The 125,361-nt window shown below is 38.5% G+C and overlaps 2 protein-coding genes and 1 pseudogene across 5 annotated transcripts; all 3 read left to right on the plus strand.

The window, feature by feature from the left end:
- Positions 1-15,402: 15,402 nt before the first annotated feature.
- On the plus strand, positions 15,403-31,650 carry LOC121486118 (guanylate-binding protein 1-like). The gene is given in 12 exon segments (XM_041746871.1): positions 15,403-15,572; positions 20,980-21,188; positions 23,411-23,538; positions 24,498-24,607; positions 24,880-25,076; positions 25,672-25,914; positions 26,821-27,101; positions 27,742-27,954; positions 28,737-28,839; positions 29,082-29,275; positions 29,870-29,951; positions 29,954-31,650. Coding segments are annotated over 11 exon segments (1,782 nt in total). The 5' UTR covers positions 15,403-15,572; positions 20,980-20,998; the 3' UTR covers positions 29,995-31,650.
- A 14,675-nt stretch (positions 31,651-46,325) lies between these two features.
- On the plus strand, positions 46,326-112,975 carry KYAT3 (kynurenine aminotransferase 3). 4 transcript variants are annotated; one of them, XM_041749301.1, is made up of 14 exons: positions 46,326-46,374; positions 53,183-53,282; positions 79,885-79,943; positions 80,453-80,597; positions 85,057-85,206; positions 87,876-87,962; positions 88,787-88,912; positions 89,010-89,130; positions 96,744-96,820; positions 98,828-98,917; positions 102,175-102,361; positions 105,747-105,823; positions 106,065-106,151; positions 112,416-112,975. In XM_041749301.1, the coding sequence occupies exons 2-14, from the start codon at positions 53,184-53,186 to the stop codon at positions 112,476-112,478; spliced, it is 1,368 nt and encodes a 455-aa protein (XP_041605235.1). In that variant the 5' UTR covers positions 46,326-46,374; position 53,183; the 3' UTR covers positions 112,479-112,975. The 4 variants fall into 4 exon arrangements, with proteins under 4 accessions (XP_041605235.1, XP_041605237.1, XP_041605236.1 ...); XM_041749302.1 differs by lacking the exons at positions 46,326-46,374; positions 112,416-112,975 and adding exons at positions 48,696-48,955; positions 106,242-106,497; XM_041749300.1 differs by lacking the exon at positions 46,326-46,374 and adding an exon at positions 48,699-48,955.
- LOC121488417 lies at positions 51,039-51,246 on the plus strand (annotated as a pseudogene).
- Positions 112,976-125,361: the final 12,386 nt, after the last annotated feature.

Below are 125,361 nucleotides of genomic sequence, written 5' to 3' on the forward strand. Positions count from 1 at the left end.
TCATCTTGTTTATACCCACCTTTGTGGGTATGAAATGGTACCCTATTGTGATTTTGATTTACATTTCCCTCTTAAGTAATGATTTTGAGCATATTTTCATGTGTACTGGCATTTATATATCTTCTTTGGAAAAATGTCTATTCTTTATATATTCTAGATGAAAGTATTGAAGGAGATTTGGAAGATACAAGTAAAGACAATGCAGTTATTCTCGGGCAGTTGTGGCCTCATACACAGTGGTAGTCAGATGTGATGTTTCAGCAGAATTGTCCAGATCACTTTGACCAGATGGCACAGGAACTCAGACTTCCCCACAACAGCTTTTCTACCCTCACCAATGCTTTAGGTTATAGTGGTTAGTATTTATATCTCCATTCTCTCTTGGCTCTCCTCTTTCCAGACTTTCATACCCCTACACCCTTTTGTCATTAAGTTGTCATTATGTGTCCTGAGTAGTCACATACTTCCTGCATAAAACAGATTCTCTCTATAATGCTTGGTGGTGGCTCTGTTTTCCTGGCTGAATCCAGACTGATCACCCAACATTGTATAAGGATAAAATTCCAATATCAGATAATTTAAACATGTAAAGTGCTCACTTCCCTGTGCCTCTGCACTGTTCACACTGTATAAACATTGGACAAAAATGGGTAAGTCATTTGATTAGGATATAACATCTGTAAAGCCATGGGTCTAACAATATTTAAGGCATTTTTATTTAACATTGAAATAATGCTCCACAGTAAGATCATTGTATATATTCTAATCCTAATTCGATATTTTACAAGAGGGTATGAAAATGAAGAGAGAAATTAAGTAAAGTACTAATAATAACATAAAATATTAAGCATTATTATAAATTTTGTATCCTGAAAACTTAACCCGAAGGGTCATATATCTATCAAGTTGAGAAAAATGTCTTTGTTATTTAATTGTTAAATAAAAGAGGTACTAATTTTTAAATGTTAATACTGACCATAATGACATTATATGACTTTTATACACATCATCTCAATTAATTCTCAGTTGTAAAACTAATGAGTAGCTGAATAGACTTACCTACTTGGTAAGTTGGCACGTTCCTCAAGTTTTTCTTTCTCCACATTTCCTAATTTGACAGAGCTGGAAATGAAGTACATTAGATGACCTTATTACTCCTCATTTTGGCTTCCAGATCATTCCTCCTCTTTCATTAACCCTTCATTCCCTCTCCAACACCAAAAGAACACAAACAACAAACAAGAAAAACAAAACATATTTAGTGTCATTGGACTATACTAATTACTCCTTATTCCAGGCATCCTGATCTCCCAATCCTTTTCTTCACTGAGGATGTTAGCACCAGCTGTTCTCTTTCCACTAATACTCCCATTGCAAGTTTTGGGGCCTTGAAGATCCATTACACAAGCATCTAATGGCCTGATCTATCAGTTCCTGCACCTCCTCTTATTTGAATCTTTTCTGCCATTTTATCTTATCCACATTTTCTTACCAGAAATTACTACTTCTCCATTATCTCAGTTTTGAGTCCCCCATGCAATCAGCTCCTCTCAAGACCTTCTCTATGTTGTTTCATCAAACAATCAATTTTCTGGCTTCTTTTCTATTATATACTATATTTTGCTTTATTTCACAGTCTTACTCAGTTTTCTTTCTAGACTCACTCTACTTTTTTTAAAAGTAGGCTCCACACCCACGGGGAGCCAAATGTGGGGCTTGAACTCACAACCCTGAGATCAAAACCTGAGTTGACATAAAAAAAAAATCAATAGCTTAACTGACTGAGCCACCCATGTGCCCCTAGAATTTGCTCTGCTGTCTTAATCTCCAAATATTGTGGCTCTTCTGTTTGAAATCTTTCTTTTCTTGTGCTCCATTGCCATGGCTGAGGTAAATATATAAAAATGATCCCCAAGGGGATCCTGGTTGGCTCAGCCAGTTAAGACTCCAACTTTTTTTTTTTAAGATTTTATTTATTTATTCATGAGAGAGAGGCAGAGACACAGGCAAAGGGAGAAGCAGGCTTCATGCAAGGAGCCTGATGTGGGACTTGATCCTGGGTCTCCAAGATCACAGCCGGGGCTGAAGATGGCACTAAACCGCTGAGCCACCAAGGCTGCCCAAGACTCTAACTCTTGATGGAGTTGATGTCAGCTCAGGTCTTGATCTCAGGGTTGTGAGTTCATGCCCCACATTGGGCTCCACACTGGGCGTGGAGCCTGCTTTAAAAATAAAATAATAAAATCCCTGAATTTGTATTTCCAGCTCTAACTTTACTTATGTGTTTCAAACTTATAAATTCAGTTCATTGTCTGACATCCCCATACCTCATCCTGTAATTATTACAAGCTTAACATATCCAAACTAAAACTTCTGATTGTCTCCTGTGGTCCTAAATGTAATCCTTCCACAATCTTCTCGATCTTGGTGAATAATGACCACTTTAATCTATCTTTGATTTCTATCTTTTTGGTTTTCTTAAAATATTTTATTTATCCATAAATAAACACAGAAACACAGGCAGAGGGAGAAACAGGCTTCACGCAGGGAGCTCGATGCGGGACTCGATCCCCAGTCTCCAGGATCACACCCTGGGCTGAAGTCGGCACTAAACTGTTGATTCCTATTTTTTTCTCAGGCCTCAAAATTTAGTCCAACAGCAAAACCTGTGAACTCTAAATTTGACAAACGTCTAGAGTCAGACAAAATCACTCTTTCTAATCCATGTCCATATCATCATTCACATAGAATTCTATACTAAGTTCTTAATTTGCCAACTATGTTCAGTCTTACCTTTCTAGATCTAATTTAGTCCCAGGGTTTTTTGTTTTTTAAAAATTAATCAAAATTTCATATACATAAAGGATAATAACCAGATTATAATATTATGGAGATTTTCAAAAAGTAGCATGTCTTTGTTCTATTATGTAAGTCAAGGAATAGGATTTTACAAATAAGCCCAGAAGTTTAGTCATAGCACCCTCTAGATTTCCACTCCGTCCCTTTTCCACAAAGAAACTGTGGAAAGCAGTTTCTGATACTGGCTTTCAACGATCCCTGCCTCCTATTATTCACACTCTTGTCAATTGCCTCTGCCTTGAGTGTGAGCTGAGCCTAGTGAATTGCTTCTAGTAAATAGAATATCGTAAACATGAGATGTAATTTCTATGACTAAGTAACAAAAGATTGCTTTCCACCTTGATAGCTACTTTCTCTCTCTTATTGCCTCTCTCTCTCTCTCCTCCATTCTCTTTTCTCTCTCTCTTTCCTCCCATCCTTCTCATTCCCTTTCTTGGCTTGCTCACATGGATGAAGCTAGTTACCATGGTAGAGAGACCCACATGATAATGAATTAAGGATGGCCTTCAGACAACAACCTTCAAGGAATTGAGATCTTCAGTTTAACAAACCATAATGAAATGAACCCTGACAACAGCCACATCAGTGATTTTGGGAAGTAATTTGAGGAAGTGATTCTTTCCCAATTGTGCCTTGAGTTGACTACTATCCCCAGTTAGCACTGTGAATACAGCCTCTAGGAGACATGAAGCAGAGGACCCAGCTAAACCATAGCCATATTATTGTGAACTACAGAAGCTTTGAGATTATAAATATTGTTATTGTAAGCTGCTAAATTTGGGGAAAATTTGTTATGCAGTAACAGATAACTAACACAGAAACTTTTATACAACTTCTAACACCATAGATTGCTATTGTCTGGTTTTTGTCTTTATATAAATTGAATTATGTAAATGATTCATCACATGTTGGCTTCTTTTGTTCAACATTATATTTTTAAAAATCATCCAAATTATTGGATTCAGTAATAATATTTCTGCATATAACAAGGTGAAATTATTTGCTCATAGGGTATCTGTTTGCTTATTTTGTGATAGGTAATATCAGTTTTTCAATGTGATTGTCCAAATTTATACAGTCATAAATGATGTGTAAAATTCCCAGTTCTCTACATTCTTATCATCAGTTAGTAATGCTAGACTTGTAAATTTTAGTCATTACAGTAAGTGTATGGTTTTAATCATGGGTTTAATTTTTATTAATTAGTGATAATTAGGAAGTTTGAGTGCATTTTCATGTTTGTTAGTTTTTGCATACCTTCCTATTCAGTGTTCTTGCATATGTGCCTAACGGGTTGTCTGTCCCTTTTTTTTTTCTTCTTGATTTGGAGATTACTTTATATAACCTATATTCCATATGTTTTTCTGTTAGTATTAATTTGCTTTTTAATTCTCTTAGTGATGTCTGAATGAACATGAGTTTTTAATAGTAACATAGTTACATTTATCAATTATTTGTTTATAAGTTATTGATTTATTTTTCCTATTGCCTGACCTGGAGGACATGAAAATAATCTCTTTTATTTTCTTACAAACATGTTATTGTTTTGTCTTCCACAATGGGATTTATAATCCACCTAGAATCAATTTTGTAATGTCAGAGAGTAAGAATCAAGTTTTTTTTCCCCATGAGTATGTAATATTGACCTAGCAGCATTTTTTGAGAAGACTGTCTTTTTGCTATAGTTGTCATGAATCAGTTTTCCTTACATATGTGAACTAGAAATTGTATGAAATATATAAATATACAGAGAAATGACACTCAAAAAATAGTTCTTCCAATTTATCAGCATATGTTCCACAGTGTGTTAGCCCTTTTAAGTCTTTCAGTAATATTTTATATATTGCAGCATATTCTTTGTACATTTTCTTAAATTTATTCCTGAACTTCAAAATAATTTTTGCAACATAAACATATATATTAAAATGTATATAATATAAATTATGTATAAAGATAAATTATTAAAATAATAAAATTAAAAGAAGACAACATTGTACAATGAAAGCTATAAAACTGAGCTGAAAAAATTAAAGACACAAATAAATGAAAAGATATCCCATGTTCATGAATTACAAGACTTAATATTGTTAAATGTCTGTTCTATGCTACATGACCTACAGATTCAGTGCAATTCCTATCAAAATCCCAATGACATTTTTTTGCAGAAACATAAGAAGCATCCTAAAATTAATATGGACTTTCAAGGAACTTGAATAGCCCCAACAGTCTTGGAATAAAAAAAAGAATAAAATTGGAGACCACACATTTCCTTATTTCAAAATATATTATAAAGCTACAGTAATTAAAGCAGTCAGGTACTGGCATAAAGATAGACATAAAGACAGCTCAGAAATAAACCCTCACATATGTGGTCAAATGACCTTTATTTATTTTTTTTTCAAATGACCTTTAAACAAGCTTATCAAGAACACCCAATGGGGAAAGGACAGTCTCTTCAGCCAATGATATTGGAAAAACTGAACATCCATATCCAAAAGAATAAATTTGGATCCTTAAAACAGGTATAAAAATTAACTCAAAATACATTAAAGAACTAAATATAAAATATAAAACTTTTTATTTTTTTTAATTTTGTTTATTTGTTTGAGAGAAGGAGAAAAAGGAGGAGCAGAAGGAAAGGGAAAAGCAAACTCCCTACTGAGCAGGCAGCCAGACATGGAGGTAGATCCCAGGACCCTGAGATCAAGACCTGAGCTGAAGGCACCTCTATAAAACTTTTAGAAGAAAGCATAGAAGAAAACTTAATGACATTGGATTTGGCAATGATTTCTTGGATATGATACTAAATCACAGGAACAAAAGCAAAAGCAGAAAAAACAGGACTACATCAAACTTTAAAACTTCCGTGCATTAAAGGAAACAACCAATAGAGTGAAAAGGCAATGCAAAAGAATAAGAGAAAATATTTGAAAATCATATATCTGATAGGGGACAAATGTCTAGAATATACAGGGAGCTTCTACAACTCACAAACACAAGGAAGAAACTCAGTTTAAAAAATGTTCAAAAAAGTTGAACAGACATTTCATTAAAGGGGATCCCTGGGTGGCGCAGCGGTTTGGCGCCTGCCTTTGGCCCAGGGCGCGATCCTGGAGACCCAGGATCGAGTCCCACATCGGGCTTCCGGTGCATGGAGCCTGCTTCTCCCTCTGCCTGTGTCTCTGCCTCTCTCACTCTCTCTCTCTGTGACTATCATAAATAAATAAATAAATAATTTTTTTAAAAAAGACATTTCATTAAAGAAGATGCAAATAGTCAACTAGCATATGATAAAATGCTTAATATACTACTAATTGCTAGAGAAATGCAATCAAAAATATAATGAGAGATTATCTCATGCATATTGGAATTCCCACTATCAAAAAATTAGAAAAGAACAAATATTTATGAGAATATGGAGAAATTGGAACTTTTGTATAATGTGGATAGAAATTGAAAATGAGGGCACCTGGGTGGTTCAGTTGGCTAAGCATCCAACTCTTGATGTTGGCTTACGTTGTGATCTCAAGGTTGTCAGATTGAGTACCAAATCAGGCTCCATGCTGAGCATGGAGTCTGCTTAAGATTCTCTCTCTTTCTCCCCCTCTCTCTGCCCCTCCCCCTGCTACAGGCACTCTCTCTCTCTCTCTCTCTCTCTCTCTCTCTTTTATTCTCCAAAAAAAGAAAAGAAAGAAAGAAAAACAGCGCACTTGCTATGGAAAACTTTAAGATGGATCCTCAAAAAATTAAAAATAGAATTAACCATATGGTTCAGAAATTTTACTAATGAGTATGCATCTAAAAGAACTAAAAGCAAAATCTTGAAGGGATATTTGCATACCCACATTTATTGCAACACTATTCACAATAGTCAAGAGGTAGAAGCAACCCATATGTCCATATGGACAGATGAATGGACAAAGAAAATGTTGTCTATCTATACAATGGAATATTATTCAGTCTTAAAATGGAAATCTGTCACATGCTACAACAAAGACTAACCAGGAAAGCATTAAATGAAATAATCAGGGATCCCTGGGTGACGCAGCGGTTTAGCGCCTGTCTTTGGCCCAGGGCGTGATCCTGGAGACCCGGGATCGAATCCCACATCGGGCTCCCAGTGCATGGAGCCTGCTTCTCCCTCTGCCTGTGTCTCTGCCTCTCTCTCTCTCTCTCTCTCTGTGACTATCATAAATTTTAAAAAAATGAAATAATCAATTACAAAAGACAAATACTTTATGATTTCACTTATATGAGATATCTATGGTAGTCAAACTCATAGACACAAAGTAGAAATGGTGGTTGCCAAGGGCTGGAGTGAGAGTAGAATGGAATTTACATATACTCTCTCTATGTCTACACACACACACACACTGAAAGTTGTTTTTCTAACCTGCTGGTCTTGTCTCCTGTTGTATATGAGACTCAGTGATCCCAACTAAATAAATAAACCCCTGTTATTGAGTACTCTAAAATGTTCTGTGTGGAGCTCTCCATGTGAAAAGAGCTTAATGTAAAAACATTCTAAACCTATAATTCTGGATAACATTTGAAACCATTAAATGAACATATATATTTTATATATATCTACATATATATTTTAATGTAATAATACTAACATACAAATTAATTTGATCTGTGTCTGTCTTTTATTTATTTTGAAATTTTTATTTTATTTATTTTTTTGATTTTTTTTATTGGAGTTCGATTTGCCAACATATAGTATAACACCCAGTGCTCATCCCATCAAGTACCCCCCCTCAGTGCCCATCACCCAGTCACCCCATACCCCCACCCACTACCCCGTGTTCATTTCCCAGAGTTAGGAGTCTCTCATGTTCCATCACCCTCTCTGATATTCACCATTTGCTTCAATGTGGATAGAACTGGAGGGTAGTATGCTGAGTGAAGTAAGTCAGTCGGAGAAGGACAAACATTATATGGTCTCATTCATACGGGGAATATAAAAAAGAGTGAAAGGGATTACCGGGGAAAGGAGAGAAAATGAGTCGGAAATATGAGTGTGTCTGTCCTTTAGAATACGTAGAGGCTGCAGCTCCAAGTACACTGGAAAATGAGGAAATAAAGCTTCTTCACACTCAATGTTTAAAAGAAAAAGTCCCTAGAAAAATTTTCAAGACTGGCATATAAACCACATGCACAAAAACTGCACACAACTACACAGGAAGAAGTTTTTTCTTAACATCTAGCCTATTTCTGAGAAACTAAGATCTTGCTTCTACTTTCAATTTCAACTGAACCTGTGTTCAGTAAAAATAGCTTCAATTGTCCTTAACTGAGATAAGAAATCCCTTAATTGAAAGCCAGAGACTTTTATTTGATTAAAGGAATACTCAGACTGTCATAGAGGGTGAGGATAAAGGGAGAAATATACAGCCCTAGAGTGTTCCAGGCCACTTTTGCAAATGCAGGGCCATGGATGAACTTAACTTTACCTTCCTCTTTTAATATGCTGACTCATCACTTGAGGAAATCTCAATTGTCAGGATCTTGCAGCCTGGTGAACTGCTTTTTAAAAAACATCTTTAAAGGTCAGTTAGTTAACATACAGTGTTTCAGGTGTACAAATACAAACTTTTTAAAAAAATTCCAGACAAATAAAAACAGTTTTTTGCTAGCAGACCCATCTCACAGGAAATAGTAAAAGAAATTCTTCAGACTGAAAGTGAGACCAGATAATAATATGAATGCACCTGAAAAGAGAACACTAGTAAATTATGTAATTATAAGACAGTATAAATAAATATTTTTCTTAACCGATTTTTATAAATAAATAAACTTTAAGCTGTATTTACTGGTCCGTAAAACGCAAATAACAATACCTACATCATAAGCATGTGCTGAAGAATAAATGAAATTTAATTACAACCTATCTGGTGAGGGCACCTGGGTGGCTCAGTGGTTGAGCATCTGCCTTTGGCTCAGGTAGTGATCCCAGCGTCCTGGGATCTAGTACCACATCAGGCTCCCCAGAGGGAGCCTGCTTCTCTCTGCATGTCTCTCATGAATAAATACATAAAATCTTTAAAAAAATACAAAAACAAAAACCTATCTGGGGAAACAGCATAAGTTGCAGGGGAAACAGCAGGTACCAAGGCTCCAGGGAAAGGCCATGTGCAACACTTGTGAGAGGCCAAGAGAGGGAAGTTATTGGGGAGAAAGCCCAATCCTATAACCCCTGTAATCTCTTGTGAGGACATGGTTTTTATACATATGAAAGCAAGATGCTATCAGCCTGAGGTGACTTCAGGCCTTCCCTGAACTGTCCACTACAGCCAAAGCTGGGATCAGAGGTGAAACTGAGAAGATTCGAGACAGTGCACCAGGAGCATCTAAAATGATTCACCCCTTACACCATTCTCACTGTGCCTTACATTAAATGCAATCCATCATCATGTCTTCAAGTTGGTGACCAGTTACAATTCTATAAAGGACTTAATACACATGACTTTGTACACACCACAAACTTTAAGTCCTGCAACTTGTCATAGACCATAATTGACATCATCATGTCTCTCTGCCACCACTCATTCTAGATTTTCCTTGTTATAACCAAAAGGCATCCTGCTTTAGCTATTAAACAAAGTTGAACTATGTGCCTAAAATATTCCTTCTACTAAACAAGACTAACCCAAAGAGAAAGTATACCTGGAAAGATACTTTAGGATTTAATAACATCAGGTACTAGAAGATCAGCTTATCCTCTGATGAAAAAAAGGTAATGATGGGATGCCTGGGTGGTTTAGTGGTTGAGGGTCTGCCTTCAGCCCAGGGTGTGGTCCCAGGATGGAGTCCCACATCGGGCTCCCTGCATGGAGCCTGCTTCTCCCTCTGCCTGTGTCTCTGCCTTTCTCTGTGTGTCTCTCATAAATAAAATATATAAAAAAGGAAAAAAAGGTAATGAGCTCCTGTGGAGATAGCACATTCTACTTACTTATTAATGTTTATAAAGTGTGCATGCAGCCCTTTGTCTTTACTTTTTATATGGCTGCATTGTTATATGACATACTCATACTATCGCCCACAAATACTGTCCAGTGGCAAGTTACAATCACCAAAATATATTTTATTTTATTGAATAGTCATAGATAAGCTATTGCAGTTGGAGGAAAAACGCACAAATTTCTCACGGTTTTCTGCAATAACTTAAACACACAACATCGCCAGTTTAGCTATTAAACAAAGACAAAATCGGTCTTTGTCAAAATCATGGAAAATCTACAATAATGGAGTAGCATTTGGATTCTACTTAACATTTAATTTTATGTTGTTTTCCTTTTATTTTGACTAATTCATCATAATCTATTTGGGATACAGATACTACATTTGTTGTGTTTTTAATTTTTTTTTAGTATTTTTCCAAGTAGTCATGCAAAAGGAGATTAAGTCCAGCAAATAGTTTGAAGATTCCCACGACATTTATAGGAAGTCACTTTTCCTCATGATGTCCAGTAGAGAAAACCTCATTCAAAAATGGAAAAATTGCAACAATTCATTCAAAAATAATAGTGAAGTTTCTTCAAGACATTAGTAGATACTTTCATATTTGATTTACATTGAATTCAAGTAAACCCAAAGCTTTTTATGCTCTGTGGAGTCTTCATCAAATTTGAGGGTTCTTTTTTTACTCAGTTTGGAAACAACATGTCATAAGTAATGTCCTGATGAAAATTATTCACTAACTGAACAACATATACAAACTTTTAGTTCTAGAATAGACTAGTTAGGATCTCATAGTAGTTTGAACAATTTTTAAAATTTGAATATTATCCATAAGCTCAGGGACAAATACAGGCCTAAGTAGTCCCAACAGAATGACTCTAATCCCTCACTTTAAAAGCTTAAAGAATGGCACCAAAGGATGCCACAGTCTTGATTCAAACTTCCATCATTTCACAATAAAAAAGATAGATATGTGGATAAGAGACATCAGCTACTCATTTCTTACAGCTTCACTTCTATTTTACATTTGCAATGATTGGTCTGAAATGTCTGTTCAGACATTCAATGGTCCCTTCCAGGGGGGATGGGAAACAGGATTCCAGCTTCTTACAACAGCAACTACCAAAAAAAGTACATGCCTAAGGAGGTAGTAAGGTTCTGGAGGATCATTTTTTTAGGAAATACACATTGGATTATTTAGAAGTAAAGAGGCATTACATTTATAACTAACTCTCAAAGATTTCAGGGAGAGAAGGAAAATACATATGGTAAAATAACCTTTGGGAAGTTGGGTAACTTTCTTCTTTCTTTTGCCAGGTTTGTGAGGAATTTTATCAGTAATTCAATCTATTGTCTACTTTAGTCTATTCAGATGAGTTATTTCTTCTTGAGATGGTTTAAGTAGTTTGTGTCTTTCTTTTTTTTTAAACTTTTTTTTTTAAATTTTTATTTATTTATGATAGTCACAGAGAGAGAGAGAGAGAGAGGCAGAGACATAGGCAGAGGGAGAAGCAGGCTCCATGCACCGGGAGCCTGATGTGGGATTCGATCCCGGGTCTCCAGGATCGGGCCCTGGGCCAAAGGCAAGCGCCAAACCACTGCGCCACCCAGGGATCCCACCAGGGATCCTTGTGTCTTTCTAAGTACTGGTCCATCTTTCTTTTCATTTCTTTCTAAGATTATTTGTTTATTTATTTGAGAGACAGCATGTGTGAGCAGCGAGAGGAGCAGAGGGAGAGGGACAAGAAGACTCTGCCCTGAGCGGGGAACCTCATGTGGGGCTCAATCTCACAACCCTGAGACCATGACCTGAGCCAAAATCAAGAGTCAGCCACTTAACCCACCGAGCCACCCAGGTGCCACAGCACTGATACATTTTTTAATCTAACTTGTTGGCATACAGTTGTTCATAGTATCGTCTTATCTTTCTTTTTATTTCTGAAAGTAAATAGTAATATTCTGTATTTCATTCCTGATTTTAGTAATTTGAGTCTTCCATCCTTTTTTCTTGGCCAGTTTGACTTTATTACATTCATTTACAAAAAAAATCTTTATTATTTTCTCCATTCTGTTGCTTTGGATTTAGTTTGTTCTTCTTTTACAGTTACTTAAGGTGAAAATATACTGATTTGAGATGTATTATTTTCTTAATGACTGCTCCAGGGCTAACCACATATAAACATAGATATAAATAGGGAGAGATACAGATCTTCCCGAAGCCTAAATTTATGCTAACTTAGCCCAATAGAATTGTTACTCCTATACTCCTACTTCCTCCTCCTACTATTTTATATATATTACATATTACACCTACGTATATTACAACCCCAACAATACATTGCTGTAATTATTAATTTATATAATTTTGTGTCTCTTAAAAAAAGCTGAGGGAGAAAGTATAAATGTATAGGACTTGTCATATTAACTTTCTTACTTACAATCTCTAGTTCTCTTTATTCATTCCTACGGATTCAAGTCAATGTCTGGTGTTTTGTCTTCATTTCAATAAGCTCTGCCCCCATCTAGCTCCTTTGCTCTATTAATATGTTAAATTTATATATGCTATAGACTCTACAATTATACACATATTTTATACAATTGCTTTTTAACTCAGTTAAGAAAAGAGAAATAATATGCATTTATTTTGTCTTTTATAATTACATATTCCCTGACTGATGTTGTTAGTTCTTCCACCTGGGGTCTCTTGCTTCTTGCCTGAAAACCTTCTGTTCGTATTTCTCATAATGTCAATTTGCTAGCAATAAGTTTTCTTCAAGTTTTTAGGCTTGAACTTTTCCTCACACTCTGTTTTAAATAAAGTCAGTCCCTTTGGGGAGAGCCTCAAACTACTCTGTTTATGGACTGCCTCTCTCCTTGGACAAAAGTCTCTGTGCCCTTTACTGGCCAGGGATGGTGGCCCCTGGTGTTCTTCACTTGCCACTCCCAACATGGAAACTCCACCCTATAAGTGAGCCAGAGTGAGGGTGATCAAGCCAAGTGTTCTCAGCCTGCCATGTCTGGGCTAAAGCCTCCACTCTAAAAGCAGTGTTGGGTGGAGATTGGGAGCCCCCCAGCTTTTGTTACACTAACCAGGAATTTAGTCTCTGCAACTCAGTGTTGGAGGGGATGAGAAATATTGGTGACCTGCCCTTACCAGTGAGATACTTTATATCTGCTTGGAAGGTGAGGGAAAAGCAAGTCACATCTTGTTCGCCATACCCACCAGGAGTGGAACTTTTGTCAAACTGAACTGGGAATGGGGAAGTAGTATGTTCTGGGTCAGGTGCCATAGATTCTCAGCTTTTCTCATCAGAGTTGTAGGAGATCTTCCTGAATAAATGTTTCATTGTTTGATGTATGACTTTAGAACAACTTACAGACATTTTATTTAGTTTTAGTTTTTTTAAGAGAGAGATAGCGAGAGCACCCTTACACAAGTCGGAGAAGAGAATCTGAAGCAGGCTCCACGCTCAGCATGGAGCCCAATGCAGGGCTGGATCTCACAACTACAAGGTGATGACTTGAGCCAAAACCAAGAAAGAGTTGGACACTTAACTGACAGAGGCACCCAGGTATCCCACAGATATTTTAAATAGTTCAAATTATTTGACAGAAGAATGATGTGTCTGAAAAAATATGAGTTAAATGATCTTAAAGTAGCTTTAATAATGATGAAGATAAATGTTTTTAAAAAAAGAATGGGAAGAGTTGAAAAATTATTTTATAAAGTGTAAGAAAAAATATCTGTATTGCAAATACATGGGATATTTAATTTTAAACATGTATAATGAAATTAGCAAACAAATGCTTTATATAGGCATTTTACTATTTTTTTCCACACTTCAATAAGTTTGTATATCCAAATTGGCAAAAGTGTAGTGTTTCTTTCATAGTTGGGGCCATTTTATATTTAGTCACATAATAGCTATTGAACTTCTGCTCTCTGCCAAACCTGATTGTAGGTGCTGTGAATATATGAGTTACCTGCTTTTATGAACTTCAATTTCAGGTAATCATAAGGGGAAAAAAAATCAAGGTGACATGATGGGAGACTGGCAAAGGGCTCCCAGAATACTAGTAGAATAGGAGGGGACCAATCTTGCCAAGATCAAGGATAAGAAAGTTTCAGATAAAAAAAAAAGAAAGAAAGAAAGAAAGAAAGAAAGAAAGAAAGAAAGAAAGAAAGAAAGAAAGAAAGAAAGAGGGACACCTGGGTGGCTCAGCGGTTGAGCATCTGCCTTTGGCTTGGGGCATAATCCCAGAGTCCCAGGGTTGGGTCCCACATCTGACTTCCTGTAGGGAGCCTGCTTCTCCTGCTTCTCCCTCTGCCTGTGTCTCAGCCTCCCTCTCTCTCTCTATCTCATGAATAAATAAATAAAATCTTTTAAATTAAAAAAAAAAAAGAAAGTTTCAGATCTGCAAAACTACCACACCCAGACCAGAAAGGCAGGAAGAAACTAAGTGTGTACCAGCAACAGAAAGACTTAGGGAAGTCATACTTTTCAAAACAAATTGAAGCGCTACTTACTCAGAGACATTTGAAAAGATAATGCAAAAAGGGACAAGTAAAGAAAGAGTTCAATTCTATTTGTTAATTTTCTCACTCTGGCTTTCAGAGGTAGAGAAATATCTGGGATCAGCAGAGAACCTGGAAAATCTCTCCCTTTTGCCTCATTTCCCTATTCCTTTCTTTCAGAAACAATGTCTAGGAGGAGGAAGAAGAGGAGGAAAAAGCAGAGTTTAAAGGTAAAAAGACTTTAAATTTGATTCTCACCCCCATGACTTGCTTAGTGAATATGGACAGGCATATTACCATCCCTCAAGTCTCCTTGTTTTCACTGTAAGATGAAGACAGTGTCACTTATTTTGCATGATTGCAAACAGGAATGAGTTAGACATGTAACACAAAAAAACAATAATGAGATAAAGCTGCTACTTCTATTGCTATTCATCAGGAAACCTTGTAAGGCAGTAGAGTGAAGAAGTTTAGTAAGAGGGCTTGTCAAGGATGATTCAGTTCAGATTACTTATAGTCCTGTGATTTGGGTTAAGACATTCAACCCTTCTGCACATCAGTTTCTATAAAACCATGGGGAAATGTTTAGCATGCGATATAAGTTATGAAACCCATGTAAAGCACTCAGCATAGAGTCTGGAGCATGTGTGCAATAGATGGAGCCTCTTCCTAACTGTGCACTGGGGATTAGTGCCGGGTGCTGGGTGTTTGTGTGTGAGGCATGACATTTTCCTCACTTACTGTATGTATAAATGAGAAACCAGGTCCCCTGTAAGTGTGTTCATTACTTAAAGAAATTAGACCTAAAAATTAACACAATTGCTTCCTCATTCTGGGTTCCTCAAACTGAACCCCAACTCTGAGATCCATTTCATTATATTTAAATATCTGACAGATATTTTTTTAAAAATCAGCAAATGTTCTCTAAAATATCTTCCAAAGAAATGTGAAAGCTCTGATTGAGAAATTGTGTTAAGCCCACATACTTTCTCATTGGCTTAACTTCCAGGAATTCCTTTTATGGTCATTGAGTTTACTGCTTTGTCTTCAGTGCTTTCATTTTCATGTAACTATAAAGTCTGCTATAGCCATTGCTTTACTTCTATTTTTGTCTTTAAAGGACATCTGGAAATTCCAATGACACTGAATAGGTGAAATAAAAGATCCACAATCCAGTGAGAGACAGAGAAGTAACAGAAACCACTCCACCTAACTGAGGAGAGAAAAAAAAGAGGTAAGAACTCCACTTTCTCATTAAAGCAGCCTTCTTTTCAGCTTGAAAGGAACTTTTCTCTGGGAAACAGAGCTCATGATAAGGTTGGATGGGGGATGCGAAGGGGAATTTATAAGGGTCAATTTTCTTAAGAAGTGACCAGCATCAGGACAGCCTGCAGGTGAGCCTACTGTAGGACACAGGTCAGATGATAAGATATTGGTGTTATCAGTTGGTAGTATGTTCCTACCTGTTCCCACTGTGCTTGTGCAGAATTGGGCACTGGTAGAGATGGGGCTAAATGAAGTTTGAAATGCATTAGGATTGTCCTTCTCTTTGCTGACATTGTCTGTGTTGACTGGGGACACAAGTAAATTGCCATTGTCTTTGATGTAACTTGCTGACTGCAGCTAAGAAACTGAAAGGCAACTGAAATATGTTATATTCATGAGAAGGGAAGAGTAGTAAATGAGGTGCAGTGTAAACAACCACTGACACTGTTAAAGACAATGAAAGAAAAGATGGAAACCCAGAGTGAAAGATGAAGATTTATAAAAACCCTCTACTTTTTAATCACACACTTGAACTTTGTTTCCAAGTATATTTCTTCCTTTAGAAATAGCCCAGGTTCAGTAGATTCAATTTCGTAGTGCCAGCTTATTCTTTAATCCTTACAAGTGGAATCTGCAGTCCTATTTTACTAAAGAGTTTCCTCTTTAGAGAATCGAGTGTGATGCATCACTACAAGCAACATCTTTGCTTGCCTTGACCTCTCTATGCTCTCAAGCAGTTCTGATCTGCTTTGTGGAAACTTCTGCCCTGAATTCCTTGGTTCAGTATGAGCTTTATTCATCATCTCCTCGTCTGATAACTCTCTCTTTCCCTTTCAGTTTCACCTCCTTCTTTCCCCTCATTTCTCATTCCTCTCCCCTTCCATGCTTCTCCTTTTCTATCAAATAGAAGAGCAAGACAAAACAAAACCTAGAAGTGTATGGCTGAAAATACAAGTGTTTTCTTTCGACAATTTCCCTTTACCTCTCCTGATCTACCTCCTGATTTTTTTTTTAAGCTTCAGATGTACAAATGATTCAACAATTCTATACATTACTCAGGGCTCATCACAATAAGTACACCCTTAATTCCATTTACATATTTCACCCATATTTCACCCCCATTGCCTCTAACAACTTCCAGTTTGTTCTCTATATTCGAGTCTGTTTTTTGTTTTTCTCTTTTTTGCTTTTTGTTTGGTTTGTTTCTTAAATTAATTCTGCATATGAGGGAAATCATATTTGTATTTTGTATTTGTCTTTCTCTGACTGACTTATTTCACTTAGCATAATATTCTCTAGATCCACCCATGTTGTTGGAAATGGCAAGATCTCATTCTTTTTATGGCTAAGTAGTATTCCATTGTATTAATGGTATAGTTAATATATTTTATATACCACTTTCTCTTTATCCCCTGTATCTACTCATCTATAGATGGACACTTGGGTTGCTTCCATATCTTGGCTATTGTAAATAATGCTACAGTAAACAGAGGGGTACATATAACTGTCCAAATTAGTGTTTTTGTTTTCTTTGGGTAAAAACCCAGTAGTAGAATTACTGGATCATATGGTAGTTCTATTTTTAATCTTCAGGGTACCTCTATTCCACAGTGGCTACACACAGTTTGCATTCCCACCAAGAATGCACCAAGAATTCTTTTCTCCACATCCTTGCCAACACTTGTTTCTTGAGTTTTTTATTTTAGCTATTCTAACAGGTGTAAGGTGATATCCCATTGTAGTTTTGATTTGCATTTCCCTAATGATGAATGATGTTGAGCATCTTTGCATGTGTCTGTTGGCCATCTCTGTCTTCTTTGGAGAAATGTCTATTCATGTCTTATGTCCATCCAATTTTTTATTGGATTATTGGTTTTTGGTATTGAATTTATAAGTTCTTTATATATATTTTGGATATTAGCCCCTTATCAGATATGTCATTTACAAATATCTTCTCCAATTCAGTAGGTTATCTTTTTGTTTTGTTGATGGTTTCCTTCACCGTGCAAGTTTGTTATTTCAATGTAATCCAAATAGTTCATTTTTGCTTTTGTTTCACTTGCCTCTGGAGAAAAATGTTTCTACAGTTGATGGCAAAGAAATTACTGCCTATCTTTTTTCCTACAATTCTGTGGTTTCACATCTCATGTTTAGGTGTTTAATCCATTTTTGAGTTTATTTTTGTACATGGTATAAGAAAATGGTCCAGTTTCATTCTTCTGTATATATCTGTCCAGTTTTCCCAACACCATTTGTTGAAGAAACATCCTTTTCCAGTTGCATATTCTTTTTCTTTTAAAGAGTTATTTATTTTAGAGAGAGAGTACATGAGTGGGGGAGGGATAGAGAGAGAGAATCCCAAGCAGGCTTCCTGCCCAGCATGGAATGCAATGCGATGCTCAATCCCATGACCCCATGACCTGAGTTGAAATCAAGAGCCAAATGCTCAGTTGATTAACTGAGCCATGCAGGCACTTTTCCCATTGCGTATTCTTGCCTCCTTTGTTATAGATCAATTGACCTAAAAGCATGAATTTATTTCTGGATTCTCTATTCTGTTCTATTGATCTATGTGTCTCTTTTTATGCCAGTACCATACTGTTTTGATTACTGCAGCTTTATAGTATATCTTGAAATCCAAGATTCTGATACCTCCAGTTTTGTTCTTCTTTCTTAAAATTGCCTTGGCTATTTGTAGAACCATACAAATTTTAGGATTGTTCCAGTTCTGTGAAAAATGCTATTTGTAATTTGATTAAAAAAAATGCATTAAATCTATAGATTTCTTTAGATAGTATGGAAATTTTAACAGTATTTATTTTCCCAATTAATGAACATGGAATATACTCAGTGGAATATCTTTCCATTTGTTTGTCTCACTGAGATCCTCCAGTCTTTTCTTAAGTCCAGTAAGTATCTTTATGATCATTATTTTGAAATCTCCATTGGGCTTATTGCTTATCTCCATTTCATTTAGCTCTTTTACTCTAATTTTATCTTGTCCTTTTATCTAGGACATAGTCCTCTGTCTCCTCATTTTGTCTAGCTCTCTGTTTTTATGTATTAGGAAAGTCAGTTATATCTCCTAATCTTGAAAGTAGTTGCCTAATGAAGAAGAGGTCCCATAAATGGTGCAATGACCCCTGTTCACTAGAACTTGGCAGGGGTGCCTCCTATGTGTTTTGTAGGAATTCTTCTATTGTGGTTGAGCCATGCTTGCCTTCAGTAAGTTGTCTACAATGTCTTTGCCTTGTTATGAGCAAGGTGTGGTCTCTGTCTGTTAAGGGGCCAATTTGGGGCAGCCTCGGGTTACAGTTAGGTCAGACCAGATGGTTGCCTTCAGCCCATTTGCCAGAACTGTGGTCGCACTGAACTGCAGGGTGCTCTTTCTGCATTGTTTTCTGAGAGGCTTTCATTTGTGAACAGGATCTGCAGTCAGATCAGATGTCTGATCCCCAGTCTGTCTGTTGGGTTTGTAGTGACCCCAAATCACAGGGCTCTCTGTGCTACCCCTATGAAGTTTTTCTTGGTGGGCAGAGCTAGCAGTCAGATCAGACCCAGGAGGATGCAGTTAAAGTGGTGTGTGCAGTTATCTTCGGGTACTTTGGAGTGGTACTGGCAAGTGTCAGGGCTGCTCGAAGAATGAGACCTAGCTAGAGAACTATGGAGGAACTCCTCTTGAGTGGGGTGGACTGGAGCCGGGGAATCTACAGGAGAATGGGGTATGTGGTGTTAGCAAATGAGATTGTAAATGGTCACACTAGTTACCGCAGGTGTCCAAGTATCTAGCCTGGGGTTGAAAGAGAGAAAAGGCATCCACCAGTTCTTTTGTTCTTGGAAAAGTCTCCTAAAGATCCTTGCCTCTCCTGTGCACATTCTGGGATTAGTAAATAAATCTCATATACCCCAGGTGCCTCCCAAACTGCTGTTTCTATGATGTATCTTATTGGGGTTGTTTGTTATTTTGGCTCTTTAAGAGTGGGAACTCAGTTTTCTATCACACTCCAGACTCTCTCAGAGCCAAGCCTTTTAAAGTTCCTGATGTTACACCCCACTGATTGTAAAAACTCAAGAAGTTAACCTCCTCTGATTGTCAAAGCTGATGTAATGGGGACTTGTATTCCCAGTGCAGGTCCCTCATGTCTGGGATGCCTGACGGGGGGTCTTTTCCCCTCCCATCTCTGTACTTGTGGTATCCCTCCTACCTGTGGTTAGTCTTGCATCTTACTTTGGTTTCCAACCAGACTTCACCCTTTTGTACTGTTTTCAATGTGGTCTCCTCTCTTCGATTAACTGTGGACAGTCTGTTCTGCTGGTCTTTGGTTCATTTGGGGTTAATTACACTGATGTGGCTGTTATCTAGGTGTGTCCATCTTTCCAGGCTCCTCTGCCTCCTGATCTTTTAATCCTTATTTCATAGTCTTTTGTTCCCTACTCATATATGTGTGTATATGTTTGTGTACATATATACATACATAATTTTTAGCCATATTAAGTGTTTCCAATTGTGTACTTGTAGCCCCCCATGTAGTTAAGGCTAATTTACTGTGAGGCTAATGAAGCTTAAATTTAAAGGCCCCTTGCTTACATAAACCTGCACCAAAGCTTTGGAAAGTTCTCTAATCATGTGTCTCACGTGATCATGTATTTTTATAAAATTTGCAAAAGTAAGTTATATTGGTTCCACTTTTGGAATGGCAGGGTGAGATGCTCTGTGGACCCTCACTCCAGCAAAATAAGCATAACTACAGAAGATAAAAACACTTAAAATCTCTGGGGGCTGTTCAAAGGGCATACATGAAATGATGTATGAAAGTCTATTCATAGTAAAACTTAATGAATAAATAAATTAACATTGACTTTTTACATATAATCAGGATATCAAATAAGTCCCTCTAAATTCTATTCTATTTTCCATTTAAAGTTTACTCTAACTTTTTAATGAGAATCCAAATGGAAATTTTCCATGGTGAATTAAATGAATGATTTTGTTTATGAAAGTGGCTGAATGTTCCTGAGATCCTGTCACACCAATATTTTTTCAATGAACTGCTTTGACAATACTTCTCTAACTTTCTAAAATACAGATATTACTCCCATCTATCTCAATGTTGACAGCAAACTTTTGGCCATTTGTGTAAATTGAGGACTCTAGCTTCCTTTAAAACATTGTTTTTATTTTAATTTAAATTCAATTTGCCAACATTATAGTACATCATTAGTTTCAGATGTTGTTTTCAATAATTCATCAGTTGTGTATAACACCCAGTGCTCATCACATCATGTACTCTAGCTTCTGAAAGTAAAATAAGCTGGTAAAATTTTTGATCTACTTAAACTGGAAATTTTAATTCAACCCATCTCTTCCCTTACAGATCAGGGAACACTCTCAACATGGACTCAGAGATCCACATGTCCACCCCAGTGTGCCTCATTAAGAACACTGAAGAGCAACTGCTGGCTAATCAGGAAGCTTTGGAGATCCTGTCAGGCATTAAGAATCCTCTTGTGGTGGTGGCTATTGTGGGCCTCTACCGCACAGGCAAATCCTACCTGATGAACAAGCTGGCTGGGAAGAACAAGGGTAAGTGGCACCAACAAAGCTCTGCTTAGTCCCTTCTGTCCACCCACACTGCCAGCATGGAGCATGGAAAGAAAGTTAGAGATGCAAAGAAATACTGAAAGTTATCTTTCAATCCAAAGTTATGCTCCTATCTTCACTATGGTCTGAAAGAGGCAAGTCATCTCTCTTTCCACTCTGCTTTAGTTTCCCCTTTTAAAAGCATAAATGGTTTCTTTCATAGACTAATGCAATAATAAAAAATAATTAATGTACATAATAATAAACTATAAGACATTTACTACACTGTGTAGTGAAAGGAAATTTCCATTGATGATTAAGATTCAAAGAATGTTTAAGTCTGTATTAGTCTGTATTGGGTCTTTTTTTTACTGTTGTAAAATATACATAACATAAAATTTACCATTTTAATCATTTTAAAATGTACATACATACAGTTCTGTGGCATTATGTAAATTCAAACTGTTATGCAACCATTGCCACTACCCATCACCGTAATTTTTTCACCTTCCCCAACAGAAGCTCTGTTCCCATTAAACAATAACTCCCCAGCCCTCGGTAACCACCATTCTATATTCTGTCTCTATGAATTTGACTACTCTAGGAATCTCATTTAAGAGGAATCAGGCAGGGGATCCCGGAGTGGCTCAGCAGTTTAGCGCCACCTTTTGGCCCAGGGTGTGATCCTGGGGTCCTAGGATGGCAGATAATTACAAGACAAATAGTCAAGGTTGGTGGGCATTCTAAGGCCTTAAATAGAATTTAAGTTTAAAATTTTCTTTTCCTTTTCTATAGCAAAATTGACTTATATAAGACTTTCCCACATCAGACTCCCTGTATGGAGCCTGCTTCTCCCTCTGCCTATGTCTCTGTCTCTCTCTGTGTGTCCCTCATGAATAAATAAATAAAATCTTTAAAAAAAAAAAAAGGAATCAGACATTATTTTTCCTTTTGTGATTTTCTTATTTTACTTAACATAATGTCTTCAAAGTTCATCAATGCTGTACTATGTGTCAGAATTCTCTTCCTTTTTAAGGCTGAACAACTGTGTGCATACGTATTTGTTTATCCGTTGTTTATCCGATTTGACCCTTGGGTTGCTTCCACCTTTTGGCTATTATGAATAATGCTGCTAAAAACATGAGGGTACAAATATCTGTTCAAGTCCCCATTTTTGCTTTTATGGGGCTATATATCCGGAAGTAGAATTGCTGAATCATTTGGTAATTCTGTGTTTAATTTTTAAGAAATGATACTGTTTTCTGCAGTAACTGCACCACTTTACATTCCCAGCAGAAACACACAAGGTTTATAATATCTCCACCTCCTCCCCAAAACTTATCACTTTTGTTTTTTTGATAGTGGTTATCATGAGTGTGAAGTAGTTTCTTACTGTGGTTTGATTTATTATTTCCCTAATGACTAATAACGTTGAACATCTTTTCATTTGTTTATTGGTCATTTGTATATTTTCTTTGGAGAAATATTTATTCAAGTCCTTTTTTCATTAAAAAAAAATTTAGGGGCACCTGGGTGGCTCAGTGTTTGAGCGTCTGCCTTCAGCTCAGGTTGTAATCCCAGGGTCCTGGGATCAAGTCCCATATCAGCTCCTACCCCCCACCCCTGCAAGGAGCCTGCCTCTCCCTCTGCCTATATCTCTGCCTCTCTCTGTGTCTCTCATGAATAAATAAATGAAAATCTTAAAATAAATATATTAATAAATTTTAATTAGTTTCAGAGGCAGAATTTAGTGATTCATGAGTTGCATATAACATCCAGTGCTCATTACATCAAATGCTCCTTTTTAGAAGATTTTATTCATTTGACAGAAAGAGAGCATACAAGCAGGGGAGCAGCAGGCAGAAGGAGAGGGAAAAGCAGGCTCCTCAGTGAGCAGGAAATCTGATGTATGACTCAATCCCAGGACCCTGGGATCATGACCCAAGCTGAAGGCAGACGCCCAACCAACTGAGCCACCCAGGCACTCCTCAAGTGCCCTCTTTAACACCCATCACCCAATTATCCCTTCCCCCACCCACCTTCCCACCTCAGTTTCCTAGCATTCAGCATCTCTTAGGATTATTCATCACAATCAAGTGGGATTTATTCTGAGGCTTTGCTCATTTTTTAATGATGTTGGTTTTTTATGTTGCATTGTAGGATTTCTATATCCATCTACCATTAAAATTCCACCTTCTTACCCCCCCCCCCACTCCCCCTTGCAGGCTTTTCTCTGGGCTCCACAGTGCAGTCTCACACCAAAGGAATCTGGATGTGGTGTGTGCCTCATCCCAAGAAGCCAAGCCACACTTTAGTTCTTCTGGACACTGAGGGCCTGGGAGATGTAGAGAAGGTAAGGGTTAAGGATTCAATTTTGGAATAAGACCCTCATCCCTGAATATTCTCTACACTATTTAATTTTTTTAAAATAAGAGCTTGAAAAAATAAATAAATAAATAAATAAATAAATAAATAAATAAAATAAAAAAATAAAAAAATAAAAATAAAATAAAATAAAATAAGAGCTTGCACTTAATATGTTTTTTCATTTCCGTTTATGTGCCCTAAGACCAAGTTTAGCAACCAGGCATCAGGAAAATATTCTTAAGACAGAATCCTGGAAGATCATAGTGGTCAGTAGGTAGTATTCTAATCATTAACAATAGGCTGTATGCTAAGCCAGTTAACCTAGATGCATAAAGGTAGTACAAATAAAATCAGTGTCATGAATTCAATCCTGCAGAGGATTTTAGTTAAGAATTTAGGTTCTGAAACCCCATACCCTTGTGTTTAAATATAACCCTGTCACTAACTCAGTGGCCTTGGCAAATAGTTTGACCTCTTTTAGCCTCAGCTTTCTAAATCTGTAAAACAGATGTAATAGATCTACATTTGCCTCATAGTACTGTTTTGAATATAAGTAACGGACAATATGAGGTGCATAATAATTGCTCAATAAAGTTGCCACACGTATTATTATTCTTATATAAGTCAATTTTGCTATAGAAAAGGAAAAGAAAATTTTAAACTTAAATTCTATTTAAGGCCTTAGAATGCCCACCAACCTTGACTATTTGTCTTGTAATTATCTGCCAATGATCATAAGAGAACCTAGTGAGAATCAGTGTAAAGATACTAATCATAAAATGATTCAAAATTCAAGTCCCTCTCACATTTTTGTTTGGATTTGATTTTCTCATAAAGGTCATTAATCTAAAAAAGACTAACAAAATGAGTATCTTTTTACTGCTACTCTGGGAAGTACCAGGAGAATGAAACATAATCTCAGCCTAAATGTGTTCTGATTTCCAGGGTAACAACCAGAATGACTCCTGGATCTTTGCCCTAGCAATACTTCTGAGTAGCACCTTTGTGTACAATAGCATGGGAACCATCAACCAGCAGGCCATGGACCAACTGCAGTATCCTTTTTGCTGTTCAAAATAGGATCAGTGTAAGGGGCGGGGAGCCCTATGTTTAAAAATCAGCTGTTTAGCTGTGAATCCTAGTGAATCAAGCATAAAAAGAGAAAACATAAGAAATCATTCAAGGGCAAGGGAAATATCCTAGGTACCCACTGAAGAATTGACACTTGGGTTAAAAACAAAGGTGACATGAAGGTTGTAGATATGGGGAACTATTATGGGAGGGAGGACAGTTCTTTTCTGCCAGTTTTCCTTAGTTTGCTATTCAGCTATGTGACAGAGCTGTCAGATCGAATCAGGGCGAAATCCTCCCCTGATGCCAATGGGATTGAAGATTCAGCTGACTTCGTGAGCTTCTTTCCAGATTTTGTGTGGACGCTGAGGGATTTTTCCTTAGAGCTGGAAGCAGATGGTCTACCTATCACAGCAGATGAGTACCTGGAGAATTCACTCAAGCTTAAACGAGGTAAAAAGAAGATGTAGAAATAAAAGGAAATAACATGAGAAACTATCATCTTTTAGTGTTCTGTTTACAGTTTTCTTACATTTATAGTTTTCTATTTATTCTTAGCTGGCTATCATTAAGAAGTAATGCTTGTTTGGTATATGAATTAATAGATTTGATTTTAAATTATATTCTCCTTCTCTAAGAATAGTTTTTTCTTTCATCTTTTCCTGTGCTATTATCAGATTGATTTATTTCCCTGCTGAGGGCTTATGATTAGCTAAAGAATATGGAATAGAATAGGCATTGATTGGAAGAAAATAGATTAAAGCATGAACAGTGCTCTAGTCCAGGGGGTTGGCAAATTATGGTCCACAGGCAAATGATGGCCAATCCAGCCTGCCAGCTGTCTTTGTACATAATGTTTTATTGGAATAATGCTATGTCCATTCATTTATAGATTGTCTATGGTGGCTTTCATGCTGCAACAGCAGAACTGAGTACTTGGAAAAGACACCACCTGGCTTGCAAAGCCTAAAATATCACTGTTTAGCCCTTTACAGAAAAAGTTTGCAAGCTTCTATATTTGGGAAATTCCTTTTTTATCTTTCTGCAGGCAACACTCAAAAGGACCAAAATTTTAATCTGCCCCGACTCTGTATCCGGAAGTTCTTCCCAAAGAAGAAATGTTTCATCTTTGATCGACCCACTCACCGGAAGAAGCTAGGCCAGCTTGAGACAATGCATGATGATGAGCTGGATCCTGAATTCGTGCAACAAGCTGCAGTCTTCTGTTCCTACATCTTTAGCAATTCCAAAACTAAAACTCTTTCAGGAGGCATCAAAGTCAACGGACCTCGTGAGTCCTCTTCTCAGTCTTTTTCTTTCATCTTTAAGATTAGAGGAAGGTAGAATTACCTCCTCTACCTCCTTACCTGATTTTAGCTTTGAAAAATGCAAATCTACTGCTATTATCATTTAAATTCTGAATAACACCAACATTTCTAATAGATTTTACTAGCCAGATTTTCTTGGGTGAGAAAAGATAGGAAAAGGAAAAAAAGGCTCTAATTCTTAAAATTGCCCTAGTTAATTGAACCTGCACTGCCCAATATGGTAGCCACTATTCAAGTGTGGCTATCCAACTTCAAGTGTTAAATTAATTAAAATTAAATTAAAATTAATTTTAAATTAATTAAAATGTAAAAATATTTAAAATTCCAATTACACAGCTATATTTCAAAGGTCCATACCTACATGTGGCTAGTAGCTGGATGACATTCTGCAGGGCACACATAGAACACTTCCATCATCACAGAAAGTTCTCTTGGACAACACTATGCCAGAGTAAACAAAACTGAGGACTCTTTTTGATTTGTTCTACAATATTGATCAAATATTCATCACAGACCAGGGCTGATGATAGAGACATAAATGAGAGAGGTGTAGTTCCTGTCCTAATGGTACTTGGGGGTAAAGTGGTTACAAACACTCAATAAACATAGGCCTATGCTATCTATAACAGAAATTCTCAACCTTTTATGTATATACATATCACCTGGGCATCTTGCCAGGGAAGAGGGTCTAATTCAGTTGATCTGGGGCAGAGGATAAGAGTTTGCATTTCTAGCAAGCTTCTAGGTGATCTGAGAACATTGATACTGTGAGAAAAATGAGTGGTAATAGATATGATCAGAATTACACAGAATAAAATGTTTCCTCATCCCACCTACAACAAGCATCCTCATTTGTTCTCAACTTGTAGGTCTAGAGAACCTGGTGCTGACTTATGTCAATGCCATCAGCAGTGGGGATCTGCCCTGCATGGAGAATGCAGTCCTGGCCTTGGCCCAGATCGAGAATGCAGCTGCAGTGCAAAAGGCCATTGCCCACTATGACCAGCAGATGAACCAGTTGGTGCAACTGCCCACAGAAACCCTCCAGGAGCTGCTAGACCTGCACAGGGCCTGTGAGAAAGAGGCCATTGAATTCTTCATGAGCAATTCCTTCAAAGACGTAGACCAGTTATTTCAAAAGGACTTAGCGGTAATTTTTTTCTCAAGTTTATATGGATAAGGGTCTTGGAAAGCAAAGTACAACCAGAAAATGAAATGGGTATTTTTTTTTTGAGAGAGAGAGAATTCCTACTAGACTTTAAAATGGTGATAACCATTATTTGTTATTATCATAAAAAGAAGAACAAAGTTTATTATGATGAATACAAAGTTTTAAAACATTTTTCTTTCACGAATAATAATCTTCCCCATAATTTAACTAAATAAATATAAGTAACAATTAGAGCTTCAATCAAATGCCTACTATTATTAGACTGATTTGATATTCTAGTCAAAAGCAAAGAAAATTGTAGTCCTGATTATCTTATGCAAGCTTATGTTGAGCCACATTTATTCCATATGCAATCATTGGTCCAACTTGAAAAGCTGAAGTTTCTCTCTTAAAGGTGTAGCAAAAAAAAAGCTAGGAACCTCTTCTCTGAACTTCGCCTGCAAGGAAAAGGGGACTTCTGTAAAAGTCAGGAGCAGGAGGAAGGATAGGGCCATGTTAAGGTGCCTGAAACTTTTTCTAGGGTCATAGATTTATTTTTGAGAAGCCTTCCCAGAAATCCCAAGGTCAAGCTAATGTCTTTTCCCTGTTATTCTTTTTACTTCCTATTTTTACATTAAAGGCCAAACTAGAAAAAAAGAGAGATGAGTTTTGTAAACAGAACCTGCAAGCATCAACAGATCGTTGCTCAGATTTACTTAAGGAAATTTTCGGTCCTCTAGAAGACTCTGTGAAGCAAGGGGTTTATTCCAAACCGGGAGGGTATCGTCTCTTCATCCAGAAGACACAAGAGCTAAAGAAAACGTACCTTCAGAAACCTAGGAAGGGGATACAGGTAATCAAGATTTACCTGCTGATTGTGGAAAGCTGCTGACATGCCTCTTTGAAAGACCAACATAACCAAGTATAATTGCACACATTACAAGAACAACAGCATCCATGCTTTCATTCAATAAACATATAGAGAGCCTGTTATATCAGATATGTCCTCTATCCAAGAATATATTCAATTAATAATTGAGTTATTAATTGATTTTCAGATTAACCACCAAGTTGTTATTGCAATTCACTATTATAGCTGGAGCTTTATACTATAAGGGAGAGAAACTCGATGATGATCCCTTAAACAAAAATGGTGATTTGTCAATTTAGGCTACAAGTTGGCTTTAAGGACAGCTGGATCCAAGATTTCAAGGAATGTCATCTTCTGTCTCTCTGTTATTTTCCTCAACCCAACACTTCTGTCCTATTCCTATTTTCCCTCCACCTTTCCTCTGATCTGCTTTCTCCATGATGGCTTCCTTTTTCAGCAACTCACTCTATAGGGGACCACAACACCAACAACTCCAAAATTAGAGCCCTTAGTCTGAAAGAACAAAGAATCTCTTTTTCCCAGTGTCTATATCAGTCTCTTTTAAAGGATTCTGCTTAGTAAGTTCCCATGATTGGCCAGCCTGGTGCAAGTGCCTGCATCTGTGGTCAGCAGTCTTGACCACAAGGCACACCAGGACCAATAGGAGCAATTCCTAGAAAAGATGGAAAAGATGGTGGGAAGACAATCAGGAACAAGTGTTTCTAGCCAATTCCTATTACTAACTGTGTTTTCTGGGTCCTAAGGCTGAAGAGATTCTTCAGGAATACTTGGATTCCAAGGAATCTATGACCGATGCAATTCTACAGACAGACCAGACACTCACAGAAAAGGAAAAGGAGATTGAAGGTGAGGAGCCAGTCAAGAGACTAAATAGCTTCTAGAGCGCTCAAAGTTTTAAAAAATTTGACGGGGTAAGCCTGGAATCCTTACACTAGGGCAAAAAGAACAAAGATGCCTCTTACTTGCTAAAGACATTTCTGAGCAGGGCATATGCAGTGAGTAGCCACAAGGACAGGTGAGTGTGCTGGGAAGAAAGGGAAAACATGTTTACACATGTACATTTTTCTTCTTCTTCTTCCTCCTCACAGTGGAACGTGTGAAAGCTGAATCTGCACAGGCTGCAACAAAAAGACTGGAGGAAATGCAAATAAAAAATCAGCAGATAATGGAACAGAAAGAAAAGAGTTATCAAGAGCATGTGAAACAATTAACTGAGAAGATGGAGAAGGATAGAATCCAGTTGCTACAAGAACAAGAGAGAACTCTAGCTTTGAAACTTCAGGTATTTAATTGCATTACCCTGAGGTTTGTTTTTCTCTTTTCTCTCTACTGTCCCTGATCATATCTTAGTGTGGCAGTGAGAACATGACGCCTAGAAGAAGGACCTTGCTTGCCACTTGCACTTTTCAATTTCTGTCTGCCTGCCTGACCTGGCCTTTACCTCTGTCTGGTTATTAAAAGATTTTATTTGCAGTTAGGTCACATCTAGTCCTTTGTATATCTTTCAGTCAGTGGTGGCTGTTATCTGCTAGGCTTTCTAAAAAATCACTTATATGTATCTCTTGCTTAACACTATATGAAGCAAGAACCACTATGTTTCTATTACTTAGGAAAAGAAACAAGAGTTCAAAAAAGATCAAATCACTTTTATAGGGTCACACAGCTTGGAAAGATATCTGAACTGTCTTCACCACTTAGTAAAAATGTAATCACAGAGCTAGGATGCCCAAAAGAAATGAATGAAAATTAAGGGTAGAGAAAATGCCAAGAAGAAATTAAATATCAAAAAAAAATCTATGAATGTGGAAAGTAGATATTAATTAGAGATTTACTTAGTGCTACACTTTACTCAGTCTCCATTTATCCCTTTTTATAGGAACAAGCCCGTCTACTAAAGGAAGGATTTCAAAACGAAAGCAAACGACTTCATAGTGAGATACAAAATCTTCAACAGAACATGGCAAGACCAAGGAGAATATGTGTCATAAGCTGAAGACCTAAAGAACAGATCTTTCCTGGTTACTCTTACCCAACACGTAACTTAAATAATTTCTGAATTTGGAAAAATATCATTATACTTGAAAGTAATTAAGTCTTGCATTTTTATAACACTAGAAATTTGCAAAGACTTGCAGTACTATAATTAAAATCATGTCCCTCTTCCTAAGAAAATTGTAAGTTCTATAACAATGGTCCATTTTATATCTCTAACAACATAGAAAGTATGAGCTGGTACCATTCAGGAGCAGTTTATTCCTCTGGGTAACCGCTAGTTAACAAATTGATACTGAGCCAAGTCTTAGATAAAAGTTTAGGAACATAGTTGGGCATCAGTTTGGCCAAGTGTACAGTGGGTTTCAATACTAGGGACAACCATCCTAGCTTCTAGTGAAGACGGTGTGCAGTTTTCCATAGTATCACAACTACACCATTTGTGAGCAGTTATGTGATCACTAGGCCCTGGCCATGGACAATCCTCCCTGATGGATTCCAAGCTAAAGCAAACCACTTTATATAGAGAGATATAGAATCTCTACAGAATTTTCATAAGAAGATAGAAGAAACCATTAGCATGAGTAGGGGCTGGGTCATCAAGAAATTGGCCAAAAAAAGGAAACTCTCCTTTCCTGCTCAATTCACCGAAATTATAACTTTAATGGGACACTTTAGAATTTTAGATAAGTGGGCAGCCTGGGTGGCTCAGCGGTTTAGCCGCTGCCTTCGGCCCAGGGTGTGATCCAGAGACCCGGGATTGAGTCCCACGTCGGGCTCCCTGCATGGAGCCAGCTTCTCCCTCTTCCTGTGTCTCTGCCTCTCTCTCTCTCTCTCTGTGTGACTATTATAAATAAATAAAAAAATTTTAAAAATTTTAGATAATTGACACTTTGGGCTGAACATAGTAATATGATGACAGTTATGCATTGTGTATAATTCACAAAGATGGACCTTAAATGATGACAAATAATATATTAGAAAACTGAACTAAATTATTAGATAATTTATAATCCTATAACTTAGGCAGTATTTTCCCTATTCTTAACAGCCTGCCCTTGAAAATTTGCTGATTTTCCCCAAAGAAATTATAGATTGTTTTTTATATTTTTTGATCAACAAAGTAATGCTCTTGGTATTACTTAGTATATATAGACTTTATCCTAATGTTCTAAAGTCCTAGGTAAATGGCTGATGTTTCTTAAAATGACTAAAAGTTATTTTCAGGCTGAAAATAAAATATTCTTCACTAGGCTTTTTATTTGTGATAGTTCTTTGTTTCTTTCAGTGTTCACCGAAAGATAAGGCTTGACTCTTCATAGCAATGGTTGGCTAACTTTTCTCCAAAAGGCCAGATGATAATTATTCATGGCATTGTGGACTGTACAGTTTCCATCTCAATTGCTCAACTCTACCATGTAGTATGAAAGCAGTCATAGACGATACATAAATGAATGCGCATGGCTGTGTTCCAATAAAACTTTATTTTAAAAATTAGGTGGTCCCCACAAGCCATAGTTCAGATGATTGCTCTATTAAATCATTGGTCAAATTCTGTGTATCTGCCTTATGTTGTTTACATTTGTAAGGGAATGTGTATTAAACTGTTTGTTAGGATCTTGAAAGTATTACACAATGTTTCAATAAATTAGAACATGAGAAAAATGTATGGAAACAGCTAATGCCATTAAATCCACATTAATAAGCCTGCTTTCTTCTGATTGCATGGAGACATATTATTCCATTGAACACCCTTACATCCCATCAAGTGATGAATGCTTCTTTCCACAGTTGAGTAGATGAAACTAAGCATTTTTTTTTTTACTTGACTGCAACTTCCTAAGAGACCAGGTGAGACCCACAGCATGTGTGTAGGTATGCATACAGACCCACGGTGTTTAGGTAAATATGCTATGTATTTTCTTTTCCAAGCTGCGTTGCAACAAAGAAGTAAATAAAATACATTTTTATTAACTAGATAAATTTCATAGTAGAAAGAACAAATATGCCTTCAAAACCAAATAGTAGTCTCTTCAATGGCCATTTAAAAATAAGAACATTGGAACTAAGCAAATCTACACAACTTCCTTCCTAGCTTGGTAGCATGAGTCTATACCAGATTTCAAATGATCTGATATCTCGTTTAGTGCTTTTTCTATATTATCTCCAGGAATAAAATAAAGCTCTCTCTCCAGGGGGGCATGTTGCTTTCGCCAGTGGTCCACAATCCAGCTATGCATTAAAACTATTTTATTCAATATAAAGATTCCCTGGCCCTTACCCTTCCCGTGATTTCTGATATAGTAGATCTGAGATGGGTCATTGGGTAATACAATAACAAGAAAAGGGTAAATCAAGCCTATAAGCTTTCAGTCTACCAAAGCTACCAATGTTAAGACCTATATTTACAGGGCACCCAAGTGGCTTAGTCAGTTAAGCATCTACCTTCAACTCAGGTCATGATCCAGGAGTCCAGGGACACTCAGCAGAGAGTCTGCTTCCACCCCCACCCTGGGCTTATGCTCTCTCTTTCTCTCTCACACACAAACAAATAAATAAAACCTTAAAAAAATACCTATATTTGCTTAACCTTATGATGTTTTTGTATTAAAAACATTTCTCTCACAGAAGGAACAAGACAAGGATGTCCACTCTAACTATTACTATTTAACATAGTACTGGAAGTCTTAGCCTCAGCAATCAAAAAACAAAAGGAAATAAAATGTATCCAAATCAGCAAGGAAGAAGTCTAACTTTCACTATTTGCAGATGACATGATACTCTATGTAGAAAACTCAAAACAATCCACAAAAAAATCGCTAGAACTTAGTTCTAGCTAGAAGCAAAGTTGCAGGACAAAAAAACCAATGTACAGAAATCTGTGGCATTTCTATATACTGATAAAGAAGCAGCAGAAAAAGAAACCAAGAAATCTCCATTTGCAATTGCACAAAAACACTAAGATACCTAGGAATAAACCTAAGAGATAAAAGAATTTGTACTCTGAAAACTATAAAACACTTATGAAAAAAATTGAAAAGGACACAAAGAAACAAAAAAGCATTTCATGCTCATGGATTGGAAGAACAAACATTGTTAAAATGTCTATTTTAACAATCTACACATTTAATGTAATCTCTAACAAAACATCACCAGCATTTTTCACAGAGCTAGAACAAACAATCCTAAAATTTGTATGGAACCACAAAAGACATTGAATAGCCAAAGCAATCCTGAAAAAGAAAAGCAAAATTGGAGACATCACCATTCTATATTTCAAGCTATATTACAAAGCTATAGTCATCAAGACAGTATGGTACTGGCCGAAAACAGACACATATATCAAGGGATAGAATAGAAAATCCAGAAATAGACCCACAGCTATATCTTTGACAAAGCAGAAAAGAAAACCCAATGGAAAAAAACAGTCTTTTCAACAAACGGTGTTGGGAAAACTGGACAGCAACATGCCAAAGGATGAAACTGTATTACTTTCTTACACCATGTACAAAAATAAATTTAAGATGGATGAAAGACCTAAATGTGAGACAGGAAATCATCAAAGTCCTAGAGGAGAACACAGGCAGAAACTTCTTTGATCTTGGCCATAGTAACTTCTTCCTAGACACATTGCTAAAAGCAAGGTAAACAGAAGCAAAAATGAACTATTGAGTCTTCATCAAGATAAAAATGGCTTTGAAGACAGGTCATTTGAAATTAACCAGTTAAAGGAATAAAAAGAAAAAGAATGAGGAAAGCCTATGAGACATATTGGATATCAACAAACAAAGAAATATATGCATTAAGGGAATCCAAAAAGGAGAAGAGAGATAAGGGCTCTCTTATCTAAATAATAATTAAATAATTATGGTTGAAAATTCCCCAAATCTTTGGAGGGATGTGGACACCCAGAGTCATGAAAGTAAAAGGACTCCTAGCAAAATCAACCAAAGAAGATTACCCTGAGCAATATCATAAGCCAAATTCTCAAAATTCAAAGACAAGAGAACTTTGCATGCAGCGAGGGAAAAGTATTTTGTCACATACAAAGGGATCCCCAGAAGGTTATCAGTGAATAGCTTAACCTTTGCAGAGAGATAATATATTCAAAATGCCAAAAGAAAAAAATGCCAAACAAGAATACTATGCCTAGCAAAACTGTCTTTCGGGGGCACCTGGGTGGCTCAGTGGTTGGCATCTGCCTTCAGCTCAGGGCATGATCCTGGGGTCCTGGGATGGAGTCCCACATCGGGCTCCCTACAGGGAGCCTGCTTCTCCCTCTGCCTCTGTCTCTGCCTCTCTTTCTGTGTATCTCATGAATAAATAAATAAAATCTTTAAAAAAAAAAAAGTCCCTCAGGTTCTGTTTGTTTGAGAATGTCTTTAACTCTTCCTCATGTCTGAAAGACAGTTTTTGTTTTGTTTTGTTTTTTAAGACAGAAGGCAGAGGGAGAAGCAGGCTCCTTGGGGGGAGCCTGATGTGGGACTCAATATGAGACTTGATCCTAGGACCCAGGATCATGCCCTGAGCCAAAGACAGATGCTTAACCACTGAGCAACCCAGGCATCCCCCACGGGACTTCTTTAACACAAGACCTAACTTACAAGAAATGCTATTGATACTCCTAGAAGTTGAAACAAAAGAGTACTAAGTGACAAAATGAAAACAGTGAAAGTATTGAGCTTATTGGTCAGGTAAATATATAGTCAAATTCAGAATATTCTAATACTGTAATGATGGTGCACAAATCACTTTTAACTCTAGTATAAAGTTACATGATAAAATTATTAAAATAACTGGAACAACAATAATTTGTTGATGGATACACAATATAGACATGTAAAGTATGGCATAATAGCATAAAATGTGGGAGGAGCAATGTAAAAGTGTGGTTTTAGTATGTGATTGAATTTAAGTTGTTACCAATGTAAAATAGACCTATATTTTATATATGCTTCATAATAATCACAAAGAAAAAGTCCTCTAGTTGACACACAATAGATATAAAAGAATCAAAGCACTATAAAAAATCAACAAATCACAAAGGAAGAAGCAAGAGAGGAAGAAAGGAGCAAAGCAATGACAAAACGATCAGAAAACAGTTAACAAAATGGTAGGTATAAGTCCTTACCTATCTATAATTATTTTAAAAGTAAATGAATATTTTTAAAAAAGTAATTGAGTTAAATTCTCCAATTAAATGAATCATTAAATGGATTTTAAAAACAGGAATTTAAATTTGTAAAAATTTTTTAAAAAACAGGATCCAACAATATGTTGCTTATTAGAAATTCCATTTAGCTTTAAGGACACACAAAGACTAAACTTTGTTTATGAATTCTAAGAATTTTTATGGAGTTTAAGGCTTTCTACCTATAGGATCATGTTATCTGCAAATACAGATACCATTAATCTTCCTTTCTGATTTGGACTTCTTTTATTTCTTTTTCTTGCCTAATTGTTTCGGCTAGGACTCTAGTACTATGTTGAATAGAAGTGGTGAGAATGGTATCCTTGTCTTGTTCCTGATCATCATTGAGTATATAGTTAGCTGCGGGGTTGTCATGTATAGTCTGTATTATGTTGAGATACACTCTTTATATACCTACTTTATGAGTTTTTTTATCATGAAAAAACGTTGGATTTTATCAAATACTTTATGCGCATGTGTCTACATTGAGATGATTTTTTTTTAAAGTGAGATTCTCTCTTTTTTTTTTTAAGATTTTATTTATTTATTCATAGACACAGAGAGAGAGAGGCAAAGACACAGGCAGAGGGAGAAGCAGGCTCCATGCAGGGAGCCCGATGTGGGACTCGATCCCGGGGCCTCCAGGACCACACCCCAGGCTGCAGGCGGCGCCAAACAGCTGTGCCACCAGGGCTGCCCTACATTGAGATGATTTTTATCTTTATTTCTGTTAATATGGTGTATCTTGTTTATTGCTTTGTGTATGTTGAACCAACCTTGCATCTCAGGGAAAAATCAACAAATATTTGACAAGGATGCCAACAAAAATAGAGAAATGGTAGTCTCTTCCACAAAGGAGAAATGATAGTGTCTTTCACAAGTGGTATTGGGGGAAAATGGATATCCATATACAAAAAAATTACATTGGATCCTTCCTTTACAACCATACACAAAAATCAACTCAAAATGGATTGAAGACTTTAACATAAGACCTAAAATGGTAAAACTCTTAGGAAAAAAACAGAGCAAATCTTTTTAACATTGGCTTTGGTGATGGTTTCTTAGATATAAACCAAAAATATAGGCCACAGAAGCAAAAACAAACCAAGTGAGACTACATCAAGTCAATCTTCTGCAGAGCAGAGGAAACAAGAGAATATAAATAAATGCAGAAAACTTCAACAAAATAATAGACCTATTTATGGATAAAACTCTCAGCAAACTAGGAGTAAAAGTGAACTTCTTCAAGCTGATAACAGATATCTACAAAAATCCTACAGCTAACATCATATTAAATGAAGAAAAACTGACTGCTTTGCCCCTAGCCCAGGAACAAACAAGGATATCTACTCTTACCACTCCTGTTCAATATTATACTGAAAGTTATAGCACAGTATGGCGGGAAAAGGATATAAAAGGCATATAGATCAGAAAGGATAAAACTGTTTTTATTCTTAGACAACATTACTGTCCATACAGAAAATCCTAGAGAATCTACCAAAACAACCTCTTAGAACTAATAGGTCAGTTTAGGGGCACCTGAGTGGCTCAGCCAGTTAAGCATCTGCCTTCGGCTCAAGTCATGATCTCATGGTCCTGGGATGAAGGCCCGCATGGGGCCCCTGCTCAGCAGCAAGTCTGCTTCTCCTTCTATTTCTCCCTCTGCCCCTCCCCTGCTAGTGCTCGCTCACTCTCTCAAACATGGATGGACATAGAGGGTATTATGCTAAATGAAATAAACCAAACAGACAAAGACAAAAACAAACAGACAAAGATTTCAGTTAAAAAACAGACTCTTAAATACAGAGAATAAACTGGTGGTTGCCAGAGGGGAAGTGGGTGGGGAGATGGAAGAAATAGGTGAAGGGGATTAAGAAATACAAACTTCTATTTCTAAAATAAGTTATGGAGATGAAAAGTACAGCATAGGAGATATAGTCAGTAATATTGTAATATGTTGTGTAGTGACAGATGGTGACCATATGAGTTGTGGCGAACATTGAATAATGCATAGAATTGTCAGGTCTGTAGTATGTCTGTAGAAGTGCTGACAATACTGACTCCATCACTGGCTATGTGTTCAGGCCCCTTGGAGATTCATATATATATACCTTAGAAGTGCCTGTTAAGGTAGGGAAGGGGGCAGGCTTGCTTTGTCCTCCCAGGAATCTGTTAGAGAAAATATCTTTTTCTCCTGACACATAGGTAGTACCACAAAATCTAACTGAAAGGTAGTTGTCAGGCCTATGAAAACCCTTTAAGGTATGTGTGAACCCTTTGCTCTCACTACAGTGCCCATTCTGCATGTCCCCTCTCTCTATAAAATCTGGGGACTAAAGTATGAATTTTGTGGAGAATAACTATACAACTGATATGGATCATCCTCCACCAAATCTTCCCTGTCAGTAAGTTTCCCTGAATAAAACTATGTAAACTGTATTGTTTTCTGTGTCAAAGCGGGTTCTCAGTTTGGGAGATACTTTCCTGTCTCTCCTCTACCTTCTAAAAAGGTAATTACACACCTGAAATTAATGTAACATTGTATGTCAATTTCACTTCAATAATTTTTTAAAAACTTATCTTCAACTGCATTTCTATATACAAGCAATGAACAATTGGAAGCCATAATTTAAATAACAATGCCATTTACAACAGCAATGACAATAGAAAGAAACTTAGGTATAAATGTAACAAAACATGCAGAGGATCTCTAAGCTGAAAACCTTCCTAAGACTGAGAGACCTACTAGTTTTTATGATGTTCCTTCTACTCACTGAAGAGAAGGTTCAAGACCCTTTTTTCTAGTGTCAGCCCTGACAAAAACATAACCTAACATTGGTTATGTTCCACTGGGCACTAAAAATATGTCCATTGTCCAGGGCACCAGGGTGACTCAGTCTGTTAAGCAACCAACTCTTGATTTCTGTCCAGGTCATGATCTCAGGGTCATGGGCTCTGCATGAGCATGGAGCCTGCTTAAGATTCTCTCCCTCTCCCTCTGCTCCTCCCCCTTCCCACTGGAGCATGTGCACACTCTAAAAAAAAGAAAGTGAAAGAAAGAAAGAAAGAAAGAAAGAAAGAAAGAAAGAAAGAAAGAGAAAGAGTGTCTGTGTGTCCGTTTTGTGTGTTAGGCTTTCTCCAAGTATTAAAAGGAAAAAATATGGCCCCAAACTCAGAATGCCAAAAAATATTTCTAATACACACACACACACACACACACACACACACACACACACTTCACACCTACTGAGAGTTCTTTGATAGAGAATAAGAATACAAGACAGGCAAACTCACCCAAGTTTTTATTATGGAGATTTTCCCCCAACCAAACATCAAAACAGTCCCTAAGGAGTTAGATGTGATCACATGGAAAACAGCAATGGCTTGGGCTAAAGGTATTCATTCACTCAAAAGGTACTTACTAAGTACCTACCAGGTTCTCTGTCAAGGACTGGGAAGCCTACCTATGGTCCCTCTCTCAAGGAGCTAATAGTCTAGTGGCAAATACAGATATCAAACAAATAAATACATAAAAGTAAATACCCAGGAAATTGAGGGGAGAGGATTTGTACAATTTAGGGAGGAGTTGATCTAATCCACCTATCCCTAGATGTCTCTGTTGACTCTGTAGCATGTCTTCACTATATTTCCCCCTTTCAATTAGTAGAAAAAGAAAATCTATATTAGGAAGGAGATGTACGGGGACACCTGGATAGCTCAGAGGTCTGCCTTTGGCTCAGGGCATGATCCAGGGGTCTTGGGATCAAGTTGTACATAAGGCTCCATGCATGAAGCCTACTTCTCCTTCAGCCTATGTCTCTGTCTCTCTCTCCTCTCTCTCCTGTCTCTCATGAATAAATAAAATTTTAAAAAATCTTTTTTTTTAAAAAAAGGAGGGAGATGTAGGGAGAGAGAGACAGCCTATATCACCTGGCCCCAAAACACAACTTTAATAGTATATCATGCACTCAGCATCTCTCTTTTTGAATGGATTGGTAAGTGAAATGAAAAGGCAATGAGCTCCATCTAGTGGCCAATATTTTAACTTTTCGTCACAGTTTTATTACTGCCTGTAACCATGTGAGTTTGCCGGGCTATATTGCCTGTCACCCTCACTGGAATATAAGAATGTGAACAGGAACTGTTCCATTCATCACTGGAATCAGCAGAGTCCAGAAGGGTGCCTGGCATAGTAAACACTTCATACCATGAATATCTTTAAACATATGAATGAACATCTGTAGGCTATTTATCAATACAACTCCAGTCCTGATGTTTCTCCCTGAAAGTTTACCACTTGGTTATTTAACATCATATTGAATATTGCCAGAGTTTGATAGTTATTTATATTCCTGCACTATTTAAAGGAGAATCTTCTCTCTCTCCCTCTCCCCCATAGGATTTCATCATTGCCTCTTCCTTACAGGCCTAGAGAATCTGGTGTTCATTTCCTGCCATTGCTCTGGAGATCCACCCAGTATAAAGCATGTAGTACTGACTGGACAGGCAGCAGTGCCAAAGAAATATTGCACACTATGACAGATTGAGGGATTAAAAGGCCATCAACTGTATGCTGAGAATCTGCATATAGCCTGTAAGAGAGAGGCCCCTGAAAGCTGGAGATATCCATCATGAATGTGAACCAGGAAATCCAGAGGCAAAGTCAGATTGAGAAAGAACACATGACACCTCCCTGAGAAGAGAAATTTCTACTAGGTTCTAACAAATGATACTCACTTGTGTAAGGACATTTTCTAACACTATGTAGCCAGAAGCCACACACCCAGCCTAGAAGGGTACAGTACTTTTCCAAAAAAGTTGTCCTTCATAAGGACAACTTTTATTATATCTTACATATGGACCCCATGTTTTGAATGATCTTTTTTCCTACTAAGTTGATTTTTTAAATCAACTTGATTTTTTTCTCTTAAAAGATTGTTCGAACACTGCGAAGACTTTCTGAATGGCTTAAGTAACTAATGCTAATAGCTAAATTGCTCTAAATCCAGCCAAATGTGTGTGTGGATAGACAGTCAGGTGGATAGACAAATAGATAAATAGATACATAGTTACTTTAGGCAGGCTTTCTATGAGTAAATGTATAATTTCTATTACAGTTTTTGAAATACTTAAATGAACGTTTCTACAGCTATTATTTATCTGGCTAGAAAGCATTAATTTAATGTAATAACGCACTCAAAATATTGTGTTTAAAATAGCTCCATGAGGGTGAAAACTGGACACGACTCTTTTTTTTATGTTTTGACACACACATATACACACACAGTAGAATGATTACCAAGGTCAATATAATTACCTCATCCATCATCTCACATAGTTAATAGTCAACTCTGTGTGTGTGTGTGTGTGTGTGTGTACAGTGTGTGTGTGTGGTGAGAATGCTGAAATGTCAAAGATCTATTCTCATCTGCTTTCAAGAACCTACCTCTTTATAGCAGGAATGTAAGGTGGAAAAGGCTTTAAGAAGTTATAAAGCCAGACTTAACTGTCTTCCTTTCCCAGAAGGTCCCTCTTAGCACTGCCATTGGGTTATAAAGGTAAAAGGAGAATGTTGTTTGGCCTGCCTGCCTCTTAGTACCTAGAAGTGACTGATACCTCCTGTGAAGCATTTCCAGATAATGAGGCTTTGCTTCCACCGTCTTCTCCTCCAGGTCACTCCTCTATTGTCACCTGGGAGGTCATGTAAAAGTAAAGTGGAATGCCTTTCATAAGCCAACTAGAAGAGTCAGGAAACCATCAACGGTCATAGTACAAGAGTATGTCAGAAAATTCATATAAAAGAGTTAAAATCAAGGTTGATTTCTCTTTCACTTAAATATAGCAGGTCTCAGGCTGGAGTGGTCAGGGCTCAGGCTCCTTCTCTCCCATTCTATTGCTCTACCATCTTCAACTTGCAGATTCCATGCGGTGGTCCCCTCGAGCTGCAGCAATCATGTCTGTACTCAAACTGTCAGGGAAAGTGCAAAACAAAACAGTAGTAAGGCCCTTTAAGACTTTTCCTGGATGAAGCCCATAGAGTTTTCATGTATAAACCAGTAGCCAGAATTTAGTTTTAGGTCCAACCCAGCTACAGTGCAGTCTTTATACCAAATACCCACAAACTCTGCTGAAACTTGAAAGTTCTGTCATCAGCTAAACCCCAAGACCTGAACTAACTTAACTAACTGCTCACCTGCTCATATCTACTGACCTTCGTCCCACATTTTTCTCTAAGCTCTTCTTTCCAGTTTATCTCTTCACTCTGGCAAAAGACCCTATAGGCAGAGCATCCCATTAAGGAAGCCAAAATGGCCCCTCAAGCAATAATGACCATCCAGACCACCCAGACCAGTTTGAGCGCCCCCGCGCCCACTCACACCTGTGCAGACCCACCATGGAGAGACCTCCGTAATGACTGAGAATGACCTTTACCTCCACTGAAGAAGGACACAAGTCTCATTTACATAACATACAGTGCGTGTACAGGCATGTTTCCTGAAAGCACATGCATGACCTTATGCCTGCCTTTACAATGATGACAAGGCTTCCCTTTCTAAATATTCATCCTAACTCAAAGTAAAAAGAATCCATTCACCCTTGCTCGGGGAGTGAGGGCTTTGGAAGCTACTCCCCATGCTCTCTTTATTTGCTGTAAATAAAGTATCCTTTGTGCCACAACTGACCTTGGATAGTTTCTATCTGCGACTCACCAAGGAAGGAGCTCACATTAGTTCAGTTGTAATTCTTTTATTACAGAAGAAGAGAATACTAAATATTAGGGGATAATTAGCAGCTTCCCCCCAAAGATTCTCTTTCATTATGGAACAACTTTATAGTACTTACTAAGAACCAAGTACTGTCCTAAGCTTTTTTGGGGTCTAGAAAATCATCTAATCCTCATAGCAGCACTATAAGTAAGGTTCTACTACTCACATTTTACAGATGAGGAAAGTGTAGAGAAATAGAGTAACTTGCCCAAGGTTGCACAGCTAGATAATTGCAGAGCTAGGATTTGAACCAGAGAGTTCGGTTTAGCTGCTGCGCTATACTGTCTTCTCTATGCTATATTTCAGAATATTTTTAGTTCTCCTTATGAAGCAATGGAAAGGCTTTAACTACATAGGAAGATACTGTCTTTATAGTCACAGAACAAATGAGCAGGGGCACCTGGGTGGCTCAGTGGTTGAGCATCTGCCTTTGGCTGAGGTCATGATCCTGGGATCCTGGGAAGGTGTCCCGCATCAGGTTCCCCACAGGGAGCCTGCTTCTCCCTCTGCCTAAGTCTCTGCCTCTCTCTGTGTGTCTCTCATAAATAAACAAATAAAATCTTTTTCAAAAAAGCAGAAACTATAAGGAAAATATACCTATGAGCTATTAATTCCAGGGAGTCACTTATATTTTTCTTTTAAATACCAACATGAGTTTAACATATACGAACAGAACATTTGAATGCTCAGCATTTGGTCATCCAGTCATTTAATGAATATGTATATAAACCAATAACAACACCACCAAGAGATGGCGTATCAAAGATACTTATATTTTGGATCTACGTAAGCCCCGCTAAAATAACAGTAAGGAGATTCTTTTAAGCCATAAGCCCATGGGAACATAAACAAGAGGAAAGAGAGTGGCAACAAAAATTGTAGAAGTTAGAAACTAAATGGGCAGGTCATAGCAGATTCAGAGTCCTAGACCAGTCATGAAGAAAGCCAAAAAAGGCAATAGATTTACCCCCAGAGGACTCAACTCTTGCCTGCTCCCAAGTCTCTTCTCCAAAGCAGCTAGAGTATCTTTTTAGAATGTAATTAAAATTACATTATTCCTCAGCTAAAGGTTTTCCAATGGCTGCTTCAGAATAAAATTTAAACTCCTTTCTAGCAGCAATGTCCACAATAGCCAAACTGTGGAAGGAGCCTCGGTGTCCATCGAAAGATGAATGGATAAAGAAGATGTGGTTTATGTATACAATGGAATATTACTCAGCAATTAGAAACGACAAATACCCACCATTTGCTTCAACGTGGATGGAACTGGAGGGTATTATGCTGAGTGAAATAAGTCAATCGGAGAAGGACAAACAGTGTATGTTCTCATTCATTTGGGGAATATGAATAATAGTGAAAGGGAATATAAAGGAAGGGAAAAGAAATGTTGGGAAATATCAGGAAGGGAGACAGAACATAAAGACTCCTAACTCGGGGAAACGAACTAGGGGTGGTAGATGGGGAGGAGGGCGGGAGGTGGAGGGGAATGGGTGACGGGCACTGAGGCGGACACTTGACGGGATGAGCACTGGGTGTTTTTCTGTATGTTGGTAAATTGAACACCAATAAAAATTAATTAAAAAAAAATAAAATAAACTCCTTTCCGTAGTCTACAAAGCTCTGCATGACACGGCTCCTGCCTTCTTCTCCACCCCAGTTTGGGAACACTTTCCCTCTGGATTGATATGCTTTTACTACACTGGTCTCCTTTATTCCTTGAACATGCCAGGTTTGTTTCCCTATCAGGGCCTCCACCACTACTGTTTTCTTTTCCAGAATCATTTTCTGCAAGGTTGCCTCTTCATCATTCAATTCAGATTTGAATGTCACCTCAAGGGCAGCCCTGGTGGCTCAGCAGTTTAGTGCCACCTTCAGCCCAGGGTGTGATCCTGGAGACCCGGGATCTAGTCCCATGTCAGGCTCCCTGCATGGAGCCTGCTTCTCCCTCTACCTGTGTCTCTTCCTCTTTCTCTCTCTGTGTCTCTCATGAATAAATAAATAAAATCTAAAAAAAAAAAAAAAAGAATGTTACCTCAAAAACAGAATAAAACTAAACAAAAACCCTTTCTGGACCATTCTATTTAAACCATTTGCTGTCTCCACCCATCATTGCTTCTATTACAGCACTTATCATCCTCTGAAGTCCCTGCATATAGTAACTCCTCTATCGTGTGTGTTTCTCCCTCTGTAAGGTTTATGACATACACTTCCTCTGCCTCGTTTTCTCAAGTAGCCCCAGCACCTATGTATTCAACTCATATTTGTTAACTGTGAGAAAAAGGAAAGCAGCACTTTGGGAACTGAACTGGGACTTACTCTTAAGATTTCAGTGTTGTTAGGAACTGGCTGCGGTCTTCCGTTATAGAATATAACAATCTTACAGAACATCAACATGAGCCAAAATCACTCTGTGATCATGATGAAGTGAGACAACAGACAAGATCACTTAATAATCTTACCTAAACACAGACTGGAAAACAAAGTCATTGTGAAAACTACAAAAATACTAAATTTTCTCCTCTCCCATCTAGTAAAATCGTTGCCTCTTTAGCAATTATGGATTTGCCTTGCAATTTTCCTCTGTCCTTCTACATAAAATGTCATATGATACCTCATCTTACAATCACTTCTACTTCCTGACAGCACCCAAAACAGAATGAACCTCCCTTTCCTGGATCCTACCCCCAAATCACGTAATACATGCCCAAATTTTATACTAGATCATTTCTAACACTGTTATTGAAATGATCCATGGTTCCCCGAGGTGTGTGTTCTCCCTCATTGCAATGAGTAATACACCCAACTTTCTGGCTACAGGTGGGTTCTTGGTGGTCCAGAAGCCCACCAATATTCTCCAGCAACTATGGGGAATATTGACAAACGGATGGAGAACACTGACAAATGAATGGCCTTCACAATAGTTCCTAATCTAGGGGTAGGGACTCTGTAGCACCCAGTAATTTCTTTATTAATTGACTCCTGAACCTCTTTGTACGAGTCAGAGAGTATTTCTTCAACCAAAGATGATCTTTGCTCCTCCCTCTATGCCTGAATAACAATGTTCCTGCCACTCTCACTTCATCTATCCTCTAGCCTTCTCAAAATAGGACAGGAAGAAAATCTAATTGTGAAAGCTGATTCTTCACACAAACTGCTTTGGTTAGCACCGCCTCCCCCAAAGGACAGGTGGTGTCCTTTTCTCTTTGGAGATTTTTTTCTTCACCTTTAATATGTCATGTGTTTTCTGTTGTGCCCAAGATTGCGAAATCGAGAAACCACCAAGGAGCTGACACCGATGCAAGTACATGAGGGTTTATTGACAAGCTCGAGCTTGGGTCCAAGTATACTCCATACAGCAGAGCAGGGGCTTGGACCCCGAGACTAAGAAGCACAGCAGTGTTATAGGGGCCAGTGGTCAATGAGATTGTAACATACACAGAAAGTTGCACAGTCATTTTGGTCCACATGCAGGTGGTCAAGTGAATCACGATTCACCCTATAGTGACCATTTGAACTAGCCTATTATTCTGGTTAGAATTGGCTCGTAGGTTTGGTGGGCAAAAGAGGGGTTTTCATTCCTTGGCTGGTTAAAGGTCAGAGGTCCTGCATTCCTATGTGTGCTAGTTTCTGATAAGGGAGTGTTTAACAGCTAAACTAGGGTGACAGGGTGACGGAGTGCCTGAAACAGTAGGCAGGTCGTGTGGGGGGTTTTACATGAGATGGCGGGTGTAGCACAGACTGGAGTTAGTCCTGCTCTGCTTGTCCAGGGGTAGGGGATTTTTGTTAGACTTCCTGGGTCCCACATTTTCCTCCTTCAGTGTCACACCCCTACCCTTACTTCTCAGTTCTCTAATCAAACTGATTTTTTTTTCTCTTCAGAAATGTAAATTCCTGCTTTTTCCCTCCCCCCATCACAGGCCATGTAGACATGTACAACCCCTGTCCACGTTCTCTTTAGGCTCGCCCTGTCTCAGGCACCTTCCAGCATCATTCTATCTACAACCCTTCCCTGCCCTAAGCGCAGTGCCCCACTTTGCTTTGTCCTATAACCTCCCCCAACCCAAACCGGGACCCACATCTGCTCAGTGCCCCGGGGCTAGTCTTCACGCCCAACCCCGGCCCCACCCGGGAGCTCTCCCCGCCCCACCCCCTTGCCCAGACCTGCCGCTACCCCACCTGCGGCGCGCGGCCCGGGAGCGCCCCCTGCAGGGCGCTGAGCGTGACCCCCTCCCCGGCGGCAGCGCCTTGCCCCGCCTCCCGCCCACCGCCCACCGCGCACCCGGGCCGCCCGCCCCGCCCCCGCGGCCGGCGCCCCAGCCAATCCGCGCTCTGCGCCCGCCCCGGCCCCGCCCCCCGCCGGCCCCCGGCCCCGCCCCCGGCCCCGCCGCGCAGGCACTCGCGCAGCGGGGAGGCGAGGCGGGTGCGCAGGAGGTGAGTGGGGCGCCGGGTGGGCGCTCGGGGCCGGGGCTCGCGGAGCCTGGCGGGGCCTGGCGGATCGAGGCCGGGCAGGCAGGAGGCAGGCGGGAGGCGGCCGGAGGGGCGCGCCTGGCCCGGCGGGATCCCCTTGAGGAGCCGGACTCGCGCTCGGGAGCCGGCGGCGGTGACCCGGGTCGGGCCTCGGAGGGCCGCGGGGGCGCTGCAGGGCGTCGGCGCTGGAGTCACGGTCCTCGGGACCGGAGGTTGGCCTCCCAGGGCGCGGGCCTGCACCCGGTCATCAAAAAAGAGGGCTTTGCGCCCGGATTTTACAAGTCTGGCATTTTGGAAACCCCGACTCCGCTTCATCCCTAACCTAACCGGGATTCCTAATAAAGGAAACGGAGGCTGTGGGGCCGCGTGGACACTGAGGTGTGCGCGTGCAGCGAGCAGGGCCGCCCCCTCCGCCCTCCGCCCTCCGCCGCCCGCGAGGGCGACCCCGAGGCCTGCCCCCCCCGCCCCCCGCCCGCCCCCCGCCCCCCGAGACGACGTGCGCGGCTCGCTCCCTTCCAGGCCCGCGCCCGCGGTGCAGGTGTCCCCCGGAGCTGTGCAGGAAGCTCGTCCCTTCCCCGCAAGCTCGCAGCCGCGGCTCCCCCTGGGCTCGTAGGTGTCCACGAGCCCGCCTTCACCGCGCGGCCTAACAGCGGGTCTGCCTGGTGCGGGCCAAAGACGGCTGATTCTTTCCACTCTTGCCCCAATGACATGACTTTGAGGCTTATCATTCCCGCTGTGTTTCCCCCAGCCAGCACCTGTTCACCTTCTGGATGCCATCTGTTGCACCGGTGAACCTTAGAAACATTCGAGAAGCGGACGGGCAGGGAGAGCCTAAAGGAGAAGTCATCTCTGCTCCGACTGTTCCCAGCGCGGGCTGCGCGTTCATTAGCGTCAGCCTTTGTTTTTTTTTTTTTAAATTTATTTATGATAGTCACACAGAGAGACAGAGACATAGGCAGAGGGAGAAGCAGGCTCCATGCACCGGGAGCCCGACGTGGGATTCGATCCCGGGTCTCCAGGATCACGCCCTGGGCCAAAGGCAGGCGCTAAACCGCTGCGCCACCCAGGGATCCCAGCGTCAGCCTTTGTTGCAGTCGCTCACCTTAACCTTCCTTGAGCTCCCCACCCACTCGAGTCTACTTAAGTGAACAGTGTGCTCTGGAGTGAAAATAGCCACAGGAATGGTGCCAGGTCACTAGTTTCACCATTTGGAGGTGAGGTTCTCTTGGACCTCCCCACAGCCTGGTTCGAGTCCAGCCTCCTTGTGGAGGGCCCACTCCGGGCCTACTGCGGGGAGAGTGGCCACCTCGCCGTGACCCCATCAGAGAAGGAGGCGTGCAATAACCTTCTAAGTGCCTACCTGTGTGTAACTCACTGGGTGGCCAATTCTGGTAAAGCTGTCAGGATGAACATGTGATTCTTTCTTTTAAATGTTAAAGATTTTTATAAAGGAAAAAAAAAAATCAGATTACCTAAATCTCTTCCTACCTCTCCTCCTGCCTGTGCAAAGTGGTTATATTTAAATTGATCATTTGAGTTTAAGGCCAGAGTTTCAAACTTGGCACAATTCATTTTGACTGTTTTGCTTACACTGTAGCTGTGGTTTCTGTGCCCCCAACAATTCACCAGCCTTCTCAGCTTCTGCCACACATACCTTCTAGTATCTTCATCTTAAATAGTCTACTCCGATGAAAAGAAATAGTTTAATTTTCTGTTGATCAAGCATATGTGGACATGGAACTGACCTTATTTACAATATGCCTTAATCTGGTTTAGCAGATCACCCCGATTCACAGTTCCCCGGTCTTCTTCACAGAGCATTATTTTTAAGGAGAAACTGGAAAAATACAATGAAAATATTGTTTACAATAAAAAATCATATATGTTTGGGTTTTCTCCCAACTTTTCAATGACATCCAGATTTGTTAATCCATTTTTGTTATTTGTGAATATATGTATGGAGCATTAATTGCATTAGAAAGTACTGGTCAAACGTGCTTATGTAAATTGCAGGAAAAAAAATAGCTTCAGAGATTTGGAATCCATAAGTCAGCCTACTTAGATTTTTTTTTGGAGCCTTTTTTTTCCACTGATGCCCCCACAGTTCTTCCTGCATTCATATTGTTTAGTGAGAGAGTAATGAATGAGAAGAAGAGAGTCCAGATGTGGGTATTGAGAAATTCCATCATTTAATGGCAGATTAGAGGAGAGGTAGGAGGGAAATGAGGGATTATGGTATGTCAAAAGCCACGGGAACATGGTGTTTCTGGGAGGAGACAGGGCTTGACAGGCAGTATCTGCAGAGAGCTCAAGGAAAGTGAGGGAATGCCAGTTGTTCACTGGATTTAACAATATGAAGATCGAAATTGACTTGAGCAAGAGCTGCCTCTGTGGAGTAATTGGTACAAAAGTCAGATTGCACCAGGTTAAAGAGTGTATATTGAGGAAAAGAAGACAACTGATAACATAGCTTTTTAAAAGCTTTGCTTTCAAGAGAAAGTAACAGTTTTGATTTGAAGAGGAAATGAGCAACAGAGATGAAAAGGTAGAGTCAAGAGTATTACTTTTTGTTTATGTTTTGTATTTGTTGTTTTTTAACTAGAAGAGATGTGGGCAAGGAAAGTTGTATATACCAGAGAAAGGGGTAATAATCAGTGGGAGCAAGGTCGCGGTAGAGCTGGGAGTGAATGAGATCTTAGTCATGAGAGGAAGAATTATCCTTTTGTGGGAGGGTCACTTCCTTTACTGTGATGGGAAGAAACAAAGGATTTGGGGGGTTTGGTGTTTTTGATTTGGGAAAATTGAAATGATGAATCTGATAGCTTTTGTTTTCTCTGTGATAGGAAGCAAGGTCATCTACTTAGAATTAAGAGGTTTTAGGTTAGAGAAGTGTGGGAAAAATTAAAATAATCATTCTGGACTATGGGAGAGAAGTATGGCCTATCCTTTGAGGGTTTCCAGCTGGGCCTGAGAATTAAACTGCCATAAGGCAGGTGACAGGAGAAGAGCACACACATTTAAGATAAGTTCTGTGTGACACAGGAGTCCTCATAAGAGAATGAAGACCCAAGGAAGAGGCAAAAACAAATGCTTTTTTTAGGAGTTTTATCTCCAGTTTTCAGAAAGAGGATTGCTCCTCTTGCATTTGCTGTTTTCCAAGTGCCTTTAGCCCAAAATAATTCTTATTTTAAAGTGGCATATTTTGGGGTGGCATATTTTGTCATCCTTCCCCAGCAAAATATAGTGTAAATGCTGGAGAGTGTTAGGGGTCAATTTGAGATGAATGACCACAAATTTATGGTGAAACCAAACATCCTATGTGACTTTCCCCAGCATTCCACAGCTTGGCAAAGCCAGACACTGTGGAAGAGTTCATCCAGGGCTGGAGTGTCACAACAGGTGAAAGGACAGATAAGATGGATAAGGCATCGTCAAGAACATTACCCAAGTGGTAGAACTGGCATCTAAATTGGAAAATAAAGGAAAGGGAAAGCTGATTGGGAAAAGGAGAGGCAGCCTCCTAGTGATCTTGATAATATTGAAGAATAGGATAATTAATTGAAAGGAATGGTAGTTTATGGTCAAGGAGCAGAATGTTTGAATTAGTTATTTTCGAATTAGACCAGATTAAGGTAATGGCCAGGTGCAGGGTTAGGATATGATGGTAGGAAAGTGACTAGGATGGAATGGAGCAAATGGACATGGGGATACCAGATGTTGAGTCTGTCATCTCTGAAGCCATTGAAATTATCTGAGATGATCACAGTACTTTGAGAAGAAAACTGTATACCTAATGCCAAAATCTTTAACAATGATAGGAAGATACCAGCAGGCCAGGAGATAACATCGGAGAGGCAGATGAGGGAACTAGTAGTCTGGCAGTGGTAAAATGGACAGCAAGAAAGTCTTAGGTGCAGCGTATGAGAACAAAAGCCAGCACTGAGGAACATAGAAATGGTATCTTCACGCAACAATTTTGCATTAAAGATTGGATTAAAGCAAGGAGAACACTCTGAGAACATAAAGATATGTTGGCATTTGCTGATTTTGATCCATCTGTTCCAAAAGATACAGTGGAAGGTTTGGAAAAGTGGAAAAGAACTGGAAGAACTGGATCACTTGCCAGAGAGTATGTTGTATCATGGAGGTAATATACTGTTGAAGGTAGCTAGAGAGGATGTGGGATTTAGGCTTTGGGATTTCCAGATGAAAACAGGTGGATTTAGTGTTAACTCCCTAAGAAGAATGGGTGCTGAGACCTGGTGGCCAGATGGCATGGTTCACACATGTAGAGTGAAATCCCCCAAGAGCTGCAGTCTGAGATCACATATGATCATTCACTCACCAGCACCTTCTGACTTTACCTTCAAATCAAGGATTCATGTATTCATCTGTTTTGAAAAATGAAGGAACCAAGGTTCAGCAAGAGTCCATGGATAGAAAACTGTAATATCAGAAAACTGTAATATCGGAGTAAGGACTAGAATCTAGGTATCCCGATTCCTAGTGCTGTGTTTTCCCCTAGTTTATCTCAAGAAGGTAGAAGAGGTTTCTCTCAATTGTCTACTTGCAAGAAAGCATTTTGCTTAGACTTGCCTTAAGTACCTAAGAAATTAGGCTAAATAAATAGCTTTGTGCAGTGGCAGTATCTAGCCAATGAGGTTTATCCGAGGTGCGACTATTGCTAATAGAAATTAGGCTAAATAAATGGGCATTTATTTGCTGGGGGGGAAAAAAACCCAACTATGTTATCCTAAATCAAATAACTCCAGGATAGTGAATAAAGATTTTTTTTATATTGTAGCTGTGGTATGGTAATATCTCTCCTTAAAACAATCCCTATTGTCTAACCTAGTTAATATTTTATTCCTGAACATAAGAGTTAATGACATAAAAATAGGCATATTTTGATTCAAGAAAACCTGTCCTTCAACTTGAAAGACTTACAACAGGGGCACCTGGGTTGCTTAGTGGTTGAGCGTCTGCCTTTGGCTCAGGTCATGATCTCAGGGTTCTGGGATCGAGTCCTGCATCAGACTCCCATAGGGAGTCTGCTTTTCCCTCTGCCTAGGTCTCTGCTTCTGTGTGTGTGTGTGTCTTGTAAATAAAATCTTAAGAAGAAAAAAAAGACAACATAAGGGTTAATTATTTACAAAGCAATCAGTATTTCGTAAAAGGACTCATAAATTGCCCATTTACATCATTAATTTATAATGTGATTTTATGTATTCATTCAGTCATTTAATAGTTTTATTTATCAAGTGCCTACTACGTGCCAGAGAATGCAGTGGTAAACTAAACACACATGAAGCACTGAATGAGTGAGTGAATGAATGAATGACCAACCAAACAACAGAAGTGCTTTGCAGAGGATTTAAATAGACTGATGTGATGTAGAAGGGTTAAGAGGCTGTCATTTTAAGCTGAGATCTTGTTGACAAAGTCAGGATTTTATATTTAACCTTTTTTTTTTCAAATTTTTATTTATTCATGAAAGATGCAGAGAGAGAGGCAGAGACACAGGCAGAGGGAGAAGCAGGCTCCATGCAGAGAGCTCGACATGGGACTTGATCCTGGGACTCCAGAACCACATCCTGGGCAGAAGGCAGGCGCAAAAACCGCTGAGCCACCCAGGGATACCCTATATTTAACCTTCTAAGAAACTACAAAATATTATTTCTTACCTTTAGAGCTTTCTCTAGTCTAACGTTTCAGTAACTTAAAAAGATTTGTAGCTGTCTAGCTTCAGTGGATTCCTTGGAATCCATAGAGTGTGTCTCTTTTTCTAAAGTTTAATTAACTATTAGAGATGGAGGCAGTGCCATCCACTGATACAACATTCTCACAGTAAAACCTTATAAGAAGGGGGATTCTTGGGTGGCTCAGTGGTTTAGTGCCTGCCTTCAGCCTGGGATGTTATCCTGGAGACCCGGGATCGAGTCCCACATCAGGTTCCCTGCGTGGAGCCTGCCTCTCCCTCTGCCTGTGTCTCTGCCTCTCTCTCTCTCTCTCTCTCTGTGTGTGTGTCTCTTATGAATAAATAAATAAAATCTTAAAAAAAAAAAACCTTATAAGAAGTTTCTGTGAACTTGAATGTTTTTTAGAAAGCTGAGTTCTTATGCTTGTAAGTAGCAGTATAATAATGGAATTTCGTGTTTCTTTGATAACACTTTTCCTTATAGGTAGAGATGTAATTCAGAATGCATGCCTGTTATGTAACTAGAATCTGTTGAAATAGCTTGCTAGCTCTCTATGGGATTGTTGAGGAAAGTATCATTTGTGAAAATAATCTAAGATTCATTCATATATTCCTTCTATTTGTCAAGGACTTGCTATAATCCTTTTCAAACAACTTGCTAAATTCTGTTTCTAACCACTTTAATTTACTGTCAAAAATTATGCTGTTTTACTAGTGACTATTCTCCAGAAAATTCTGAAATTTGAGTAGGTCCTAGATTGAAATATTCTGGTTTTTATAGCTCATACAAATGAAACTTCTACTTACTATAATTTTATGCTCTTGACTAAATTAGAGCCTTATTTCTTGAATTTATAATATCCTTACACATCTCTAGTTTAAAATGAGATGTGTAAATTTTTAGAAAGAGGATTGTATTATAATGATTCTAGTGACAAGAGATTATATATAGAAACAAAACAACTATCAGAAGTTTTTACTTATATAAGTTTCTGGTCTATTGGTACCTGTGTCTGATAATGATGTAAGTATCATATATTTTCTTCCTTTTAAAAATTTTCTTTTATTCTGTAGCATGTTTTTGGCCCAGAGGAGACTCTGCTCTCTTGAGAGTAGAGCAAAATTCCTGAAGACAATTTATTGTTCAAAAATCCTTGGACTCCCTACTTCTGCTGTAAGTATTACTTAATCACAGATATAGATAAATACTGTACATATCTTGTGGTGTCAAAAAAAGATACAATTTTTCAGCTACTTTATAAGCGTTTTATTGGAATGAGTATTTCTATGATACATAAACCAGAGGTATCATTTGTCATTGCAGGAACTGACGTTCCCTGAGCTACTGCTTGCCTGTGTATGTATCAGACACAGTGCCAGGCATTGCCTATTCATTTCTCTTTTTATCTTTACAAAACTCTTCAAGTTATGAATTGTTATATTCCTGTTCTACAGGTGAGACGGTGGAGGCTTAGATAGATGTAGGAAGTTGCCCAAGGTTACAGCTTTTAAGTGGCATAACCAAAATACCACACTCACTCCTGTCTAGCTCTGGCACTCTCAAGGGCATGCCTTGTCTACTGGAAATAAGATATTATAATGACTATAAGGGCTGGCCTCATGACTTCCAGGTTATAGAAAATGTGGCAGGTTGAGGAGCATGTTCTGTGAAATCATGGGAAAGCAAACAAGTCCAAAACGTGGGTCATAACCACAGAATAGATAACCCAGTTTCTTCAACATGTCAGGGCATGGGAGAAAAGTGGGAGGGGGGATTTCAGAAGGACTACTCCAGGTTGAAAAGAGGCTTAAAAATTTCATCCACCAAATACAACATATGAACCTTGTTTAGAAACTTATATATATATATATATATATTTAAACATTTATTCATGAGAGAGACACAGAGAGGCAGAGACACAGGCAGAGGGAGAAGCAGGCTCCATGCAGGGAGCCTCATATGGGACTTGATCCCAGGTCTCCAGGATCACACCCTGGGCTGAAGGCGGTGCTAAACCGCTGAGCCACCTGGCCTGGCCCTTGTTTAGAAACTTGATACAATAAACTGAAACTGTAAAAAAGATATATATTAATTTTTTTTTTTTATAGAGAGCACATATACTTGAGCAGGGAGGAGGGAGCATAAGCAGGGAGGAGGGACAGAGGGGCAGAAGGAGAGAGGGGGTGGAGCAGACTCCCTGCTGAGCACAGAGCCCTGAGCAGAAATCAAGAGTCAGATGTTTCTTTCTTTTTTTTTTTTTTTTAAAGATTTTATTTATTTATTCATGATAGTCACACACAGAGCGAGAGAGAGAGAGAGAGAGAGAGAGAGAGAGAGGCAGAGAGAGAAGCAGGCTCCATGCAGGGAGCCCGACGTGGGATTCGATCCCGGGTCTCCAGGATCACGCCCTGGGCCAAAGGCAGGCGCCAAACTGCTGTGCCACCCAGGGATCCCAAGAGTCAGATGTTTAACCAACTGAGCCACCCAAGTGCCCCTGTAAAAAAGATATTTTTAAAGGAATCAGAAAAATATGAGTATGGATTGGGTACCAGGTGATACTGTTAATGAAACAAAATCCAACTGAGAACATTTGAAGATCTAGCTGTTTATTAAATGACTCATGAACAGGGCACCCATCCCACTCAGGATGCAGAGAAGAGCTCCAAGGAGTTGTACAGAATGGAAGGTTTTTGTAGAAGGACGGTGAGGAAAGAAAGTAATTAGCAAAGGAGAGTAATTAATTCCAGGCCAGGTAACTTTTCCTTAGCAGGAAAATCAAGGGGTCTTATGCAGATTACCTCATCTTTCTTTGGGGGGTGAGAGGGCCCACATGGTAGATTCTTTGACACTAATTGAAAAATTCCTGACTAACTGGTTAGACTACATTTCTGAATACTAATACATTACGTTAGGTATTAATCCCCAGTTTGGGAACTTGGTCTAAGTGACATCACTTTGGGCTTGTGGTTTTGTTTTGAACAGTTCTCTTGCTCTCCAAGTAACTGAGAGATGTGATCAAAATTTAAGGCATTAACACCATTCTCAGCTACTATTCTTAAGCTCACAAGGTTTTATTTTTCCTTTTTGTGGTACCTATAGGTCATGATATTCCTGCTTAACCTCTTGATATTCACAGGTCACAACTTTCAGTTGACACTTGTTAAGTTGGTTACTTTCTTCATTCCTTAGATGGCCCACTCATTTGCTTGGTGGTTAGTGGCTGCAAACATGCATTTAAAGCTTTTGAGAGAATATAATACATCAGGGGGATTATTATGATTACTATAAGGAGGATAATTAATTGCCAGTGTTTGGTATGCACTTTGGAGCCGTGGTCCCAGGACCCAAACTAATCAAAATCAAGTAAGTTAAAGAAGTCAAAGAAAGACCCCATGGAAGGAGTCATTTTTTCTGTGATTTTATGTAATTTAGTTTCAACTTCCAGATTTGCTAATCCAGGCACAGCAGGTGGCGTTGGCTTGAACACAGACACTTCCTTGTTCAGCTAAAAGAATCAAGAGCTGTTCTATTATCAAGGACAACTTTTGCTAGAGAGGCTCAAGATCTTTGTTAGGCAGCTATCCCATTAGCAACAGATTATGCATTATCTTCAAAAGTGAGGGAGAGGTTTCTGATCACATCTTGTTTTCATGAACTCCTGACCAGAAAAGCATGGCCCTGCCAAAAGAAGCAAATCCTGAATAATGGATGCCTCCTAGTAGGTCTTTTTTATCTCGATGGTATAGATTCAATGAGATGTTTTAGCTTGCTTATGAAAAGTTATCAGTACAATTAGATGACTTAAGAGTCATTGCCCAGCTGTGTGCCAACTAGGCATTCTTAGGCCCAAGGAGAATGATAACTGCCACAAAAACACACAACTGTTCCCTTTAGGTGCTGCTATTAATGAATTCATTCACAGGCGCTATTGCATTCACCCTCTCAAGCCTGGAGTCAGTTAGGTTTTCAGCATCTACCAGAAGAAAACCTCCTAGCTTATAAGAATGAGTTGTTATAAACACCCTGCAAAGATGGGTGTTGCTGGTGTGATGTCTTAGAGAGAGGGCAAGTAAGCTAGATGATCAGGAGAACAAGGAGGTACAGATGTATCAAGATTTACATAAGTAGTTGTGTCTTTTGGGTGCATACATTTATTTATTTATTTATTTATTTATTTATTTATTTATTGGTGCATACCCTTATAATTGAAGAAAATAAAGGCACAGGTTGTTCTGGTTAAAAAAGTTGAAATCAATGGAACACTTTGGAGGAGTTAACTGTAATTTGAGGTGACATTAGGAAAGAAGAGAAATTAGTCACAGGGAGACCAGGGGGTCTCTAGCATCATGGACAGATTGGAATCTTTGATGACAAACCAGCAGTCAGAAGGATTACACCCCCCACCTTAGCAATGGCCTGGGAGACACCCATGAGGGCACTATCTTTCCAGACTAATGCTGAAGGAAAAAAAGAGAAAAAAAATATTTCATGTCAAAGAATGAAGTCTTGATCCCTCCTCTTGGGCAGAAGCAGTTCACCTTGACATGAACAACTTATCTTCCCTGTCAATTTGATTTGGAGATCTCCAGTGTCTGTACAGGACCAGAAGTCAGGTGAGGCTGTCTTTAGCTGTCAGGTGTTTATGCAAGACTCTGCCCTCTAGTTTTGCAACAGTGTCAGTGGTCAGAAACACTTGGTAAGGTCCTTCTCAATTGGCTGTGAGCTGCTTTTTTCCCCTATCCCAGTGGTGCTTCCAAAATGCCCAGTCACCAGGCTCCAGACTGACCAACAGAATACTTTGAACTGGGGTCAGAGAAAGTTTCCTTAACCTGTTGATGGTAGGCTTTAGCATAAGATATTAAAGACTTACAGTAGCTGGTCTTTCTGGCATGAAGGCAGAAGGGATCATACTGGCAAGGGATCAGTAGAAAGTTGCATACCAGTAGACTTTGTCCTACCAGTGACCATTTCATATGAAGTGAGTGTATGTTTCCCTAGGGTGATATTGTGAGTTATCAACAATGCTAGCAGCAGTACCTTATTAGACCAAGGGAATTCAGGAGTTTCAGGGGGCTTAGAGATTTTAAGTTGGAAAATCGCGTAGTTCTTTCAACATTGCCAATGATTGAGGGCAATGGGAACAGTGATAATTCCAAGATGTTTATAAGACCTTTACTAAAGCTCGTATGATCTTCCCAGTGAAGTGGGTGCCTTGATCACCAGAAATTATGGAAGGTATACACCAAGTGGGAAATGTGTTTTCTAACAGTTTCTTTGCCACTGTGAGGGCATTAGCTTTGCAGCAGGGGAAAGCTTTAGCCAGCTGGAAAACATACAAATAATAACAAGAACATATTGATAACCCCAGAATGGTGGCAAATGAATGAAGTCCAGCTGCAGGTGTTCAAAAGGTCCAGAGGGTGGAGGCTTGAGGCTTCTGAGAACAAAAACAGGTTTTCCAGAACTATGGATCTGAGAGCTTACACATTGATGTAAACTGGGTTTTTGTTTTTTCTACAGTCTTGTATAAGCCTTCCCACCAATGTTTATTTATAATTTGTTATTAAAAAAAAACAAACATGGTAGGTAAAGGAATGTAAAATTCAAAAAATAGAATTTACCGTGTGGATGAGAAGAACCAAGGGGCTATCTTGGGCTTCCCATCCCATGTCCCTGACTGTTCATTGAGATTACAGCCATTATGTGCTCATCCTAATTTTTCTGATTCAGGAGCAGACTGTTGCCATGTTGCAAAGACATCAGGATGGCAAGCCTGGCAACAAGAGGTCATTTTTTTTGTAGAAGCAGAATGGACCTTATCTGCATGTACCACAACCTATGGATTCTCTTGCTGCTGACTCTGCATGAAAGTCAGCTGGAGCATTTCCCTGATAGTCAGGTTTAATCCTTTAAGTGTATGTCTGTATTTGAGGACACAACTTCAGAAGATAGAAGAGCAGTGAGGTCATGTACTTGTCCATGTTTGATTGGGATCCTAGTAGACATGAGAAACTCCTTTGTTTCCATATATTCCATACATTCCATATTCATGGACAACCCTAAAGGCATATTAGCCATCAGTATAAATGTTACCAATTGACCCCCCTTTTTTTAAAAAAAAGATTTTATTTATTTATTCATGACAGAGCGAGAGAAAGGTAGAGACACAGGCAGAGGGAGAAGCAGGCTCCATGCAGAGAGCCCCATGTTGGACCCAATCCTGGGACTCCAGGATCATGCCCTGGGCTGAAGGCAGATGCTCAATCACTGAGTCACCCAGGGATCCCCCAATTTGCCCTTTTGATAACCAGCACACTTTGGTGGAGTGTGGAGCTCTGCTTGTTGGGCCAATTTAGCTTGTGGGAGATTTCCCTTTCTAGGTAGTTCATATCGGGTAGTTCATAACCAGCCTGGAAATCCCTTTTTCATTTTTTACAATATGACCCATCAACAAACAAAAGTAGATCAGAATTAGTTAAAGAGGTGTCCCTTGGATCAGGATGTGGTGTCATGAAATGGGATGTTAGTACCTCGCAGTTGTGCAGCTCACCTTCATTACACAGGGGTAGTAATGTGGCAAGATTAGGAATGTTACAACATTTAAGATTAAGATTGGTGGTGAAAGCAGAAGGACTTCATAAGACATTAGTCTGCTTGCAGAGAAATGGGTTAATCCAGAGTTAGGAAGGCTTTGGACAATGGAGTTTGTAAGTAGACATCACTTCCAGAAGTTTAGATCCGCTGAGGCTTCTACCAACTGAAGCTGCAGCTGTAGTCTTAGGGCACCGAGGATAGGTCTTCTAAGTTTTGTTTCAGTTTTAGAAGGCCTATTCATGTTGATCTTCCCAGGGAAAAAGGCTCAGGAACCAAAATTTTAGTAAGTTCATAGAGTAGGGAAGCACATAAAAATTAGGAGCCCTAATTTTATAGTCTATAGTCTGCAATAGCCAGCTAAACCTAGAAACCCGTTAGGCTGTCACTTTGTTGTAGGAAATTCCTGGATTCATGTAATTATTTTTGGAGATAGCTAGATCCCTTTGGCAGTTAGGTTATGACCTAAGTAATGAACAGTGTCCATAGGTGATTATAATTCTTCTTCAGATACTTTATGCCCTTTTTCAGCTAACTGTTGTGTCAAATAAATAGAATCTTGTATGGGTGCCTCTTGATAACGGAACATGGCAAGAAATCATCCACATATTGTGAAAAGCTTGGTTACCTAGGGAATTGGAGTGTACTTCTATCTTGGTGGAGTGGTTGGGAGAAATAAGCGGTTACGGTGAACCTTGGCCTCTGAATACAACTGTCCAGGTGTACTGTTTGTTTTTTTTTTTTTTTTCAGGTGTACTGTTGATTATTCTAAGTAAAGGCAAATAGATCTTGGCTGTCAGGATCTACAGGGATGTTGAAAGAGGCTGAATAGAGGTCTGCCACAGTGAACCGTTTTGAGTCAGGTGGAACTTGTGCCAAAAGGATGTTTTGGAAAGGGGGAATAACTGTCTTGTTAATAGATTTGGACAAATTGCTATCCCCTCCCATTAGGTTTCCAGACTGGCAAGACCCTAGATTGTTAGAGGGGTCAGTACAGAAATTAACTCCTGGACAATTAGGTCTTCTCTTATTTAATCAAGGCCTTGCTTGGATGTTGAGACAATTGAGGAAGAAGTTTAGTCACGTCTATGTGAATTTTTGTAGGTGCTCCACTTTTTATCCTCCCAATATCAATACTGGAAGTAGCCCATTGAATTTCAGGCACTTTGATTAAACTAAGGAACTTTTGTTAGAATTCTTCTATTTCAAGGACAATTTTAAAGGACAGATTGTAAAGAAATAAAAGATCAGGTTCAGGTTGGTCACGGAACTCTAAGGTGAGGTCTCCATTGGAGGCAAACCATATTAATCCTTTTAATTAATTAATTTTTTAACCTTTTTAACTTAGATGGAGTTGGTCACCTAATAGATTGGGGGCAAAAAGGAAAAGTTTTTAGTAAAAGATTCCAGAGTCATTTGTACTGGTTGAGATAGAATTTCTCTCTGAATTTTATTATATAACCCCACTATGGAAACTTATTTTTCACTCCAACGGAACTATTGTCATATGAGAGTGGAGTTTAAAGTATGAACTGTAGCTCCAGTGTCTGCCAGAATTTGGCACAGTTTCCCTTTTTTTTTTTTTTTTTTTAAGATTTGTTTATTTTATTTGAGAGAACAGTAGAGGGAAAGGGAGAAGCAGGTTCTCCACTGAGCAGGGAGCCCGACATGGGGCTTGATCCCAGGACCCTGGGATCATGACCTGAGCCGAAGGTAGATGCCCAACCAGCTGAGCCACCCACGTGCCCCAGTTTCCCATTAATTTTAAATTTTGTTTCTCCTTGGCTGTTTAAGAGCATTGGAGGGTAGTAGTTTACCAGAGGGTCCTCAGAGCCCCCTCAGTTTTGAGACAGGCCCCGATCAGTTTTGTAGACAGACTGTGGGGTCTCTCCCTTGAGGGGGTTTGATCAAGGAATTTGTATAGGAACTTTCAGAACAATTTTTCTTCTAATCCTTAGTTGATTACATTTGAGAAATTGGCCTCTGAGCCAGCCTTCCGATGATGAACCTCTGGGGATCTGGGGATGTAATATAAGTTGGCCAGATATTTTCTGAGGCCGCTGGCCTTGGAGTTGTGGCTGTAAGGCCATGAGTCTAGAAGTCCTTTGTTTATGTTTTCAAAGTGTTCATCTGTGGTCATGAGTGCAGAAAGACCAGTGGCGTTCCATCCTATTTTCTGCCTTTTTATTAACCTACCAATGTCAGAGGATAACCCATGTACAAATAGACCAGCTAGAGCAGGTTGTGTGGCCTTGTCTATTATAAGGAACCCAGAATGTATAGGAAGAGCATTTCCAAATGGGCCTTCAAATCGGCTACAGATTCATCTTTCTTTTGTTTGCACGCTTGAAGAACAGACCAATCAGCGCAGGCAGGGAAGACTTTAGGAATGGCTCGCAAAAGTTCAGTTGCTACTTTGCAAGCTCTTTCTACACAAAAATCTCAGATGTCATCCTTGAGGTTTTGTCATCTCACTTCCTGCATCCATTTATGGCCTCTCCAGGTCCTACCAGCATGCACACAAAGTAACAAAATATGGCAGACCAGGGTCATAGGTCCCAGTTAGGACTAAATTCTTCTAAAAACTTTCAGGGTTCCTCCCTGGGTTTTGGAAATTCTTTAACTATGGCTCTTAAGTTGCCTTTGACCAGGGCATGAAAGATACCTGAGGGGGATTATATATAACTTTAGGTAGCTTAATTTTAAAACATAACTGTTCAATAGTCTCTTCGGAGTAGAAAGGCAGTTCAGAGAGAGACTTAGTAAAAACCTGTGGACTCAGGTAAAGAAGGATGGAGTGGAGCAGTAGGGGTCACATCAGTCTTAGTATATTTTGTTTCAGCCACCTCTTGTGTTTTTTATTTTTTCATTAGCTTTTTGTAATGAGTCTCTTAATGAAGCTATTTTAGAATCTTGAAGCCTTTTGGAAACCTCTGTACACCAATTAAAATAGGTATCCCACTCCGTTTAATTTGGAAATCCTTATTTTCAAGTATACTTTTCGAATGAGTGATCTTGTCTAAGTGGAACATTTCCTTAAAGGCCAGTGCAAGTCCAATTTGTTTTCAGTAAAATGTTACAATTTCTGTAGATATTATAGCTCCCAGCACTATAGTTTTTAGACATAATATAAGCATGCTTGACTCTAGAATTGAAGGATTCTACTAGCTTTTGGGTCTCTCAGAGCTGAACTGACACCTAAAAGGATGTGCCCTGGGGCTGGGAATTATGTATTGTTCTTCAGTGTGCCTTGTTGAATGGAAGTTTTGTTGAGGTTGGCAGGTGACCTAGTGTCAATCTAACCAGTTCCTTGACCAAGAAGAAGGAGGGGTGGTCTTAAGGTGGTAAGTGCTCTAACAGCGCTCTTCATGCCCACCAATTTTTGCAGCTTTTTGACCTCCCAGATCCCTGCTAGCAGTTGCCTTTACTTACGCAAAACAAGACAAACAAATGTGTGCACCTTAACATACCATCAGTAACCAAAACATGTAGCATTTAAAGCATTGCTAGCCAAAAGAAAGCCTCTGCACTGCCAGCAATGCCCAGTGTGGGCAAAACAGGTGACTCCAATCAGGGAGACTATGGATGGGACATGGGAAGAGGATTATAACGTGGAATTAGAGACTGAGCCAAGGGCCAGACTGATGCTTCCTTAGAGCCTCCTGTCAGTCTAGATGGACTCATCAGCCCTGGACTGGCAAGCCAACTCGATCAGTAGCTTAAACACAAAAAGAGCAAAACTGAAACTGAGACAGCCTTACCAATGGATCCAAAGAACTGTTGTTAATTAGATGTGATAATGGCATCAGAGTTATTATAAGAAAATGTTGATAAGTTTCAGAGATATATGCCAAGTACATAGAGGCAAAATGACTTAACATTTAAGATTTGCTTACTCGGCAATAGAAAAAGATTTTAAAAGGAGAAGGCGAGAGATGAAGCAAATGAGGCAAAATCATGATGTGTATATGAGTACTTTATCTTGAGTTATCTGACTGTCATTTTCATAGGTCAAAATGGGTGAATATTAGCAATTTCATAATATTTAACCTAATTTTAATCTCTCGACTTTTTTTTTTAAAGGTTTTATTTATTTATTCATGAGAGACCCAGAGAAAGAGAGAGGCAGAGACACAGGCAGAGGGAGGAGCAGGCTCCATGCAGGGAGCCCGATGTGGGACTCAATCCCGGGACTCTAGGATCATGCCCCCAGCTGAAGGCAGGCGCTAACCCTCTGAGCCATCCAGGCATCCCTAATCTCTCGACTTTTATGTAGGTTTGAAACTTTCATAAAAGCCATGACTAGCTTCTCCCTCTATTTGTAAGTACTATAATTTCTAACTCATAAATACCTTGAATTCTAGCTCTCTTCTTTATTACCACCATAATTATCTTATTTCAGGCCTTCATCCATACAGAAAAGTTCATTGAAGCCAAGGAAGTGGGTGTGATCACCCATGGTGAGCAGACAAAGCCATCGTACTAAACCAAGGGTGTTGGTGTATAGAATTATCACCTACAGAGCTCTGTTAGAATGTACGTGCCCAAGAACTGTCCTAAGAGATTGTGATTCTCCAAGTCTGGAGTGTATTTTGAGAAATATTTCTCGGTAATTCTGGTACACATTCCCAGGTAAGAGCACTGACAAGGCATTATTCAGATTTGCAGATTATCTGGGATAGAATTTAACCCTTTCCACTTTTGACAACCACATCAGGAAAGTACCTACAGTTCACCAGTCCCTTTGCAGTGAACATCGTCGTACAGATAAATAAGTATCCTTCCTACTGTTAGGCAGATGAAAAAAGCAGGCTCATCAGTGTTACCAGGGGTAGTAGTGACAAGTTTAAATCAAGAGAGGCTGGACCTTGTTAGACTTACTTACTATAAACCTGTTTTCTCTGGAAAATTCTCATCCACACCATCATTAATGTCATTGGAAACTTTTTTACATAAAAGTTACATCTGAGGAAAGGACTATAATAGGGCTGGACTGCACTTTATCTGTATCACTTGCATTTTGGACATTTTATTTTTATTGCTTCTGTAACTTTAAAATAATATTTTAAACATTAAGAAAAGAATTACTGCTCTATAAGCAAGAAAAGAAACAAGAACTCAGGATGAAAATCACTATCTGTTCTGTCCCCTACTTGAGTACCTAAATCTTAAAGGCTTAAAAACTGAGATATGAAGTATATATTATCCCTTGGTGCCAAGAAGCCAAAGAAAATAATTAGTAGATAGATGAGTGAAAGATGAAAGGGAGGAAGCAAGGAAGGAAGGAAGGAGTCATTGCTGATAAGATGTCTCATGGGGCACCCACTCCTGCTGCCTCACCATGTGACCCTTGGTGAAACTGACCTTATTGAAAGGTCATTCAGACTGCAGTGTGTAGCCACTGGCTTTCTGCTTTGCTTTCATTAATGATGTGTTTTCTGCTTATCCTCAAAATAGCCTTCTTAAATAGGTCTTCTCAAGGAAATTATTCTGTATGATGCTGTAATGGACACGTTACCCATTTGTCAAAACCGGTAGAATTTGCAACACCTAGAAGGAAACGTAATATAAAGTGGATTCTGGGGCAGCCCGGGTGGCTCAGCGGTTTAGCGCCACCTTCAGTCTAGGGTGTGATCCTGGAGACCTGGGCTCGAGTCCCATGTCAGGCTCCCTGCATGGAGCCTGCTTCTCCCTCTGCCTGTGTCTGTGCCTCTCTCTCTCTCTCTCTCTCTGTGTGTCTCTCATGAATAAATAAATAAAATCTTTTTTTTTTTTTTTTAAAGTGGATTCTGGGTGATAATGTGTCAGTATTGGTTCATCAGTTGTTACAAATGTAGCACTCTGATGGGGGATGTTATTGGTGGAGGTAGCAAGCAGAGGGCTATGGGAACCTGTACTTTCTCCTCTGTTCTGCTGTGAACATAAAACTACTCTAAAAATTAGGTCTGGGGCACCTGCATGACTCAGTCAGTGAAGCATCTGACTTGATTTCAGCTTGAGTCTTGATCTCAGGGTCATGAGTTTGGGCCCCACACTGAGCTCCATGCTGGGAGCTTAAAAAAAAAATAGGCCTATTTTTTTAGTGTCTTCTAAAATTTTCATGCCCAAAGCACACAAACATTTATTTTATAGCAGCTGGGCAGCCCAGGTGGATCAGCGGTTTAGCACCACCTTTGGCCCAGGGCCCGATCCTGGAGACCCAGGATCGAGTCCCATGTTGGGCTCTTGCGTGGAGCCTGCTTCTCCCTCTGCCTGTGTCTCTGCCTCTCTCTCTCTCTCTCTCTCTCTCTCTCTCTTGCTCTGTCTCTCATGAATAAATAAATAAAATCTTAAAAAAAAACCTTTATTTTATAGCAGCTGAAACAAAAACTTTCCCATCTCCTTCAGTCTGTCCTTCCCTAAAGAAATCACAGCTCTCTTTTGACATGAAAATATTATCTATCGTACAATTAGTACACACCCAAGTCTCCTTACCCTGTTTGGTGTAAAGTTACTTACCCTCTTTGTAGCTAAGAGAGTCTTTGCTACTTTCTAAGTAGATGCTAGGTGTTAAGTGTATGGTATGTTTTCCACCATGGATTTAACTTACTTAATCATGGCAATTGCATGGGGCACACATTCTTTTTTTTTTTTTTTTTTTAAGATTTTATTTATTTATTCATGAAAGAGAGTGAGGCAGAGACACAAGCAGAGAGAGCAGGCTCCATGCAGGGACTGCTTCAGTCCCATGCAGGAACTCCAGTGTGAGTCCGTGTGGGACTTGATTCTGGGACTGTGGGATCATGCCCCGGGCAGAAAGCAGGCACTTAACCTCTGAGCCACCCAGACGTCCCTGGGGCACACATTCATTTTCCTTATGAACAAAGGAAGAAACTGAGTTTCAGAGAGGTTAAATAACTTGCTACTTCACACAGCTAGTAGTTTTGATGTTTAATTTCAAAGCAAGATCTCCCTGGCTTGAAAGCTCTGCGTATTAAACAAGCTTGGAAATGTTAATTGGAACATAGGCATGTATTACAGGGCACGGAGCTTGGCAGGCCCCCTGATCTAACTTTAACATCTCTTCCTGGTACAAGTACACAGTAGAAACCCAAGAAGTCTTGCTCACTCTCAAATCCAAATTTCTAAGAGTTGCCCTGATTAGTTTTGCCTGACTCTGTTCATCACCATTCTAATTAACTGTGAGGGGTTGGAGGATGGGATTATATTGTCTAAACAAGCAAAAGGGTTCACCCCTTTAAGTATAAGTGGGGGGCAGTAAATTCACTTCTACAGGATCTTGGCTTAGATCCAGTTTTCAAAGAGAATAAATTAGGCTTTTTTTTTCCTTCACCTGAGTCCCATATTCTGGCATTCCAACCATATATTTACTTATTTTGTCAGTCCCCAGGTTTGAAGAAACTCTTGTTTCTAATAAGCTTGTTTCTCTACAGATATTATTAGATAATTTTCAAAAAAGGGCAAAATAATGACTCCTAGAAATATAAAAATGAATATATATTAAAGAATTTTATTCATATGAGAGAACAAAACAAGTTATAGCCAGTTCAAAGGAAAGTAAAAAAGCATAAATCTATATGTAATAAAGGAATTGAGTTCCAAATGAAGGCAAAACTCTTTTTTCCCACTGGATGGAGGAAAGTCCATCAAAACTCTAGAACCAGAGTTTACACGTCTGTCAGTTACCGTCAGTCTGCAAAGTGCAAATATGTCAAAGGCCAATTTTAGTTCTGTTAGAATCAGCCCTGTAAGTGCATGCTATAGCTATTGCATGTTCTCCACTAAAAAACACTTTTTTTTCCTACAATATATTGTCTCTCAGAGGGGATAGAGATTCCTTCCTTTTCACTCATTTTAGTCAACAAATATTAAATAGCTACAGCATATTAGATACAAGTAATTATAAAATTAAATGACTACATATGTTGCTTAAAAGTTCCAGTTAAATATGTGTGCCCTTGAGTTATAAGTTGGATTTTTATATACTTAAATTTTACACTTGTATATCTTAAGTCATCGGTCCGAGTTCCGTTTCCACTTCTGAGTTTTGCTTTCAGTTCTTCAACCATTACAGGAACGTTCTGTGCCATCTAGTGGCTAAAGACTGATTTGTCTGTTTTTTTGGGAATGTACATATACTCAGAGTTTGGAAGAAATCTAAAATCTATGAGATAACTCTGTTAATGTCTGCTTGCTTGAGGAGTATTTTGTCCAAAAAGAGAAAGAAACCATGATTTCAGAATGCTCTGGAACCTTTTTTTAAATTAAAATTTTTTTCATTTTTTAATAGATCTCTATGTCTTAGAGCATTATTGATAGGTTCAGAGAGCAAAATTGAGCAGAATCTAGAGAATTCCCATATATCCCCTGCCCCCCACATGCACAGCATCCCTTTTTATTGTATTGCCACCACAGTGATGCATTTGCTCCAATTGATGAACCTACATTGAAACATCATTGCTACTCAGTGTCCATAGTTTATATTGGGGTTCACTCTTAGTGTTGTACATTCCATGGATTTTGACAATGTATAATGACACAAATGCACCTTTATGGTATCCTGCAGAATAGTTTCACTGTCCTAAAAATCCTGTCTTCTACTTGTTTTTATTCCTCCTTCCCCCCAAGCCCTGGAAACCACTGATCTTTTTACTATCCTCATGATTTTGCCTTTAAGATTCTTCCATGTGTTGTCTTTGCTGAATAGCTCATTTCTTTTTATCATTGAATAATATTCTGTTGTCTGGTTGTATCACAGTTTATCCATTCACCTAATGAAGGATATCTTGGTTGCTTCCAAGCTCTGGCAATTATAAATAAAGCTGGTATAAACATTCATGCACAGGATTTTTTATGAACACAATTTTTTGACTCCTTTGTGTAAAAACCAATGAGAGTGATGACTGGGTTATATAGTATCTTTAATTTTATAAGAAACTACTCTGGCAGCTTTTTAAATCAGCTTTATCAAGATACAATAAACAGCATCCATTGAGTATAAAACTCAATGATTATTTAAAGATATGTATATATATGAAACCATTGCTGAGTCAACATACAGAACATGCCCTTCATTCCTAAAAGATTCCTTTATGTTCCTTTGCAGTCCATCCTTCACTCGGTTGATTTGCTCTAGCTTTATAGATTAGTTTGCTTTTCTGAAAAAATTACTATTTTAAGGGTGTCTGGATAGCTCAGTAAGTGGCCCTTGATTTTGGTTCAGGTCATGATCTCAGGGTTGTGAAATCAAGTCCTGTGTCCAGCTCTGCACTTGAGCATGGAGCTTGATTCTCTCTCTCCCTCTCCCTCTGCTCCTCCCACCCCTACTCACATGTACATTCTCTCTCTCTCTAGAAAAATAAAGTAATAAATAAATGAATTAAAATTTTTAAAATGATTTTAAAATTATTTTGTATTAATCGGATTATATAGTGTGTACTATCTTATTCTTTCACGTGCATAATTTTAAAATTTATGTATGTTGTAATATTCCTTTTTATTTCTGATCAGTATCCCATTATATGGATATACCATCATTTGTTTATCCCTTTATCTGTTAATGGACTTTTAGGTTGTTTCCAGTTTATTGCTGTTGTGAATAAAACAATTATGAACATTTGTGTACAAGCCATTGTATAGCCATACATTTTCATTTCTCTTAGATAAATACCTAACAGGGTGTTCTACTATGCATTGGCAAACTGAATTTAAATTAAGAAACAAGGGATCCCTGGGTGGCGCAGCGGTTTGGCGCCTGCCTTTGGCCCAGGGCGCGATCCTGGAGGCCCGGGACCACGTCGAGCTCCCTGCATGGAGCCTGCGTCTCCCTCTGCCTGTGTCTCTGCTTCTCTCTCCTCTCTGTGTATTCTCATGAATAAATAAATAAAATTTAAAAAAAAAATTAAGAAACAAAAACCTAACAGTAGAATGGTTCGGTTGTAGGGTACATTTATTTAATTTTTAAGCTAAGTGACTTTCCAATGTGGTTGTACCATTTTACATTCCCACCAGGGGTTGTATGAGTTCCAGCTGCTCCACATCCTTACCAACACTCAGTACCTACAATTTTAGCCATTCTGATCTGTATCTAGTAGCACCTCATTGTGGTTTTATTTTGCATTTCTCTAATGACTAATGACATTGAGGATCTTTTATGTGCTTTTGGACACCATTCATATATCTTCTACAAAGGGGCTGCCAAATCTTGTTTGCCTTTCTATTGAGGTATAAAAGTTCCTTTTGTATTCCAAATAGTAGTCTTTTTTAAGATATGTGTTGTAATACTTTCTCCCATTCTGTGTGTCACCTGGCAACTATTTAAGATTTGTGAGCCCGGGCAGCCCTGGTGGCCTGGCTGTTTGGTACCGCCTTCGGCCCAGGATGTAATCTTGGAGACCTGGGGTCGAGTCCCATGTTGGGCTCCCTGCAGGGAGCCTGCTTCTCCCTCTGCCTGTGTCTCTGCCCTCCTCTTCTCTGTGTGTGTCTCTCATGAATAAATAAATAAAATCTTAAAAAAAAAAAAAAAAAAGATTTGTGAGCCCACTGAATGATATTGTAGGAGAGGAAAAAAAAATAACCCTAGCATCTACCCTCCTAGGTTTTCTGATGGAGGCCCTGCAAATTAGATTTACAAAAGACAGATTAACTAGAGTAAAACATAGTTAATTAACATATGCATTGTACCTGCGCTTGAGAGAGCTCAGTGATGAGTAACTAACTCAAAAGGGGTGGTTACAAACTTGGGTTTGTATAGCATCTTAAGAAAGAAATGTATAGAGAAGTGAGAAGACAAATGAAAAGGGGCTTAGGAACGGAATATCAGGGTAGTTTTAGTAAGTGTTTTTATGTAGACTCCTCTGGTGCTATTTCAGAGTCTAGAATTGTCTCTATTATCTTGCTTATCCTGGTAGAGAGGGGAGGGCAGAGAGTTTTTCTTTCGTCTGCCTCTTCTCAGTTGCATTCAGCTCAAAATGGTCCTTATGTCAAAGTGACATACTTTGGGGTAGCATAATCTGATTCTCTACAAAATCATAATAGATTTCATAGAATTTTTTTAAGTCAACCAGTAATAATAAACATTTTTTTTAATGTTTACCATGTGCCACTGCACTATGTGCTTTACATGATGTCTCCTTTAATCCTTCTAACTGTCCTATTTTGTGAATACTATTTTCATCTCCAATTTACTAGTAAGAAAATGTGGATTTGGAAGGGTTTAGTGATTTTCTTTAATCACACTCTTAAGGTCTTTAAACACCATACTATATGTAGTCAGGTAGATTGTGTTTAAATAGTTTCCTATGGCCACTGTAACAAATTACCACAAACTTGGGGATCCCCGGGTAGCTCAGCAGTTTGGTTGCCCACCTTGAGCCTGGGGTGTGGTCCTAGAGTCCCGGGATCGAGTCCCACGTCGGGCTCCCTGCATGGAGCCTGCTTCTCCCTCTGCCTGTGTCTCTGCCTCTCTCTCTCTCTCTCTCTCTCTCTCTCTCTCTCTGTCTCTCATGAATAAATAAAGTAAAATCTAAAAAAAAAAAAAAAAAAAATTACCACAAACTTGGTAACTTAATAATATAGAAATTTATTATTCTCACCTCTGATTCAAATGAAAATGAAATTTTCAAATGAAAATTCAGTCAGTATCACTGGGCCAAAATGAAGGTGTCAACAAGAGGCTCTAGGAAATAATCTGTTCCTTATGTCTTCCAGCTTCTGGTGGCTGCTAGTACTCCTTGGCTTATGGTCATATCAGCCTAATCTGTAAGGCCAGCATCTTCAGATTGCTCTCTGCTCCATTTTCATATGGCCTTTTCATTTGCATGAAACGAAAATTTTCATTTTCATTTTCATTTGCATATCTTCTAAAGATACCTGTGATTATATTTAGGGCCCACCTAGTTAATCCAAAAAAGAATCAAGACCAACTCAAGACCCTTAATTTAATCACATCTGCAAGAATGTAAGGATATATATCAATGTACAAAGCAATAGTCACAAGTTCCAAGGGTTTGGATGTGGACATCTCTTGAGAGGTCATTTCTGAGCCTACCATAGTGGGAATTATGAGAAGATCATATCAAACAGGGGGGAAGAATTTGAATAAAAACATGGGAAATAGGTGCCTGGGTAGTTCAGTCAGTTAAGCGTCCAGCTCTTGATTTTGGCTCAGGTCTTTATGTCAGGGTTGTGGGATCAAGCCCTACATTGGGCTCTGTACACTGGGCATGGAGCCTGCTTAAGATTCTCTCTCTTTGGGGAATCTGGGTGGCTCAGTTGGATGAGCATCCAACTCTTGCTTTTGGTTCAGGTCGTGATCTCAGGGTCATGAGATTGAGCCCTGTGTCCCGCTCTGTGCTCAGTAGGGAGTCTGCTTGAGATTCTTTCTGTCCCTCCCCCTGCTCTCTCTTGTGTGCACGTGCACTCTCTCTCCCTCTCTCTCTTAAAAAAGAAGCAGCAGCAGCAGCAGCAGCAGCATAGAAAACAGAAATACCATGAATGTAATTAGAGAATGACAAGTGGCCCTGTGCTATTGAATCACTGTATGTGAGGGGATGGCATGGTGGAAGAGAAGTCTGGAAATAGATTATGGGCCTTGAGTGCCAGTTTTGAATTTGAACTATGTTTCATAGTTTGATGAGAATCACTGAAGATTTTAGAGCAAAGTGATAGCATCCCATCTTCTGTTTTAAGTGCATACTGTAGCACTGGGTGATAGGTTAGAGGAAAGATTCCATTGAAGTACTTAAAAATAAGGATAGTACTTAAAAAGAGGTAGGATTTCATTCATATGTTCAAAAGATACTTGTAAATACAACCTTCCAAACACCATTTTAGATACTGAACAAGATATAAGTCCTTGTTGTCTGAGGTTTTCATTTTTGTGAGCAAGATAGATAATTAGGAACTAATAATTTCAAATAGTGGTGAATGTTTTAAGAAAACTGAATAGAGAAATATGCTGGGGATCCCTGGGTGGCTCAGCGGTTTAGGGCCACCTTCAGCCCAGGGTGTGATGCTAGAGTCCTGGGATCGAGTCCCACGTCGGGCTCCCTGCATGGAGCCTGCTTCTCCCTCTGCCTGTGTCTCTGCCTCTCTGTGTGGTCTCTCATGAATAAATAAATAAAGCTTTAAAAAGAAATAGAGAAATATGCTAAAATCCTTGGTGGGGCTACTAGGAAAGAGGCAATGAGTAATATTAAGGCATGTAGTTTTAGAAGACTTTTGAGGAGGGTATATTTTAATGTTTGTGTGTGTGTGCGTGTGTGTGTGTGTGTGTGTGTGTGTTTAACCATACAAATATTTATGGAGTAGGGAAAGAACCTCATTTGCATCTCCCCCAAGGCACCATGAGGTCTGACCAAACACACACACACACACACACACACACACACACATACACACACCTTCCTTGCTACACACCAGTTTCCAAGGGCAGGAGGCAGCCATTGCTCCTCAGCATACACCCAACAAACAAAGTCAAGGTGAGGTGAAGTGGAGTGGGGAATCTGGGGAATCATTGAATAGAATGACATGAGGAGCCAGCCACATAAGTAAGATCTAACAGAAGGGCATTCCAAGCAGAGCCCACAGCAATTGCAAAGGCTTTTATATCAGCAACATTGCTGCACTGTCTTTTTATTCCAAGATTGAGGCTAAAGGAGTAGCCCGCCTGTCAGAGACATGGTCTTCTCATAGTAGGGGAGAGAAGCCAAAACCATGCAAAAGCATTTACATGTTCTTAGACGTGTGTGTCACATCCATTGACCAGAGCAAGTCACATGGGCAATCTCAAAATCACTTCTTCAGAAAAGTAGAGGTGAATAACTATACAGAGTAATATAATGATAGGAACAAACCAGGTATGTTTGAGGTATAGGAAGAAGAGAGGCTCAGTGAAAATAGGAAACCTTGGTTTGTTTTGTCACTGATATATCCCACACCAAAGGGTGCCTTGTACACAATACATATTCAATAAATATTTGTTGCATGAATAAACGAAAGCCAGTGTGGTTAGAATGTAAACACGACATGAGGTTGCAGTCACTAGCAATGTATCAGCTGGCATATAAGAGGAGACTTCATTTCACCCCTGCCTTAGAATTTGGTTCTACAGCCAGCTCTTTCCCCTGGCCCTCTGTTGCAGCAGTAGAAGCTTCAGCTCCATATCTTTAGCTCTGCTACAGATTCAGGGTATCTGCAGCACTCTCCCCATGAACCTTCCCGTTGAGATGGACTGCCAGAGCCTGAGACCCTTCCCTTCTTTTAAGAACATCATCAACTCCTATTCCCTGGAAAATGCTCTTTTTCCCATTCCAACCATGTTTTTCAGTAGAAGCTAATTTTTTATAGAGGTACTATCCAGGGGTGTTGACAGGTTCTGGCTCAGGGAGCATACCTGGAAGAATCGGGGGATTGTGAAGTCAGGTTTGTTACCTTTATTTGAGTGATAGTGAGCACATGAAAAAGACATCATCCAAAAAAGAAAAAAAAAGAAAAAAAAAGAAAGGCATCATCATTCAGCTACATCTCTATACTTGTCATGATCTTGCTCTACACTGCTTTTGCTGACATTTTTTTCATCATGGTCTTAACAACCATACTTACATAGTACTTTTTAAATTATTGGGGAAAAGCCACAGTTTATTAGCCAAGGCCAGGTCATTCAGAGTCCTTCCCTAGAATTTTCCAAATTGGAGTAGAGAAAGCAATACTCAGTCCCTCTGGTGGTGAAATTGGGAGGCGTGACTGTGCTTTTGTCTCCAGTGGAGAAAAGCAGACCAAGATTGGGTAGAAATGTAGATGAAGCAGAACCTGGTGAGATTCAGGTTTCTGGCTTCAGTTACCCATAAGCCTAGCTATACTTCTTTCCTTATTGTGGTGACACGAGCTTTCTAATAAATTCCCCTTTTTTGCCTAAACTGATTGAGTTTCTGTCTGTGCAACTAAGAGAACTGGGTAATATAGCTTCAGGAGCTTCAAAGGCATCTATGCACTGATCTGTTTCTCACACTCAAAGCTAGGAAAGAGTATAACAAAGTTTTTTAGTCAGATTCAGATTTCTGGCAAACTCTCAAACTGGTAAAGTGTCAGTAAATTATGCAATTTTTTATGCAATTATTTGTAAAGTTTCTTTTTATTTTTAAAAAAATATGTATTTAGGGGATCCCTGGGTGGCTCAGTGGTTTAGCACCTGCCTTTGGCCAGGGCTTGATCCTGGAGTCCCGGGATCGAGTCCGTGTTAGGCTCCCAGCATGGAGCCTGCGTCTCCCTCCTCCTGTGTCTCTGCTTCTCTCTCTCTTTCTGTGTGTCATCAATCAATCAATTAATCTTTTAAAAAAAATATATGTATTTATTTTAGAGACAGAGAACATGAAAGAGTGAGCACAGGGAGGGGCAGAAGGAGAGGGAGAGAGAAAACTTAGCAGACTCCTCAATGAGTGTGGAGCCCAACTTGGAGGCTGTTCTCATAACCCTGAGATCGCTACTAGAGCTGAAACCAAGAGTTGGACACCTGACTGCATCACCCAGAGGCCTGCAAAATTTCTTTTTAAAACAGACCTGTAGGGCAGCCCTGGTGGCACAGTGTTTTAGTGCTGCCGGCAACCCAGGACGTGATCCTGGAGACCCTGGATCGAATCCCACGTCAGGCTCTCTGCATGGAGCCTGCTTCTCCCTCTGCCTGTGTCTCTGCCTCTCTCTCTCTCTCCCCGTCTCTATGAATAAATAAATAAAATCTTTTAAAAAAAATAGACCTGTATATTTTTTAAAAAGACATTTAGGGAGTAAGTGCTGAGGAATGAAGGAAAATGACACTGTGTTATCACTATGGTTGTTGGAACATCAAATTTTATACCTTACATTTTCCATAAAAGTAAACCAAAAGTTGTGTGTTTAGTTAGCTTAGCTGGAACTAGATGACTATATATTGATATATCATCTTTCTAGTGATAATAAATACTTGTGTTTATAGGGCATTCACCTCCATATCAAACTTTAAAATGGAAGGAAATGGAAACAGAGCAGAAACCCTATAATGAAATGCACAGTGGAAACACTACCTATAATTGCAAAACACTGGAAGTAACAAATGCCCAAATGATAAGGGATGAATGAGTAAAGTGTGGTATATAAATAACCTGAAATAATATCTGCTAATTAAAAGTGAAAATTTTATGATGACTGAGAAAATTTGTAACATCATTAAGATACTCTGTTAAAAGAAAAGGCAAATGTTTTAAAAATTACATGTGATTGCAACTATAAATAATGGATGTTTTGGCTGCCCTACCTGCCCAGACAGCACATTAGAGGGTTGCCCATTATATGGTCATTTACTTTCTGCTCCAGCCTAGACCTGAAGTACTAGAGTCTGTTTCTCATGTCTGATTATTCTCTTTATCTCTCTAACCATCAGCTTTGTTATTTCTGTTTCTGACCTTTTCTTGCACTCTTTATCCTTTTTATGCTTGACTCATAGATGTAACAGCTTCAACTTACCCAGCTTCACCACACCATTTCAGAAGACTTTCTTACCTATCCTATCCCACCTAAAACCAACAGGTCTTACAGGCAGAGTCCTCAAAATATATATAGTTGAAACTGTAGTATACTAGAGTCATAGATAACTGGTAATATTTTTTCTTCTTTCCAAGTTTTTCTTGTTCAAACACCATTGCAGTAATCATTTTAGAATAGCAATAAGCTTTTCTCATCTCTGCCAAGAGTGGCACCTAGTGGTGAATTTGTAGAACTTCACTTTTCAGCCTCAAGTTGACAAAAAAAGATGCTAATTATTTCACTAGCATTTTTGTGTTTATCCCATATGAGTGCAATATATGTATGCCAGGCATTAATCTCCCTGGGAGCAGGAACCAGCTCATGAAATAGCTGGTCCAGAAATTATGCAGGTCCTGTAGATTTCCTATCATATACCTGAGGCTCATACTTAATTCCCCATAGGATCCAGTTTTATTTTCATTTCATAAGACTGAATCTACTCTGACAGTAATTCTTATATAGTGCGTATTTGCATCTATTCCTGAATCTTGATGTTTTTAGACACTATAGGGTGTCTTGTTAATGTTCATCACTGTATTAATTTCCTCTGGCTGCCTTAACAGAGAACTACAAACTAAGTGGCTTAAGCAACAAAACTGTATTAGCTCACAGTTTTGTAGACTAAAAACCCAAAGGCAAAGTGTGCCAGGGTTGGTTTCTTCTGTATGATGTGAGAATGAGTCTGTTCATGCTTTTCCCCTAGTTTCTGGTAGTTTGCTGTCAATCTCTGGCATTCCTTGGCTTTCAAAAGCACCACCTCGATCCCTACTTTCATCTTCATGTGACATCCTCTCTGTATGCCAGACTGTCCCCAAGTTTACCCTTTATGTAAGGACACTGTCATATTGGATTAGCCTCCTTGCAACCCATGACCTTAATTTAACCAATTACATCTGCAACGAACCTATTTCCAAATAAGGTCACATTCTGAGGTAATGGGTGATAGGGCCTCAACCTGAATTTGGAGGGGTACACAATTCAGCCCACAATAATCATTCTACCTCCAGACTTCATTTCTGCCATGTTGGTATCAGGCATAGCCATGAATTGCTTTGGCCAATACCATGTGAGTAGAAACGGTATGTGAACATCTAAGTAGAAACTAAAAAATTTTTTCCCTCTCCTATGAAACTGACAGTATTCCAAAAAGAGGCTATTTCATCAGCTCATGTCTCAGAGTGACAGTGACATGGAACAATGCAGCAGCTGACCCTCAGTGAATATGTAGTATGAAAAAGAAGCCTTTGTGATTTTAAGCTACCAAGACCTTGGGGTCATTTGTTACTGAACCATAAATTAACTTAAGCTGATGCAATAAGTACCTAACATAATTTAAGTTAAGCCAACTGATACCATACGTTCACTTCTAATGTGTGGATTTTTGCATTCATTCATCAGATACTTGCTGAAAATTTTCTATGTGCTAAGCGTAGTTCTATGTGTTGGACACCATTATAGTTAATTTTGTGTCAACATGGCTAGGCCAAGGAACCCAGATATCTATATCAGTGTAGATGTCTCTGAAGGTGTTTTTCAAATGAGATTAATATTTAAATCAGTAGATTTTAAGTAAAATGCCCTCTATAGAATATGGGTGGGCCTGATTTAATCAATTGAAGGCCTTAAGAGAAAAAAGATTAAGGTTCCCCCCAAGAAGAGAGACTTCTGCCTCTAGGCTGCCTTTAGCCTCTGAGCTGTAACACCAACTCTTCTTGGGTCCCCAGCCTGCTGGACTGCTTTGCAGACTCCAAACTCGCTGGCCCCCACAAGTCGCATGAGCCAGTTCCTTGAATCGCTGTATGTATGCACATCCAATTGGCTCCATTTCTGTGGAGACACCTGATTAATACAGACACATACCAGTGAACAAGCTAGAACTAATCCTCAGTGCTTACAGTCTAAGGAAGGATATAGGTAAATAAACAGGAAAATTATGTGTTATATAATAAATGATGGAAAGTACTCCATGTAATAGGAGAATATAAGAAGAGCACATAACCTTGACCTAGGGAATCAGAAAATACTCTCTGGAAGAAATGAAGTCTAACTTGAGAGCTGAAAAGTGGCAAGTGGATTAGGAGTTATTCAAGTGCAGAAACAGGGTGGTGGGGAGCAGGGATCAAATTGAGTATAGCATTCTCAACAGGAGCATTATTGCCCTCAAGGGGAGAAAATTGGTGCTTGGCAGGTGAAATCAACCATAGCTAATACAATGTTTTGTGACCTTGTAAAGCTCAACCCTGCCTTACAGAATCATACTTCTTATTCTATAAGGCAGTGGGGGAGACGATTAGAAGAAATATCTAAAAGGTCTCTTTATGGGGGCAGTGATGAAAAAGAGGTTGAAAAACATTGGTGTAGAAAGACCATTAAGATAGAGGAATGATCTTATGTGAAGGTACAGAAGTAAGATGGAATATCTGAAATATTAAAATGGTTGAGGCATAGAAGTGAGAGGAGCAGAGACCGGGAGGTTGTGAGAGAGACTGTTCTGGACATAAATTTTAAAATTAAATCTGGAAATGTGTTTTGCCTTCAATTATCCAAATATTTTAAGTAAAATTAGACTTTATGTCTAAATGATCTGCTGCAGACTTTGCTCACTTTTATATATGATTTTGTACTTTGTAGCCACATGCTAAATGAATCATTAAGTTTTAAATATTTTTTTAAGTGAAAAGGACAATTGTTAAAATATCTTTTGCTGTCTATCATTCTGGGATTTTTTAGTTTTATAATTGTAGTTTCTAGAATAGCATCGTGTTCAGGTGGGTACTTAATCATAATGCTATTCTGGAAGACACCTTAACCTCTGGAGAATATGCATGTGATTTACTTCATTGGAGTTTCAAGGATTAAAAAATATGAGAATAAAAGATATTTTTCTTGGTTCCATTGTTGGAATAAAATGAGAACAATGATCTATTTAATAACCATTATCATTATCTTCTTCCCGGATTGAATTAAAATTGCTTTAATATTCTATTAGGAAAAATCTTTGTAAAAATGCTGCCAATCATTTTTCTCCCCTAGCAGCTTGTTAACAGTGAACTCAACGCTAATTCAGTGCTTTGGGGAGATAGTATAAACTTAATTTTAAGATCTAGAGAACTAAGAAATTGTATGCTGTACCATAATTTTAACTTTTAATATTTTTCTACCATAACTCTAGCTTGCTTGATGTAAGGAGACCCGATCTAAACATCTAATATACATTTTTTAGGAGGCAGCATTCTGGTAATATTTTTATAAGGTTTTATTACAGAAAAGACAGTATATAGAAATAGATCTGGGGCACCTGGGTACTAATTGGTTAAGCATCCGACTCTTTTTTTTTTTTTAATTTTTATTTATTTATGATAGTCACAAAGAGAGAGAGAGAGGCAGAGACACAGGCAGAGGGAGAAGCAGGCTCCATGCACCAGAGCCTGATGTGGGATTCGATCCTGGGTCTCCAGGATCGCGCCCTAGGCCAAAGGCAGGCGCTAAACGGCTGCGCCACCCAGGGATCCCAAGCATCCGACTCTTGATTTCGGCTTGGGTTGTGATCTCAGGGTTGTGAATTGAGCCCTGTGTTGGCGGAGGAGGCGGGTGGAGGTGGGGAGGGTTTGTGCTCAGCATGAGTCTGCTTGAGATTCTCTCTCTCTCTCTCTCTCTCTCTCTCTCTCCCTAGCTCTGCCCCTTTCCCTGCTCATATGCTCACTCAAAAATAAATAAATAAAATCTAAAAAGAAATCTGGGTATGTATTTCAGAGTAAAACTGCCTGGGTTCAAATCCTGAGTTGAATCTATTTGAGTTTAAATGTTACCAGCTTTTGGGATCCCTGGGTGGCGGGATCGAATCCCATGTCGGGCTCCCGGTGCATGGAGCCTGCTTCTCCCTCTGCCTGTGTCTCTGCCTCTCTCTCTCTGTGACTAGCATAAAAAAAAAAAAAAATTTTTTTTTTTTTAAATGTTACCAGCTTTTGTAAACTTGAGCAGGTGTATGAAGTTCTGTAACCTTATCCTCTATACCTCACTTTGCCTGTATGTAAATTAGGGATAACAAGAGAACCACTACATAGAGTTGTTGTGAATATGAAATGAGTTAATTATGTACAACACTGAGAACAGTGCTTGGTACATACTCAGTACTCAATAATATGATCTCTTATTATTTGGGACTCTTTATTGAGTAGTTTTAAAACCTTTTTTTTTTTTTTTTTTTTTTTTTTGAGTGCTTCTGCCATACAAGATTATTTGTGGAACTGTTAGGACATCTTACCTAAAACAATCCTCAGAGAATAATTTAAGGCATTTTTTTAAGCTGACTTTTTTTTTAGTATCATTATTGTTCTCTTCAGTATATTTCAGGCCTTCAAACTGGCTTCTTTTTTTAGGCTAGGATGAAATTTTTATTCTTTTGTGATAAACATCCAAGGATCAGAAGAAAAAACAGCCCTTAGGGGAGTAGGTGGGAGATGATTCCACTTCAGATTTTTGCACTGGGGTCTGGCATTTGTCATTATGGTACTTCTTTTTCCATGGCAACAATAGGGAAAAGAGGTAGAGTTATCTATGATTTTCTGGCTTTTTTGAATTTTGATTAAAGAAATATTAAAAACCTTTCAATAATTATATCTTTCAGAAGATGTCTTTGAAAATTACCAATGCAAAACGAATTGAAGGCCTTGATAGTAACGTGTGGTAAGTATCTTAGAATAAACAATAATAATTTGGTGAAGCTTTTCTCCTACATGTTTTGATATTCTTAGTTGGGAATTGTTAGCCTCCTCTATGATCTACAAATAAAGACATTATAATTTATTTATCAAGTGAAACTGGAAGGAAGTTAAGAATCCATACCCTGATTTATTCATCTGGCACATGTGCTAAGCCTGCAAATAAGGCAGAGAAAAGGACAAAGAACTTCTTGTGATCCATGAGGAAGCTGGTATTGTTGAGGGAAGAAAATAGATGATGAAACTATGGGTATCATGAAATTGAAATTTGTAAGAAACTTTTAAGTTTATTAGTTCAGCCATCATTTAATGAGATAGTCATTTTGTAGGTGGTAAAGTTTTTGTTGGGAACTCACTTCGTTTTTATTTGTAAGACTAAATGAAGTCTTAGTTTCTCAGTTTTATGTTAAGATCATGAGGTATAAAAAGCTAAGTTGGTAATTATTAGTACTAATTAGTATTTTTTAATTTTAGGATTGAATTTACAAAGTTGGCTGCTGACCCCTCTGTTGTGAATCTTGGTCAAGGCCTCCCAGATATATCCCCTCCTATATATGTGAAGGAGGAGTTATCAAAGATTGCAGCAATTGATAGCCTGAACCAGTATACACGAGGCTTTGTAAGTATATGAAGACAATGTGGGGCATGAACTTGTATTTTATATTGTATTGTGTAGAATGTCATCCTATCACTTATGTATACTTGACTTTCTGGGACCAGCTGTCCCAACCTGATAATCAGAGGAACCCCCATCATTGCCTTTCTCTACTAAAAGGAGCAGTTCCCAACTTCTAACCCCTCCTATCTTGGTCCTTCCTTTACTGCTGTTCTAGTGTAGGGTCTTATGGCAACAAGGAAGGGAGAGTTGCCTCTTTTTTTTTTCCAATTTATTTAGTATTATTATTCCAGTATGGTTAACATACAGTGTTATATTAGCTTCAGGTGTACAGTATTGTGATTCAGCAATTCTATACATTACTCAGTGCTTATCACTATGTGTACTCTTAATTCCCTTCACCCATCTCACCCGTGCCCCTACTGACCTCCCCTCCGCTAACCATCCATTTATTCCCTCTAGAGTTAAGAGTCTGTTCTTTGGTTTGTCTCTCTCTCTCTCTTTTTTTCCTTTGTTTTGTTTCTTAGATTCCACATTTGAGTGAAATTGTATACTATTTGTCTTTCTCTGACTTATTTCACTTAGCATTATACTCTCTAGCCCCATCCATGTTGTTGCAAATGTCAGGATTTTATTCTCTTTGATGGCAGAATAATATTCCATAATGCATATAGTATATATACTATATACATGCACACATACATTCCATTTTATATGTGTATGTATATATATAAATATATACACACACATACACTCTACATCTTCTTTATCCATTCATCTCTCTCTCTTTTTTAAGATTTTATTGTTTATTCATGAGAGACAGAGAGAGGCACAGACATAGGCAGAGGGAGAAGCAGGCTCCATGTGGGGAGCCCGATGCAGGACTTGATCCTGGGACTCTGGGATCACGCCTTGAGCCAAAGGCAGACACTCAACCACTGAGCCACCCAGGTGTGCCATCCATTCGTCTCTCAATGGACACTTGCGCTGGCTATTGTAAATAATGCTGCTATAAACATAGGGTGCCTATATCTTTTTGAAGATTCTTTAGGTAAATATCCAGAAGCATTACTGGATCATATATAGCTCTATTTTTAAGTTTTTGAGGAACCTCTATACTGTCTTTCACAGTGGCTACATCAGTTTGCAGAGAATATTCTCTTGGCACACATCATATTTTCTCTCCCATTAACACATGCAGCCTCAGCACTGGCCTCTTAATTAATATTTTATTTTCAGCTAGTTACTTTCTTCCTCTCTGCTTCTCTGCCGATCCCTGTACTTCTGTGATGAAATACCTAGGATATCCAAAGATCCCTAGATTCTACCAAAAAACTACCACAATTTATTACCACAATTGAGCAGGATTGAAGGACACAAGGCCAATGTACAGAAACCAATTGTATTTCTGTATGCTAAAAATGAACAGCTGGAAAGTAAAATTTAAAAAAAAATACCATTTACAATAGCATCCCAAAATGTTAAGTATTTGAACAGAATTTTTAAAATATATGCAAGATCTATGCAACAAAAACTACAAAACTTTGGAGTGGTATATGAGATTCATGGATTGGGAAATAAAATATTGTAGTGAGTTCTCCCTAAATTGATCCTTAATGGAGTTTGGCAAACTATGGCCTTGAGGCATATCTGACCCAGTCTTGAATTTTGTAAATTAAGTTTGATTAGAACATAACCTATGCCCCTTTGTATTTTTAAAAATTTGTTTAAATTCAATTTAGTTAACATATAGTGTATTATTAGTTTCGGGGTAGAATTATCAGTTGTATATAACACCCACTGGTCATTACATCAAGTGCCCTCCTTAATGCCCATCACCCCACTCACCTCTTCCCCAGCAACCCTTAATTTGTTTCCTACAGTTTAGGGTCTCTTATGATTTGCCTCCCTCTCTGTTTTTATCTTCTTTTATTTTTCCTTTCTTTCCCTTAGGTTCATCTGTTTTGTTTCTTAAATTCAACACATGAGTGAAATCATATGGTATTTGTCTTTCTGTGACTAATTTCACTTAGCATAATACTCTCTAGTTCCATCCATGTCGTTGCAAATGGCAAGATTTCATTCTGTTTGATGGCTGTATATTCCATTGTGTGTGTATACATACCACATCTTCTTTATCTGTTCATCTGTTGGTGAACATCTGGGCTCTTTCCATATTTTGGCTATTGTGGACATTGCTACTATAAACATTGGGGTGCAAGTGCCCCTTTGAATTAGCACATTTGTATCTTTTGGATAAATACCTAGTAGTGCAAATTGCTGGATCATAGGGTAGCTCAGATTTTAACTTGAGGAACCTCCACACTGTTTTCCAGAGTGGCTGCACCAGTTTGCATTCCTACCAACAGAGCAAGTGGGTTCCCCTTTCTCCACATCTTCACTAACATCCATTGCTTCCTGAGTTGTTAGTTTTAGCCATTCTGACTGGTAGTTTTGATTTGTATTTTCCTGATGATGAGTGATGTTGAGCATTTTTTTCATGTGTCTATTGCCATTTGTATGTCTTCTTTGGAGAAATGTCTGTTCATGTCTTCTGCCCATTTCTTGACTGGATTTTTTATTTTTTTGGTATTGAGTTTGAAAGATTCTTTATAGATTCTGAATACTAGCCCTTTATCTGATATGTCATTTGCGAATATCTTCTCGCATTCCCTGGGTTGCCTTTTAGTTTTGCTGATTGTTTCCTTTGCTGTAACCTATGCCCATTTAAAAAATATTTTCCAGTGTGATGGGAGATAAGCACTGGGTGTTATGCTATATGTTGGCAAATTGAATTTAAAGTAAAAAAAAATAAAAATAAATTATTTTCCAGTTTTTGTAAATATATCTGTTTTTATATTGGAATAAGCACAGGGGATGGCATTTGCACTGTCACCAGGCTGTGGATGACATTCGTCACCTCATGGGAATGGGAAGGAAGTGTTGAGGAGAGATCATAATTATTTTTAACACATCTTTGCCTAGTTTTAATTATTATATGATGCATGCATTATTTTTGTAATTAAAAAATTTTTAGAACACAGACCCTTATTGTTTTGAGGAAAGATGTGTAGTGTTTATGGTGGCTTTCAGATCATCCTTTGCTACAATTTGTTAGACCTGTGATTAAAATGAAATTCAAAGGAAAGTTTGGATTTCTGGGAGTGGTGACAATCTTCTCTTGCTCTTTTCACAAATCATGTATATTTTGTGGAACTTGAATTTAAGTAGTCTTTTTCTTTTGCTATTACTTTTAAGTTTACTGGCTATGTTCCGTCACCTTCCCTATTATTAATTATACCCAGTTTCTTTAATATTATAATATCTCCTAATTTCAAAATATGAAAAATGTGCTATAGCTTTGTTTTTATTGATTTTAATTGGGTGAAGATCTGTGACATACTAGCCAACATTCTACCAAAGGTGACAAACAAAAGTATCTTTAACAAAAGATACCTCCCTTTCATGTAAACTAGAATAGATAACTTAGAACAACCAAAGACTATTTTACTTTGTAAACTTGGGGTATATTCCACTCGCCTCCTTCTTGTCCTGTGTCCTGACCCAGTTTATTCCTCCAGAGCCCTAGGTGCTTTGCAAAAAAGACACACATGCTCTGCACTTGGACTCTCACTTGCAACTGACAAACATGAAGGTGGTTCTCCAAAAGCAAAAAAAGGAGCCACATGCTAGGCAGGAAAAATAAATACTGACTTCAATGCCAAATAAGACAAGGAGGAGAAAAGGAAAGGAAAAGAAAGAGAAAGAGGGGGAGAGCAGAGAACATAGAAGAAGAGAAGAATCGAGGAAGAGACTTTGTGCATTTATAATCTTTTCATTCCTCCTGAGGAACATTGTTCGCTTGGATGATTCCTCCCCTCTAGGCTATCACAGTGGTGAAGAATGTCCTACTTCCTCCTAACATTTACTCTCACATGAGCACTAATGTGCATTTCTTTGAGGAATTTGCTTTGCCCTCTCTGCATAGTCCATTGGTTGGCATAATAGCCTCTCTGGTAACATGGAAGAATAGATTCAGGATATATAGACAATGCAGGTTTTCTTCTTTTAACTGGGGAAAAGTCCAACTCTATCCAATCTGATTTAATTATTGTCAACAATAAAGTAATTGAATGTGATTCGATTGCTATCAAAAGTACATTTGATACTGAAGTCAATTTTTATCAAAGCAAATAGGTTGGAACTTTTTAAAATTCCAAAACCAATTGGTTAATAGGATTTTTATTAGTCGTTAGCAAGTTTTTATGACCATTGATGTAGGAATCCTCTGAAAGTAGGGGAAAATGTTTTTTATTTCCACTAAAAATACAAATTTTCTTTGGATAATTATAAACATAAAACCCAACTTTTAAAAATTCTTTCATTTTAGATCCAGAATACTTCCAAGTAGATCCTGTAATCAAATTCAAGGGTTTTTTTTTTCTTCTTTTGTACTCAACAGGGTCATCCATCACTTGTGAAAGCTTTATCCTGCTTATATGAAAAATTTTATCAAAATCCAATCAATCCAAATAAAGAAATTCTTGTAACAATAGGAGCATATGGATCTCTTTTTAATGCCATTCAAGGATTAATTGATGAGGGAGACGAAGTAAGTATATTAACATTATCATCTTACCTATATCAATCGTTATCATTTATACTGCCTTTGAGTCTTTTACTTATTTCACACTCTATTTTTTTCCACACTCTATTTTTAATAATTTTTGAAGTATAGTACACACAAGTAAAATTCATAGATACTAAGTATTCAGCTTGATAAATTTTTTACATGTATATATTTACGTGTGTGTGTGTGTATATCCATGTAACCACATACCAGATGAAGATACAGTACATTTCCAGCACCCAAAAGGCTCCCTTTTACCCCTTCCTAGTTTATATTCTCCCAGAGGTAACTACTCTTCTATCTTCTATCACCATAGGCTCATTTTACCTGCTCTTTAACCTGATATAAATGGAATCACACAGTATGTATTCTTGAACGGCTTCTTTCATTTATCATTATGTCTCTGAGATTCATCTATTTTGTTGCATGTGACTCATTCTTATATTTACAGCCTGTTTAGATAAGGGTAACTGGAAGGGGCTAGCAATGATGGGGAAAATGGCTCTTTCATTTGCACTACTAAAATTACCCTTATCTGAACTCAATCAGCAAGCACTTGGTTAGTGTGTTTTTGTGCCTGGCATTGTTAGCAGCACCATGTGTAACGAAAAGGATGAGTGATTTTTGCTTTAGTGCTATGACCCACATGGCCCCAAATTCAGTCTCTGCTCCCATGTCCCCATCATTATTCCAATACCTCTGCATCAGTATTTTCTGACCTCTTCATTCATTCAGAAATCACTGAGGATCTCCTGTACTAGGCACCATGGGAGATTTTTTTTAAGTCTGTGTGGAAGGAGTTCCCTGCTAGTAGAAGAGATACTGGCAAACTGGTGAATAGGAATGCATGTAATAGTCAGTAACGGAGAATGTGTAAGTTATGGTGGTGATGGCTCTGCTAATGCAGGCCTGGAAAACTCCAGAGAGGCATTGCTTAAGCAGAGTCTGAGGAATGAATATTTACTCTGATCTGTGTTGTTGTTAATTCCTTTCTTTGAGCTCTCACGGCACTTTATCTGTGCCTCTTATATAAAAGATACTGCTATTAACTTTGTATTATGTTATTCTTTTACATCTCTAATTCCCTCTACTATGCCAGACAATAAACTACTTAAGGAAACATCTTAAGGAAGTATAGGTACACTTTCATATACGTAATCTCCTTTAATCCTATAAACTAGTTGGAAGTTTTATCTCATTCTTCGATGTTGTTAATCCTTTGTTGCGTCCTCCTTCTGGAGCATCTAGAGGCTCAGCCCTTGACCTTCTTTTCTTTGTTCATTCTTCCCTGATCACTGTATCTGATCACTTTCTATCACATTGACCTGTTTTATATTCTTTATAGCATTTATTAGTATCTGAAATTATCTAATTTACTTCTGTCTTTTCTGGTTTATTGTGTCTCTCTGTAGAATATAAGTTCCAGGAGAACCAGTTTATTGCTGTACTGCCAGTCCCTAAAATACTCAGTGCTCAGTAAATACTCTTTAAAAAAAGAGAGGGGCATTATTCCCATCATAAAAATAAAGAAATTACGGCAAAGAGTGTCAAGTATATTCTTTCAATTTTACCTCCTTGCCTCCCCAGTTTATTTTCCTTTATTGAACTCTCACTTCAAATCAGGCACTGTGTTTCTCACCAGAGTTCAAAGATAGGTCATCCTGGTCCCTGAGAATTTCACAGACTAATTAAGAACTTACAGTCCACCTGAGGGAAAGATCTCTTCCCAAAGGGAACAAACAAAGATTCTGAAATCAAGAGTCGACATTCAACCACCTGAGCCACCCAGGCACCTCAGCATTGTTATTTATCCAAGCAAAAAAAAAAAAAAAAAAAAAAAAAAACTATTCTAGTATTCAAAAGACTCCCAAATAGCCATTAAAATAACAAATATTAAAACCATAATATATGAAATTTTCATGAAATATTACTAGGTTTAAAAAGAGGGGCGCCTGGGTAGCTCAGTTGGTTAAGTACCTAACTTTTTTTTTTAAGGTTTATTTATTTTTAAAGATTTTATTTATTTATTCATGATAGACACACAGAGAGAGGCAGAGGCACAGGCAGAGGGAGAAGCAGGCTCCATGCAAGGGGCCCAATGTGGGACTCGGTCCTGGGTCTCCAGCATCACACCTGGGCCAAAGGCAGATGCTCAACCGCTGAGCCACCCAGGGATCCCCAAGTACCTAACTCTTGATCTCAACTCAGATCATGATCTTAGGGTTGTAAGATCAAGCTCCCCATCATTCTGGGCATAGAACCTGTTTAAGATTCTCTTTCTCCCGGACAGCCCGGTGGCTCAGCAGTTTAGTGCTGCCTTCAGCCTAGGACCTGATCCTGGAGACCAGGGATCAAGTCCTACGTCGGGCTCTCTGCATGGAGCCTGCTTCTCCCTCTGCTTGTGTTTCTGCCTCTCTCTCTCTCTCTCTCTCTCTGTCTCTCTCTCTCTCTCTCTCTCTCTCTGTCTCTTAAAAAAAAAAAAAAGGTCTCTTCCATTTGGCCGTTAGCTCCGTGAAAACAAGGAAGGCCAGCTTTTTCACTGCTGCATCTCAGCATGTAGTATGATACCTTACACATAGTAGGTACACAGAATTTTTTAAATGAATGAGTAATTGATATGTTTGTTACTTTCTTATTTGGTTTTATTTTAGGTCATAATAATAGTGCCTTTCTATGCCTGCTATGAGCCCATGGTGAGAATGGCTGGAGCAACACCTGTTTTTATTCCCCTAAGATCTGTAAGTTTGCCAGTACCATTCACATGCTTTAAGGCGTTTTGAAAATATATATAATTACTTTGTCCCTGATAAAATTTCTACTTTGTTTACATTTTGGGATTTATTATGTATCTCTATTAGGCTAAAGGTAATCAACATCTTCAAAAGGGCAACTTTATTACTTTATCCTGTGTTTGCCATGTGTCTCTGTTGTATTAGCATTCATATTATATGTAATGTTATCTTTTGTAGTTATGTGGCTCCCCCACCAACATGAGCACCACCAGCTCAGAAACCATTTCTAACTCACTTTTATAGCACCACTCCCCAGTGACTAACTGTATGGTGTATGCTGGGTGCTCCATAAATGCTTTTTGAATTCTGAATGAAGTGATTTTTTATTTTTATTTTTGCTATTATTTTTAGGAATTTAATAAAGTGTGCTACCACTGTCTTTTTAAAAATCTTACTAAAATAAATAATACATGAGGTGAATCACAGACTCCTATATTAGCCTTACAGTACTAAACATGTTAACTATAGTTATAGCTGGCTCCTTTGAAGGAATACAGATACTTTAACAGCTGTTTATGTGGACAGAGTTTATTTTCACATTTAATATGTGTGAGCATGAGACTCAAGTCCTCTTGGACTCACCAGGCTTAGTGATTTCTGTTTATTTTCTTTGTTAGTCATGCATTCAGTTACCTTTGCCTTACCTTTCTCTAATATTTTTCCCAGTTAGGTTATTTATTTGTAAGACAGCAAACATGAATTTTTTTTTTTTTTTTTTTAGCAAACATGAATTAATTTAATTAAATCACATTTTGATTCTTAATACTTAGAAACCTGTTGATGGGAAAAAATGGTCTAGTTCTGACTGGACCTTGGATCCTCAAGAACTGGCAAGTAAATTTAATTCTAAAACCAAAGCCATTATACTGAATACTCCACATAACCCCATTGGCAAGGTGAGTCTTTGATCTCTTTTTACAGCTTCTGACCTATCATTTTCTCACATGTTTAATCATAATTGGCTCTGCTCTCTTATTTTCTTTATACATATAGGTATATACCAAAGAGGAACTCCAAGTAATTGCTGACCTTTGCATCAAATATGACACACTCTGCATCAGTGATGAGGTTTATGAATGGCTTGTATATCCTGGAAATAAGCATTTAAAAATAGGTACTGGTTATTACATAGAGTCACAAATCTAAATGTGTTTGGGCACGTGTGGAACAACTGATTGGAAAGGATCCCAGAACAGCTTTAAAATGCTCCTTGCAATGGGTAGCTGTCCATATGAGCACTTAAATGGTATTTGAATAAATGATGCTTGAGTGAATTAATAAACAGATTGAAGGACAAGGAGTATAAACTAAGGGGAAGAGATTTTTGGATCATACTATAAAGCTATGAAACCAGAGAAGTCATACTCTGAGCTATATCCTTGGCTTTTTATCAAGAATCCATCTATGACTTGGTACATAAGATACAGGGAGCTTACTTGTTCCCAAGCAGGACTGTCTATGCTGAGCAGGTTGCCAAAATGCCAAATCAACAGGAGAAAATTGCAGGGCCAGTGAGCTATTGCTGCTTGATCCTTGATTCTTGGCTGGGAATTCTTCATCACTACTTGGCCATCTCACAAGTGCTTCAGTGTCTTCTGGAGTTGTTCAAACTGATATCAACTATAGCATAGCATACAGTCTATGCTAGGCTATGTATGCTAGGCTGTATGCTAGGCTGCAGACTTTGGATCTTTGCACTTGCCCTTCCAATGCCAGAAACACTTTTCCCCCTAGATATCCACATGGCTCAGTCTCTCACTTCCCCCAGGTTTTATTCAGATGCCAGTTTTATGGCCACATTTAAGATAGTAAGTTTTCCTTCCAGCATTGCTTTACTTTTTTTTCTTCCTGTTCTGTTTTTTCCTTTATAATGAATGTGAAGATCTATATTGTTTACTTCTACCTGCTAGAACATAGTGATTTCTGTTTGTTTTCGTGTCTTCTGAATCTCCAGTTTCCAGGAGAGGATCTTGCACGTGATGATGATCAGATGATCAGAATGCAACTGATGAATAAATGAATAGAAATGAAAAAGGAAAGGGAAACTAAAATCACTGTCACAGAAATCAATAAATAAAAAAATTAGTGCACTTATATATCAATAGTTGCATATATTATAATTATCCCTATGGTGCATTATAAATTGTAGAAATAGGACAAAGCAAGTGCTTGAGGGGATCAAAAAAGGAGTGGGCAAAAGATGGAATTTGTTTAAGCAGAGAGGTAGAAAGAAAATTCATATCAGATATGAGGCAAGGAGATATAACAGGTCAAGATATAGCACGAGTGGTTTATAAGAATATAACAGGCACAGATGATAATGGAAAAGTAGGGGTAATTCAGACAGCCTTGAATATGAGAACAGAGCTTAAACTTGTGGAGGGGGGTCAATGTTTCTGAAGCCCAAAGCTTCAATAGAGAGCACCTCAAAGCCACAAAGTTCACATCTTGAAATAAGGATGTATTGTCTTCCACCACAAGAAGCAGTTTTCCTAACAGGAATTTAATAATTAGAAGAATTCATTAGGGGCTCCCGGGTGGTTCAGTGGGTTGCGCATCCAACTCTGGTTTTGACTCAGGTCATGATCTCAGAGTTGTGAGATTGAGCCCTGCGTGGGGCTCCATGCTTAGTGGAAAGCCTGCTTGAAGATTTTCTCCCTCTGTCCTTTTCCCCGGTTGAGCATGCAAACATGCTCGCTCTCTCGCTCTCTCTCTCTCTCTCCCTAAAATAAATAATTTTTTTTTAAAGTCAGTATAAGGGCAGCCCGGGTGGCTCACCGTTCTAGCGCTACCTTCAGCCCAGGGCATGATCCTGGAGACCTGGGATCGAGTCCCACGTCACGCTCTCTGCATGGAGCCTGCTTCTCCCTCTGCCTGTGTCTCTGCCTCTCTCTCTCTCTCTCTCTCTCCCCCTCTCTCCATGTCTCTCATGAATAAATAAATAAAATCTTTTTTAAAATTTTAAAAAATGAAAGTCAATATAAGAATCACAGTTCACTGCATATTTATAACAAAGAGCCATTGAAATAAATACATCAGAGGTTTGTTTTTTTTTTTAATTTTGCCATTAGTATTCACTTGCTAAATGTTCATTTGTTTCACTGATGGTAGCATACACTATCAGATAAATAGTACTTATTTTAAGTGCTTAAGGGGATCCCTGGGTGGCGCAGTGGTTTTGCGCCTGCCTTTGGCCCAGGGCGCGATCCTGGAGACCCAGGATCGAATCCCACGTCAGGCTCCCAGTGCATGGAGCCTGCTTCTCCCTCTGCCTGTGTCTCTGCCTCTCTCTCTCTCTCTCTCTCTCTCTCTCTCTCTCTCTGTGACTATCATAAATAAATAAAAATTTTAAAAAAAAAGATTAAGTGCTTAAGAAAATTTCACGGAAGAAAACTTAAAATTGATTTAAAAAGAATTATCCACATTAATTTGATCACCAAAGTTCTAATGAGCGTACTTTGAGAACTGCTACAAGAGGTGTGCCAAGGCGGGGGAATTGGTTATGTGATTGGATTTGTTTTATAAAGCTAAAAACCAGTATAGGTGAGGATCTGAAATGAGTCAGATTTGCTAGCAGTAGAGTTGATGCTTGTGGGTTATTTAATAGTCAAAACAATGGGCGGGGGTAGGAGAGAGTATAGCATTTGTAGGTGGGAAGGGAACAAGCAGGTATGATTCTGAGACCTCTGGTCCGGCCCCCTTGGCAATGATGAGGCTCTTAAGCAGAGGTGGAGATGTGCTCAGGAAGAGATCTGTGAGGAGTAAGGAATATTCCTGCCTCTCATGCTTTAATCTTGCTAAGTTTTAGTGTCTGTGAGACATGGAGATGTCTGGAGACAAGTGGAATTATAGGCCTGATAGGATCGAATTGTGAGGGGAAATAGTTTTGTCAGTCAACAAAATTTTGTTGATGGTGGAACCCACAGAAGAGCATTTTGTCAGGAAGACTGGATAAACAGAAGACAGCCAGAGATTTGCAAGGTGTGGTGGTGCTTTGACACAGCAAACTGCTGTTATGTGTCAAATTGCAATAGAGTTCATCTTCACCCTTCTTTTCGATGATCTCTGAGGTCATTTGAACTATTTCTGGGCGAAAATCAGATCAAAATGGACAACTAATTTTTTGTAATTTCAATAATTAAGCAGAGAGAGGAATAAGCATCTAATTTATGAATAGTTTTTATTTAACATAAAACATATATCCATGTCTATGCAATAATCCCTCAAATCTTTAGAGTTTTAGTTAACTCAGTTTAGCAATATTTTTCCAATAGATAACTTTAAATGATCTTGGGAACCTGGGGGGCTCTGTCAGTTACGCATCTACCTTCAGCTCAGGTCATTATCCTGATATCCTGGGATGGAGTCCTGCATCGGGCTCCCTGCTCACCAAGGAGTCTGCTTCTCTCTCTACCCCTTGTATGTGCACACTCTCTCTCTCTTTCTCAAATAAGTAAAATCTTCCTTTAAAATGTTTAAAAATAAAGATAAATGATTTTGAGATCTATTATTTGAACCTTTATTACACTGTTTAAACCTCATGTTATAGAAGCCATCATAGTAGAAATGTAGCAGATATTACTTGCTGAAGATATCAAGACATACATTATTAACTCAGAATTTTTAGTTGTTATAACAGCCCATAAGCAAAAAAAAAAAAAAATTATTTAGAAGGTACAGTTTGGCTCCATGAAAACTTAGCTATTCTATCAAATACAGTGGCCTTTGTTACATGAAAGATGCAAAATGGCTATTTCATCAATTTGCAGAGTGTGATAGTATTTCTTTAATATAACACAATGAGGCTTTCTAGCCATACATCATGAATTAACATCATCCTCATGCTTTCACTGAGAGTTTTCCCTGGGGTAGCACTCATCCTCGTGTCTCTAATCTTTATCTGACTTCCACTGAAGCCTAAACCACCTGTGAATGACTCATCTAGCTGCTGTGGCTGATTTAAGGATCATGGGTCATAGATGAGAAGTGCAAAGAACAATTAGTTGCCGTTCAGATATAAATGCGAGCAAGCATACCAACACTATAACTGGTGTTTTGGGTTTGGTTTTATTTTGTTTTTGTATATTCGTTTAAGTAATCTCTACACCCATTGTGAGGCTTGAACTCACAACCAAGAATGTCATGCTTTTCCAGCTGAGCCAGCCAGGTGCCCCTAGCTTTTTTTGTTTTTATTTTTGCTTTTGTTTTTAAGTAATCACAACACCCAACATGGAGCTTGAACTCACAACTCTGAGATCAAGAGTTGCTTGCTCTACCAACTGAACCAGCCAGGTGCCCCTAGGCATTTTTTTTTTAAATGATCAGACCTGCAGTTTTTTTATAAAAAGGTCTGTAGATTCACAGACAATGCTGTGGTATTCTGCTCTGTTTACATGAATTTCTGTAGCTCCCCAAATCTCTGAGATGGAAAGGACATGAACATCCGTATGTTTTAAAATTCCTTAGGGCCCTTTTTATTGAAGTAGTAGAATTTGTTCCTGGATCAGATTCTTGATACAAATGATGTCTCCAGGTTTCTGTAAAATAACCTTTCTGACTGAAAGGTTAACAAAAAAAAACAGAAACCCTCTCTAGAAAAAAATTCTATTAATACATTGATATTGATATATGAATCTTCTAGCATCTGGATAATTAGTATAAAATTCTTTGTAAGTTATTCAGTTGATCAGTTTACTGCTGAATAAAAAAGACATCCACTCTCAGATGGCTAAAATAATCATCCAAATGACTTAACCCTTTTTTAAAAAATATTATGCCTATAACTTGATATTTTCTGGAAAAAAAAAAACCCCTACATTTGACATGTAAGTAGTTTTGATTCCCTTTGTATATAATTTATCACGAAAACATGTTAGGACTGTGTTCATTTCTCTGGGTGATTGTTATTTTCAAAGAATTTTTTTTCTAAATATTGTCCTTATTACTAGACCTTCCTGGTTTGGGATATATATTATTACTTTATTTTTTTATTCATTCATTCATTCATTCATTCATTTAAAAACTTTATTTATTTATTCATGAGAGACACAGAGAGAGAAGCAGGCTCCCTGTGGGCAGCCCATTGTGAGACTTGATCTCAGGACCCCAGGATCATGACCTGAATCAAAGGCAGATGGTCAACCACTGAGTCATCCAGGTGCCCCTCGTTTATTTTTTTGAGAGTGTGCAAGCGACGTTGTGGGGAGTAGGGCAGAGGAAGAAGGAAAGAGAATCTTAAGTAGGCTCCACACTCAGCATGAAGCCCCATCCAGGGCTTAATCTCACAACCTTGAGATCATGACCTGAGCCAAAATCAAGAGTTGGACACTTAACTGACTGAACCACTCAGGTGCCCCTATATTATTACTTTAAAGAAGGTAATACTCTGCATTATATGTCATTTATATTTTTCTCCCATCAAATAGGTGGAACATGTATCATGAAATTCTTTTTTTTTTTTTAATTTTTTTTTTTTAATTTTTATTTATTTATGACAGTCACAGAGAGAGAGAGAGAGAGAGGCAGAGACACAGGCAGAGGGAGAAGCAGGCTCCATGCACCGGGAGCCCGACGTGGGATTCGATCCCGGGTCTCCAGGATCGCGCCCTGGGCCAAAGGCAGGCGCCAAACCGCTGCGCCACCCAGGGATCCCTGTATCATGAAATTCTTTTAGATTACTTTGGAAGACTAGAAATGTCCTAAAGTTTGAAAGGATATGATAATTAATATCAAATGTTAGAATATTCTTTCTTCAAGTCAATCCTCTAAATATCTTCATTTATCTTTTTGTTTTTTTGTATACTCCACAGAAAATACAACCATAACTTTTTGGATTTATATAATATTCCTACCTTTACAAATATTGGCAGATGTTTCACAGTGGACTGAGATTATGTATGAATCCATTTTGGAAATTTCTTTAGCTACCGTACATTTTAGTAGGCACTTTACTTGCATATGAGACTAAGAAAACCGTAGCTTAGGCCACACAGATACGGCTATTTGTTTTCTCTTTGTGTTTACCAACACTCTCAGAACAACATAGGTGTTTCTACAGTACATCTAAAAAACAAGTGAAAAGCTCATGGAATTGCATGTGAAGAATTTCACAACTAAATTACTTGAGGAATCCAAAGAGCAGTGTAGGTAGCATTCTCAAAAGATTAACAAGGGCATCATTTATCAATGTCCAGCAAAAATCACAAGCTTTTACATTCTGTACCTCCATGACTTTATTACCTTCATTCCCTTTATCCCAAAAACCTTTCTTCCCCTTCTGTGACTGGCAAAGTCTATATGGTCTTCCATGTCTCAGCTCAAGCATCACCAGCTGCAGAAAGCTACTCCTAACACCTTCTTCTGTTTTTGTGTGACAGTCCATGTGATTACAGAACTTACCTCACTGTATTATGATTGTTATTTTACTTTTCCTCTTCCCCCACTAGACATTAAACCCCTCTAGATCTGACTTAGTCCCTGGCACCTGGTCATTGCTAATTAGTGTTTGATAAGTTATTAAGTACACGAACGAATGATTTTGTTAAAAATATCAATCAACTTGAAAACCTTTATGCAGTCATTTCTCGTTATATGTGGAATCCATATTTGTGAATGCCCTACTCACTGAAGTAGATTTTTAACCCCAAAGTCAATACTCTTGGCACTTTGTTCATAGACATACAGAGAGGGGTAAGAAATTGAAGTCACCAGATACACATGTTCTCAGTTGAGATCAACAAGGCAACACTCTGCCTTCTTATTTCCACTGATACATAAAGAAGTATCCTTTTCATGGTGATTTTGTTGTTTAAAATAGACCCCAAGTGTAGTGCTGAAATGTTGGCTAATATTTCTAAGGGTAAGAAGGCCATGGTGTGCATTGTGGAGAGAATAAGTATGTTAGATAAGCTCCATTCAGGCACAGGTTCTTGTGCTCTTGGCCATGGAGATATTAAAGGGTGATACCCAAAAGGTATGGGCTTCTTTTGGGGTGAAAAAATATTCTAAAACTGGTTGCCCAGCTCTGCAGATGTACTAAAAACCATTAAATTAAACAGTTTCAAGAAGTAGATTTTATGGTGTGGAATTTATACTTCAAAGGTGTTAGCGAAACACGCATACACCACACACGCGCATGCACACCCAGATTGCCCTATCCCCCAGAGTTTCTGATTCAGTAAGTCTCGGATGCAGTCCAATAATTTGCCTTCCATACTAGTTCCCCACTGGTACTGCTATTGCTGGTGTGGGGACCACATTTTAAAAACTATTGCCTTAGGAATCCTCGAGAAACAGACTCAGAAAATGGGCAGAGTAGAGGTGAGTAAACAATAGCCAGGACCCACAACCAAAACGTTGCCACAGGAAGAGAATATTGAATGCGCAGCTACCACTGACACTGAGCCCTGGGTGCCACAGCTTGTGCGACCACTGCTGGGAACCCTGCTTACTGACACTCCTGCCCTGGAAGTAATTTTGCTCCTTAAAATTATCTAATCTATCATATATTACAGTGTTTTAAAGCACTGTAACATTTTCAATTGTGTTTGGGTTAAAATTACACGATAGTTTATTTATTTATTTATTTATTTTTTTTTTTTTTTTACACGATAGTTTAAAAACCTATTGAAATATACTGATTACTCTATGGTTACGTTTTTAGATTATACTGAATATATATTGACTGGAAAGCAATTACTTAGCCTTTTTTTTTTCTTTCCTATTTAGCTACTTTTCCAGGTATGTGGGAGAGAACAATCACAATAGGAAGTGCAGGAAAGACTTTCAGTGTAACTGGTTGGAAGGTAAGATGCAAAAGAATGTAATTGCTTTAAAACAGGCATGTATTAAAAAAAACAAAAAACAGGCATGTATTTTATTGCTTATAGAGTTTTTGTATGGTGTGTTTTAAATGCGTATATAATCAGTTTACACAAGTTTTTAGACTTAGACTTTGATCTTTTCCTTATTATTTACTAATTTAGCTTTCATGTTGGCCTTTATCCTTTTTGAGACCTGATTGTTTTTTTATTAAGAATGTTTTTATTTGGGACACCTGGGTGGCTCAGTAGTGGAGCATCTGCCTTCAGCTCAGGGCGTGATGCCAGGTCCAGGGATGAAGTCCTGCATCAGGCTTCCTGTGAGGAGCCTGCTTCTCCCTCTACCTATGTCTCTGCCTCTCTGTCTCTGTGTCTCTCACGAATAAATAAATAAATAATAAAGTTTTTATGTCAAGTTCCAGTTAGTTAACATAAAGTATAATATTGGTTTCCAGTGTGCAGTATGGTGGTTCAGCACCTCCATACAACTTCAGCGCTCCTCACAAGTGCCCTCCTTAATCCTCATCACCTATTTCACCCATCCACCACCTACCTCCCCTCTGGTAACCATCACTTTGTTCTCTATAGTTAAGAGTCTGTTTCTTGGTTTGCCCCTCTCTCTCTTTCTCTCTCTTTCTCTCTCTCTCTTTTCCTATGTTCATTTGTTTTGTTTCTTAAATTCCACGTGTGAGGGGATCCCTGGGTGGCTCAGCAGTTTAGTGTCTACTTTTGGCTCAGGGTGTGATCCTGGGGTCCTGGGATCGAGCCCCACATCGGGCTCCCTGCATGGAGCCTGCTTCTCCTTCTGCCTGTGTCTCTGCCTCTTTCTCTCAGGCTGTGTCTCTCATGAATAAATAAATAAAATCTTTAAAAAAACAAAAATTCCACGTGTGAGTGAAATCATATGTTATGGGATCCCTGGGTGGCGCAGCGGTTTGGCGCCTGCCTTTGGCCCAGGGCGCGATCCTGGAGACCCAGGATCGAATCCCACGTCGGGCTCCCGGTGCATGGAGCCTGCTTCTCCCTCTGCCTGTGTCTCTGCCTCTCTCTCTCTCTCTCTCTGTGACTATCATAAATAAATAAAAATTAAAAAAAAAAAAAAAGAAATCATATGTTATTTGTCTTTCTCTAACTAACTTATTTCACTTAATACTGTCTGGCTCCGTTCATGTCATGGCAAATGGCAGAGAAAATAGGTAAGTTTTCATTTTATAAGTAATGAACTAATGGCACTCATTTCTTTGCAAAAAATGTTCAGATTATTGCATGTTAATATAAAAGGAGAAAAAATAATAATAGCTAATATTTTGGCACTTATCATGTGCCAAGTTCTAAGTGCTCTACACATGCTCATTCTCATGATGGCCTTATGAGGTGAGTATAACTTATTTCCCCTGTTCTACAGGCAATAAAACTACTACAGAGAAGTTAAGTAAGTTGCCTGAGGTTATATTGCTGATCAAATCAAGCCAGCACAGGCAGTCTGGCTTCAGAATCCACGAACTTGAGCCCTGCACTATGTAATACAATAGCAATTTACCCAGTTGAAACTTGGCTGTCTGCCAACTGGCATCTCCTGAACATGGCCAAGAAGCAGGGAGTATCAAAAATGGAGCCTGCAGAACCAAGTTATGGAAGAGTCCCTACGGCCCTCATCCAGAGTTACTTTTATCTAATTCAGATAAGCTTTGTTAATCAGAAGCTTCAGATAAGCTTTCACAATATCAGAAGTAGCAAATGAGGAAAGAAAAGGATAATAGCAATTATGGATACTGTTTACCTTCTGAAGGCAAGGTTTAGTCCAGTGGGAAACTTTCCCGCTGAAGAACAGTGTTGCAATGATGAGTAAATACTAATACTGCATTACTTTCATGGTGTGAACATTTTAGGCTTGCCTATATTTAATAATTACATTAAGCTGAGCTACTCAGATTTGATACAGTCAGTTAGATTTGTTTTTTGAAATCTGCTTTTTATCTTTTCCTTTTCCAGCTTGGCTGGTCCATTGGTCCTAATCACTTGATAAAACATTTACAGACAGTTCAACAAAACACCATTTATACTTGTGCAACTCCTTTACAGGTAGGTTTTATGGTAACTTGGGATTGAATAATGGTCTTTTGGTAAAGGTGTTATTTTTATGCTGTGTATTCGAATTGGCTTAGTTCTTCCCATGATGACCTTTTTGAGGCAGGCGGCTAGTATTGTTTGGGAATTTAGGAGCAGACACATATTTGTTGCTATCAAGAATAGATTTTTTTTGTTTATTTAAATACATCAAGTTTGAACTCTGAACCCTCATACATTGCTGGTGGGATTGCAAAGTGCTGCAGATTCTGTGAAGGACAGTGACGACACCAAGCAAAAATATAGATGTGCATACCTCCCAAAGCAGCAATCCATCTTCTGGTAATTTACCCAGTGGCTATTATCTGTACACATAAGTAGCTCTATATGTATACGGCCATTTATTGCAGAAGATAGGAGTTAGTCATTATCCATCTTTAGAATTAATTAAACAAACCATGGTTTATCCAAACATTTACATATAATGTGAATTTTGTATTAGTTTCCTATTTCTCTGTGACAAATTACCACATACTTGATGGCTTAGCACAAATTTTTTGGCTTAAAGTTCTGGAGATCAGCAATCTGAAATGGGTCTTAGAGAGCTAAAAACAGCAGGGTGTCTGCATTCTGGTGTTCCTTCTAGAGGTTGTACGGGAGAATTTGTTCCTTGTCTTTTCCATCTTCTAGGGATTGCTCACATTCCTCGGCTCATGGTCATATCATTCTAACATGACTCTGACTCTTGTGCATAGGGACAGGGGTGGGTGCAAGACTTTCTAATGTCTATCTTTTTAATACTGTTTCTGTGTTTTTAAAAATATATTTATAAAACAGGGATCTATGTATCATCATTCTGTGAATAATCAGAACACCAAAAGAAAAAGAAAAAAAAAAAGAAGTCTTTTTCTGGAAGGCAGTTAAAAGGCCAAAAGAGTATTTTGGCTACAGTGCTAAGGGGGTAACATACAATGTTAAATCGAGTAATCTTTGAGAGCCTCACTGAGAAGGTGACATTTGAAGTATGAACTGAAGCTTAAGTAGTGACATGGGTTATGTAGGGAAGAACCTTCCAGACTATGACAACAACAAGTGCAAAGGCCTTGGGGTAGGCAGGCTGGCTATCAGTTTGCATCCACGAAAAGCACAAGAGTGGGATGGGTTGATCAAAGGACAAGAGTGGGAGGAAATAAATCAGAGGGGTAGCTGGAAGCCAGATCAAATAAGGCCACGTTTGTCACTGTAAAGGCTGAGTGAGATAGGAAGCCACTGGAGAGTTTGAGCACAAGAGTGACATGACCTAACTTGTACTATCAAAGGGATTTGGCTGCTTTATTGAGTCAGAACACTGTTGAAGTGATCCAGGAGAGAGACAGCAGTGACTGAACCAATACAGGGATGGGGAAATGGTGGGACGTGATTGGGTTCTGAATACATTTTGGAAGTAGAGTTGACAGTATTAGCCATTGGTCACATGTAGGGTATGAGAAAGAGAGGGAAGTCCTGCATAATACTATACTTAGGAGAGATGTTTATGTCTCTTGAGCTTTGACTTTTCTAGGGCAATATCTCCTGCTATGGGGAGTGAATAAGTTGCTGAGAAAAAGAAAGATGCAGCTAAGAATCTGGAACACCTTTTCCTGACCCATCTGGTCCTCCATTTTAGCTAAGTGCCTGGCATTTTCCATGTACTCAGATGACTATTTGGAAGCGGGCTCAGGCTTCCAGGGGAACGACAGATTCCTAGGCTGACACAGCTTGATCCTTATTTATCTAAGAATTTGTTAATCCTGGGAATTATTATTAATTCTTTTTTCCTGCTGGCTTCTTTTAGCATGCAGTCTTCTCAGTGATCTTACCCTTCACTGTCTCTCCATGTCATCTCTTACCATATTCTCTTGCTACTCTTCGGCCACACCAGACTCCGTTCTCTCAACAGAACAGACTGCTGAAAAGGTCCTGCCTTTTTCATGTATTTGTTTCCTTATCCCTCCCACTTACCTCTCCAGTAAACATTAACTGGAATCTCCGTAAAAGCAAGGACCATGTTTATCTTGTTTACAATTATATCCCCAGTTTTTAATCACAATGCCAGTATTTAATATTGGTATTCAGTCCATGTATATTTACTGGGTGAATGAATTTATCCTTTAATTCTTGATATTTCTTGGTTCTAATAAATTTCCTTAAAATTTAGCCACTTTGCTGCATTCTTCTACCTCAGCTATTCCAGGTTCTTTATTATTTGCTTATGTCTCCTTCTTTGCACTGAGAACCGGTATTTCTAAGTCATTTCAGTTCACACTCTCCTATCAAGCTTCTGCCCTTCTGCTTGTACAGATCCTTGCTCTTTATGCGTGTCCTGATTCAGACTTATTTATCTTTCCCTGACCTGTTGCCTTCTCAGACACCTACCTGACCATTAAAAGCATCAGTTTTTTCCCTTGGCCCAGTTTCTCTCCTGCCACTTCTGACTTTCCTAAGGAATGATAGAGAAGTGACTCCTGAGGTGCCTGGGTGGCTCAGTCAGTTAAGCATCTGCCTTTGGCTCAGGTTGTGATCCCAGGGTCATGAAATAGAGCCTTATGTCAGGCTCCCTGCTCAGTGGGGAGTCTGTTTCTCCCTCTCCTACCCACTTGTCCTCATTTTCCCTCTCTCTCTCTTCTCCCTCTCTCTCAAATAAATAAATAAATAAAATCTTAAAGAAAAAAAAAAAAGAAGAAGTGACTCCCCATAGTCCGGACACTCTTTTCTTTTTTTTTTTTTTTTTTTTTTTTTTTCGGACACTCTTTTCTAATCGCTAAGGCACTTAGATAGTTCTGGGATATGAATGATTAGAATTCAGATTAGAATGGCATCCCTATGGGGAGTGACACAGTGGGTCAGCTTTCATTTCCCCTGCATCCTCCAAGGTAATGGGAACAAGCTGACTAGTTCATCATTTCTCTGGTCATCTTTCAGACTTAGATCTAGCATGTCATTCTACAGCTCACCTCAACGGAAAATAACATATCTTTTCAATTCCAAGCAAGCCATCTGTATACAATACCTGTTCTTCAGTTTGAATCTTCATGGCTCATTCTCAGTTCTTCACATCAGATTTAATCATTTACATGTAACTGATTCCTCCATTAATTGATACAGTCTAATATAAGCTCACAGGAATTCAACTCTAATTCTCTGACTGACTTCAGTCTTGATTATACCAATAAACTCAGCAATAAATAACATTACCATATTTCCTTTCCACATGTTTCGATCTTAACATGCAGGAAGCCTTGGCTCAAGCTTTTTGGATTGACATCAAGCGCATGGATGACCCAGAGTGTTACTTTAATTCTTTGCCAAAAGAGTTAGAAGTAAAAAGAGATCGGATGATACATTTATTTGAAAGTCTTGGCCTAAAACCTATAGTTCCTGATGGGGGATACTTCATCATTGCTGATGTGTCTTTGCTAGGTTAGTAAGAATTTTTATTATTTCAAATATATGGAAACTTATGGGTGAAATTATATTAGAATTAGGGAGTAAAGATTGGTGTCAAAGCTATATCAGCTTTTTATCTACAGAAAAATGGCTTTTTGCAATGCCAGTGTATTTGTTTGTTTTAATAATCATCTTGAGTTTTAGGTCCCTGACCTTAAAGTGATTGTTAACATGGCTATGGAGTCAGTTATTTTAGGTATTCTATTAAACATAGAATTTGGGGGATCCCTGGGTGGCTCTGCGGTTTAGCGCCTACCTTCGGCCCAGGGCGTCATCCTGGAGTTCCAGGATCGGGTCCCACGTCAGGCTCCCTGCATGGAGCCTGCTGCTCCTTCTGCCTATGTGTGTCTCTGCCTCTCTCTCACTGTGTGTCTCTCATGAATAAATAAATAAAATCTTAAAAAAAAAAACACACATAGAATTTGCTATCATCTTGTTCTTGCGTGTAATTACATGGAATAATATATGAACCCAGGGTTCCTTTGAGTAAAATTTTAGTTTCCTTTTTACTTAAGAAAAAGAAGATTACTAGAATGTTGATGCTATCAGAGAATGTTTGCTATTTTAAAATATACTGAAATCTCAGTGTGGAGCTGGGCAGGTGGGAACCCCCTGGGTGCCTGTGGGGTTGTAAAAATAAAAAAAAATTTTTTAATTAAAAAAAATACACACACACATATATATACTGAAATGAAGTAAAGAAGGAAAGTAACGTTTATTCAGACTCTACTACATGCCTAGCATTTTCAAACACATTTTTGAAGTAAGCTTTGTTAGCTCCATTTTTTTTTTAATTTTTATTTATTTATGATAGTCACACAGAGAGAGAGAGAGGCAGAGACACAGGCAGAGGGAGAAGCAGGCTCCATGCACCGGGAACCCGACGTGGGATTCGATCCCGGGTCTCCAGGATCGCGCCCTGGGCCAAAGGCAGGCGCCAAACCGCTGCGCCACCTAGGGATCCCCCGTTAGCTCCATTTTTAAAGATGTGAAGAGTTGGGAAGTTTTAAATAACTTACCTGAAGTCACAGAACTAGATTCCAAATAGTTTTGTCTCCAAAAAGCAATCATCTTTATATTACCTAAAGCTGTTTTATGTACTTCTGACATGCCATACTAATCTACAATTAGAAGCATGAAACATTTTGTATAGAACTAATTTTCTTAAAAAAAAACTATAATATAATAATAGTACATTTAAAAGCATAATTTATTCTGACAGAAGTTATAGCCAAATAGTTTAAGTTTTTTTTCTTTCTCTTTCTTTCTTTCTTTCTTTCTTTCTTTCTTTCTTTATGTATTCATTCATTCACTGATTCATGAGAGACACAGAGAGGGAGAGACACAGGCAGAGAGAGCAGCAGAGTTCCCACAGGGAGCCCAATGCAGAACCTGATCCAGGAACCCCGGGATCACACCCCGAGCCAAAGGTCAATGCTCAACCGCTCAAGGGAGCCATGCAGGCATCCCTTGTTTTAAGTTTCTAATACAGTAAAGTTAATATTCCACTGAACTTGAAAAGCCTTTTATATACCAAATTTTATAAGGCTGGAAACTTTTGATTTTATAACAAAACTGTGACTATTATTTTTTTAATTTGTTGTGAGAGAAGCAGAAGCCATGATGCCCAGAGATTTTTGCTGTCCTATTGCCTGAAAGCTGTATATATTTGGCTCTCCCAAGCTCCATTCTTATATAAAACCCCTTAAGATGTCCTATACTCTGAGGTTTAGAAATCACTTTCCCTATGTCATGTCTAAATATATAGCTCATTTCATGAAATGATAAAAAAGAAAAAGCTGTTTTATCACCTTTAGTTTTGCTTTTGAATCGGAAATCCATAAGATTTTCAACATGAATTATTTTTAAAATAAGCGATTTATATTCTTGATCTGCTTCCAAAAAGCATTTAAGCTAACTTATATTAAAAAGTTTACTATGTAATAATATATGTGTGTGTATGTAAATGGATATAATAGAAAATCAATGTCACATAGGATGGGGAGAAAGCAAATTTTTCATATAGGTTCATATGGTATTCTGAATAGTTTTAACCTAGGACTGAACTTTGTGGCTGCAAGGGCAAAAAGAAAATAGAATTAGTTACATAATTCTTGGATAAAGGGAAACTTAACAGATTTTTAGATATGAATAATTCTTCCCTGGAACCAAACTTTTACAGATAGTAAATTCTTTTTTTTTTTTAAAGATTTTATTTATTCATGAGAGACACAGAAAGAGAGAGGCAGAGACACAGGCAGAGGGAGAAGCAGGCTCCATGTAGGGAGCCTGACGTGGGACTCAATCCCAGAACCCCAGGATCACGCCCCAGCCAAAGGCAGACTCAACTGCTGAGCCACCCAGGCGACCCCAGATAGTAAATGCTAAAAGGAATTCATTGCATTATAATTCTAACCATCAAAAAGACAGCAGTGCAACTTTTGTTAGGATGATTGCATTAAGCTCTTAAATAGTTTTCCATTTTATCTTCAGTCAATCCACCCTGCTTGAAATACTAGTTTAGGTGTCAGATCCTGAGTATGTGTGGTTGTAATAGGAGCAGAAAGGACTTTGGTTAGAAAACCTTTTATGATAATTGGGGGGGTGGGGGGGGAGATGTCACTTCCTTTTCACCTGTGGGAGAAAAATGTTAATTTCTATAAGATACTCCTACATATGAGGACAATTTATTTTCTTTTACTCTTTCATCTGTTCAGATTAATTTGAATGTGAAAATTCTTACAAATACTAGAGATTGGTCCCACAATTTACTAAAGACAAAAGCAAGAAACAAAATTTTCTTTTGATGGTACCTTGAAAATAAAAATACACCATAAGATTCATGAACATAATAATTAACTCCCTTTACAATTCATAGCAGTGGCCAAGTGGTTAACATTTTTAAAGTACTTATGATATAATTGGTATTATACTAAGAACTTTACAAATATTCCATTCTAACAAAAGCACAATGAGATTGATACTATCAGCTGGTTAAGCATCCATCTCTTGATATCGGCTCAGTTGTGGTCTCAGGGTTGTGAGATCAAGCCCTGTGTCAGGCTTCACACCCAGCACAGAGTCTGCTTAAGTTCATTTCTTCCTCTCCCCTCTTCTTCTCTCCTTTTCTCTAAAAAATTTTAATTAAAAATTTTTTTAATTAATTAATATAAAAATAACTGTTCTTGAAAAAAAAAAAAACCTATCTGTGAATTCTTTACTTCACCATACAGTATGAAACTCCAGGAAATTCTGTGAATATCTTCTGAAAATATTATTACTTGTGACAGATTTAAATGAAATACATCTTGCCCTCACATATAATACATAGACCAATGAATTTTCATTTTTGTTTTAGATGCAGACCTCTCTGATATGAAGGACAGCAATGAACCTTATGATTATAAATTTGTGAAATGGATGACTAAAAATAAGGTAGTGTTTATTGACCTTTGAGATACTATGCTATATTTTATGGTTAATTTATGAAGGATACTTGCTGACATGTTGTAATATGATATTCCACTTATGGCTATGTGAAGGATTTTTAAAACATTTTTCTTTTTGGAAGTTGTACATATTCAGAAATATCTATTTGTTTTTAACATTTAACATCCTAAAAATACATTTGAAGTAGAAGTAGTTTTCCTATTTTACTTTTCTATTTATTTTTCAGAAACTGTCAGCCATTCCAGTTTCAGCATTCTGTAATGCAGAGACCAAGTTACAGTTTGAGAAGTTTGTGCGATTTTGCTTCATTAAAGTAAGTTCCTTGTTCTATTCCAAAACACATTTATGATGTCCTTCCTTCTGATTTATAAAGCATTTTTAAAGCATTTTTTTCTATTTTTAGGAATGATGTAGTTATATGCAGTTTTCAAATTTTGGCCTGCTGCCATGAAATTAACTGCCCACCAGAACAAAACCCAACACTTTGAAGTGTTGAGTGTACTGTGTATTACAGCATGATCAGACTCATTGCCGTATAACAATACAGTGTCAAGCATGCAATCAAAAATTACGAAACATGTGAAGACATAAGAAAATGTGGCCTTTGGGGTGTCCAGGTGGCTCAGTCTGTTAAGTGTCTACCTGTGGCTCAGGTCATGACCCAGGGTCCTGGGATCAAGCCCTGAGTCCAGTTCTCTGCTCAGTGGGGAGTTTGCTTCTCCCTCTCCCTCTGCCTCCTCCCGCTCCTTGTGCTCACTTGCTCACTCGCTCACTCTCTCTCAAAAAAAAATAAATGAAATCTTAAGAAAAAAAGAAAATGTGACCCTTAATAAAGAAAAAATTAGTCAGTAGAAATAGATCACAAGGTGACCCAGGTATAGGAGTTAGCAGACAAGGACTTTAAGGCAGATACTGTGTGTATGTTCAAGAAATTAAAGGAACATATATTCATAGAACAAATTAAAACTATAAAAAAAATCAAGTGGAAATTCGGAACTTAAACATGTAATATCTGTGTGAAAAATATATGAGGCTTAACAAACACAGAGAATTGAGGATATCAAGAAAAAAGGGCTTACTTGAATTACAGATTCATAGAATTATCCAATCTGAAAAACAGAAAAATTATTTTTAAGTAATGAATAGAGCCTTAGGTCTATCAGACAATATCATGTGATAATACATGTAATTAGAGTACCAAAAAAAGAACGGAATGTGGCAGAAAAAGTATTTTAAGAAGTAATGGCTAAAATTTTCTCATATTTCATGAAAAGCAACTTAGAGATCTAAAAGTTAGTGAACAAAAAAATAAATAAATAAAAGTTAGCGAACTAAAAAATTAAAAAAAATAAAAGTAAACTACAACAGGATATAAAGAAAGCCACACCTAGACACTTTATACTCAAACTGCTGAAAACCAAGGGCAATGGTAAGATCTTGGAAACAGCCGGAAAAAAAACTATACCTCACATGCATATGAATTTAGCAACTTCTTATCAGAAAAAAACAGAGACCAGAATACAATGAAATGACATCCTCAAAGTGCTGAAATAAAAATATATCAACCCAGAATTCTTTTTCCAGGAAAATAGCCTTTAAAACGGAAAATGAAATGTAATATTCCTGACAAATGAAAGCTGAGTGAATTGCTTACCATCAGATCTGTACTAAAACAAAAATCTGAATATATGCATTATTGCTATTTTTAAGATATGATTGCTACTGAAGACAGGCTCAACAAGATCCAGAATCTCTTTTTACCAACACATTCATCTATTAACCTAGTCAGAATGATGTAAACATTGTTTTCAGCTTTGAGAGACAATCTCAAATCTACAAACTCTGGAAGACTGATCCAGAAGACAATAAATATGTTAACAATCTAATAGTGTCAACATTTAATTGACTAAAATGTAGAAGAAAGAGTAAGGCCATTAATATTCTCATCTTACAGTGGATCTAGAAATAGAGGTGTATCTTTTGAAGTTATAAGCAAAACTAATAAAAGTAACAAGATTTCCTGTTTTAAAAATCATAAACACAGCCCTTCCCCATTCTCTTCTTGAAAATTATTAAAAACAAGTAGGAGAATGGAAAACAGATTCACAAATTCCCAGTAAATGAAGAAGAGTTGCCAAGTACAATGAAGGTAAAGGGAAGACACCTAGAAAGTCTCTTGTGTCTACATCTTCAAGTTATAAACAGAGCCAGGAGGCAACCTACTCATCTAGAACAATAAGACAGTAAGTATATAAGTACACTGGCAGTGGGAGCTTCTCCAGACTCATTTAGCATCATGCAAGGCAGGATAGAAACATACAGCTATATAATCTAAAACCTTTGTTGAGCAGGGTGGAAAGGAGATTCTGGTTGGGTCATAGATTTTCTCATTCACTCCTGTCATTTTTGCTCCAAGCTATGTTAGAGCAATGTGGAGGAGATAGATTAAATTGGAAGTAGCCACTTAAAATTAGCCGAGAGGAAAGAAAAATATATATCCCCTTCTTACCACTGAAATCCACATCAATCTTATTAAATTTTATTATGAGCCAGGGAGGGTTTCTGCAGTCCTCTAGTGCTACCCTGGCTCCTCCCTTACACATTTCTGTAGCTAAGTCTTCAAATCATAAACGAAGTCAGTAGGTGGTATTCATTACCCAAAACAATAGGAACAGTAGGTGTACTAGCAGTAGGAGATTACAAAGGTAATTCAATCAAAAATGACTAATGAAAAGGAATCAGCTGTGAATCTATAAAATATACTATTAGGAAAAAAGGAGAAAGGTACAAGGAAAACCAAGTGTCAGAAAGAGAATATTCGGTCAGAAAAATGTTGCTATAAGAGCAAATAAAAATTGATAGTTCAAATCCAAAACCTTTAAAATGAGATTAAAGTAGAGATTTAAAAAGTTCAGGGAAGATAATGTCAGATAATATAAGAAGATAATATAGGGGCACCTGGGTGGCTCAGTGGTTGAGCATCTGCATTTGGCTCAGGTTGTGAGCCCAAGGTCCTGGGATTCAGTCCTGCATCGGGCTCCCCATGGGGAGCCTGCCTCACCCTCAGCCTATTTCTCTACCCCCCCCCCCCCTGTGTGTCTCTCATGAATAAATAAATAAAATCTTTAAAAAAAAAGAGAGAGAAGATGAAATGGCAACCTTTCAGAGCTCAGGCACAAAACTGAAGGAAAACAATGAAGCTATTGGTAATTGTAGTGACATTGGAAACAGCACAGAGAACAGTGAATACTTCTGTAGGCATGATAAGGATTAAGAAAAGGGAGCAAAAGAAAAAAAAGAGAGAAGAACAATGATTTTTAAAGTATTAGAAAAATCATAGATGTGGAAGACAAGTGAAATATGTAGAATCCCATGGTGGGGAAACAAATGGAACCTAAAAAGACTTTTATAGCTTTATTTTAAGAATGTTTTCCATTAAAAAAAAAAAAAAAGACAAATCTAGCAATTGAAAGGAAATGACTTGTCTCAGGAAAAAATTGTCACAGAACAATTAACATTAGAATACATTGGACTTAAAAGATAAAGAATTCTTCGGCATCTGCACAAAAAGACCAAAGCGTTCATGGGGGGCAGGGTAAGAGGATCAGTGTGGACACACCCCCTTTACGTCAACACTTGATATTGGAAGATAGGAAAGCCATAGCAAGAGGTCTCTAGGGAAAACTAACATACCTGACTCACCCTCTTGGAAAGGCTAAAAATAAAAGAATGGCAAAACATGCCTAGAAAATGGAAATTGAAAGAAAGTAAGTTCAATTTAAGGCAAAATGAGCCAAAACAGCACTTTACAGCAGTTATGGGTAAAATCCTCAGCAACTATCAAATATATGAAAGGATATCCCACTTTAATCATATTACAAGAAATGAAAATTAAAACTGCAACAAAACTGTATGTTATCTATTAGATTGGAAACAACTGAACAACTGAAAAGTTCCATAAGACATTGTTATAGACAGTGGGGGTATAATTTGTAAAATCTCTTAACAGTGGTTAGTTTGGCCATTCCCATCTAAATGTAAATGCACCTACGTCTTAACACAGAAATTCTACTTCTGGGATCTTTTTCTGTGGATTTACTTGCACATTTTGAATGACTTATGCTCAAGGATTTTCCATATTTGTAACTCCCTTCTTTGACAGTGAAAAACCCTGGCTCTCATCGTGGAATCACTTCTTGAATCACTCCCTCTGTATGGGCCACTCCCCCTCCAGCCACCACCCCTGATGGACATCCTTTACCCCGCTCAGGCTTTGACACTTTGTGCTAGACTGCTACTGCTGTCAACCTCTTGCAGAAATGCCCTCCTCCGACTCTCCAGCACTGCACACCTGGCACTGTCACCCACTGCATGGAATCCTTCACCCCTCATATGCTCTGACACCCTGTGCCAGTCTACATTGGCAGATGCCTGCATCATCCTGTCTAGGTTCTAACATCCTGCACGGAGCCACCCTGCCATACAGATGCTGACTTACCCAGCTTGGATTCCAACATCCTGTTCTAGTCAACACTGCCCCTTGCCATCACCAACACCTCATGCCACCCACATCGGAAACCCTCCTTACTCCACTCTGGCTGCAACATCCTGCACCAGGCTGCCTGGGCTCCCCCTGCCTCCATATATGGACACCTGCTTCACTCAGCCCCACCTAATGGCTTTTCGATTACTTCATTCTGTAGAGAGGAAAGAGAAAAGAAGTAGAAAAAGCAGAAGAGAAAAACAAAAGCTTGATTTTTACTGTTTATCTGTCAGTTTAATTTTATACCATGAATATACCTATTCAAAAAGCAAATGGATTTTATTAGTAATTATAACTGAAACTTTGAAGGTAGTGGACATAGTAATGTGAGTGAACAATTTTTCCTCATTCAGAGCAGAGAATTGTGAATTTTGTCTGAAGTCAATAAATAAGGAAATAGAACCAAATGCATTAATTACATCTTGGAGATAACCACTAGAACTAAAACCAGAAGTTGTCATAAAAGGTTGTCTTGGGATGGTGGGCATAGTGGAAAGGAGTAGGGAGAGGAGGAACAGATGATTCTTATTCTGTGTAAGCTCTTCTATACTTTCTGATTTGTTTCTATAACTATATATTAATTTGATTGTTGTCCTTTTGTAGGTCTGCCTTTTCATTTTTACTTTGAAAAATTCTCTTCACTTGGGATCAGATATTCACTTAAATCTTCATTTAGTACTATTATGTTTTATATTTTTCTGTTTATTTATGTTTTACTTTACCAAAATCTATCTTTATTTTAAAGTCCACAGATCATTAGAGTACCTATCCAAAACTTAATTTAATGAATGATGGCTGTAATTTGCTGAACTTGCCTATTTTCAATTAGGCAAACAAATGCCAACTAGTAGTACCATTCACCATGATTGTGTGTCAAAGAATTATCTTCATATTTGTAAATGTCATTTTACCAGAGGAGAAACTACAGATTTTAGTGCTTTTAGTGAACTGGCATTTTCAGTAAACTTTTCTGAGCAGCAAGGAAAAAGAATTTTTTCAGAAATCTTAGCATTGGATATAAATGTTGGAGGTAAACACAATCAATAAATACCACACAATTTTTCAAATGGAAAGGATTTCACCCTTATTAATTCCTTTCCTAAAGACATTCAAATATCCCAGCTGGATATTGAGTCTCAATCCTATAATCTCCCAAGCTTATAGCTGGACATAATGTGGCATGTCAGGTCATACACAAAAGGGGGTGAGATGAGAGGCAAGAAAGCAAAAATAATAAGTATTGATCCCATCAGCACATCTCTCAGACTCGCTTCCAGCATCATGTCATTTATGAGTCTTGGGTCTTCTTTGGCACTGCGGGTTGCTTGGGGTGCTACAGTGGTTATAAATAGTAAAGAGTGTCCATACTGGTGGATGTGGTTTTGACTGGGATCAAGTTAAACTGTTTTCAGTCTGAACTGCATTTAACAGTTTGTCGATCATTTTCTTTGTGATGTTTTTTGGCCTCATGCCAGTTGATTTGTACATTTCTTTAGTGTCAGGATAGCGGCAATAAATTGGCAGCCAGTATCACAAAACAGTATAATGTAGTGATAAGTGTCACACTTCTCAGGCTCCTCTAATATTGAATTCTTAGGTTCATTCACTTTTCCAGCCAGACAGTAGTGGGATATAACATTATAAATAATTAATTTGTTTGTTTTGCTGGGCTCCTTAAAGAGCTTCAGACCTGTGTAGTAGGCCACCAAGGCATGGGAAGATGCTACAGATGCTGTTTTCCAGTTTCTGTCCATGCTCCTCCAAGAGTTGTGGCTTTATACAGGCAAGGCTTCCAATGACTCATCTGAAGGCATGACCTCCAAATAAACACTCTGGAGTTCATTGCTGCAGAGGCCAAGGAAAAGCTAGAGTCCATCTGGGCCCTCCTCAAGTTACCAGAGGTTGAAGAGCACCCAGTTCCCAAATCACTTCATGACTTTTCCTGATCCATTGACTGGTATATTTTTAATATTTAAGGATTTACTTCTCTTGAATTTATTTGATATGTAATGAGATTATTTCATTTATTTACAGAAAGACAGTACACTGGATGCTGCTGAAGAAATCATTAAGGCATGGACTACACAGAAGTGTTGATAAAAGTCGAGTTTCTATTAGATGACCTAATATGGAATTGTTATTTAGTGCTGCCATCTGCTGGATATTGAAAAACAAATATTTCAGTACAAATGAAAATTGAACAATTTCAAAATGTTAAAACCACTGGAGTTTTTTCATTTTGTTGTTTTTCAGTTGAAATGGTTGAAAACACCTTCCACTACCATCTTACATCAGGCAATGTAGGATTGTGGATAATAATTATGAGGTGCTGGTTGATGCTTAACCTCTCAGTGCTTCAGTTCCCTCATCATAAAAGGGGAATAAAATATAGCACCCACTTTATGACACCTGGCTGGCTCAGTGGGTAGAGCATATGCAATTCTTGATCTTGGAGTCATGAATTAGAGCCCCACGCTGGACATGAAATCTATTTGAAATAAAAAAAAAAAAAAGCACCTACTTTAGATGAAGTTTGTGAGGATAAAATGGATTGATATATGTAAAGCTTCAATAAACACTCAACTTGTTAGCCAGTTCCATTTCTGCACTGTTGTGTAAAAACTCTTAGCCAGTTCCACTCCCTCAACTCCAGGTCCTTGCTTTGTCTATCCACAAGTCTAACCCTCCCCTTTGTTTACCAATGGCTTTGAACTTTGCTCACAATTTTGCTTCTCTTTCCCAAATACTGCCATCATCCAGGGTGACTTCAAGGTACACATGGATTACCTAGGCTTTTGGTACTTTGACCTCACCTTTGGCAATGTTCACCTCCACTCCTCTCTCCACTTCAGCCACCCACCTCCTTGGGTACACCCTGAACCTTTCATCATTTAAGGCTGTGCCACCTATGAGATAATAAATTAGTCATCTCAGACTGTACCCACTTATCCCTATAGTATTCTCTGAGTGTGTCCCATTTGTTCTCAAAATATCACTTCATCAAACTCACTATAATTTCAAATCCACTCTTTCTCAAAAAATGGTCTATGGCCCTCTTAGAGCAGAATCATAATCAATCTGTGAGAAGAGATGCTGGTCTTCACCCTAGACTTGCTGAAAATAATTTCAGGATCTGGTCCTTCCAAGGTGATTGTTTTACCCACTGAATTTTGATAATCACTGCTCTAGTCCTTGGAACCCTCTATTTTATTCCTACTGGCCCACTTATATTTTCCTTGCCCAGCTTAGATTGCATCATCTATCACTTTAGCCAAGATACTTTTGCTGCCTTGAATAACTTGCCCATTGTTCTATCTCACCCAACTGGTCAAGAAAAACCCAAAACTCCACCCTGGAATTGAAACTCCATGCTTGCACGGGGCTGCTGAACACTGCTGTCACAAAATGCACAATTGTGCAGCTACCAACAACCATGAATGCACATTATTGACCTTAACTAGATTTAATCCTTCCATGATACCATAATGAGATTTCTCTACATTTTACCACAGCAGGAATTCCTAATACTCTCCTTTTCTCCACCATAAAAATATCCAACCTCCTTTCTCTTTACACCTTAAAGCCCACCACTACCAGCACAATTAAATCATAGCTAATGACCTCATCTCCCACTTCTGTGAAAAACAAAATGTAAAAACAGATATACCAGACAGCCCTACCAAATGAGAACCTACACCAAAACACCTATGACCTAGCTGCACCAGCATTCATCCTTAATTCATCCCATCCACGGGGATTCGGGCAGAATGTGGAGGATTGGTAGGAAGGCAGAACCAGGACCTCAAGAGCTAACTACTGCGTAGCAATATAAATCCCATATATAATTTTTAGCCTGTCCACTCTTGCTGGGGATTTGATACAGTTTTTATCAGGGTTTAAGTCTGCTCTTCACAGTCATGGACTTGTCCGGTGCTAATCCTCCCACCATTTCTCACAATCTCATTTGGTTCAGTCTGTTCCCTTGTATCTTCAGCCTCTACTGGCTCCCTTCCTCAGCAGTGAGACACGTCCAAATTTTTCTAATATTAGAAAATCCTTGGTGTGTCTGGGTGGCCTAGTAGGTTAAGCATCTACCTTCAGCTGAGGTCATGATCCCAGAGTCCTGGGATCGAGCCCCTACACTGGGCTCCTTGCTCACTGGGGAGCCTGCTTCTCCCTCTCCCTCTGCCTGCTACTACCCCTGCTTGTGCCCTCTCTGTCAAATAAATTAATAATATAAAAAAATTTTTTTAAATCCTTTCCCTAATGCTATCTACTACTCTATTATCTCTTCCTCTTCAGGGCAAAATTTCTTCCTTCTTTCTTCCTTCCTCCCTCCCCTCTTCCTTCCTTTAACAAATATTCATTGAACTCCTACAATGTACCAGACACTAGTGTATGCACTTAGGATACATCAGTGAACACAAAGATCCCTGCCTTCCAGGGCTTTCCTTCTGACCAGGAGAGGGAGACTAAATCATAAACATAGTGAAATATATTGAATGTTTTTTTTAGTTTGTTAAAATTTTAATTTTAACTCCAATATAGTTAACATACAATGTTATTGTTATTGTAGGTGTACAATACAGCAATTCAACAGTTTTATACATTACTCAGTGCTCATCAGGATGAGTCCTCTTAATCCCCTTTACCTATTTCACCCATCCTCCAGCCATCTCTCTGGTAACCAATCATTTGTTCTCTATTGTTAAGAGTGTTTCTTGGTTTGTTTCTCTTTTTTCCCTGTCTTGTTTTGTTTCTTAAATTCCACATATGAGTAAAATCATATGATATTTGTCTTTTTCTGACTTATTTCACTCAGCATTGTACTCTCTTGCTCATCCATGTCATTGCAGATGACAAGATTTCATTATTTTTTATAGCTGAGTAATATTCTATCTTCTTTATTCAATCATCTATAATGGATACTTAGGCTGCTTCCCTAGTTTGGCTATTATAAATAATGCTGCTGTAAACATATCCAATAAACATATATCCTTTCAGATTAGTGTTTTTGTATTCTTTGAGTAAATACCCAGTAGTGATTACTGAAGCATAGAGTAGTTCTACTTTTAATTTTTTGAGGAAACTCTATACTATTTTCCACAGTGACTGCACCAGTTTGCATTTCCATCAACAGTGCACAAAGGTTACTTTTTCCCCACATCCTCACCAACACTTGTGTTTTTTATGTTAGCCATTCTGACAGTTGATACCTCATTGTGGTTTTGATTTGTATTTCCCTGATGATAAGTGCTATTGAGCATCTTTTCATGTGTCTGTTGGCCATCTGAATGTCTTCTTTGGAGAAATGTCTGTTCATGTCTTTTGCTTATTTTTATTTTTTGGGTGTTGAGTTGTAGCAGTTCTTTATATATTTTGGTTGCTAACCTTTTGTCAGATATGTCATTTGCAAATATCTTCTCCCATTTAGTAGGATGACTTTTAGTTTGGTGATTGTTTCCTTCGCTGTGCAAAAGCCTTTTCTTTTGATGTAGTCCCAGTACTTTATTTTTGCTATTTCCTTTGTCTCAGGAGACCTATCTAGAAAAATGTTGCTATGGACCATATCCAAGAAATTACTGCCTGTGCTCTCTTCTAGAGTTTTTATGGTTTCAGGTATCATATTTAGGCCTTTAATCCATTTTGAGCTTATTTTTATGTATAGTGTAAGAAAGTGGTCCAGTTTCATTCTTTTGCCTATCAGTTTTCCCAACACCATTTGTTAAATAGACGTTCTTTTACCCATTGCGTATTCTTGCCTCTCTTGTTGAAGATTAATTGACCATAATATCATGGATTTGTTTCTGGGCTTTCTATTCTGTTCCATAAATCTGTGTGTCTGTCTTTATGCCAGGACCATATTGTTTTGATTATTATAGATCCGTAGTATAACTTGAAATATGAAATTATGATACTTCCAATTCTGTTTTCCTTTTTCAAGATTATTTCGGCTATTTGGAGTCTTTTGTAGTTCCATACAAATTTTAGGATTATTTATTCTAGTATTGTGAAAAATGTTCTTGGTGCTTTGGTAGGGATTGCATTAAATCTACAGATTCCTTTAGGCAGTATGGACATTTTAATGATATTTGTTCTTCCAATTCATGAGCATGGGTATCTTTCCATTTGTTTGTGTTGTCTTCAGTTTCTTTCATCAATGTTTTGTAGTTTGCAGAGTACAGGTCTTTCTCCTCATTGTTTGATTTTATTCCTAGATTTTTTATCCTTTTTGATTCAATTGCAAATGGGGTTGCTTTCCTCATTTCTCTTCCTGTTGCTTCATTAGTAATGTATAGAAATGCAACAGATTTCTGTATGTTGATTTTGTGTCCTGCAATCTTACCAAATGCTAACCTTATACATGGAAATTGTATGAAGAAAAGAAGTAGAGCAGGACAGAGGAAAATGAAAGTGTTAGGGAAGCAATTTGGAATGTTAAGCACTTGGTCAGGTAGGTCTCAAGGAGAGGACATGGAGACAGACTTAGAAGAGAGGAGGCAGGGAGCCTCATGGAGAACTTGGGGAGGAACATTCTAGCCAGAAGGAATAGTAATGCAAAGACTCTGTGACACGAAGGTGTACTCAGCATGTTTGATGAGTACCAAGAGTCTGTTGTGGCTGGATGTAATAATCAAGGTACAAACTAGTAAGCATGAGGTCAGAGAAGTAACACAGTATTAGTGTTAGGATAACAGGTTTTTTTAAAGATTTTATTTATTTATTCATGAGAGACACAGAGAGAAGGCAGAGAGATAGGCAGGGGGAGAAGTAGGCTCCTCCCAAGAGGAGTATATATATATACTCTCACACACACACACACACACACACACAGGCTCTATTTTTCGGGAGAATTCTGACTGATACAGGTGGATCAGCAAAAATAAGATAAGTTGTCTATAAATTCCCAAAGTTTAGTGAGAAGTCATTCAGTGACATCATGCCATATGATAGTAAGATATGGACTTTGTAGAGTAAGCAGTGATGAATTTAAGCAGATTTTTATGGAAGAAAGGGAGTATGGAAAAAAGTATGGGTTGGTTAACTGAAGGCCAGCTATATATCCTCCTTCTCCTCTGACCACTTGTACATGGAGGCTAAAAAGCCAAACTTCCAATTTCTCAGCTTCCCTTACAACTAATCAAAAGTGCCTGAAAAGAGCTTCCCTTCATGGAAAAACATAAAAGGCAAAGTCATCCTGAGACTTTTTGTCTTCTTTGTCCTCTTCGCCCTTCTACCTTCTTCCTGCCTGGAATGTCAAAGTAGAGTCTGGAGGCACTGCAGCCATACTGCATTCATGCAGCAACTGGCATGAGAGTGAAGGACCACATGATAAGGATAGAAGAGCAGAAAGATAGGAAGAGACTGGGACCCTGGACACAATATGGAGCCACTGTACCTACTCCCAGACTTGTACTGAATGAAACAAAATAAACCTCTAAGCCACTATATTAAGGTTTTTTATTATTTACAGGTGAATCTATTACTACTTGATATAGAGAATATAGCACAAAAATCACATTTTTCTTCTGGAAGATAAACTGATGAAAATTCCTTTAGGCAGAAAGAGATACTGATCAGAAAGCTCTTGCTCCTGCAGGAAAAGATGGTGAGGGCCTGAAGAATCCTTCAGTACCAGAGAAAGGCAAATAATCACAAATCTTTGTCAAATTTGTGAATTTTCCCCATCATTCTTATGATGAAAACAATTATATACTACATAATTACCAAATATTTAAATCAAAAATTATTCCCAAATAAAGCAAGAGTCTCCTTGGTCTCAGTTGGATAAACCCAAGGGTGAAACAAAACAAAACAAAAACCTCAACTATGTTCTTGAGAGATGAGAATTGGATTTTATTGCTGCTCTGAGAATACATCTAATTACTCAATCATGCCAATTAAATAGGAAGTTCACCTGCTGACAAACAGCTATCCTGGGATATAACAGAATAAATTGTAGAAATAATTGAATTTTCTAATCAATATTAACTTCATCATATTACACAGCTGCTACTTTCCTTTACATTTGGATACAGCATTTTTCCCTATAATATGTAAAACTTCATTTGTAGCAAAATCTTAGGGTTAAAAAGATGAATAATAATTTTGTCCTCTTGTCAACGAGAGTGGTTATACTGTCTGAAGCATTATTTTCACTCTTATCCTTCTCATTAGTTACCATTAAAAGTATAAACACCATATTTTAAGCTGAAACTATAGAGCTGTATCTTGTAACACCACAACTCAATTTTGTGTGTGGGTTTCTGAGATGACTTATTATAACATCACTTTTATAATTATTCTTGGAGCATTCTGCCCCACTGAGGGGCTCAAACTCCTAACCCCAACATCAAGAGTCGTATGCTCTACCAACTGAGCCAGCCAGGCACCTCCAGATTAGGTCCGTTGCACCAGAAGTCCCTTCTGCCTGGAATATTTTCCCCTGATGTCCACCTAGCTACCTCAAATCTTTACTCAAATGTCACTTCAGGAGAACTTAGCTGACCATATTTAAAATTGTAAACCCTGGGGATCCCTGGGTGGCGCAGCGGTTTGGCGCCTGCCTTTGGCCCAGGGCGCGATCCTGGAGACCCGGGATCGAATCCCACATCGGGCTCCCGGTGCATGGAGCCTGCTTCTCCCTCTGCCTGTGTCTCTGCCTCTCTCTCTCTCTCTCTGTGACTATCATAAATAAATAAAAATTAAAAAAAAAAATTGTAAACCCTGCCCCTCCCATCCCCTTTCCCTGACTTATTTTTCTCCTTAGCACTTAGCACCATGGAACTTACACTATGTTTCTCTTATTTAATTTATCATCTATATCCTCCCCTAATATACCTTCCATGAGGCCAGAGATTTTTTTTTTTTAATGTTCTGTTCACTGCAATACCTTCAGCACCTAAAGCAGAGCCTGGCATATGGTAGGCACTCATCAAAAATTTGAATTTCTGCAAATGGAATCTGACCTTCAGAACACATTGGTTCTTTGTTGTTGTTTTGTCTTCAACCATTGGCTCTCTCTTTGACTCATGTCCTTCCCTTATGAATGATTTCTTGAAGTAACAAAGATTGTTTCTAAAATTGCAGATATGACTGGCATGTCTCAGAGTCTTCTTGGTTTCTGAATCATTTGTGTTAAGGGATCCAGCTAATCAGTAATGGACTTGGTCTAATCTCTGGAAGCCCAATTCCAAAATACAGAACCCAAAGTTGCAATTGGCTTCTGGGCCCAAGATAATTAGTGGTCTGCAAACATTTTTAAGCCATGTGGTGCATATATACACATGCAAATACACACACATGCACACACATAAGCTTGAAATTACATGCTATCTCTCTTTTGCCTGGCAAATAAATATTTCTCTTTTTTTTAAGATTATTTATTTAGGGCAGCCCTGGTGGTGCAGCGGTTTAGAGCCGCCTGCAGCCTGGGGTGTGATCCTGGAGACCCGGGATCGAGTCCCACATCGGGCTTCCTGCATGGAGCCTGCTTCTCCCTCTGCCTGTGTCTCTGCCTCTCTCTCGCTCTCTCTGAATGAATAAATAAATAAATCTTAAAAAAAAAAAGATTATTTATTTATTTGACAGAGAGAGAGAGAGAGAAAGCACAAGCAGGGGAGCAGCAGGCAGAGGGAGAGGGAGAAGCAGCTTCTCCAGTGAGCAAGAAGCCCAATGAGGGGCTCAATCGCAGAACCCCAGGATAGTGACCTGAGCTGAAGGCAGATTCTTAACTGACTGAGCCTCCCAGTGCCCTGCAAATAAATATTTCTAATCAAGGTTTGCTTTTCTGTCTAGAATGATATTGAAAGGTTATCTCTGCCCCTGCTCTCCAAACATGGGAAAATAAACACTTAAACCAGTGTAACATTTCTAGAAGGCAATTTCACAATACCTAGCAAAACATTTCAAGCGTGCCTTTCGGAGCCATGATTCTACCACTAGGTATCTATGCTCTTTTTTCCCTGTTAACGTTTTTAAATTTAAATTCAAGTTGGGTAACATATAGTGTAGTTTTGGTTTCTGGAATAGAATTTAGTGATTCATCACTTACATATAACATCCACTGTTCATCCTAACAAGTGCCCTCCTTAATACCCACAAGCATTTAGCCCCTCCCCCATCTCACCCCCAGTTCCCCCACCAGAAACCCTCAGTTTGTTCTCCCAACTATGGAGTCTCTTATGGCTTGCCTCCCTCTCTGTTTTTATCTAATTTTTAAAAAGATTTTATTTGGGGCACCTGGGTGGCTCCATGGTTGAGCATCTGCCTTCAGCTCAGGTCATGATCCAGGGGGCCTGGGATAGAGTCCTATACCAGGCTCCTTGTGGAGTGCCTGCTTTTCCCTCTTCCTATGTCTCTGCCTCTGTGTGTGTGTCTCTCATGAATAAATAAATAAAATCTTTTAAAGAAGATTCCCTTACATTTATTTTACATTATTTCTTAAAATAAAGAAATGTTTTACATTATTTCTTAAAATAAAGATTTTATTTATTTATTTATTTATTTATTTATTTATTTATTTATTTATTTATTTATTTTAGAGAGAGATGGATGGGGAAAAGGGAGAAACAGACTTCCTATTGAGTGGGGAGCCCAATGAGTCTCAATCTCAGGACACTGAGGTCATGACCTGAGCTAAAGGCAGGTGCTTAACCAACTCTGCCACCCAGGCACTCCTGTTTTTATCTTATTTTATTTGTCCTTCCCTCTCCTTATGTTCATCTGTTTTGTTTCTTAAATCCCACATGAGTAAAATCGTATGATATTTGTGTTTCTCTGACTGACTTGTTTCACTTAGCATCATACCTTCTAGTTCCATCCACGTTGTTGCAAATGGTAATATTTCCTTCTTTTTGATGGCTGAGTAATATTCTTGTGTGTGTGTGTGTGTGTGTGTGTGTGTGTGTGTGTACAAACACCTTCTTTATCCATTCATCTGTCAATGGACATCTGGACTCCTTTCTAGTTTGGCTATTGTGGACGTTGCTGCTATAAACATTGGGGTGCATGGACCCCTTTGACTCCTTTGTCAAGGAGTAGTGCAATTGCTGGGTCACACTATTTTTTAACTTTTTAAGGAACTTCCATACTGTTTTTTACAGTGGTTGTACCAGTCTGCACTCCTACCAGCAGTGCAAAAGGGTTCCCCTTTCTCCACATCCTTGCCAACATCTGTTGTTTACTGAGTTGCTAATTTTAATCATTCTGACAGGTGTGAGGTGATATTTCACTGTGGCTTTGATTTGTACTTCCGGATGATAAGTGATATTGAGCATTTTTTCATTGTCCATTGGCCATTTGGAGAAATGTTTGTTCGTGTCTTCTGCCCACTTCTTGACTGGATTATTTATTTTTTAGGTGTTGATTTTGATGAGTTCTTTATAGATTCTGAATGCTAACCCTTTATCCAATATGTCATTTGCAAATATCTTGTCCTATCTATTGGTTTCCTTTTAGTTTTATTGTTTTTTTTCACTGTACAGAAGCTTTTTATCTTGATGAAATCCCAATAGTTCATTTTTGTTTTTGTTACCCTTGCCTCCAGCCATGTGTCTAGTAAGAAGTTGCTACAGCTGGGATGCCTGGGTGGCTCAGTGTTTGAGCATCTGCCTTTGACTCAGGTTGTTGGTCCCGGGGTCCTGGGATCGAGTCTGGAATCAGGCTCCTTGTGGAGAGCCTGCTTCTCCCTCCGCCTATGTCTCTCTGCCTCTCTGTGTGGGTCTCTCATGAATAAATAAATAAAAGTTTAAAAAAAAAAAAAGAAGTTGCTGCAGCCAAGGCCAAAGAGGTTGGTGCCTATGTTCTCCTCTAGGATTTTGATGGTTTCCTGCCTTACATTTAGCTCTTTTATCCATTTTGACTTTATTTTTGTGTATGGTATAAGAAAGCTGTCCAGGTTGATTCTTCTGCATGTTGCTGTCCAGTTTTTTCCAACACCATTTGTTGAAGAGACTCTCTTTTTTTCCACTGGATATTTTTTCCAGCTCTGTTGAAGATTAGTTGGCCATATAGATGTGTGTCCATTTCTGGATTCTTTATTTTGTGCCACTGATCCATGTGTCTGTTTTTATGCCAGTACCATACTGTCTTGATGAATACTGCTTTATAATACATCTTGAAGTCTGGGATTCTGATGCCTCCCACTTAACTGTTCTTTTTCACCATACTTTGACTATTCAAGGTCTTTTCTGGTTCTATACAAACTTCAGGATTGTTTGTTCTAGCTCTGTGAAAAATGATGGTATTATTTTGATTAGGATTGCATTGAATGTGTAGATTGCTTTGGGTAGTATAAACATGTCAATAATATTTGGTCTTCTAATCTATGTGCATGGAATGTTTTTCCATTTCTTTATGTCTCCTTCAATTTCTTTCATAAGTGTTCTACACTGTTTTCAGTGTAAAGCTCTTTCTTTTATTTTTTATTTTTTTAAGATTTTATTTATTCATGATAGACAGAGAGAGAGAGAGAGAGAGAGGCAGAGACACAGGCAGAGGGAGAAGCAGGCTCCATGCAGGGAACCAGACACGGGACTCAATCCCGGGACCCCAGGACCACGACTCGGGCCAAAGGCGGCGCTAAACCGCTGAGCCACCCAGGGATCCCCAAGCTCTTTCTTTTTAAAAGATTTTAAAAAATTATTCATGAAAGACACAGAAAGAGAGAGAGGCAGAGACATAGGCAGAGGGAGAAGCAGGCTCCTCGCAGGGAACCCGATGTGGGACTCGATCCCCGGACCTCAGATCACGTCCAGAGCTGAAGGCAGATGCCCAACTGCTGAGCCACCCAGGCATCCCCAGTGTACAGATCTTTCACCTTTGGTTAGGTTTATTCCTAGGTATCTTATGGTTTTAGGTGCAGTTTTAAGTGAAATGAATTCCTTAATTTCTCCTTCTGCTTTATTAATATATAATAAATATATTATTTATTTATAGAAATAAAACAGATTTCTGTATGTTGATTTTATATATTGCAACTTTTCTGAATTCATGTATCACTTCTAGTAATTTTTTGGTGGAGTCTTTTGGGTTTTCTACATCATGTTGTGTGAAAAGAGTGAAAGTTTGATTTCCTCCTTGCGGATTTGGATGTCTTTTATTTCTTTTTTTGTCTGATTGCTATGGCTAGGACTTCCAGTGTTATGTTGAACAACAGTGTTGTGAGTGGACATCCTTTCATGTTCCTGATCTTAGGGGAAAAGCTCAGTTTTTCCCCATTGAGGCTGAGTCTTTTGTATATGGCCTTTATGATGTTGAGATATGCTCCTCCTGTCCCCACTTTTTGAGGGTTTTTAATCAAGAAAGGATGCTATATTTTGTCAAATGCTTTTTCTGCAACTATTGAGAGGATCAATGGTTCTTTTCTTTTATTAATGTGGTGTATCACATTAATTTGTGTATGGTGTCAGAAAGTTGTTCAGTTTCATTCTTCTGCGTGTTGCTATTTTGGGCTTTCTACATCATGTTGTGTGCAAGAAGTGAAAGTTTCGCAGATACTGAACACCCCTGAAGCTCAGGAATAAATCCCACTTGATCGTGGTGAATAAGCCTTTTAATGTACCGTTGGATTCTATTGGCTAGTATCTTGTTGAGAATATTTGCATCCATGTTCATCAGGGATATTGCTCCATAATTCTCTGTTCTTGGTGGGATCTTTGTCTGGTTTCGGAATCAAGGTAATGCTAGCCTCATAGAAGGAGTTTGGAAGTTTTCCATCCATTTCTATTTTTAGGACCAGCTTCAGAAGAATAGGTATTTTGGGGCATCTGGGTGGCTCAGTGCTTGAGTTTCTGCCTTTGGCTCAGGTCATGATCCTGGGGTCCCAGAATGGAGTCCCAAATTGGGCTCCCTCCCCACAGGGAGCCTGCTTCTCCCTCTGCCTATGTCTCTGCCTCTCTATGTCTCTCATGAATAAATAAATTAAATCTTTTTTTAAATAATAGGTATTTTATGCTCTTTTAACATGTAAACATTCACTCATGAACAAGAATGTTCATGACAACATTGTTTATAATACTAAAAAAACTGGAAAGAACCAATTCCTCCATTATTGGTGGTGTATTTAAATAAATTATAATATCTTGTCAAAGAATGCATTTCATTTATGTCACTTGAAAAATAACTAATAGACTACTGAATATGATCTGTTTGTACAAAAAAACCAAAAACACATAAGTAGATTAATATGCCTCAGCTACAATATGGGTACATTTACATGAATCTGAAAGTGCAAATTAGATATTGGAACATGTAAAATTTTTAACACAGTTTTTCTTGTGCTCAGAATTATAAATACTTTTAATTTCCCCAAATTTAAAAAAATGTGTTTAATATTTTAAATAGGCCCAGTGCTTATGCAATTGCAATATGGCAGTGTCAACTGAGCTGTAAACAGTGCAATCATTTGACCAAAGTGCTGAGGTGGCAAGGAGTTTGGGAAGTCTGAGGAAGTGAATGGCCACCAGTGTGTTACGGTGCCCCCCTCCCTGTTTTAGGCTTCATGTTTTGTTCAGGATATGGGAGTAGGTGTCTACAGTGTTTGACAATTGATCTTTAGAAGTCACATAATCTTTCTCTTTCTTTGATTTCATAATTAGGATTTACAACTAATGAAAAAGTAAATTTCCATTAATAGAGCCAAAAACTTTTGAGTTCTAAGAAAAGTACTTAAAAATATGATCACAGTAGTTTGAAAGCAAACCATACCTAAGTTCTCATTAACTTAACTTTAGCTCTTGTCGAAGTGTAGCTAATATGTTATCCTGGAACAATTTTATGAAAATTTGGAAGAATCAAACAAGTCTAGTTATTTTAGATGTAGAGACTTGTGACCATTTAGTTTGGCGGGAAATTCTCAGGATTTCTATTGTAAAATCAAACTCATGATCTTGGGCTTGTGGGGAAGGTTTTTTTTTTTTTTTTTTAACATTAGTTTCCACATAACAGGAAAGAAAGCAGAAAGATATAACCAATCCCT

Source organism: Vulpes lagopus, chromosome 3 (assembly GCF_018345385.1).
Source record: "Vulpes lagopus strain Blue_001 chromosome 3, ASM1834538v1, whole genome shotgun sequence".
In the NCBI taxonomy this organism is placed as follows: Eukaryota; Metazoa; Chordata; class Mammalia; order Carnivora; family Canidae; genus Vulpes; species Vulpes lagopus.

Excerpts from the sequence above, each read along its gene's own strand:
- KYAT3 (XM_041749300.1), top strand. Across the intron at positions 53,283-79,884 it reads TTGGACTCCCTACTTCTGCT|AAGATGTCTTTGAAAATTAC; the intron begins GTAAGTATTACT and ends TATATCTTTCAG. Across the intron at positions 105,824-106,064 it reads AATGGATGACTAAAAATAAG|AAACTGTCAGCCATTCCAGT; the intron begins GTAGTGTTTATT and ends TTTATTTTTCAG.